Raw genomic sequence first — 143230 nt, forward strand, 5'->3', positions numbered from 1 at the left:
GACTATTAGATAAATGCTAACTATTGTTATTAACTATTATTGTCAGTCAAATCACATCTGGTATATTATGATTAGTTCTAGTTGCCACAGTTGAATTGTTAAGTGGGAGCACGTGTACGGGAGGGAGGATATGAATGATGGTTAAGGGCCTTGAGTCTATACCCGATGAGAATCAGGTGAAAGAACTTGGGGCCACTTGACTGGAGAGAAGACTAGGGTTGGGAGGGGGGTGTGTGGCACAGGCAAACAAGCTGTCCTGAAATATCTGAAAGCTGTCATGTGGAAAAGAGATTAAACTTGCTATGTTTGGCCTCAGAGAGCAGACCAAGCTTGATCAAAGGAATACTCCGATCGGCAGCAAAGTGAGGGGAGGGAGGTGGGGTTGGAAAGGGAAGGCAGGCAGGTGGCCCATGGGCAGAGCACCAGGCCTGGAGGACCTGAGTTCAAATTCAGCCTCAGACACTCACTTGCTGTGTGACCTTGGGCAAGTCACCTAACCCTGATTGTCTTCACCCCCACCCCCCAAAAAGGAATATTCAAGAAGGCAGATTTAGGCTTGAAGTCAGGAAAAACTTCCTAATAATTAGAGATATCCATAAAGGGGAACGGATTGTATTGAGAGCCAGTGTGTTTCTCCCTCGCTGGAGGTCTCCAAAGTCTGAATAGCTAGATTAGATAGTAAGCACTCTATTAAGTGTTTACTCTGTGCCAAGCACCATGCTAAGAGTTGTGAACATTGTTCAGTCATTTTCAGTTGTGTCCAACTCTTCATGACCTCGTTTGGGATTTTCTTAGCAGAGACATTTGCCATTTCCTTCTCCAGCTCATTTGACAGATGAGGAAACTGAGGCAAACTGGGTAAGTGACTTGCCCAGGGTCATAGAGCTAGCAAGTGTCCAAGGCTGGATTTGAACTTACAAAGATGAGTCCCCCGGATTCCAGGTCTTATGCTCTGTCGACTGTAGCCATCTAGCTGCCCTGAAAACACTTTTAAGACACGGGTCCCTGGGTGGGCTTGACCACGATTAACAGACAAAAAAGAGAAAAAAGATTTTAAAAATTCAATAAAACCAATCAATAAATCCAAAAAAAGCTAATGTCACATGCATTGGTCCACACCTGTGGACCCCTTCACTCACCCCCTTCACAGGAGTGGGAAGAAGTCTAGCAGGCTACATAGTAATAGGGAAAAAACCAACAGATAAAAGAGAGCTGGGAATGGGGAGGGGGCAGTAATCAAGCAGTGGGCATTCTATTCTGGGTATATGTCAGACTAGATAGGCACTGGGGTCCCCTCTGACTCCAAAACTCTGAAATGATGACACCGTTCATGACTTTCAGTCTGATTTCGAAGAAGTTACTTAAGCTCTTCTTGGTTATAATTGCTGACCTCAAGGTTTTCAAAGCGCTTTACAAATATTAACTCATTTTACCCTTTGTTAACCTGAAAGTTTGGTTAAAGGAGGCAAACAAGCTAGGTGATAGAAAAATCCATATTGTTTATCATTTTCCCTTAAAGCATAGCGGAGCTAGCTTACTTGTACGTACAAGGAGGCAGAGCATAAGTTCTGACTGTCTGAATGAAGGAATGAGAAAACTTATATACATTATTTTTAGCAGACTCCGCAAGCCTGTGTTACTTCACTTTTATGATTCCCATGTATGTTTAACCATAATACAAGAAGAGGATTTTCCTTAATGGAATAGGTTGTAAATACAATAAGTCAGGATAGTTGATGAAGTGTCAATTGAAATTACAACCCAGGATCTCTGTGTTTAATTTACCATTAACATTCCGTAACATAGTATATGCCCATAAAATATTAAGATAAGAAAAAGTCACATAATTCAAGATAGTTCCTCGGAGCTAAAGGTCTCATCCTTAATGGCCATGGACAGAGCAGGAAAGAATGCTCTTAAATCAGCCCCATCTGGGCTTGTTGACATAAGATAGAGGTATCTCTGAGCTTACTCGGAGAACAAAGAGGCTGTTAGGATCAGGCTTTTCTTCTGGTTAATCAGTTCAGACTCCGAGTCTTATTGAAATTACAAAAATGATATAAAATGGTATTAAATCATGCTCAACTTACAACCCTGGAAAAGTATGTGCTTTTATTATCTTCATTTTACAAATGAGGAAACAGGCCTACTAGGTGGAGTGATTCTCCTGGGGGCTGTCATCAAATAGTTAAGGTGGGATTCAGACCCAAAGCCCACAAGTCCTACAGTGTAGCCACAGTGCCCTGCTGTCTCTGCATCTCAAAACCTGCCCCTCAAACACTTCCATGGGACAGTGAACATTAATATTTCAGTGAATCTTGCTTTCATCCATGTTGTTGTTCAATCCATATCTGACACAGGTGGTATCGGAGGTGAGATCTGCACTGGATTTAGTGATAAAAAGGACAGTTTCTTTTTTAACGAGTTCTATTGATGTTTTCAGTTTCTTGCATCATCCATAGTTATCCCAAATACCTGTCCCCCTTTCTTTCCCAAAAAGCCATCTCATATAACAAATAGAATTATTTTTAATAGGAAAAAAAATCAGCCTACCTGATGGATACATTGAAAAAGTCTGAAAACACGTGCAATGTAGAATACCTGTGGACCACAACCATGGTTCTGCTAACTTCTGCTGACTTCACTCTGCATCTGTTCATGGAAGTCTTCCCAGGCTTCTCTGTATTCACCACATTTGTCCATTTCTTACAGCACAGTAGCATTCCAGTAGATCCATGTATACCACAAATTTGTTTAGTCATTCCCAACTGATGGATATCTACTTTGTTTCCAATTCTCTGCTATCACAAGAAGTGCTGCTATAAATATTTTGGTGCATATGGGGACTCATCGATAGCTTTGAAAAGGACTGTTATAAAGAAATCTGGAAAGATTTATATGAACTTATGCAGAGAAGTGAGAAGAACCAGAAACAATATCACATATAAAGAAAAAGAACTCTGAAAGGCAGAACTCTGATTAACACAGTGACCAGGTATTCTACCCTCTCCCTAACGGAGAGGTGATGAACTCAAGATGCAGAATAAGATATTATACTATCAGACATAGCCAATGTGGGAATTTATTTTGTTTGATTATGTATATGTCTTATAAAGTTTTCTCTCTCTCTCTTTTTTTTTACTTCTAACTGGAAGTAAATGAGGGAGGGGGCAAAAAAAAGAACAATAAGCAGGGGGTTTTAAGCATTTTTTTAAAACTGCACTGAAAAGAAGATTCCCAAATAAGTATGACAGCTTTTAAAGTTACAAGTTGAATTTACTATAAGATCAAATTACCATACAGTGTGCCAGCATCACAAAGAAATATAACAGCTTTTAAAATTACAAGTTGAATTTACTATGAGATCGAATTACCAAATAGTGTGCCAGCATCTGGCCCATCAGGAGTATAGACCACATAGCAACACTATGATTGTTGGACCTTGGGCAGTTGAGGCCAACTGTTTAATCTAGATTAAAAATCTGGTTAGGCATTGCAACCATAATAACAATACCCATAATATTAATAGCTAGCATTTATATACCTCCTTGCGGTTTTCAACACTGTACATGTTATCCATTTTAATGGTGCAGGACATTATTAGGTAAAGGGACATATATGCACTGAACATTTCATGTCGCGGGACTGTATATATATGTATATATGTATGAATACATATATATGTGATCTATACATCTATAAATATACATTATCACTTATAACAGCATAGAATACCACTTTTTTTCTTCTTTTAACTCAGAAGAGATTGCTCTTTTGCCTTTTTTAGAAGGCTATTGTAGATAGGGTTTTTTTTTTGCTATTTCCTTGTCACTATATCAGCTAATCAAATTTTGGAAAAGGAACAAACTTGCTATATTCTTGGGTCTCTTTTATCTTTTTTTTTTTTTACTTTTACAGAATGTGGCTGATAAGACTTACTGTGATTTCCAAAGTGTCATAGTGTTCAAAAAAGAGAAAAACAAATTTTGCAGTTAATGTATGTTTTTTTTTTCCATTGCATGACTGGCACTTGCAAACTGCTTTACAAACATCTCATTTGATCCTCACAACAAGCCTGGAATGGCAAGTGCTACAATTATACCCCATTTCACAGCTGAGGAAACTAAAGCAGACAGAAGTTAAGTGACTTGCCCAGGGTCACACAGCTAAGCAGCAGCTGCATTCGAACTCATGTCTTCCAGAGCTCTGCGCACTGCAGCGCCCCTTAGCTCCCCCATTTCGTTGTGGTGTTTAAGTTCAGAAGTTTAAAATTTTTTTCAATAAGCTGGAATCCCTCAACTAACCACATCTTTCAGGGATTATGAAAACGCCGCTAAGAACCGCCCCTGCCCCACACCTCCTAAGCAGACATTGGCTGGGAGCACAGCCAGTCTCCGGCGGGTTCAAAGCTCACAGGAGCCTAGGAGCGGGCGTGGCTGGTTTCCTTCACGCCAACTAAGGGAAGCCAAGGCGGGTCCACGGCTTACAGCGCGCAGGCGCAGCATTCTCCCCCCGCCCACGCCCCGGTGCGGCAGTGCGCAAGCGCGGCGGGTCCGCGGCCGTTGGGTCTTATGTCGCGCCGGGCCCTCCGGAGGCTGCGGGGAGAACAGCGGGGCCAGGAGCCCCTGGAGCCCGGGGCCCTGCGCCTAGGCCTCGAGGGTCGTGATGACGGCGGCGAGGAGGATGACGAGGAAATGGGGCAGCCGCCGAGCGATCCTCGCCGGAGGAGGGGGAGGAGGGAACGCAGCGCCATTAGCAACTTGTACGAGCTGGTGAGGAGCCGCCGAAGGGAGGCGCCGGAGGGGGGAGGGGGAGAAGGAAGGAGGAAGGACCGGGGAAGGGATGGGGGGGGGAACGCGGGGGAAGGGGAGTAGAGGGCGGGGCCCGAGGCGTCGGCGTGAGGGGCGGGGCGGGCGCACGGAGCCGCCGAGGAACCGGGAAGGAGCCCGGGGCGGGGCGATGTCGGGGCCACGTCTAAGGCGTGGGGGGGTGGGGAGGAGGAGTCCGCAGGGCTGGGCCCCGGAAGATCCCGGGGCATTCCATCTCCCGCCCCCACCCTTTTGCCTGCGACGCCCTCCTTGCCCATCTCCAGCCCCTGCGAGGTTCAGCCCTGGTGCCGCCCCCTGCCCGAGGCCTTTCTTGACGGCCTATCCCGGGCTTTTACCCTGCAGTGGTGGGGGGCGGGGGTCCGTGAACTTGCTTGGGGGAAAAGTGTGTTTATCTTTATCTACTCATCTGTAGCTATCTAGATAGAGCCGCATCTAAATCTATTTATAGGTACTTATGTCTAGATAGATATCTATCTGTATCTAAAGATATCTGGATATCTATCAACATCTGTGTCTATAGATAAACATCTATATGTACAGTCATCTATCTATACAAGTTATATCTAGATTTATCTACCTACGTAAATGCTTATTTATATCTATACCTACCCGTATCTATCTATATTTAGATCTGTCTACATGGATATCAATATCTATCTAGATACATAGATATCTGTATCTATCGGTCTGTATCAAACTATCAATATGGACAAATCTGTAGATGTATTTCTGTCCAAGTTCCCATCCATGGAGGTCATAGATTCCAGGTTAAGATAGAAAAAAAGAGCTACAATCAGTTTCCTTTGTAATCTTATAGATTTTATTTTATGTATTTGGAAATATTATTCTGAGAAGGTGTCCATAGACTTTACCAGCCTGCCAGGGGACTGTGATACACACAAAAAAGTATAACCTCTTCCTTAGTTGTGCTCCCTCTTTCTTAAATATTTACTTATCTTTGTGCCTTCTGTTTTTCCCAGTTGAATGTTTGCTCTTTGAAAGAAGAGATTGTTTATCTTTTTAATCCCTCACTTCCTAACAGAGTGCTTTGTACATGTTTTGTAGGCACTAGAGCAATTTTTTTTTAGTTGAATAGGCTCTAGAGCTGGAAGAAAACTTAGAGATCTAATCTGACTACCTCATTTTACAGTTGAGGAAACTGAGGCCTATAGAAGGGAAGTGGACTAGATGATCCCTAACGTCCCTTCTGGATCCTCTGATCCTAAAATTACTTGCCAAGGACTCGCAGGTAGTAAGTAGGGGAGGAGATTTGGGGAATGCTGATAAGGGGGAGGAGGAAGCAAGGGACTTTGTGCTTTCTTTTTCACCACTAAAGATTTTATTATGATGATGATGATTATGATATAATAACAGAAGGGCTTTATCCAAGTAATAAAAGCTTATATCTATATGGTGCTTATGATTTATGGATTTAGATTTGTCCCATTTGATCGTCATAACAACCCTGTGAGGTAAGTAGTACAAATACTCTTATTCCTACTTAGCATATGAGGAAACTGAAGTGTTGGAGGAAATATTTGGGCATTGAAAGAGTTGAATTTAATGATATCTAAGCACTCTTCCAGCTTATAACATTGTGTAAGTCTAGGAATCATGGAGAAAATTAAGTGGCAGAGGTGAGGTATTGTGCCAGCAACTGGGGATACAAAGACAAAAAAAAAATGCAGTCCCTGCTGTCAGACAGTGAACATTCTGCTAAAGGGATACAGCACATACAGCGGCAACTAAAAAGTATATATAGAATAATTTTAGGAGCATTGCCAACTAGGGGAAATCAAGAGAGGAGAGAGATACCAAGAAAGACTGAGACTGGATGGATGCTAATGCTCTCAACAGAAATAAAGAAGTTGGGAGGGGATTCAGGAGAGACATTAGGGTGAATATATGCTTTTGAGAGTTTATGGAAATGATGTTGAACCAATGGAAGGTGGTGACATCACCAAAAGAGAGGATTGAGAGAGAAGAGAAGAGGGCTCCAAAGAGAACCCTGGGGGTGCTAATATTTATGGTTAGGAGATGAATGTTGATCAGTAAAGGAGATTGAAAGGGAATGGTCGGATAGGTAATAGAATAGCTGGAAACCAAGGGAAGGAAAAGGATCTAGGAGGGGGGCTAGTTGATGCTTTCTCAAGCTGCAGAGAGGACAAATAGAATAAAGACTTAGAGAAAAAGCCATTAAATTGAACAGTTAAGATTATCTTGTTAATCTTGGAGAGCAGAGTTTAAGGTAGAAGGGGTAGTGAGAGACAAGGAAATGGAAGCACCTAGTACAGATGATGGGTGTTAGGTTGTGAAAGGGAGAAGAGATGATAGCTTGAAAGGATAACAAAGTCAAGTGAAGGTTTTTTAAGGATGCCAATGACCTGAGAAATGGTTGTAGGTGGCAAGGAAAGAGCCAGTGGATAAAGGGAGATTGGAGAAGAGAGGGGAGGAATTAGCAACGGGGCTTGATCCTGGAGAGATGGGAGGGGATTGGGTTGAGGGCATAAGTAGAATTGTTTACTGTGGCCAAGAATAGGGCTACTTCCCCAGAGGTGGCAGCAAAGAAGAAAATGAGAGATGGTGACAAGGTGTGGAATAGAGGAGAAAAGGAAACTGGTGACAAGTGGCCTTCATTTTCTCAGAAAAGCTGAAGGGGATCCATCTGGTTAGAGAGATGTAGAAGAGGAGGGTTAGGAGTTTTGAGAAGAAATGAAAAGGTTGGACTAGCCACTGGGGAGAGAGAGGCTATCTGTATCCCCTCTTCCTAATACATGTAGTAGGTTGCCTAATCTATACTTGTTACAAAAGAATTGCTGTGTAGCATTAAGGACCTTGTTTAATAGCAAATTGGTAATGATCCCATTTGTCTTGGTTGTTTGACTTTTTCTAGGCGCATTTGGCAGCGTTGTCAGTATGGGTGAAAGTAAAAGGTGGATGAAAGGGTAACCTGGAGTTAGGACTTGGCAAGTCATATCCAGGGTAGGATGAGGGGTAGCAACAATCTGCTAGCAGCTACTGTGGCTGTGTAAAACCAATAACAACCAGGATGCAGAAGGCGGCTAACACAGGTTCTTTGTTGTGCTTTACTAAGGAAAGTAACTGTAAGGGGTTAACAATCTCATTTTAATCACACGTACAAATATCATTCACTTAGTTCTGGAGGAAAAGCCAGCACCCTGAACTTCTGAGCAAATACAAACAAATTACAAACATCAACAGATCTTGTCTGATTCAAATCTCAACTCATAGTCACCAGGAAAGCATCAACATCTGGGTTTACAAGGTGGGGAGGTGTGCCTCAGGACTCTGAACTACAGCTGCCTGGAGTCTCTCTAAGGCACCCACCACTCTTTCAGTGAGTGAGAGCCCCAAAAGTCAACTGCCCTGGTTCAGGGCCCTGGGGCACTTGATTACCTCAGTGCTGAGAAGCACTCAAAGAAAGACAGTGAAAAATCCCATTTTGCTGGCCATTACATTTAAAAGGCAAGACTCTTCAAAGGTACCTAATTACCTCAGCATTCCAATGGAGAAGACAACAGAAATTCCTGCCTGATTACCATTCTTAGGGCTTACCAGTCTTAGGGCTGAGAAACACTCCATGACAAAAAGATCCCATTTTACCTGCCCCATTCAAACAAAGGCCAGAATCCTTAGAGGCACTTAAGAGAAGAACCACAAAAAGAACCGCCTTAATTACTGACTCCCTGGAGAGTCTAGGATGGAGATAGTGTATAATTAAACTGTACATCTTGTGTGGCTGACATTGAACAGAAGAAATGGTGAGACCAGAATGAGGTGGTGGGCTGGGATAAGAGACTGGAGGTCATGTTAAAGGTGAAGAGTAGGGCTAGGATGAGTGAGGAAGCGGGAGAAATGGAAAAAGAGCTCAGGATAGAGGCGGGAGGACACCTGGTGATGATGAGGTCAAAGATGGAGGGGAGTCCATAGGAGGTAAGGAGGCTGATGAACAAAATTAACATGATCATTTGAAAAGTCATGGACCCTGTGTCAGATCAGGCTAGTAGAAGTGAAAAAATTATGAAAAAAGTTTTCAAGGCACCATGTTTGTGTTTTAAATTTTTTTGATTGGTTGGATCTTGTGGTTTCATTGGTTTAGGACAGGGCTGGGGAACCTGTGGCCTTTTAGGTCCTTGGGTACAATCTTTTGACTGAGTTTTACAGAACAAATCCTTTTATTAAGGGAATTTGGTCTGCGAAGTTTGTATTCAGTCAGAGGCTGCACTTGAGGACCTAGAGGGCCACATGTGGCCTCCAGGCTGCAGGTTCCCCACCCATGGTTGAGGAACTCCCAAGTGAGGAAGCTCCCTCCACCAGTGCAGCTCAGAAGCTGAAGAGTTAAATGATATGACTTGGTCACACAGGCAGGATTGGAGTCCCAGTCTTCCTGACGCCAGAGCCACCTTCACTCATAAAATGTGCCCTAGCCTCTGTCTGGGAAGGGTTCAATGTCATTTCGTAGTTTAAAGTGCCTACAAGTGCTAGTGACTGGAGTCACAAAGAATAAAGCCAATATGTTCTCTGCCTTGGAGGAGGTTACATTGTGCTTGGGGAGGGCTACAACATAGACTAGAGAAATGTAAAAGAATTGGAGGAGGAGGAGTTAGTTAGGAGTTGTCACCCAATTTTATGGTCTTGGATGACTGAAAAGATGGTGCCATCAACAGAAAAGGGTGGGGGAGTCTTCGGTGAAATAATATTGTTATGTTTTGGATGTAACAAGTTTGAGATGCTTATGGAAGGAGTTATTAAATGCTCACTGTGTGCCAGGCACTGCGATAAGTACAGGGGAGATACTAATATAAGCAAAAAAAAAGACAATCCAGGTGGAGATATCCAGCAGATGGTTAGTAGTATGGGACGAGATGTCCTACCATTACCATAAATTCAGCATGTCCCATAGTTGACTTAAGATCAATGGTTGGGGACTCCCACCATTGGCTCCTTCTCTTTGTTATTGCTGTTAGTGGCTCTACCATTCGTCCAGTTATTATGCTCAAAACCTTGGGATTATACCTTGACTCTTCCCTCTCCTTTACTTGTAACAATTGGTTTGAGTTTGATTTCACCCCTGTAAAATCTCTTCTCTCTCCCTATTGCTACTACCCTCCTGCAGGCCTTCTTCCACCACCTGTCTAGACCATTGCCACTGTCTTCTCCTACCAAGTCTTCTCTCTCCCGGGGCTGCCAGAGTGATCTTTTTCACACATTGGTCTGGTCATGTCACTTCTCTGTTCAGACATCTTCAGTAGTTCCTTATTGCCTGCAAAATAAAGATCAGACTCCTTTGCCTGGAACTCTCCATTTTTTCACCGTGTCCTTTTTGTAGCAATAAACTTGGACTCCCTCCCTCTATGCTTCCAACACACTCTTTTCCCCTTCATGCCTGTGAGTGGGACAGCCTTCTTACTCTGGTCAATTCCCATGCATCCTTTAAAGCCCAACTCACGTGCCATTCCCATTGTGTGAGACAACTCAAGTAACATTCAAGTAGAGACTTCTCATAGAAGCAAAAAGGAGAAAAAGGAACCCATAGACAGTGGGTAGGGAGAGGCCATACCCAGAGGGCAGAACCCATCTATATACTCCTAATGCAAACAATCCCTACCCACCACTGACCTTTACTCTCATTAGTGGAGTTCAGGCTCACAATCTAAACGTGGAAAATTACTCCAGGTACTAGGGACAAGGAAACTCTAATTTAGCCAATGCCAACTCTTAAGAACACTTTTATCCTTATTTGACAAGGCTCAGTGCTGAGGGGTCAGGCTGCTCTAAGTTTCGGACTCCCAGTTCCTACAGGTCAGGTGATTTTTAACAACTAGAAACTTAGGTCCAGCTGTCAATCAGAAGCCCTGAGCCAAGCTGAAAAGTCCCCACCTCTATTCATGCCACTCAATTTACAGAAAGGCTGAGGCTCAGATTTTATCAGAGGTCTTCACCATCCCACTCATCATCAAACCTATACTTATTTTCTTTTTTGAAAAAAGTTGTCGATTCTTTTGTTGCTTGCTTTCCCCATATCAATGTCTCCACTCACCGCCCTCCCCAGGCGCCCCCCCCCCCCAAGTCAGTAATGGTCATCGTATTGAACTGTGTTCTGATGTGTTTTAGGCTTGTTTTCCTTTACATTGTCATTAGGGTTCTGGTTATTTCACTCCATCAGTTCGTATGGGTCTTCTCAAATTTCTTTGGATTCTTCAGTTTCTTACAGTAGAATAATCTATTCTTTTTATATACTACAGTTTGTTTAATCTTTCCCAATTCAGTGAACATCAACTTTGCTTCCATTGTTTTGACCCCACTAGTGCTGCTAATAATGTTAATGATAATGATAGCTAACAATAGTACCCACTATGTGCTGCCCACTGTGCTAAGTACTTTTACAATCATTATATCATTGATCCTCACAACAACCCTGGGAGGTAGGTGCTGTTATGATCCCCCCAGAGGAGGAAACTGGCAGGCATAGGTTAAGTGACTTGTCCGGGGTCACACAGCTAGTAAACTTCTGAGGCCAGTTCTCTGTCGACCCAGTGCTCTATTCACTCTACTACCTAGCTGTCTAAATATTAGTACTTTATTATTTTATTATTTATCCCATCATTTCATTATTAATTTATTATTATATTATTTGTTCAATTATTTTGTTGATATTGATATTTTATGTCAAAGATTCCCCTTTCTTCACACACAGATATGCCTTTTACTTATCCTTTTCCCCTTCTTTTCCCATTAGAAATGATCTTCCCCTAACTTAGATTTCACATAGTACTTCTCTTTGTAACTCTGTGATGCACTTACCAGGTAATACTAGGTCTTAGTTATCTGTGCATTTTTTGTGCCTTTTAAACTTATCAGCTCCATGAAGGCAGAGCCTCTAGTCTTAACTAAATGTTGCATTGTTGCCAGCAACTAGCATGGTGCCCAGTATGTAGTAGGTGCTCAATATACCTTTTTTGAACAAATCTGAATAAATCAATGAATATAGTCAAACCCTGAGCATCCACATTAATAGAAAAAAGGAGGGCATGTGGGTAATCCTCAAACACTACCTATTAATCCAAAAATATCTTTGGAATGCAAAGAAACATTTGAAAACATGCATACACTTGTTTGGGCATTAATCCCTTCTGTGTCAAACTCTGTCTCACATTAACTTGCCAGTAATGTTGATTCTGCAGGCCTGAGGTGGACAGGTTAAGAGGGGATACTAGAACTTCTCAAATACACATGCACTTACATGTGTGTGTAAATGTACTAGGTTGTGAAGATATTTAAATGTCCAACAGAGAAGTTTACGGTTGATCCTAGGTAATAGGAAGCTGTTGGAATTTATTGAGTAGTCACATGTCACTTCTACTAAAGTGTCAAATATCTTAAATCAAGCATTCTTTCTTTTTGTTCCTTTTGGCAGTCTGGTTAAATCTATGAATCCCTTAGAATTATTGTCTTTAGATGCATAAAATACATAGGGTTACAAATCAAAACCTATTACATTGAAATAAAATCAGTTTTAAAAAAAAATTCACAAATCCCCAGTTAACTACCCTGTCCTTATATGGTGACGTGAGTTGCTGTTGCTGTAAGGAATTCATCAACTTGCAATAACCTTTCTGGTGACAATACTTTCTGAATTTATGTAGTCTGGTTCTTAGTCAACCACCAGTCCACCAAAAAGCATTTATTAAAGTACTTACTTTGTTTGGGGCATACAAAGAAGAAGCTAAACCAACCTCATGTCCAAGGAGCGTCCATTCTAATGGAGGACACGACACATCTTCAAATCAGTACATAGAGGATAAATATAAAGTCAGTGCAAGATTGCCTTTGAGGGGAAGGCACTAGCAGCTGGTGGAGGGGGAAGCTAGGGAGGTACCTTGAGCTGAGTCAGAGATGTTGAGGAGGGTGTGTATCCCAGCACAGGGGAGAAGCAATGAAAAGACTTGAAGAAGATATTTGTGGTGGAATATTGGGTATGTGTGGTTAGACTTTAGAGTACCTGGAGGGAAGTAAAGTGTTAAAAGACTGGAAGGATGGGAAGGTTGTAAAAAGCTTGAAAAGCTAAACAGAAAAGTTTGTGATTGATCATAGAGGTAATGGAGTCACTGGAGTTTATTCAGTTGGGAGGGAACATAGTAAGATCTACGGTGTAGGAAAATTGCTTTGGCAGCTATGTGGAGGATAAATTGGCAGGAAAACCAATTAAGATTCTGTTGTAATAGTCCAGATGGGAGGTGATGAAGGCCTAATATAGGTGGTGGCTGTAGAAATGGAGAGAAAAAGGCACATGCAACAGCTGTCATAGAGAAAGAAATGAAAAGGTGGCCATTGATTGGCTATGGGATGTTGGGTGAGTGAGAGAAAAGAGTTGAGGGTGACCCTAAGTTTTTGAACTTGGGTGACTAAAAGAATGTTGGTGCCTTCAAAGTAATAGGTAAGTTTGGAAGAAAGAAAGAGAATTCTTTCAACTGAAAACCATTGCAGCTGCCTATCGGTATATTCTTCAAGAAGCTCACTACCTTCTGCTGCAATGATGTAACGAATCAGGATGTCCCCAGAGAATAAATGGCTACAATGCAGATTTCCAAAATAACTTTTTATTTTTAATCTGAAGCTTTTGCCTGCATTCATTTACAGTAGTAACTGAACTAGGATTCCTTCAAAAGTATCCAACATTGACAAATCCTTCATGTTGGCTACATTTTTATGTTACACATTACTCCTGTTTAGAATTAATTCTTGGAGCTTAAATTTCCTTCCCACCCCAAGAGCCGACTTTGAGAGTAACTTAATATTCCCTATTCTAGTGTTAATATGTAGATTAGTATCTCTAACTGTGGCCCAAACCCATCATTTTTTTTTTCACTTAATAGGTCTACAATGCAATTGTTTCTTTAAAGACTTTTGGAATATATTTTCTTTTCACTGACACAGATAACCAGTGAAGAACCTGAGGATGAACTTTTATCCAAAGCAAGGGGAGAAGATTACAGACTGAAGGTACAAGAGGGCGCAGAAAATAATGAAGACACTAAAAATGGAGAACCAGAGGTCAACCAGGAAAGAGATGGAGAAGGTCTTTCACATGAAAACCAGGCAACAACTAGTTCACAGGTATTTGGGAATGCATAGCACTTATTCTTCTTTATAGGACACATGGTCTTTCGTACTTGCTGAAAGGAAGATCATGGTAGATTGGAACCTAGTAATTACATAGCCCAGTCAATCAACTAGCATTTTTACTGTGTGCCAGGCTCTGTGCTAAGTGCTGAAGCTACAGAGAGAAGGAGAAGACAGTCCCTGCTCTCAAGGAGCTTTCAGTCTGGAGAGACAACATGCAAACAACTAGGTACAAACATGGTACGGACAGGATACATTGGGAGTTGTCTCAAAGGGAAGGTGCTAAGATCAATGACGATTAGGATAACCTTCTTGCAGAATGTGGGACTTTAGCCAACACCTAAAGGAAGCCAGGAGGCAGAGATGAAGAATGGGAGAGTTACAGGCATGGAGAGACAGCCATTGAAAGAGCTTGGAGTTGGGAGATGGAGCCAGTGTCAGTGGATCAAAGAGCATTTCAAAGGGAGTAAAAGTGTAAAAAGACCGGAAAGGTGTGAGGGGGCCAGGTTATAAAGGGAACTGAATGACAAACAGAAGATTTTATGTTTGATCCTGGAGGTGAGAGAGGGCCACCAGAGGTGATTAAATGGGGAATGATACGGTCAGACCAAAATGTGATGTTTTAGGGAGATCATTTTGACAGCATATAATGTGGAGGATGAACTGAAGTGGGGAGACTTAAACAAGGGAGGCCAGCCATCAGGCTAGTGTAATAGTCCAGGCGAGAGGTGAGGAGGGCCTACACCAGGGTGGCAGCAGTGTTAAAGGAGAAGGGGGATGTAGATGAGATGTTAATGAAGAAGAAAATGACAGGACTTCACCACTGATTGGAGAGGTGAGAGAGTTAGGAGTTGAGGATGGTGGTGCCCTTGACTGTAATAGAGAAGTTAGGAAGAAGGGAGGGTTTGGGGGTATATGTAATGAGTGCACTTTTGCATATGTTGTGTTTAAGATGTCTATAAGACATCTAGTTCAAGATATCTGCTAGGCAATTGGAGATATGAGACTGGAGGTCAGCAGAGAGGTTAGGGCTAGGTAAATAGATCTGAGACTCATGTGCATAAGTATGATAATTGATAAATTAGCATCTATCATCTCTATGCACATGAGTCTCATAATGGCTAATGAAATTTGAAAACTATGGGAGCTGATGAGATCACCAAGTGGAATAGTATAGAGGAAGAAGAGAAGAGGGTTCAGGTCAGAGCCTTGTAGAACCCCCACAATGAGCAGAAATGACAGGAGCAGTAGTCAGAGAGTTAAGAGAAGAACCAGGAAAACGCGGTGTCACAAAAACCTGCAGAGAAATCAAAGAGAAGAAGGGTGATCAACAGTGTCAAAGGTTGCAGAGAGGTCAAACAGGCTGAGGGTTGAGAGAAAGACATTAAACTGATGATTAAGAGATCGTTAGTAATTTCGGAGGGAGCAGTCTTGGTTGAATGATGAGATCAGAAGACAGACTGCAAAGAGACAAGAGAGTGAGAAGAAAGGAAGTGGAGGCATCTGTTGTAGATGGCCTTCTCAAACAGTTTAACCACAAAAAGGAAGAAAGATAATAGTAGCTAGTGGGGATGGAAGGATCAAGGCAGGGTTTTTTAAGGATGGAGGAGACATTTTTTAATTTTTCAGTTACAAATTCTCTCCCTTTCTCCACCCCGTCTGTGACCCACTGTGATGGTAAGAAATATTATTCCTGTTACACATATGAAATAATGCAAAACATAATTTCCATATTAGCCATGCCCGCCCCCTCCCACCCCCAAAAAAAGAAAAATAAAGGAAAAAAAATACAGTTTGCATTTAGAGTCCATCAGTTCACTGGAGGTGGATGGCATTTTTTATCATGAGTCTTTGGGAGTTTTGTTGTCTTTGACAACAAAGTAAGTCTTTGACAATTTTTTATCTTTACAATACAATATTGCTGTTACTCTTTAGATCGTTCTCCTGGTTCTGCTTACCTCACTTTGTATCAGTTCATGCACATCTTCCCAGTTTTTTCTGAAACCATCCCCCTCATCCTTTCTTATAGCACAGTAATATTCTGTCATATTCATATACCATCACTTGTTAAGCCATTGCCTAATTGTTGGGTATCCCTTCAGTTTCCAGTTCTTTGCCATCACGAAAAGAGCTGAAGCAATTGAATATTAATGAGAGAATAGGAATGGTGGGGGGGCCGTGTACTGGAGAAGATGGGATGGAATGGGGTGACATGTGCATGTAGAGCAGTTGCCTTGGCAAGGAGAAGGGCCATCTCTTCAGGTGAGAGGAGGATGAAGGAGAAGATGGTGGCCACAGGCCACTGGGATGAGGAAAGGACAAGAGGCAGCACTCTGAATGGCCTCAATCTTTTTAGTGAATGAGGTAACATTCTTAACCTGGAGGTGAGGCGGGGTGGGCAGGGGCAGGAAGGATGTGAGACATCTCCATAAGCCACTGTGGTGAGTGAGCTAGTGAATTGATTTAGGCAGCTGTAATAGGATTGCCTTGCCACAGTGAGGGCCCAATTGGGATTATGTAACATAAACTTGTAGTGGCTCCAGTCGTCTTGGTTTTGTGATTTTCTTCAGCTTATTTCAGCAGCATGTTTGTAAGAGCAGAGGCAGCAGATAGTAGGAGTAATCCAATGCTGGATCTTCCATAGGTTAAGGTATCAAGGGGACTGAACCTTGCTCCATCCTCATCATGCCTGTACTCACGCTTAAAAGGCCTCATCTCCTTAGCTTAGTAGCATTGTTAGATGTTATTGTATCACCACTAAATAGATCCCTATAAGGGCCATATGTAGATTAGAATAGATTCTAAGAAAACAATAAAATGAGAAACTCTGGTATGTTGAGGTTAAAGCTTGGCTGCAGTTTCCCAGTCATCTGTTGTTTCCCTTATGTCCCTTCTGGCTGCTTGTCGAGGCATTCTTGAAAACTTTGATTCCTATTTGATATTTCTATACTTTTCCATTAGTATTAAAGAGGAGGCAGCCTTTCAAATAGTATACCTTAGAAGTAGGATCCCAGAAATATTTTTCCTTATTTCTCTAGGTCTCTTTCCCTCTTCTGTATTTGGGCACCTCTTCCTTAAGGATAGATTCCCTCTGTGTATGTTCAGCAGTGATTTATTTGGCAGCTCCTAATTAAGGTTGAGTGGGTTTTGTAGAGAGTTATAGGCTGCCTCCTCATGCTCCTGCAGAGTTTTGTCTTTTGGACATGCTTTTTTTTTTAATTTTAATAGTATTTTTTTTCTAATTACATGTAGAGAATGTTTTCAGCATTGACTTTTATAAGATTTTGAGTTCCAAACTTTTTTCTTCTTGCCTCCCCCCTCCCCAAGACAGCAAATAAAAGATTGGAAATGCTTTTTTAGCTATTCACTGGACTGAATTACTCGTTCTGATGCTCCTTGTGCATTCGAAAATAGTCAGGTTAGAGCTGTATTTTGTAGTGCCTAACCACTGTATTCTATTGTTTTTATGTTCAATCCCAAAACGGTTTTCTAGAAAGCCCCTTCCTTAAAAGGGAGAAAGCTCACAAAAGTTGCCTTCTCTCTGTCTCTCTTTTTCCCTGTAGTCTCTTTACTCCTATATTTATTTTTTCACTTGGGAGCAGAGATGGGAAGCCTACTCCGACCATATCATATACCATTGAGTTTTGTGTCCAGACCAACCTGTCCGTAATCTCAAATTGTAATCTTGCTTCTTGACATAACAGAGCCCTTTCTTACCCTCTTTCAGTGCACTGGCTCCTTACCTTTTTCTGTGGATCACAGTGTTCTTCTCTTGACAGCCTAATCTGAATAACAAGCCACGAAAGAAGAAGAAGAAGAAGAAAAATAAGAAAACCACAGTAGGAGAAACTCCGGTATGTTTGAGTCAAAGCTTGTGTGTAGTTTTGTCATTAATTACTGCTTCCCTTTTATCCCTTCTGGCTGCTACTTAAAGGAGTTTTGAAAACATTGATTCCCATTTTTTTTTCTCAGCAAGTATTCATTAAGTGTTTACTGTGTGCTAAGCACTGTGCTAAGAATAAATTAAAAAAAGGCAAAAACTATCCCTGCTGTCCAGGGGCATACACGAACAACAGTGTACATACAACATGTATGCAGAATGATTGGAAATTCATCTCCAAGGGAAGGTTGGGGGAGTGGAGGCTGGACCAGGAAAGCCCTCCTGTGGAATATGAAAGTTGAGCTAAGCCTTGGGAAAGCAGAGAAACAAAGGAGGTGGAGATGAGAGAGAGAGAGAGAGCTGCAGGCATGAGGGACCTACAGAGAAAAAGCATATCAGATGATGGAGTAGTGTGTATGAAGAACGTCAAGAAGATCAGTAGAGTATTTGCAGGGGTCGGAGAGGTGAAGAGATGAGGAAAATAGGAAGGACCAAGGTGGTGAAGGCTTTCGAAGCCAAACAAGATTTTGTATTGGGCCTTGGAGGTGATGAGGAGCTCCAGGATTTTATTGAGTGGGTCAGAGCTGTGCTATAGAAAGTCTTTTTTGGCAGCTGCGCGTAGAGTGGCCAGCTTTGGAGTGAGACATGAGGCAAGGAGAACCACTAGGAGGCTATCGCAATTATCTACTTGTGAGGGATGAGACACTGAGCCAGGCTGATGATTAGGTGGGTGGGGGGAAGGGAAAGATTGGGCAGACATGGCGAGGATGGTAATGACAGGATTTGGCAACAGATTATCTATGTAGAGTGGGTGCAAGAGGAGTTGGGGTGATGCTGATGAATGTGAATGGTGTGAGCCTCTGAGGGGGAAAGGCTGCACAGTGGCAGTGGAGAGGGAGTCTGGTTATGGCAGTGGGAAGCAGGGAATATGAGCAAAAGAACAGTCAGTGCTGCAGAGGGTGGCCAGGTCACATTTCATCAGCAGCAACCCAGGGTTCAGTGGGTGACAGAAGAAGGAAGTTGGTTAATTATTAAGCATGTATGCGTTCCACAGGGCACAGTGAAAAGGGATGGGCAAATCTGGAGTGGGACATTTGGGGGCGGAACTAAGGGAAGGGGGACAGGGTTTGTGGAGCAAGCAGTGGGGGTTGAGGAACAGGTTTTATACTTCAGCACCCTGGGGTTCAGAATCACTGAGTTGGGGAGTGTTTGAGGAATGAGTCCAAGCACAGTATCAGGGGGCAGGTGATTAAACTGTTCAGGGCCCTCCCTTGAGGTTCAGCCCCCTAGCAGGTGGTGGTATGTCCTGTGAGGCCCAGGAGGCCTGCTTCACAGTGGGCAAGAAGAGGTGAAGGTATGGCATGGGGGAGTCTAGACAGGAAGCAAGAGCTGGCAGTTACAGTTATAGGGTGTCTATTCTGGGAAATAGAGCACTGGAGACGACTTGGGGCCTCGATCCCAGGCTGAGGCAGGAGGCCCTATTAGTAGTATAATTTAGATAATTCTGAAACTAAAAAAAAGATTGCTTAACAAGGTTTGCTCTCTTCCTTGTTTCATGTGTTTCCTTTGGAAAATCAACAATCCTCTTACTCTGTTGCCTTTTTTTTTTTCCTTTTCCAATTTGTATTATACAACAGTTGACAAGCGGTTCTCCAGTGTTGATAGTTCTCACTGCTCCTGTGAACTGTACGCTCTCTGTTGTTTACTCTTCTGTTAACTTGGTGATTCAGTAGCAAGTGGAAATAACAATTTGTGTTCAGTTTATTGTCAGCAAATGCTTTTCAAATTAATGCCCTTCACCCATGGGATTCTAGGAATGATTCACTTTCTCCTGGCATTACAATTTTAATTTTATGTTTGCACAGTCCAAATCCCAAAGCTGTTTACCTAGTTCTTCCTCTTTAAAAAACAAGCAAAAAAAAACAAAACAAAACAAAAGCGGTTGATAACTAATGTGTTGAATGGTTCTTGGTGTTTTCAGGAAGATGATGGTCTCGAAGATATTGACAGCATTTTAGAGAAAATTGAAGTTACCAATGGTGTGTCAAATCAGACTCATAGCAGTGTCATCATGGAGAGTCGGCCTCTTCTCTATGTCGAGCACAGGTAACATGCTAATGGTGTGTTGTTGTTTTTTTCCAGACAGACTTTGCTGTAACAGAGAGTCCATCTGTTCTAGCAGGGAAACTGTACTTGGCGAGTGCTAGATTTATTTTGATATTTCTTGAAAGATGTTACTATAAAATGTGGTCCTTCATTTCAGATCACATTAATCAACCATTAATCTTTTAGGTAGCTATAAATTACTTATTCTAAAAACCTGCTGGCAGAGAGGGCAAATTAAATCACATAGCTCTTAATTTCCAAGTTTTTTTTGATGTATTCACTCTAATAGGAAAACAGATAGTTACCCACATGTTTGGGGTGAGTACCTGTTTCAATTGCATATTTATGAGTTAGCAAACCTTTCTTTTGGCTAATTCCTACAGTTATTCTTTAGTACAGTGTGTCTGGAGGCCCTCTAGACTGTGACTTTTGTGGCTCTTCCTAGAACAGAGGAGGTTTGGTTGGTCCCACATGGAGTAGGGGAGAGAATCCTGAACTGGGAGTTAAGATCTTATCATCAAGCCCTGGTTCTGCCGTTGAATAGTTGTCTGGACTTGAGCCTTCTTTACCCCATACATACATAAAGTTGGGAAAGGTTTTGACTACACAGTTTTTTTTTAAGTACTTTTTTAAAAAAATTAGAATATTGTTGGTATCATTGCTTTTTACATCATCTATATTTCTCAATCTCTTCTTCCGAAGGCTCTTTCCCAGAGAATTATCCCTTATTACAGAGAATAAAGAAGAGAAAACAATTAGGCATCCCCAGAGTCTGCCATTATGCAGCATTCTGCGTCCCTCCTACCTGTACCCCTCTGCAGGAAGTCAGGAGATACCATCTCATATTTCCTCTTTGGGGCCAAGCTTGGGCATTATAATTTCACAGCATTTCATTTTGGTTTTTTTGATGCCTTTTATCTTGATATCACAGTTTTTGGTTTTTTTTGAGGGGGTTCAGGGGATCCCTCTCTTCCTCCAGCTTAAACCTTTCCTCGAAACAAAAATAATTTAACAAAAACATCTTCAGTCTTTTTTAACTCTACCGTGCTAGTTACATCTGATTTGCCTTCATGAATTTCATTCTGCTTTCCCTAGGCAATATCTCTCACTTCCTTCTGTCTTGGTGCACATCCTCCTGCCTTCCTCTCCCCTGCTCTCTTTTCAAGGGAAGAAGTTGGAACAGTGTTGTTGTTTGGCACGACTGCCTTGTCCTCTCTGAACTGTAGGTTCATAGCTTATTCCTGCAGCTGCTACAGGGCATTCTGCATATAGGTTGAGGTGCAAGTAGCTAGTTTAACTTGTAGAGGCGTGCACGCTGATACTGATCTTTGGATAATGCTTGGATACAGAACTCAGCTCTCCTCTTCCCCTTTTTTCCCATCTCTCCAGCTTCGGGTAGATGGGGTTGTTTAGCTCACTCTCATCATCTTATTTTAACTGTTAGGGATGCTCTTTCTCCTGCTAGCCTGCCACTCTTTTAAAGATGTGGAAGATGTCTTTAACAATTGGACAGGTGATCTGCTTTTGAGAGGAGCATCTTTCTGCAGGTCACACACCTCCACCACAACACAGTGCACGTATTATGTAGAAGCTGTCATTCTGGTGTTTTCCCTGAAGCATGTGCCTAGCCTGACTACATGGCTGGCCCTGCAGAGGGCAGTAGCTTAGACTACAAAGTGAACAGGATTGCTGATTGATTGTTAAACATTTGTCAGTCTAAGGCCATGAGTCTCACTGTTCCATGGTTGTTTGGAGTTTAGGGATAAAAAAAATTTTCAGTTGTAGAAAAATTGCGCTTTTGTTTGTTGTCTCTTATTTCTGATTCTGTAGACACTTGAATCCGGAAACAGAGCTGAAAAGATATTTTGGAGCTCGAGCTGTCCTCGGAGATCAGAGGTGAGAACAAAGCTTGATATAAACTGAACTCCTTTAGCAGTATTTAAAACAGCTATTGACAAGAAATCATAGCATTCCAGAAGTATGCTGTGGATACAGAGGAATAGTATTTCTCTTCATTAATTTTGGAAAAATAAGTAAAATTATATAAAATTATTGAAATCCTTGGTGTTAGTATATGAAAGTCCTTAGAAGGAGATGGACTTGGCTCTACACTTCTTTTTGAAGTGAAAACGTGTATCTGTGTTGCTCATCTTTTATTATTTTTCCCCAGCTCAAGTTCTTAGACTCTGTGTTGACTTATTAGTGACTTATTAGGCATTCTGAGATTTGATGATCATGACAACCTAAGTCTGATGCCTAATCTAGTAGTACCTGTCATCAGAAAAGCATAAAGTGCCCAACATGGGTACAGCACATTTATTTACTTAGTCAACCTTAGGAGTGTTGGCAATTTAAGATTAGATTTAGACCAAACACTGTTAAAAAAAAATTAGTGGAAAATCACATCCCGGGTGAAATTTTTTGGTCAAATATCGAACAAGGCAAATACTACAGGGTATCTCAAAAGTCTTACTGCAGGTTAAGCTTTAATTGCTTATCTAACATAGCTTTAATAGCTTAAAACTGTACCAGAACTTTTGGGGCACCCCATGTTTTAGTCAGATCAATCAGGGAATCGAATCATGTTTAGATCAGAAAGAACCTCAGAGATCATCTAATGCACCCTCATTTTACAGATGAGGAACTGAGACCCACAGGGGTGAAGTGACTTACCTGATGTCACCCAGATAGGGAACAGAGCTGGCCTTTGAGCCCAGATTCTTTTTCTCCTCGTTCCAGGTCTTGCTCAACACTTGGCTTTTATAATGTTTGACATCAACATTTCACTTGATTTAACTTCTTAAAACAACTGGAGGTTTTGTTCATACTCCTAAATTCCAAGCTTTAAAATACTGGTATCATTTTTAAGGGAAGCTCTACAGTGACCACAAAGCTTTGTGTCTATAATGTTGCAACTCGTAGTGTGGAAGACTTACTGATTTTTTTACATATTCACCAGTGATTAGACAACTGAAGGAATTTGTCTCCAAAGATAAAACATTTTCTACGTTTTTTTTTAATCTGCAGGCCTCGGCAGAGACAGCGTCAATACCACCGAAGCACGTGGCTGACTACTCCGAAGAGCACCTGGCCCCGCTATAGCAAAACAGGTTGGGGCTTCATCAGGTTATGGTTGTGGGGTATCTTATGCCAGCTGTGGTCTTCATCATTGTCATTACATACTTTTTCTTTGGGGCCATGCTTGTGCTATGTAATTTTGCAACATTCATGCACGACGCTTTTCATGTGCATTATCCTGTTTGAGCTTCACAGTAGCCCTTTGAGTTTGGCAGGAATCATTATTCCTATTTTATAGGGGGAGGAAATAGACTCATTTAAGTAATTTTCCAGTGGTTAAGTAACTAGTAATTGAGAGTGCTGTAACTAGCACCCAGCTTTTCTTGTCCAGAGTTTTTTTTGCTGTATGGGGGGGAGGTGGGGAGGTCCTTGATGTTTTATATTAGTGTTGGGGAATGAAGAATATTTTAATAGCTTTCAAAGCACAAATTTAGGGTTAACCTTAACCCTGTGTTAAGACTTGAGAAACCCTGCGTATTTACTTTTCCAAATACCACCTGAAACAAGGTTTTGTTTTTAAAAATTAAGCTTTTTTGCCTTTGGAATTTTGCAGCATCGGAATCAATTTAGTTTTCAAGCCATTTGATATATAGTGAATTTAGCATAACTATATAGGAAATTCATTGTCTGTGTTTATCCCTAGGACAAGTTATGGCTGTGGACAATTTAGATTTTCTTCCCATTTATCACATCCTCCAAGCTTCTCATATTCTTATCAAAAATTATCTTTTGTGAGTTGCAGGCACTATCTATAGTATTTGGAAAGTTATTTGGTCTTTGTGGTATCCATGTGATAATAGTATCTTGTGTTAAGCTGTCCAAGCAGGGCATCCCTTGGGAGGAGATGGGGTTAAAAACTACCAAGCTGGGGGCAACTAGGTGGCACAGTGAGTAGAGCATTGGCCCTGGAGTCAGGAGGACCTGAGTTCAAGTGCAGCCTCAGACACTTGACACACTAGCTCTGTGACCATGGGCAAGTCACTTAACCCCAATTGCCCTGCTTACCCCCCCCCCAAAAAAAAAAAACAAAACAAAACTACCAAGCTGTTTCATAAGGGCAAGCCAAAGCTGGATTTTTTTCAGGTTGGTCAGTAGAATTAGGATTTTGTAAGTACCAGTTGACAGTGTAATTTGCTTATGAAAATTGAGCTATTGAAACCCATCTAACACTATCCTTGATAGAACAAGGAGAAAATGAGGTACCTTTCTCCCTTCTTTACTAAAAAAAAGATCTAAAACTCATATAGCTACACCATCAAACCTATCACCTCAAGGCAAAGAGGATGGTACTGCCTGTGCCCCATTCCATATTCCTCTCCCATTTCAGTATACTTTTTCCATGACTTTCCCCCCTTCAAGGTTGTCCTTAGATGTTCATTTTAGCCACATGGATACAGTTTTGGGATGAGAGCATGTGTTGAAATATAAGCACCAACATTCCCATCTTCCAACAAGCTTGCACACATTGTTTCTAAGGCAGTTCGGTGCCATTAGTTTTATATTCAGGTTTCTGAATCAGATCCATTTACTGTATTTCAGAATATCACCACTAGTTTGTTTTTTCTAAAGCAGGTTATGTACGTGTAAGGGAGTAAATTATTCTATAGATTTAGACTAAACCAGTTTAAATTAAGTTTGGTGATGTTTGAGGAATGAATTTAGCTCTGACTTTAACTTCTATATTTTATCTAAAACAAGCATTAAAACCCTGGAATTTAACGTTGACAATACAGATTAATAGAAGTTCTGCCAATAGATTTTAAAAATTCTCAAGAAAAAGCAGGCCTCATTAATTTTTACTAACCATAACACTATTTCTTATTGCTGAATTAATACATTTAGCTTTGTGAGTGTTTGCGATGTTATAACCATACTAAAACTGGCTAAGATGAGCTTGGTTCACTGATAGAATTTCCACTAATTCTAGGTATTACAATGCGAGTGCTGGAGTCAAAAAGGGGAGTTCAACACTTCACATTTGAACACCACCGAGAGTACCAGCAGGTTCAGTTCCAGTTCCTAAATGCAGTGGAGTCCATGGACCCAAATAATATCGTGGTATGTTTTGAAGAGAGTATGGCTACTTGAATGTACAGTCCATCCTATTGGGCCACTGTCATGTTGTGGTAACACCCCACTATGGCCAAAGGCAAGAAAGTAGAGGATAAGTTTTCAAGCCAGTATGAGAAATAAGAAAGCTCCTTTGTGTGAATCCTTTAAGCTGAGGAAATGGGAAATGATTATATAAATAAGTGTGAGATGACCTTTAAAGACAGGGTTTAGCTACCAGCTGTTCTATTTTTAAACCTTTTTCTTTGGAAGAAAGCATAGTTATTTATTAGCATTTTAGTGGAACAACTTCAGCATTGAAGTTTTATGAAATGTGCCCAGTTTTCTTAAATTTCACAGGAAAATTTGAGACTCAGGACTGAAGTTGAAGTGATATGGATACACTGTTCAGGATCTGAAGAATTAAACTCAAAAACAAACTTTTCAACAATCTCAGGCCCATATTACTGTTAAAGATAGATCTTTTTACAGCATGATTTCTTTTCAGGGTGGATTTTATAAGCTGATTAGGTGCTAGGTAGGACTCTTGAAGTAGAATTGATTGAAATTGAAAGTGTCACAGTGCCCTGCCCTTGTTTCTTTCCTTCACATGACAAGTTATCATGTTGGTAAATACCAGCAGAGAACCTTGCTTGTAGTGCAGGTGTGCCAGTGAGAAATATAGCCTGGTTTTAAGAACTCTTGAATGCCCACTTGCCTCTGAGATCCAGAGGAACTTCTGGAAATGAATTTATCTACATACTCTGACCCAGAGGTGGGGTACAGTCTTTTGACTGAGTCCAAGTTTTACAGAATAAATCCTTTTATCAAGGGAATTCATTCTGTGAAATTTGAATTCAGTCAAAGGGCCACACTTGAGGACCTAGAGGGCCACATGTGGCCTCAAGGCCACAGGTTCCCCACCCCTGCTTTGACAGCAAGGTTGGTCCAAATCTTGTCACTGGGAACCTTATGAATTGAGGATTTTTGATGGGATGAGAAGAAGCCCGAATATAATCACACTTGTACTCTAGAGGGGACAAATTTCAGAAGGTTCAGAAAAAGGATAGGTAGAACCTCTGTGGACAGATGATTTACAAAGGAAGTAGGTCTAGAGGGGCTGGGATTCTCTCAAGAAAGAAATTCTAAAAAATGTAATGAAAAATAATTTTGGTGAGGAAATGGAGCTGTCTGAAGAAACTAATGTGATATATAGATAACACAGTTCTGATTTTTTAAAAGATGTTCAGAAGATGGAGGCAAAGGCAGGTAGTAGAAAATGATTCTAAAATCCTGAAATGATTTTGTAAGAACAGTGTCAGGAGCACTGTAGCTCAGAATAAATGGAGGCTGGCAAGGAAAGCCAAGGACAACAAAGGTTGGGGCGGGGGGTTTTATTTAATTTTAAACCTATTTTGGGAGCAAAAGAATATAGAAGGGTGAGATACAGGACCAGATGGATGGTCCTGTGTGGAACAATCATAACTGACAACAGGAAGAAGACAGAGCTTGCTAACTTTTATTTTACTAAGAAGATCTTTGGATTAGAAAAGAAAAAATGGCTGATAGGGATTTGATATCCACAACAAGTACTTAGATAGAAAGAGGGGACTTAGCTGTCTTTGATTAATTCAGTTGAGTAAGCCTAGAAGAACATCCCACCTGCTGAAAGAATTGGCCATTGTGATTACTGAACCACTGTAAGAAATCTTTGAAAGGTCACATTGTGCAAGGAAGATGCGTAAGGACTGGAAAAGCTTGAATTTTGATCCAGTTTTTTAAAAAGGGAAGAGAATAGAGTCTAAGGACTCTATAGAGTCCATAGGCTCTCAAGCTGGATTTTTGATTTGTGGCAAAATTTTAGTACTTATTTTTGAAAGGGTGGTTAACCTCTTGAAAAGGAAACATGAAGCTCCAGCGTGGCTTCATTAGAGCAGGTCAGGCCCATCTACTTTTGTTTCCTTTTTTGGAAAGGTTACTAGCTGGTATATCAAGGCAGTATTGTAGAGATAGTTTACTTGGATTTTAGCCAAGTCTTGTGGACAAGCTGGAGTAGTGGGGCTAAGAGACTTCACAATTAGGTGAGTTCTGAACAGGCTGAGTGGCCGAATGAAAGAGCAGCATGAACAGCTCGATTGCAGCTTGGAGAAGGTCTCCAGTGAAGGCTTGATTTGCAGATGAGACAGCACTAGGAGGAATAGCTAAAACACTGGATGATAGCTAATGAGCTAAAACAATCTTGACAGGCGGCAACTTTGTACCAACAGAGTCTTGTAAGAAGAAATTTAATGAGAATAAAATAAAGGCTTAGATTTGGATTAAAAAATCAACTTCACAAGAACAAGGAGTTTGAAAAAGATGTGTGAATTTTAGTGCCCTGAAAGCTCAGTATGAAACAGTGGTATGATAACGACAGCCAAAGAGGCCAACCTAATCTTTCGTAGCATTGAGACAGAAAGGCCAGGACCAAGATAGTGATAGTTCTCTGATGAGATCATATCTGTAATGTTGTGTTCAACTCAGCCTCCCATCTCAGGAGGGACATTATCTGATAAACTGGAAAGCATTGAGAGGAGGATAATCAGTTCGTGGTGAAAGGCCTTGAAAGTGTGACATGTGAGGATCACTTAGAGGACTTATTTGAAACATGTTAGCTTTATTCAAATATTTGGAAAACCATTAGATAGAGAAGATATTAAATCTTGGCCCCAAAGGTCAACTAGGGGCAGTGGGTTATAGAGCTCTCTAGAGATAGAGAAGTCTGCCTCTGGAGGTAAGCTGTTCCCCCATGATAGTAGTCATCAGGCAAAAGTTGGATGACTGCTTGTTGAATATGTTGGAGAAGGGAATCTTGTTCAGATGTGAGGTGGACCTAAATTGCCTTTGTACTCTCTTCCCTCTTAGAGATTCTGTGATTATCCTCTAATACCAGGGCAGGACACCAAGTCCTCCTTCTGGCATATATAAACTGACATAAATGATGGAGAGATGAGAACTACCAGGTATTTTTTGAGTTCCTGATGAATTCCCTTATGTGAGAAAGTTTGAACATTCTGTAAAAGGAATAAGAACCTATTGAGTGTTTTCATTTGTACACTCAAAGGCTTAATTTCCAAAGGAGAACAGTTAGATTAAGTAGCATGTGTTTGTTATCATAGTCAACCATCTCTCTTCCCCTGTATTTTCAGCTTCTGCTCCAGGGAAACCCTTATCACATAGACTCACTGCTCCAGCTCAGTGATGTTTGTCGACTCCAGGAGGATCAGGAGATGGCTCGTGATCTTATAGGTAAAAGTTAGCAACAACTAGGACAGCTGTCACCTTGTGGGGGCAGAGGAAGATTGTAAGTTTTTATTCCTGGCTTGGTGTGCAAAAAACCCATCTCTTCCCTCTTTTAAGAGCATTTTAAGTGGCAAGAGAAGTGGTTTCTAAATCAGTAGGACTGGAAAAGCTTGAATTTTGATCCAGTTTTTTAAAAAGGGAAGAGAATAGAGTGTAAGGACTCTATAGAGTCCATAGGCTCTCAAGCTGGATTTTTGATTTGCTGATTATTTTTGCCAAGATGGAACAACAGGATAAAGTGCCCTTGTTTTGACATCCTTGAGCTAACAGTGCTTTTGATAAAATCATTGAGTCAAATAAAATATCATTCCTTAAGAAACTTAAACCTGTCAGTCTCTCAAGTTGTCACCCTATACCTAGCCTCCCTTTCACTGCCAGACTCCTAAAAAATAGTTTGTACTCTTTGTAGCTACTCATCCCCATTCTCTTTTGAACTCCATGTAATCCGGCTCCCATTCCCACCACTCTACCGAAACTACTCTCTCAACGGTTATTTGTGACCTTTTCCATCTTCATCCTCACCGAAGCTTTGGACATCCATCCATTACCACTGTACCTTGTGGATAAGTTCTCCTTCCTTGGCTTCTATGACGCAGCTCTCTTGATTTTTCTCCTACCTATTTGATTGTTCCTTTTCAGTGTCCTTGGCTTGATTAGCAGGCATCTCATGCCCCATAAGCATGGGTGTGTCGCCTATGACTCTGTCCTTGGCCATTTCCTCTTTTTTGTTTTCAGTGATGGTAATGGACTTGGTTATTAGCTCTATGTAGATGACTCCTACATTTCTTTATGCAGTCCCTAATATCTCTCCTTACCTCCAGCCTACTGTATCTCAATGCCTACTGGACATCTCCACTTTGATGTCCTGTCAGCAACTCATATTCAACATGTTCAAGAAATAACTCATCATCTTTTCTCTTAAACATTCCCTTCCTCAGGACTTCCTGTTTATGTTGAGAGTACCACTGTCCTTCCCTCAGATACGCGCGGGTGCACACAGATACACACACGCACACGCTCTCGCTCGCTCTCTCACTCACTCACTCATTCTGTTACCATAGCCTATTCAAGCTTCACAAATTCTCTTGTGTCCATTCCATTCTGTTCACTCACGTAACCTCCATCTTAGTTCAAGCCTTTTTCTCTCTTTCCTGGATTGTTGTAATAACTCCTAATTCTGTCTTCAGTCTCTACCCTTTGCCAATCCATCCTCCTCACAGCTTCTAAAATAATCTTTCCTGAAGCATAGGTTAGTATCTCAAAAACCTTAATTGGCTTTCTTTTGCCTCTAGGACAAAAGGCAAACTTCTTGGCCTAGCATTAGAAGCCGTCCATGCTCTGGCGCCTCCTTAACTCTTTAGACTTGGAATGCAGCATTCCAACCAAACTGGAATGCTAGCTGTTTCCTTAACCCTGCATTCTGTCTCCTGTCACGTGACATTCTGCTGTGCCTGGCATGCACTGCCTCCTCTCTACCTGTGACAATCCTTTCTTTCATCTCAGTTATGATGTCAAGTCCTCCATGAAACCGCCTCTTACCCCTTAAGTAGCCAATGTTTTTCTCTCTCCTCAATAATATTCAATTATCATTGAATAAGAATAGAAAGACTATTACACTTAATCTGTCAAATATTTTCTCCAGTTAAGCTCCTTGATGGCTGGAACTGTTTCCTTTTTTCTTTACAGCATCTAGCACAATGCTTTGCCCAAAACAGTGACTTAACAGATATTAAATTGAATTTAAGTTTAATTGACTTAGTCACACTGAGGGAATTGCATTGATGAATCCCACTGGGTGATTGTAAAATGAATACCAAAGAAGCCCTGTCTTACTGTCACAGGCAAGTCAGGGGGTGAGACACAAGCATCTTGGTTTTCTATTTCCTGCCTATACATTCTGTTAGGGGGCGGGTGGTGTGTGTGTGTGTGTGTGTGTAGCAAATTAACCCCTGCCACAAAGGACTTAGGTGAACATTATGAAAATGGCTCCTGATAGCTTTTCTCTTGTTTTTAGAGAGAGCTTTGTACAGTTTGGAATGCGCATTTCACCCTTTGTTTAGTCTCACCAGTGGAACCTGCAGACTAGATTATCGCAGAACTGAGAACAGGTTAGTGACTTCTCATTTTTGTGTTTTTATTTTGTTCCATAAACTTAGATCCAAAGATCTCTAGATCTCTAGATCATGAAGGTCTGTTAGCATATTCACGAACTACAGGTTGTGAAAGAAGCCAAGTGTGTATCTGTCCCATAATGGAGTGTATTCACAAGAAGTTCTGGCAGAGCTGCTCCCCATATTAAACATAGCGCCCATTCTACTAGAACCAAAAATAAAGGTCAGTATTAGATAAGTAACAAGTGACTTTCCTTGTTTCTTTGCTTTTAAATTCTGGAGTTGAGACTTCTAAGGAAAAAAGAATGAAATTTTTGAGGGTCAGAAATCAGAACTTTGTGTCCCATTGTATAATATAATAAGGTCTGTAACTTGCTTTACCCAACATATGTGAAATACTGAATACTTAACATTTCTGTACCCTTGACAATTTTGCCTGTCCTTTCACATGCATTATCTTATCTGATTTTCACAACAACACTGTAAAGTAAGCAGAGCTAGATATACTGTCCCTGTTTTTTTAGACGGAAACTGAGGTTCTGAGTACTTAAGTTATATGGCCAAAATTTCAATGAAACTATCTGCATAATCTGTTTCTTTCTCTAGAGCTTTCTACCTGGTTCTTTTCAAGCACATGATGTTCCTAGAGAGGAGAGGCTGTCCCCGAACAGCCCTGGAATTCTGCAAACTTATCCTAAGGTAAATGTCTGTTATTAGGTTCCATAAGCTGCTTTGCTGTGACATCTAGCTGTTAACAGCTCGGTCCATATACAGGCATATGCCAGCCTGTAAGCACATTCGAGTCATGAGACACCCTGTGTTTTCAGCCTAACTGTACATCATTTCAGATGGTTGAAGGAACTCACCCTGCTAAGGAGGAGTTGTACTTTGTGAATTTCGTTGCAACTTAATTTCTTGTGCTGAGATCATAACAGCTTCTTTCTTTTGTTCTTTTGCCCATTTTCCCTTCTCTTGGAAGCCTTGATCCAGACAATGACCCCCTCTGCTTATTGCTGATCATTGATTTGCTGGCATTACGAGCCAGGGATTATGGATTCCTAATACGTATGTTCCAGGAATGGGAGGTGAGTTGTGAGAATTTTCAAATCACAGAATTTTAATACTTGAGAGGACTCTGGAAGTCATCTAGTTCAACCCCATGAATCATGAGTGAATGACCTTGGAACGTTTTTGAAACTTCATTCTAGCCTCTAATTTGATGTTGTCATTGTCAGGGAATTCACTCACTCTTAAAAGAATTAATTCTATTTTTGGAAAGCCCTAATTGCTTGAAAGTTTTTCCTCATATTGAGTGAAAATCATCTGTTTCACTGTAATTTTTTTTTTAACCAAGTCCGAGTTCTATTCTCTGGAACAACACAGAATTAAATCTAATTTGACTGTTTGGTTATTGCCATCGATGTATGAGAAGACTGGTGTCATCTCTCTCTCAAACTTTTCTTCTCTGATTAATCATCCCCAATTCCTTTAAGCACTCTTCATAAGACATACTTTCCAGTTCCTTTACCAGCCTGATTATCTTCCCAGACATACTTCATTTTGTCAGTGTGCCTTAAAGTGTGGAGCCTGGGAAGAAATACAGTGCTTTGAGTGCATTCTGACTTAAGCACAGTATAGTGGAGATAATCCCTCCCTTGTTCTGGGCACCACTTATTAAACAAAGCCTAAGATCGCATTAACCTTTTTCACAACCTATATTTGCTGCTTGTTTTTGATGACTATCAATTAAAATTTATTAATTATTTCTAAAAATTTTAAATTCCCTTTTAAAAAACTTACCAAAAAACATAAACATTTCACTGTGGAAAGGGCACATTAATTCTTTTTCACAGGAACTGCAGCCCCATCCTTTGTGAATAGAATTGATCCTTCAAACTCAGAACTTCACATTTTCACTCTTAAGTATTGTCTTGTTAAATTCAGTCCATTCTTCTAGTCCTTCAGAATCTTTTTTCAGTCGGTTAGACAACATATTGGCTATGATTTTGCTAAGTATGTCTTCCTCGAGTGAAAAGAGGTGATCATGTCCTCCTATCTAAGGGATTTGTCTTTCTTTCTCTTTTATTCTATCTTCCTCTTTCCTTCCCTCCTTAAAGTTCTTTTATTTGCCTGAGCAGCTGAATTGTCAAGAACTATAGCTTCTCAATTTAGACAGTAGATGAGGCAGCATTATGTGGTAGCTGGAGGGCTGGGTCTGCAATCAGGAGGGACCTGGGTTCACATCCCAGCGTGAGCAAATCACTTCCCATCTCGGAGCCTCAGTTTCCTATCTGTAAAATGGAGGTTGGTAATACTTAGAGGGAATTTTTTGGCAAATAATGTTACGTCAGTTTTGGTCATCGTAGTTAAGCCTGCCTAATGCTTCTCCCTGCCCCTTAACCAGTCTTCTGCATCTCCTCACACTCCTCCAAGTTCTTGTAGGCTCCATTATTAAGCCTTGCACATGTTTCTAGCATGTCTATTTCTGGGCATTTTTCCAGGAATTAAACAGCATGAGGGAGTGGAGTCTGACAGCCATAGCTGCTTATGAAGTTAGAAGGGACTTAAGATGTCATTTAGTTCATCTGTCCCCTGAAGCATTAATGTTATAACATCCCATTTTGAAAGGGATGGGGGGAACTTGACTCCCTCTTGAAACGGCTCGTACCTTTGTTAATAATTTTTATTGGTAGGAAGGTTTTTCATATATTGAATGAAAATATGCCTCCCTGTAGTTACTTCTAGGGCCAGACAGAACAAACTTGATCCCTCTAAATAACAACCTTTCAACTATTTGAGGACAGTGGTCATATCCTTCCTTAGATTTTTTTCCAAGCTTAAATCGTCCCAATTCTTTCAACCAGAATTTAGTTGGCTAGTTGAAAGTTCTTCACATCCTGGTCATCTTTCTCTGAATGCATTGCTGCTTAACAGTGCTTTTCCTATAATGTGGTGCTGAGAGCTGGACAGTTTAGCAGTCCAGTTGTGTCTCAGAGCTGAGTCATGGGAATCATGACCTCCCTCATTCTGAAAACTAGACTTTTTTTTAATGCGGCCTAAGCTCGGGTTGACATTTTTAGCATCTGTAGCATGCAGGTGACTTGGAGTGTGCTTGCATTTTAGGTCTAAGAACTTTCCATGTGAATTGCAATCTGGCTATGTCTCCCCTATTCTGTATTTGTATACATTTTTTGTTTTACCCAGTTGCAGGATATTTTATCCTATAAATTTTATCTTGTTGAATTTGACCCATTATTCTGGTTAGAGGCTTCAGCCTACGTGGAGAAGATTTTCATCATAAAAGCAGAGTAGTAAAATGTTTTTGTTAGCCAGTGTGGAGCCCTTTCTTATGTCTGCTAAAGAGGCTGAACCATGATAGCATAATATACTATTGGTTTAACATGTATTTATTTTCACCTCCTTCAAGTCAAAAATCTCATTTCTTTATCATTTATAGAGTCATCGAAACTTGTCCCAGCTCCCAAATTTTGCTTTCTCTGTTCCACTGGCGTATTTTCTTCTCAGTCAGCAAGATGATCTCCCGGAGGTTGAACTGAGTTCTGCAAGGGAGAATGCATCTCGCCTGATCCAGCAGGCGCTCATCATGTTCCCTGGCGGTAAGTTTTAGTAGCTCTTCAGTAGGCAGGAGTGTAACATGCCCAGCAAAGGGCCACACTGGAAGCTAAGCTCGCTAGTCAGGAAATCCTAAGCAGGGTTCCTGTGAAACAAGCCATAGCTGCTTTATGCCTTAGAGGCAAACCACCCTCATGGCTTATTGGGTGCAACCTTAAGCCAGCACCTCCTGAATCCTGAGATCACAGGAAAGAAGCAGGGCTTTTTATTCTGTCGAGTCCTATATTATTATTTAAAATGAAAGTGGCTTCAGACTTGATTTTCTGAGCATGTTCATAGTCCTCAGTAGTGCAGCTAGTTTTTAATAGGGCATGATATCCTCTTTTTCTTTTAATTTTTTTTTCAGTTAAGCATTTTTTTTCCTCCTTCGCATCTCCCCATCCTTCCCATTGGAAAAAAAAAGAAAAGCAAAACCAATTTCCAGATTGGCCATGTCCAAAAATATGTCTTGTTCTGCATATTTCACTCATTGCCTGTCAGGAAATAGATGGCATTCTTTATCATCAGTCTTTCACAACCATAGCTGATCATTGCATTAGTCAGAATCTTTGTCTTTCTAAATTGTTCATTTTTATAATGTTGTTAGAGTATAAATTGTTGTGATTCTGTTCACTGTGTATCAGCTCATACAAAACTTTTCAAGGTTCTCTGGAACTGTCCCCATTTACAATTTCTTACTTCATAGTAGTATTCCATTACATTCATCTACCATAATATGGTCAGCCATTCTCCAGTTGACAAGCATCCACATAGTTTCCAGTTATTTGCCATCACAAAACTAGCTGCTATAAATATAAGACATTTTCTTTCTTTGATTTCATCAGTATTATTCTAGTAGGTTTTTTTTTTGACTGGGTGAAAGGGTATGTACAAATAGTAATTTTTTGTGTATAGTTCCAAATTGCTTTCTAGAATGGCTATGCCAATTCATAGTTCCACCAACGGTGCTTAAATAGGTCTGTAATTTCCTCAGCCTCTCCAACCTTGGCCATCACAATTCATAAACCATTACTTGTTTTTAGCTATTCCCCAGTTGATGAGCAGCCCCTCAGTTTCCAATCCTTTGCCCCACAAAAATAGCTGCTATAAATATTTTTGTACAATTAGGTCCTTCTCCCTTTTCTTTGATGTTTTTGAGGTACAGACCCAGTGGTGGTATTGCTGGGTCAAAGAGTATGCCCTTTGGAGGACATAGTTCAAGCTCTTCTCCAGAATGATTAGACCAGTTCACAACTTCACCAGTTGTGCATAAGTGTTCCTGCTTTTCCACACCCTCCAGCATTTGTCATTTTCCCTTTTTTGTCAGCTTAGCCAGTCTGATGAATGTGAGCTGGTACCTCAGACTTGTTTCAATTTCCATTTCTCTAAGTAGTGATGTAGAGCGTTTTTTTATATGCTTATTGATAGCTTGAATTTCTTCCTCTGAAAACTGCCTGTTCATATCTTTTGACCATTTATAATTGAGGAATGGCTCTTATTTTTGTGAATTTGACTCATTTCTGCATATGTTTTTGGAAATGAGGCAAGAGAAACTTGTTGGACTGTTAGGTATCTGTAAGAAGGGCCTCCTTGTTAGTGGAGCTGTCATTGAGACTGGCAGCTGAGGAAAGGAGGTAGCTGCCACTAGGATGCTCCAGTGGGGAGGGGGGCACAGAGGGTGAGAGAAGAGAAGCCTGAGAGTTAGCGAAAGCTCAGGGGGAGACAGGGTCCCACAACTAGGGTGGAAGTCATCTACCCCATTCAAGAAAAAGCCAAAGTGGCAAGGGTGGCAGGGGCACCTTGAAAAGGGATGCTCCCCACCACCTGAGTCTGGCCAGCAAGCATGTGTCCATGTATTCACATATCTACCCACCCACCTTCTCTCACTTTTTCATTCTCAAGCCTACTTTAACAAAAAGCCAGACATGATACAAACCTCAGGCAGCTTAAGCCTTCTTACTTTCTTTTGGTATGTTTTCTGTTTCATATTTTGGAAGAAAATATATTACTACCATGGAAAATTTCTCATAGAACCCTATTTACCTTCCATAGACTTCCTGGTATGAATTAAGAAACATTTTGGCAAGACTGATCAACCAAACACTGATCATGGAATTATTTAGAAGTTCACTTCCTTGTGACTGAGCTCATGGCCGGAGGACAGAGCACCTTAGTGAGGTGGTGCTGTCAAGGGCTGATTCCTCTGAGTACACATGGAACCTTGAAGAGGTTGGGCCTGGGCGAAGCAGGAAATAATGATGAGCTTCTTTACTGGGATGGCTGGTTTGAGATTCAGACAGGATTTGGGGTGCATTGAAATGGAACCACCTCATATTTTCTTCAAGTGTGATGTAAAAGGCTATGGTGATTCTGGCTGGGTCCCTCCCCCTCCCCCAAGCCAGCGTTTCCTGGCCTTGCATCATTAGCCTCCTCTAGGACTAGCACAGCCATCCATTGACTGATAAAATTTGTAGTGGGTTGTAAAAATCATTTGGAAATTTTCTTGGTCTGAGTGCATGTTTCAGAAAAGCGTGCACAAAATGGCCTGTTGTAGGATAAGGTCATTATTATGGTCACTAGAAATTTTTGTAGAAAAGTGAGTTTTTAAAAACAATTCTATATGTTCCCTGTGGAATGTTGTACATATATTTCATATACACATGCAAAAGGTGACCTCTAATCAAATCCTGGGTTTTGTGCCTTGGAATCAGCTTAATTTCAATGATTTGACCATAAGTCTTAACTCTCTTTTGTGGATAAGAGGATCTGAATTTGGCCTTCTCTAAGAGACTCACATGCTGTGTAAGTTTTCTGTTTTAGCAGTTTTCTTGGGTTCTTCAAAATCCATCAGGACTACAGTCATATCCGTGCCAGATAAAAGGCAGCTATGTGATACAGTGTGCTTTGCCTGCTCTCAGGGAGCCTCAGCCACTTACTAGCTAGCCATGTGACATTGGGCAAGTCATTTAACCTCTATTTGTCTTAATTTTCTCATTTACAAAAATGAGAATAATAATAGTACCTAGCTTGCAGAGTTGTCATGAGGATCAGTGAGGTGGGTGTGGGGGTCATGGTCGTGGTCGTTAAAGCAGTTAGAGCAGGGCCTGGCACATAGTAAGAGCTTAAATGCTTATTTACTCCCCATGTCATCAGCAGAAGGCACAAAGATGAGACCATTAATTTTGTCTGTGTTTCATGGAAGGATCCGACTCTGTTTTTAAACAAAGAGAGCCAGATTTATGGTAACTTCTGATTTAAGCTGTTCTGTCTGCTGTTTGCCATATTTTTTATTTTACTTAAGTAGTTGTGTGACTGGAAATGCCTTACAATGTTACTGGGAAGACATTTGAAAATTGTGTTTTCTCCTTCTGGCATTGGTTATTTACACATTACAGACCAAATATGTGGCCAGCCTAAGAAGCCCCACAGCTAATCAGCTGGGAAAACATGTCTTTAGGACAGAGCAAGGCTAAATGAATTCCCATGATGCCAAGCCAACAGATGAAGTTTCCATGTAACAGGGTTTCAGAGAATTAGCGCATCTCATGTGACACTGGTTAGGCAGAGTCAGTGGGGAGCTCAGTGCCAACCAACACTGCTTTTGACCAGTCCTGGAAAAATTCAAACTGTCCCATAGCTTACCAGGCACATCTTTCCTTATGGTCCACGTTGCATGCATCTTGAAACTAAGCATAAGATCTATATGTATGCTGAGTGCATGTTCTGAAGGCATCATGCAGCACCTCTAGTCAGGGATGTAGAAAGGGACATCCTTAGCAGAACATAAGGAAATCCTTGGGGTTTGGGGTATCCCGAGCAGTCTTGGAGGCTTACAACCTTCTCCCCTCACAAACAACTAGACAAGCATTGAAGTGGGTACAGGCTGTTCCTCCCCCATCAGGAAGGAAGGGAGCACGTCTAGGTCTTTGTCTTACAGACTGGCCACATATCTCTCCGCTCTTCTCTGTGTTGCTGTCCACTTGAGGGCATTTAACTTTGGTTAGAGAGAGATCCAGGAGATTGGCTGCTGCTACCACTCCCCTGCTGCTGGTGGGGGAGCTTGTGCGTTCAGCCTCGAGGGACGGGTGGTGACTACAGGCTCAGCAGTTCTGCCTTTCCCTTGCAGTTCTCATGCCCCTGCTGGATCGCTGCAGTGTGCGCCCAGACTCTGCGGTTTTAGCTCATCCTTTCTTTGGACTCAGTACTCAGATAAGGTAAAGGAAAATGGAATTCATTGCATGCTCATGATAATCTGAGGCAGAATGGCAAATGTTTTTCTTGTATATTCTCTCTTCCTCATGGCAGCTGATGATGTGCTAGGAGCTTGTGTGATGACACCTGTCAGAGGGTGTGTTTAGACAACACCTCCAATCTTCCCTGGCTGCCAGGAGAGATGTGTATATCAGTATACCATTCAGAAAACTGGGAAAAGAACTTAATTTAAAGATACTACCTATATCACTTTGCATTTGCCCAGCTGCTTTTTCATTTTGGATAAGTGGTATGGATCTTGCTATGGTTGCTGTTTTGAATAAGAAAAGGAAAATCTCAGGAGCTTTGGGTCAGGCAGCATCCAAACTGGAAACAGGGTTATGCACCCAGCTAAGCCAAAGATCTGTTTGGCATACTCAATTCAGTATATAGCTTATAAACTGAATTTAGAAATCATTTAAAGTAGCCAGGCTGAGCATTCTTTGAACCTTCACCTGTACTCATGCTGTGGTGGTGGGGACAGAGCTAAAGTTATAGGGTGAGATTCAAGAGTGGCAGGAACAGAATTGAGGTGTTCTGACATCCAGGACAAAGCTGGGTTCTTGTCCTTAGCTAAATTTCCTTGTATGATGATGCCAACAAAATGCTGTTAGTATATTCTTAAAATAAATCTAAACTAACAAAGGAGTCTTTAGTCTTTAGACAATGAATGATTTCTAATTCCTCCTACAAATAAAAGGGAAATCGTTAAATACTTAGTGTACTTTTCTTCATTTTGATTGGGAAGAACAAAAGCCATTTGTTTCCAGTTCCTACCATGTTAGTTCTGACATATTAGGGGACTTACCAAAAACCTGTTTTGTTGTGTGAGCTCTTGGGGACATTCCTGCCTCAGACTAGTCAGGGACATTGGGGCTCACACACTGAACAACACCTTTTTACCAATATCAAGGCATAAGCCTTTGGGTGTGATTAAGGACTAGAGGGCATTTTCCAGGCTCTGACTCCATAATGGATTAATTTACAGGATGGTCTCTTTACTATAGCCAACCTCCTGCCTTGACCCAGCTGGTTGCCCTATACATTGGGAGGACATATTCTCTCTGGAAGGATTCTACCATCATGGCTTGGCTAGAAACAAACGTCAGAGAAGTGCTACAGACAGTAGATGCTGGTGAACCCATAGTGGAAGAAGCTGAAAGAAGGTCAGTAATGCTGTGCCCAGCTGCTCCTGCTCATATTGGCAATCAAGGCATCTGTCTGACTCATTGCTAAGGAGAACAGGAACTATTTTGTAGAAAAGTTCCTTATCTGTTAATGTGGGATTTAATGAAATGGACATTTAAACTTATCCCTGCTCCCTAAGAACTTGTGTGATAAGTGATGGTAAACACCAGGCATCTATCTCTTTCATTCTACCTTGATTTATAAATTACCATAGCTTTGTTTTCTGTGTAAGACTGCATAAAATTGATGGATTTGTGACAAATGACTTAAGAAATGTTGCCTCTGTGTTTACTGTATTTAGAATATTGCCCAGTGCACTAGAGGAAAAAGTAAGGTTTAGATTAGATCAGTAGCCTTGTGGAATAGGAGAGGTGGTGTGGGGTGTGTGTGTGTATGTGTGTTTCACATACACACACCTTTTTGTATTTACAAAGTAACTATAATTTATAATATTGCATGATAAGTACATTAGATTGATACTAAACAAAATGTTTTTTGAGGTCTGGTGGGGTGGCAGGGAACGGGAGGATTTCCTTGCTGGATCTTGTTTACATCATTACAAATTGAAAGAAGGACCCAATGCTAGTTTTGAATCATTAGACGGATGTTTGGGTTTTGTAATTGACTCTGCATTAGAGGTGGTGACATAGTAATCCTTTATGAATGTGTATTGTGTGCGATAGGAAAATTGCAACGTGAGGATTTGCGGTATTGTACAGATTATGTCTTAGAGGTTGCTGTGTGTATTATCCAGGGAGCATGCCTGCTAGCATCATAGCAAACATCACCACTGCCAGGAAAATGTACTTAACTGCTTCCCAGAAGCAGACATATCTATAAAGTACACATACCCCCCTCCAGCAAGACTTCCGTGGAACTTGAAGTTGGGATTTTTTATGCCGTTGGCTAAAGGACAAGCATATTTATGGGTACTTAAATGCTCGTGTCATTTTGATGATTAATTATATACTTGGAAAAATATAAAGCTGCTGTCATAGGATAGTCTTGATGTCTCTTTGAGCAAGTGTGGATCTGAAACTTATGCCATTGAGCAGAACATTGTCTTCCCCAGAGCTCAGCTTGCTAGAGCATTGCAGAATATATTATTTCATTTGTTGGTCTTTATTTTGTTCTCCCTCCCTTCTTAGGCGGAAGGTCCGGTACCAGAGTGCACCCAGAAATATCTATCGCCATGTGATCCTTTCTGAGATGAAGGAGGCCACCGCAGCCCTGCCTCTGGTAAGGAGCCTCACCAGCTGAAAAAGAAGGCATTGTATGTACACACAACGTCACATGCATGATTTAGCCCACTTCTCCCTCTCCCTAAATGGGTCCTCCACTCCACTCAGTGTTTTATTAATCACTTATTTGACAGAGGTAAAGACTTTGTAGCTGAATGAAGTCTTTGAAGGATTCTGCCTCTTCCTTCTCTTGGGATTTTGCCGCACTGCAGCAGATAGCTCACAGGCCTGTAAGACTGGCTTGGTGTGGGCCAAGTGGTGTAGTGAATACAGTGCTAGACTTGGAATTGGGAGGGCGGGGCTGAAAATCCTGCTGCTGGCACTGACGAGATATTTGATCCTGTCTCAGTCCCTTAGCAGCCTCAGAGCTCATCTGTGAAGTGGGGTGAGGATAGCACCTCCCAGAAAGACCATTGTTCTTAAAGCATCTTGAAAATGACCCATGATGACTTTTACTGTAATGATGACCAAGTACACAGAGCCACACCCACACACACCTTGGTGGTCCATGCATCCAGAACTTGTGCTGAGAGGAATGGCAGATTAGATCAGTGGAGTCAAAGGAAAGGCTTCACCATGAGTCTTTGGCCCTGTCTTCTCCTGCTCTCCTAGGAGGAGCCCTCCCACCCCTAGAGCAATAGACGCACTTCAGGGAACTGAGGCTGAAACTGACACTCAAGTTGCCTAATTTTGAGGGAACCGAGTAGTTAGTGGTTGACTTTACTCTGAATTTGATGTCCTATTGAAAATGTTCTATTGTGGAGCCCAATTGAGGCGGACTAACAGAGCCTTCCTGGGTATCTCATTTTTGTATCCCTTTCTGAAGGAAGTGACATCCCAGCCTGTGATGGGGTTTGACCCTCTGCCTCCCCTGGATTCCATCACTTCCTACACCAGACCACGAAGGTACCCTTTCCACCCTTTTCCTTTGCCTTCTTGCTCACGCTGCTCTCACGCTGCTGCTTTTACTCTCCTCCACCTTGACAAAAGCAGAGGGGAAAAGAAATCACTTGGTAGGCTTTAAGGTGACAGGGACACATGAGTAACCAGTTTGGTAGCGATCAACTGGTACCCTGAATAACTGAAATGCCTCTTTCTAGACTGCATTCCCAGTGTGTTTATGAACACCTTTTTGAGTTGCTAGGCCAGCAGTATTCTTCCAATTTTAACCTACTTCAATTGCAAGTGCCTGTTTCTTGAGACTCACTTATCCCGTGTTTCTCATTGTATGTTACTTATACACACTTTTCATCTATCAGGAGAAACTCAAGTACAGGTATCCCTTAATGCAGTAGGTACATTGCAGTAACAACTGAGAAACAAATTTCTAGATAGAGAATCCGATTGTTCCTTTGACAGTTACTATAAAACTGCCTAGGTTTCCATGGGGTGGGGGAAGGGGTTCCTTTTTTCCCCTCAATCTGTCAATAGAAGGAGTTGAAAGTGCTTTATTTTACACACTGTTAGCAAAGAGGATGATAAGGTGACATGGAGGTCCATGCTGTGCTGTGAGCTGTTAGAGCAGAAGGGGGTGGGGAGAGGGTGAGAGCTCTTGTGTTTGCTCCCACCCTCTCTCAGGCCACAGAAATTTGTCCCAGGGCCTCCCATGTTCACCCCTGCAATGATGATCCTCTTGTTGTCTAGGCCAGCAGTTCTCACTTTTTATAGCAGTGGAACTTTTCTCTTTAAACAAAACTTCTTTGCAAGTGTGTGGTGCTTTTTTAAAATGCTGACAGCTTAATGGTATCAAGTTAGAAAAGCCTGCTTTTTAAGAATAATTTTCAGATAACTTGTTCTGAATCTAACATAAATACATTATTTAATGAGCAGGCTATGATGGTTTGCAATTCATTAAGTGTTTTCTAATTGGGAACAATATTAAAGGTTTACTTTATGTGGTGATTCACAGCAATTTGTCTTTTTCTCTTTTACCTGCATAAACCAGAAATATTTTAGATTTATTTCAGTTAATCATATTTTTCCTTTAAAAGCTAGAGAAGTTTTCTTGTAGTATTCATAATGCCGTGTTTATCAGTAAATGCCTTTGTAATCTTGCTGGAACTGTGGAATGATTAAATTTAGTAGTTTTAACAGACAAGATAAATCAAAAGCTCCAGAAGCAAACCGAAATGGACAATCTCAAGCATCTGAAACTCCAAAAGGACCTCGTTATCTTTCCCCAGAAACCCTCCCCCTCCTTCCAAACTTCCCTACTACTATGGAAGGCGCCATAGTCCTCCCAGGCTTGAAACCTCTGTGTCATTCTCAACTCATTTTCATTAACCCCTTATATGCCAAGGACTGTCGATTTTACCTTTGCGACATCTCTTGAATATGCTCCCTTCTCTCCTCTGACACTGCCACCTGCCTGACACCCGGCTGCCATCACCTCATACCTGGATTATTGCAATGGCTGCTGGTGGGTCTGCCTGCCTCATGTCTCTCCTCATTCCAGTCTATCTTCCATTCAGCCACTAAAATGATTTTCCTAAAACACAAGTCTGATTGTGTCAGCAACTCCCTCTGCGCCTCCCCCCCTCCCCCGAAAATCCATATCACCTCCAGGATCAAATATAAAATATTTAGCATTTAAAGCCCTTCGTAATCTCCTCCCTCCCACCCCCCTCCCCCCAACACACTTTTCCAGTCTTCTTATACCTTGCACTTATACATCCTCTGCCATCCAATGATACTGGCCTCCTTGCTCTTCCTTAAATAAGATATTGCATCTCTTGGCTCCAGGCATTTTCTCTGGCTGTTCCCTATGCCTGGAACGCTTTCTTTCCTCATCAGAATCTCACCTTCTACAAGAAATCTTTCTTGAACCCTTCCCGGTGTTGATTCTCTCCAATTTATGCCGTCTCTAGCTTGTTTGTCTGTAGTCGTTTGCATGTTTTCTCTCTTATCAGACTGAGCTCCTCACAGACAGGGACTGTCTTTTACCTTTATTTTGTATTCCTCACACTTAGCATAGTGCCTGGTACTGGTACATAGGGCAGCTACGTGGTGCAGTGGACAGAACTCTGGCCCTGGAGTCAGGAAGGCTCATCTTCCTGAGTTCAAATCTGGCCTCAGACACTTATGAGGGCTGTGACCCTGGGCAAGTCACTTAATCCTGTTTGCCTCAGTTTCTTCATCCGTAAAATGAGCTGGAGAAGGAAATCCAGCTTCTTTGCCAAGAAAACCCCAAATGGGGTCATGGACGCTACCCAACAACAAATTAGCACATAGAGAGAGGTACTTAATAAATGTGTATTGTCTGATGATGCTTCTGTAATTGGGATTTGGTATTAGGTTTATGGATATTGATTTCATCATCAAATTCTTTGTTATTAATGTTTGTATCTTTAGCCATTCCCTTTTTACTTATAGTGAATACTTAAGGAGTTGAAAGGATCAGTGATCTCAGCATTGAGGACCCTCCCTTTTATGGTGCCAACTGAAGCTTTTATTTTTTCCAATTAACATGTAAAGATAGTTTTCAACATTCATTTTTATAAGATTATGAGTCCCAAATTTTTTCTCCATCCCTCCCTCCTGTTCTCCCTCCCCAAGAAGGCAAACAGTCTAATATAGATTATATATACATGTGCAGTCATGGAAACATTTCTACATTAATCATGTTGTGAAAGAAGAAACACAACAAAAGAGAAAAACCACGAAAAAAAGTGAATATGCTTTGATCAGTATTCAGACTCCATAGTTATTTCTCTGGATATGAATAGTGAGTCTTTTGGAATTGTCTTAAATTATTATACTGCTGAGAAGAGCTAAGTCAATCATAGTCAATCATCACACATTGTTGCTGTTACTGCATATAATGTTTTCCTGGTTTTGCTCACTTCACTAAGCATCACTTCATGTTAGTCTTGCCAGGCTTTTCTGAAATCTTTCTGCTCATCATATCTTATAGCACAGTAGTATTCCATTACATTCATATACCACACCTTGTTCAGCCATTCCCCAATTGATGAGCATTCCCTCAATTTTCAATTCTTTGCCACCACAAAAAGAGCTGCTATAAATTTTTTTTTATAATCTCTTTGGGATATAGACCTAATGGTGGTTTTTCTAGCTCAAAGGGTATGCACAGTTTGAATGTCTTTTGGGCATAGTTCCAAATTGCTCTCCACAATGGTCAGATCAGTTCACAGTTCCACCAACAGTGCACGTGTCCTGATTTTCCCACATCATCTCCAACATTTATTATTTTCCTTTTCTGTCAAATTAGCCAATCTGATAGGTGTGAGGTAGTACCACAAAGTTGTTTTATTTTGCATTTCCATAACTGATTTAGAGCATTTTTTCCCTATGACTATAAATAGCTTTAATTTCTTCATCTGAACTGCCTATTCGTATCCTTGACCATTTATCAACTGGGGAATGACTTGTATTCTTATAAATTTGACTCAGTTCTCCATATATTTGAGAAATGAGGCCTTTATCAGAAACATTGGCTGTAAAAATTGTTTCCCAGCTTTCTGCTTTTCTTCTAATCTTGGTTGCATTGGTTTTGTTTATGTAGAACCTTTTTTAATTTAATGTAATCAAAATGATCCATTTTGCATTTAATAATGTTCTCTGTCTCTTGTTTGGTGATAAATTCTTCCCTTCTCCATATATCTGACAGGTAAACTATTTCTTGCTCTCTTAATTTGCTTATGGTATCACCCTTTATGTCTAAATCATGTACCCATTTTGACCTCATCTTGGTATACAGTGTGAGATGTTGGTCTTTGCCTAGTTTCTGCCATTCTGTTTTCCAGTTTTCCCAGCAGTGTCTTGGGTTCCTACTCTATTCCACTGATCCACCACTCTGTTTCTTAGCCCCAAATAGTTTTTATGATTGCTGCTTTATAATATAGTTTTGTGTCTGGTATGGCTCAACCACCTTCCTTTGCATTTTTTTTCTCATTAATTCCCTTGATATTCTTGGTCTCTTGTTCTTCCAGATGAATTTTGTTATTTTTTCTAGCTCTATAAAATAATTTTTTGGTAATGTGGTATGGCACTGAATAAATTAATTTAGGTAGAACTTTCATTTTTATTGTATTAGCTCAGCCTAACCCACGAGTAATTAATATTTTTCTAATTGTTTAGATCTGACTTTATTTGTGTGAAAAGCGTTTTATAATTGTGTTCATGTAGTTCCTGGGTTTGTCTTGGGAGGTATACTCCCAAATATTTTATATTGTCGACAGTTATTTTAAAAGGAATTTCTCTTTCTCTTCTTGCTGAGCTTTGTTGATAATATATAGAAATGCTGATTATTTATGGCGTTATTTTCTGCACCTTTGCTAAGGATAACTATTCCAAGTAAATTTTTAGTTGATTCTCTAAGTCCTATCATCTGCAGAGAGTGATAGTTTTGTTTCCTCATTACCTAGTCTAATTCCTTCAATTTCTTTTTCTTCTCATTGCTAAAGCTAACATTTCTGGTACGATATTGAATAATAGTGGTGATGATGGGAATCCTTTTTCACCCCGATCTTATTGGGAAGGTTTCTAGCTTATGCCCATTACTGATAATGCTTGCTGATGGTTTGAGATAGATACTACTTATCATTTTAAGGAAAAGTCCATTGATTCTGTGCTTTCTAGTGTTTTTTAACAGGAATGGCTGTTGTATTCTGTCAAAAGCTTTTTCTGCATCTATTGAGATAATCATATGGTTTCTGTTGGTTTTGATATTCATATGGTCAATTAAGCTAATAGTTTTCATAATACTGAACTAGCTCTGCATTTCCCATTTATACTTTCCTATCCCGTGCATCTCTTCTTGATGTTTTTTTGTGAATCCTCCATGGAGACCTCCCTCGGAATGCTGGAAACTTTCTTCTAGGTCTTGCCTGCTAGCTATGCATCCTTCATCCCTTGCTTTTGTTAACATGACTGGCTAATCACTCCTATTCCAGTCATACATCTCTTTGACATTGTCTTTTGTACTGCCTTTCCTCCCAGTTTGTGGTGGGTACCATGCTGAGGCCTGCCTATTATTGATAGCAAAGATTGTTACGAAAATATTTTATGGTGAAAAACATAAACACCAGTTATTTCATACGTACTGTGATGAGAAAGACCAACAATTAGATGATAGCATCATATGTAATTGAGTACATTCATTGATTCTAGACCAATCAGAAGCCAACTCTGGGCTCACAAGATCTATTTAAACTGTCTTCCAATGGCCTTCTGCATCAGCCTAGGACTGATGGACTCCAAAATATACAACTTGACTCTCTGTGTGTGTCTGCCTTTACAACCTTTTGTACAGCGCAGTTTGAGAGGCACTGGCCTCTTGCATTTGATTTTTAGTATAATTTCATCAGGGCTAGGTCCTCATTGCTAGGATATTGAATCTGCTGACTTTGTAAAACTAATTTGTTGCCTGTTCTATCAATTTTGTAAGTTAAAAATGCTGTAAATTGGATTTTTTTTACTGGATACTTAATAATGGAAAGTCTTTATGTTTAGCATTGGTATACTCTTAACTTCTACCTACTCTCACAATTATTTTGTCCTTTGGGATGATATATGTGAATCTGTACTGAAATGAAACTAATGTAGCCTAGAATGTAAGCCTTCGCTCCTACTGTGTGTGCATATCCATATATCATGTGAATATCTATACCTTATTTTCCTCTGCAAATCCTGGGTGCCCCCAGCTCCATTTATTCACTTGTTAGAAAGCAGCATCCTTTGGTCTAAGGTCCATGCTGTTACTTTCTGTCCCAGCTCCCACTCCACCAGGCTCCTTTTGCTTCTCCTGCTTATTTCATGCTACTGATGCCACCCATTGCCTATGACTGTCTTTCTTTTTGGGGGGGGTGGGGCAGCAAGAACAGAAAGGTTGAAATGCACAGGTGAGTAGGATTAACTTTTAGATTATTATTTGCTAGGCTCTGCTAACATAATAAAATCTGCATTGGTGCACAGGGTCATTTAGAAGAAGAAGAAAAATATATTCTGACATTTCCTGGTTTTCTCTTTCAGGGCACACCGTTACTCCAATGAAAGCACATTATCTCTCTTCTTTCGATCATTGTTGCCAAATTTTACCTTTCAGGTATGTTAAGTGAGTCTGGTTCCATTTCTGTCACGTCCTTACAGTTACGTCTGCTCTTCTCACAAACTCAATCAGGGTAACAGGAGTCATTGTACAGCTGCTGTGGACACAGCTTTGTGCTGGGTACTGTGGTGGTTGGGAAAGAAGCAAGCTCCTCGTATCCCTAATGACTAACTAGAGTAGGATCTTGACCACGGTGCAGCCACTAAACAAATGAGTGTTTATTGAATGGAATGGTTAAGACATAACACTTCCTTCAGAAGAAATACACAGAAATCTAACATTACTGAATCACAATATAAGATTGCTGATAAGCAGTAACACACAGATGTTTGATTAGAATAGTGCAACGGAGAACCTTTCTATTTAGTAAATGCTAATAGGGAAAGTTGTCTTTGAAGCTTTGAATTTATTTTGAATTCATCCAGTGTGAGTTTGTCGTTGCAAATGTCTAGAGAGAACAAACTAGTGCATCTTAGTTTTTTTTTTAATTGTATTTGATTTTTGAGATTATTTTTTGATCCCTCCTACCTGTGGCCTTCCTCAGAGATTAGAAATGAAGTGCCATCTGAAGAGATAAGCATTTTCCTCTGTCTTGGTGCCAGTACATGGCGTGTCTATAATGGAAACATTTTGAGCCTGTCCTCATAGCACTTTGTGCTCCACTCCTGTAGAGCAGAGCAAAGCACACTCAGCTTGCCCAGGAAGCTCCTTCTCATCTAGCAGTTTCTTCTTCAGCCTCCCGCCTCTCTTTCTGTCAGGGAGAAGATACACCGGATGAAATAGACCCAGTTGGTGCAGAAGAGGACCTCGACCAGGGTTTGAACAGGCTGATGGCAGCCATGCGAGACCTCCTGGCCAACATCCAGTTCCAGGACCCTCCAACAGAAGATAACCCTGATGGGAATGGAGATGAGGATGAAGACGAGGATGAAGACTGGGACTAAGACTAGAGCATCCAGAATCCCAGTGATATGCTGTAGAATTATGTTCATGATTTTTTTCGGTTGAAATTTAATAGTTCCCTAAAGTAAAGTAAAAAAGTAAGTGCTTAATTTATAAAGTCATTTGCCTCTTTCTTCTGCAAATTTGTATGTGTTATATGAGGCAGGGCATCAGAATTCTCTGAAGTGTGCTCAGAGTGCAGCTTAGAAGCAGACGAAGCAGTGACTGCTAGTGACTGAGGACTTTTCATCTGTTGAATCCATCACTTTCTTTTTAACCTCCTCTTTGGGATAACAGCCTATACAGGGTTAATGTGGAGTCCACGTCCAAGATAAGCCTGGAGCTAGAGGAGAGTTAGGGAAGGAAGGAGCAAAACTAGGGACAGATGGAGCCCCAACTGCCTTTTATGGGCTCCCAGCAACTGGCCTGTCTGGACAGCCTGGCTCGGCCTCAGACCAGGGGGCATCCGTGGGGCTATGTAGAACAGGGCTCCTGACCGCAACCAAACACTGGTTTTGTCCCATTTTCAGCTGCTCCTTGTAACATTTGAGAGAACTTTGGTGCCCCCTTGGTGTGAAGCAAAGCCACTTGTTTTAGGGGAGGAGCACCTGGATTGGGAAGGACAGAAGTCCTGGTTCTGCCTCTGAGACTGACCTCACCTCTCTGGCCTCAGTCTTTTCATATGTATAATGGGAGCGGTAATGTTTGCACTAAAAATCCCATGATCGAGTTGTTAGGAAACTACTTTGTGAATGTGAGACACTGAAACTCGGAAGGAATCGTGGATGTTATCATTGCCTAAAAGAACAGTGAGAGGCTGTCACAGGCCTACATTCTTATCTCTACACTGAACCTCTGATTCCGAGATTAATTTCCATGTCAGATGAAGCTAGACAAGAACAGGTAGGCTCTACCAGATGGTACTCTACAGCAGACTATGTAGTCACTTATTTGACTAAAAGATACATACAGAAGAGAGGATTCCATCATATTTATGTGTTGACCATAAAAAAGTAATTGATTTAGGAGAACAAAATGCAGTCTTCAAAGGCCCACTTTCAACAAGATGTCTTTAGAACATATGTTAAGATCTCAGAATTGTTGTGTTGGAAGGGACCTCAGCAGCCAGCTGGTCTAATCAGTAACTGAATGAGAAAGTACTCTGCAGTGTTCCTGACAAGTGGCCATCCACCTAGCCTTTGCTCAGAGACCTCCAGGGAGATCCAGCGCGCTCCTTCCTAAGGTGGCACAGCTCCAATTGCTGGCTAGCCTAAATGGGCAACTTCTTCCTGTTACTTCCAGTTCTTTCCTTGGGGGCCAAGTAGAATAAGTCTAATCCCTCTTCAGTGTGACAACTCCTTCACTTCAAGACAGCTCTTTAGTCTTAGCTTTTTCTAGTTCCTTTAGCTTGTCCTCATATCATGAATTCAAGGCCCTTCATCACCTTGGCTGCCCTCCCTGGGACACCCTCCAGCCTTTAGCAATTTCCTTCCTAACTTGTGGTGCCCACAGTAATGATGATAAGAATTAGAATTAGCATTTAGGTAGTGCTTTATGGTTGCAAAGCACTGTATGTATATACAATCTCATTTGAACTTCCCAACCACCAAGGTGCTTTTATTATCCCCATTTTATAAACTGGGAACTGAGGCAGATGGGTTAAGTGGCTCACCTAGGGTCACATTGCCTATAAAAGTGATCATAATGCTGCAGTTACAGCCTTACCAGGGCAGAGTACCGCAGGACCACCGCTTCCTTGTTCCTTCCTGGACCCTGAGCCTTTTTTACTATAGCCTAAGATTGTATTCGTTTTCTTGGCTGCCCTATCACACTGTTCACTGACATTTATTTATTTGAGATCCACCAAAACTCAGATCTTTTTCAGAAAGACTAGCCATGGCACCTTCCAGCATCTTGATTTTTAAAACCAATTCTAAGACTTTACATTTATCTCTATTAGATTTCATTTTATTCATTCCAGCCCAATGTTGTTGTCTGTCAAAAGCTCTGTGGCTCCTGACTCGATTTTCCATTGTGCTGGCTCTCCTTCCCAGCTTTGTGTCATCTGCAAATTTGAAAAGTGTGCCCTCTATGCCTTTGTCCAAGTCATTGATAAGGATGCTAAACAGCACAGGGCCAAAAACAGGTGTCAGGAAGCTTTTAATGACAAATCTTAAGGTTCAGCAATTCTACCAATTCCAAATACATCTAACAGTATTATCTAGCATCTTTTCCACAAGAATAGCAAGGACACTGTCATATGCTTTGCTAAATCTAGGCAAAATATATTTACAACATCAGTCTTCCAGTTTTAGTAACCCTGCCAACAAAGGAAATCATTTTGGGCCATTGGGACCTGTTCTTTGGTGAATCCATACTGGTTCTTGGTGAATAGAGCTTCTTCTAGATGTTCCTTCATCATCCCATCAATATCAGATGAGAAAGTGTATGTGTAACACATTGAAAACTATAGGATAAGAACTGTCATTAAATTGCCCTGACTATTGGCTCCACAGAGGAGGTATTAATGGAATACTCCGTTGCTCCACTTAACATTTTTGTGATTTTCCCAGATCATAGCACCCTTTCCCTGGTTACCACTGTATGTAATACTGTGTCTCCCCCTAGAATGTAAGCTTTCTTGAGAGCTGAAACTGCCTTTTGTGCTTAGCAAAGTATCTGGCACTTAGTAAATGCCCAGTAAGTGTTTTTTACTTATTCATAAATAATGGTTATTAACAGCAACCATCTTGTCAAAATCAGTTGCACTTACTGCCCTGTAGTTTGCACACTCTGTTCTCTCCTTATTTTTGGAAAATTGAGACATTTGGCCTTCTTTAATTCTGTGGTACCTTTCTCATTCTCCACAGTCTTTCAAAGATCACAGACAGTGAGAATCATGTCTGCCAGTTCTTTCAGTGCCTGAGAAGGCAATTCATTTGGGTCAGATAAGAAATGGAAGGGATTCTGTGTTGATGTAGTTCCTCCAGATGCACCCAGTGGCTGATTGATGCAAGTTCCCCCCAAAACTGCAGAGCCTCCTAAATGAGATCCAAAATGTCTTAAATGTTTGACCTGACTAGCCACATAGGAAATAACCAAATGGATGAAAAATGCCTATTGTCCAGTCCAAGAGATAGTGAATAGATAGTCCGGTTAGCTGATCCATCTTGAACAGATACTGCGGGTAGACGATGAACTGGTCCAAGAATTGACTAGGAGAGACAACAGCCCGAATTACATATGGGAAGTTACATAGGACAGTGTACTCGCATAAGTCAGGTCATAGTTCCATTGCAATCTCTCAAGTACTGGCATTATTCCTCCACTAAAATCCTTCTATATATCATCATGGCTTGGAGGTGATCCTAGAGTCTTGCAGGATATACCAGTAGAACAAAAAGTCTGCAAGATCTTGTCGACCCAGGCATGTGTTCTCTCTCCTGTCAGAGGACTACCATGGTTATGTTCAAAGAGGCCAGAAGATTGGGTACTAAGTGATTAAGTCTTGGCCACAGCAACTTATGAAGTCCATTTATTAAGGCATGGGAGCATTACCAGCCACATTGTTGGTGGAGGCAATATTTCTACTGATAACATCAACAGGTGTTCTGAAATGTTATGATTATTATTGGGGCTGGTTCTTTGCTTAGGAGTAAGGGCTCCAGCAATTAATCATTGCTCCTTGGTCTCCAGAGGGGATTTTTTTGTCCTGTTTTGTTTCGATTTTTGCCAAAGAGGAAAAAAAAAAAGTCCTACTGGTATTTCTAGCTTCAAGTGACTCTAAGCCTGGGCCTTGAGGATAGTTGAAGGTGAAATTCTGTATCTGAGACTTCGGAGGCAATCTGTAAACTCCAATTAAAGTGACACCATGAACAGGACCAGAGAAGAAGGTTTAGCTAGGGAGGCACCAAAAAAATATTCCAACTCCATTAAAGAACGTAGATGGGTAATAACTCTAAAAAATCGATTTTCTGAGTGTTGTAGGAGAATACTAGATTATCATTGGAAATCAGAGGAGATGTAGCGGACCCAGGGCACTAGAAAAATTTAGTTGCAGTAACCTTGTGATTCATTGGAGGGGTAGAGGCAGTGAAGAACCAGCAATGAAACACTGCTGGGGAGAAAAACAATGCTGTAGCTGGTTAAACCAGTCCAAAATGAAAATGTAGGTTCCAAGTCTGCTTTGAAGGGACTCATCTGTCTGCCTTTAAGAATGATCCTGAAGTGATGTCCCTGCGTGCAAGACCCTAGAGGCCTGTGGGAGTGCAGAGAAACTGAAATCCCAGTAGCCCACTGCATGGCTAACTGGGTTGATGAAGCACTCTTACCTCCTGCTACACCTGGGTATTCACCTGAAAATGAGACCTGCTGAACAGATAGGCAAAGGTTACATATGAGAATGGAAATGGTAGACTTTGGAGTGGCTGTAGAAGGACAGATCTGTCATGCATTGTTGGCTGAGCCACTCTAGAAAGTAATTTGAAATTAGGGAGAAGTGAGTGAAATGCCCATTCCTTTTGACCTAGGGATCCCACTGTTGGACATGTCCTCCAGAGGTTAGGAATGGAAGGAAAGGTCCCATACACACCAAAATAATTCACAGCAGCACTGTTTTGTTTGAATAAAAGGAGTTTTGCTTTTAAGGGAAAAAAAGAAGGCTAGAGTGGAGTGGGAAATAAGACCCAAATGGGCATCAGTAGTTTTCCCAAGTTTGTGGAAACCTCTGTTAAGAAGTCTTAGGTTTGGCTTAGGGGGTATCGGGAGATCCGGAATGATGTATTTTACTACTTAAATTTAAACCCCATGATGTTTGAGCTGAAGAGGACTTCAGAAATCATTTAGTCCAGCTCCTTCACTTTACAGAGGCTTGCAGAGATTCCATGACTTTCCCAAACTGGAAACCACTGCAGCGATCCCTGCAACTCCAGGGACAGTTGCCGCCCCATCATTCATTTCTAACCTCTCCAAGTGACTGGAGGAGAGAGATGGAAAGGCTCTGCTTCCCACCCATCTTGTTATACTTTGAATCTTCTTCAAAGAGGTCTTGGTCACAGAAAGTGCTCCTGTGGGTTTTAATTTTTTGTGTACTTTGGAGAAAGTTAGGCAGATTTAAAGGTACTTTGATGACTAAATTTAAAATAGAAGAGAGCAGAAGGCAGTAAATTAGGGGACACAGATAAGCAAGGCAGTGTTGGAACTAGCATATTTAATTAAAAATAATGATAAAATAGCTAACATTTATGTAGCATTTACAAGTTTGCAAAGCACTTGGCAAATATCTCAAAACTTAGAAATATTGCTCTAAAAAGCAATCTATATATGATGGAGATTCGTGGTTTGATATGTAGTGCTCTTTTTGTCTTCTTAGGGACAACTAGGTTGCAAAATGGATAGAGCACTGGGCCTGGAGTCAGGAAGACCTGAGTTCAAATCTAGCCTCAGACACTTAGTAGCTGTGTGATCCTGGGCAAGTCATGTAACCTCTAACTGCCTCGGTTTCCTTATCTGTAAAAGGGGATAATAGCACCTACCTCACAGGGTTGTTGTGAGGATCAAATGAGATAATATTTGTAAAGTCCTTAGCACAGTGCCTGGCACATAGTAGGCACTTAGCAAATGCTTATTCCTTTCCCCTTCCCCCTTTGTATAAGGAAATGTTCATGGTTGTTGATTTCTGTAAAGTTCATAACAATAAAATGAGGAAAAAATAAAGAAATGCTCCTACTTGGGGTCTTTTGGACTTTGAATAGTGCTGCTTTATCCGGGACTGTTGGGCTGACAAAGGACATCACCCTGATGTCTCCCATGAGCTAATTGAAGAGAATTTTGGAGGTGAGAGGGACTTTCTAAAACTGAGGTCATTGAGTACATCTTATTTTGTAGATAAGGCAGTCCATGAGAAAGGAGGGACTCCCCCAAGGTCACACAATTAGTGGTGTGGCAGGAACCAGACACGGTCTCCTAATTTCCAGGCTAATGCTCTGATCACTACTCCAGGAGCCAGTGAAGTAGAGAATGCATTTAATTCATCAGAATGAAAGCTCCTTGAGGGCAGGGACAGTTTTTGCCTTTATATTCCCAGGTTTTAGCACAGCATCTGGACACATATATGAGCCATTTAATAAATGTTTAGTGGTTGTTTGGAAGTGTAACCTATGGCCCACACAGCCATAGCAAGATAGAAATATGGATTCCTTGTCAGACTCCAAGGGGAGGACCAGAGACTAATGACTGGTTAGAAAGTATGTGGAGTATAATCTGACACCATTATGGAACCTTAATATGCTGCTAAAGGAGCCTGAAAAATCAAGGTCTTTTTCTTAGCATATTTATTGTAATGGAATTTCTTGTAAGAGCTATGTGTCCTACGTACACAAGAACTAAGGGGTAAATCAGCCCAGGAATATTCTACTATTCCAAATGAAAATACATTACTGTAACACCTCCTGGCAGAGGAGCTCTCCTGTCATAGGAACAATAAGGCCTAATTAGGGTGGTTTGGGAGAGGAACCAAAGAGTGAATGAATTAGCGAGAACTTCACCGTTAGGACTGTGGTTAAAACCTCCAAGGGCTATGGTTTAGACTAGCATCTGGCCAACCTCACCAGCGTAACACCCGGTAGTGTGGTGCTGCCAGTCAAAGAGAATACTATTGTCTCGGAACAATTGAAGTTGGGGGACACAAGAAGATCGACAGGGAGAGTCATCTGCCTTGTAGCCACTGCCCTGCTTCTCCCCCACTGGATTAGCACTCTCCAAAGTGGGCTTCCAGAATCCAGGCCCCAGAGGCAGTTAATCCACTTATGTTTTGGAACTCCCACCTTGGGCCTGAGCCATCTCAACTTAGCTAGCCCACTATTTCTAACTGCTTCCAGGCCAGACCGTGCTTCATGTCCCATCCAGCTATTGACTTACACCGTTTTACTATCCTCTGTGGACCCATATATGTAATATCCAATCCCCCCCCACCTCTTGCTCTGGACGCAAGAACCAAATCGGTAATACCTTTATCAAAAGGATGTATTGACTGACTGCCCAGTGAATCGACTGACCCAGGTCTGTGACTCCAAACCAAACTGTTCTCCAACCACTACTCCCCTATCTATAGATGTTTTCTTCCCCTTTTAGAATGTAAGTTCCTTGAGGGCAAGAACTTTTTTTTTCCTGGTATTTGTATTCCTAGTGCTTAGCATAGTGCTTAAGATACAGTAAATGCTTACAAGAAATGTTTTTGCATTCATTTCTTCATGGTGGGCAACACGTAACAAATGAACAGTTGGAAGTGGTCTGAACATCAGAAAAATGATTTTGGGAGGAAAAAAGGGCCAGTTGTATAGCAAAAATGAGAGACAACCAATGGACCACCCATGTGTTCTGTTTGTACCCCTGGACTTCAAGGGAGCCTGAAGAAGGGTCTCAGCAGGTTGAGCGGTGAATTCACCCTCTGGTGAAATTATGGGAGAATATGGATGGGAGTCTTACAGACTATCTAAGCATGGTTAGGTTACCGTCTGCTTTGTGGGAAGGAATGCCCACATCTCTATCTGCTGGAGTACTAGAGATGGTTCATTGAATAGATTATACAAGTTCCTTTTCTGGTTATTTCACTTCTCAGGATTCCACTCAGGGAGTGCATTGCCAATGAGAGGGACTGGGGCAAAAGGCGATAAAACTCAGATCTGTCAGTAAAAAAAGTCTTGGTGAGAAAGACAGTATTGGGTTGCAATTATCTGTGAATTCCAGTTATATATGTCCTCATGACAATGGGCAAATGCTGTGCCCCTGGCCTTCAGTAGTCCTAAGTCACCATATTTATCCTAATGAGAATTAATGTAATGTGGATACCCTAAGGGAAAATTACCCTGCCTTATTTGCCCACTTGCCAGGAAGAGGCTGTGGTCAGCTTTCTGCCAAAGGTTGTCCCATTCTCACGCTCTTTGAAGTCTGTGTCTTGGTGGGTGGGGAGCATCTACGTCAAAGGTCTCATTTATGGACAGAAAATATCACTGAAACTCAGGGACAGTTCTTTTCTGCAGTGATCCAGTGAAAGCAGAGTCCATTGGTCCTGATTCTGCATCATGCCCTGAATACAAAGAATGGTTTGAGTTATTACTGTGCTGTTTAGACCTATATAGAGATGAACCTGGGATAGGAGTCTCTTAGGCTCCCTGTTGGCAAAGGAAAAAGTGACACCCGAGGAGGGACTGTCTGACCTAGGGCAGCCGGCTTCCGATAGTACTGATGCCCCAGCATGGCTGTAGAAGTCAGAGGAAAGCGCTGAGAGATTTCAAAGTTCACCTCGACCACCTTTCCCCCTCCTCCCACCCTTATTCTTCAGATGTTGAACCTCAGTCCCAGAGAGTTGAGGTCATATGCCCAACGTAACAACTAATTTGATATTCCATAAACTTCCAGGTGTCAGGAAGTGGTGAGGACCCCTTTTATTCAACCAGGGCACTTGCTTGATTAGGGTATTAAGAGGATAACATTGGTATGTTGTGATGCCCTGGGTTCTTTCATTCCCCTTAGCCAATTTTTTTTTAAACCAGGAAGGAAGACGGTTAAGATAGTGGATGATAGAATTTAGAGTTAAAAGATCAGCTAGCCCAGCCTTTCCATTTTGCAAATGGAAAAGAAAATACGTATTTATATAGCGCCTACTATGTGCCAGACAGCCCTGGGAGGCAGATGCTATTAAGATCTCCATTTTACAGTTGAGGAATAAGGCAGACTGGGATGGAGGTCTGGGAGAGGTAATATGGCTACAATGGAAGGGGTACAAATGCCCGGGATGGTCTGATGCTTTCCCTAGGTGTGTCATATACTGGAAAAGATTGAGACACATTGATGTGAAACGTGAGACGGAATATCAGTAATTGAGTTTTGGTTCCAGCTGTACCTCTGACTTGTTACATGACTTAGGACAAGTCACTTTATCTTTGTCTCAGTTTTCCTATCTTCAAAAGGAGGCTAATAACCCCATTCCCTGTGAGAATCAATGTAATTATAGATGCGAAAATGCTTTGAGCTCTTTGGAAGAAAGACAGTATCCAAATCTATGCTATTTGTAGCCATAGACATCATGGTAGGGGTGATTCCTTGTCATCACACCACCCTCCTTGTGGGCACTCTGCTCTGCCATGAATGATTTTCAGTGTAACACACTCAGCTTCTGGCTAACCAGTGCTGGAGCCGAGAAGTCTAGGTTTGATGTGACTCTTTCCCTGGGGCCAGTGTGGTCTTGCTGGCCAGTGGAAATGAATGAATAGAAAGAGAGCTGTTGCTGGCCTTCATTCCAAACTAACCCTTGCTTTGGGTTGGGGAGTGTAAGTCAGAAAGTCATTCATATCAGAGAATGTTCCAAATAACTAATGATAATAGAAATGCAAATTAAATCAAATCATGTCCCAGCTCACATCCTACAGATGGGGCAAAAATGACAAAACAGACAGTATTGGAGGGACTTCAGGAAGACAGGTACTTCAGTGCATCATTGGTAAAGCTGTGAAATTGGTCCAATTCTTCTAGAAGACAATTTGGAATTCTACTAAAAAAGTAACTAAACTATACATAACCTTTGACCCAGCAATAAAACTATTAGGAATATTTCCCCAAGAGGGTCTCATATATAAAACAGCAAAGACCTAGAAGGAATATAGGTGCGTAGGTCGGGCTGAACAAACAGTGGTATGTGAATGGAGTGGTATATAATTGGACTATAAAAAATGGCAAAGGGGAAGAATTGAGAGACTCCTGGGAAGATTTGAATGAACTGATGCAGAGTGAAGTAAGCAAAGCTACAATAGTTTACATACGACCATAGCAATGCAAAGGAGAACAATACTGCAAAAGCTTCATCAGTGACTAATACCATGTTCTATTGGGTCTTCAAAGTAAGAAGAAGCCTCCTGTCTTAGAGATAACAAAGGAAAGGTACAGAATGAGGCATCAGTTTCCAGACCTGACCAAGGCATTGATTTATTTTGCTAGACTAGATTTACTTGTTGTAAGAGAGGATCCTACTGTCCAGAGGGGCAAGGGTGGGGTGGAATTACTGGGAAGAGACAGATAACAAATGAAAAGATCACCAATAAAACATTTTTAATAAGAAGAAAAATGTGCTGGCTATCGCACACCCCCTTCCCCCACCGAATGGTACAATGGGGCAGGCTAACTGCTCCCAAGCAAACCAAGCCAGAAGGGACTTTTAGTCTTATGAGCAAGCTACTCCTTAGATGTGTTGCATTCTTAGGCTTATGTTCAGTGGAGAGAATGTTGTCACATGACTTTGTTTGCAGACAATTGTGCCCTCGATGCAGCCTCTGAAGCTGAGATGCCACCAAGTATGGACCAATTTTCTGCTGCTTGTGCTAATTTTGGCCCAACAATTAACACCAAGAAAACACAGGTGCTCCACCAGTCAGCACCACATCATCTATATGTGGAACCATCAGTTACAGCAGATGGAGAAGTTTTCAATACCTTGGATAACTTACCTTGACACCATACTTTCCAGGGATGTACACATTGATAATGAGGTTGATGCCAGAGTTAGCTTAGTGTTTGGAAGGCTCCAAAGGAAAGTGGGAGAGGAAATATTAGACTGACTGCCAAACTGAAGGTCTACAGAGCTATTGTGCTGACCTCGTATGCCTGTGAAACCCGGACAGTCTACCAGTGCCATGCCAGGAAACTGAATTGCTTCCATTTGAATTGTCTTAAAGATGATTCTACAGATCACCTGGCAGGATATGATACCAGACACTGAGGTCTTTTCTTGAACCAAACTGCCAAGCATTCAAACTCTTCTGCAAAGAGTGCAGCTCCAATGGGCTGGCCACGTTGTTCAAATGCCAAACATATGCTTGCCTAAAAGATTATTTTATGGAGAACTCACACAAGGCAAGTGCTCACATGGTGGTCAGATGAAGTGATGTAAGGACCCTCTCAAGGTTTCTCTGAAGAACTTTGGAATCGATTGTAAGACACGGGAGACACTGGCACAGGACCACGCAGCATAGTGTGCACTCATCAGAGAAAGTTCTGTGTTCTATGAGCAAAGCAGAATTGAAGTAGCTTGAAAGAAATGTGAGATGTGTAAATTTAGAGAGTCCACCCCAAATGTTTAAGCTCATCTTGGTCTGCTCAGCCGCAGTCGGACGCACTGTAACTTGACTAACATAGTGATGTCGTTTTGTTCCCCTTTGAGAATGAAGGACAGCAAGCATTGTGTCAGTGGCATGAACCATTTCAATTTACAGGTGTGGGTGGCCACTTCCTTTTCATTTTGGCCTAGTATTGAACTTTCAGAGTACAGTGTGCCTAAGATCTTGTGCTAGAGATCTCAAATAAATGAATAGAGCTCTACTGGTTGAGAAAGAGGCAAACTAATTATTTGCATAATGGACTGGGACTCTACAATTCTTTCTCACCTCTGTACCACTGCTGCCTCATTAAATGCAATTATGGAGCCCTCTCTCTCCTCCTGGGTCTTAAGAGGATGAACAGAACATTCTGGAGAATTTTCAAGGCTGGGACTGATACTTAGCTTAACCGTGGGGTGTGTTGTGACCAGAGCTTGCCACAGTGGAGACAAGGCTTCTAGCTTCTTGCTCTACCTTGGGTTCCTCTCTTGCCCTGCCAGCCTCTAGATGGTGATCAGAGAGAACTGACTGGATTTAAAGTCAAAAGACCCTGAGTAATCTTAACCTTTAGGGTTCACAGAATCTTAACATTGAGAAGGTTTTTGGAAGTTATCTCTTCCAAACTGGGACCTCAGTGCAGGAATATCCTCTACAATATAGCTGACAGTTGAGTCACCTAGCCTCTGCTCAAATACTTCTAGTGCTGGGAAACCTATTCTAACAAGGTAACCCAATTTAATTTGTAGGCAGTTCTCACTGCTGGAAAAATCTTCCTAATTTTGAGATGAAGCCTATCTTCCTAGTTCAGCCCTCTTGGGCACTGCTTCTTTGGGTTCAGAGCCCCTAGTGCCAAGTGAGGGTATCCTTGGTTTCACTGTAAGCTACTTGAATCTAGCAGGCAGTACCTACAGGACATTTATGTAAGGTCTTGAACTTCCTCAGCTCTAACAAGTTTCATAACTAATCATTCTGCTGTGCTGGACATTCCCAGCATGAGCCGCTATCATGTGGTCAATCAGCCTCCTTTGAAGGAGGGGCTCCACAGACTGTCTTTAAAGGAAGGGGGAGAGAGGCTTGATTCTTCACTGGGACATCAGCTCCGCTCCACTTCTTTGGACCAAGACTGAGGGCTGTGGCTGGAGTTGCCAGGGGATGCAGAAACTGTGGAGATGTGGACCTCATGTCCTACTGGCACGTTCACTTCGCCCAGCTAAGGAAAAGAGATGAAAAAGCCAAGAGGAAAAGGAAAAAGGAAACTTCCATTCCTGTGGAATAAAACAACCTGTGGAAGCAAGCAGAAAGAAGTGCACAGATTGAGAATTTGGGTTCAGGCAGAAAAATTGAGACTCTGGGTCCTGGAGCCAAGGAGTAGAGAAAGGATACTTAGGCAACATTGGACGTGACATGGGTTATCGCAGCCTCTATTGTGCTAATGGAATCAGTAGGATGTCCTTTGACAGGTTAGAGAAATAATGAGTGTGGGGTGGATTTGGCGGCTGTGATTTTTGTTTGAGACCAAAGGGGAGGGGGGAGGAAAGAAACAGTGGGGATTCCTCTGGATACTAACTGATAAGAACAATGAACTGAAATAGCAGCGGGCAGCTGTTGGACTTTGAGAAAGCCCTTCAGGGTAGGAATTTGAAAATTCCAATTCATCTGTGTTGCTAGTTTTACATTCATAGCCCTTTGCTCTTAACCCGGAACTATGCCAATGCCAGGTCAACAAAAGAGATTGTTTAACTCTCTGAACTCCACTTCCCCGGATACCCTCCATCAAGTTGTCTCCACCAACCAGACAGATATTCTGTGCCAGGGGTTCTTCATTCCAGATCAATTGTTCTTGACCCTGGGGCTGCTGAGCCTGGTGGAGAATGTTATGGTGGTGGTGGCCATCATCAAGAACCGCAACCTCCATTCACCCATGTACTATTTTGTCTGCTGCTTGGCTTTATCAGATCTTCTGGTGAGTGTCAGCAACCTGCTGGAGACCTTGGTGTTGCTACTGCTGGAGAAAGGGGTGCTGGTGATGCAGGCGCCTATGGTGCAACAGCTTGACAATGTCATTGATGTGTTGATCTGTGGTTCCATGATGTCCTCAATTTCCTTCCTAGGAGCCATCGCGGTTGATCGCTACATCAGTATCTTCTATGCCCTTCGCTACCACAGCATTGTCACCCCTTGTCGAGCTCAGGGAGTCCTTGCTGGCATCTGGGTGTCCAGTGCCCTCTCTGGTACCCTCTTCATCTCCTATTACAACCATGTTGCAGTCCTGCTCTGTCTCATTGCCTTCTTCTTGTCTATGTTGGGGCTTATGGTGGTCCTCTACATTCACATGTTTATCCAAGCATGCCAGCATGCCAGGAGGATTGCTCGGCTGCACAAGAGATGCACAATTCACCAACTGTCAATCCTCAAGGGGGCTGTCACCCTCACAATCCTGTTGGGCATCTTCTTCCTCTGCTGGGCCCCCTTTTTCCTGCACCTCACGCTTATTGTCCTCTGTCCCAAGCATCCCACATGCAGCTGCTACTTCCAGAACTTCAACCTCTTTCTCATTCTCATCATCTGCAACTCAATCATTGACCCTCTCATCTATGCCTTCCGCAGTCAAGAGCTCCGCAAGACTCTAAAGGAAGTCATTCTGTGTTCCTGGTAAGGGGGTGTGGGAGGGTACATTGCGAATGCCCATGCATACAGGCATGCAGAAACCCAGTGGGACAGAGGTGCGGAATGTAATTGAGGAGAGCAGCTTCTCATCTGCAAAGGGGGCCAGATGTTCTGGTTAGTGGGCACAATCTGTTCTATCCCATGATGAGGAGGGATATGCATCATTAGTTAGCCTGGCCTCCAACTTCAGAATTGCCCTTTTGAAAAGGATGCTGAGATGGAATGCGTGTGTTTGTGTGTGTGTGTCTGTGTGTGTCTATGTGTGAGAGAGACAGAGTATGCATGTATACATTTTCAGTTTCACTTGTGTTCATGTGTGCACACACATGGATGCTCAGGTGTGCACATAATATACAAAAGGTACAGGAGAAAAATCTCCTACATCTAATATACTTTTATCCTTCATTTGAGAATACAATTTTCAACCCCATCCCCAAAGCCTTGAAATTCTGCCTGTTCCTGCTATGAGTACCCGGAGACCTGTTCCTTCCCCACCCCCTTCCTGCCATTGCTTCAATCTGCTAAGGATACTGCACCTAGGAGGCAGGGCCAGCATACTCCAGATTGGAAAGATGATACCTCAAGAACAGTTGGAGCTGTGAAAAAGCATTTGGAGTGCCCCCACCCCCACCCCTTCTACTTCCCCGCCCAGCTCCGAGATCCTGAAGACTCACAGGACATGCAGTTGTGTGCCAACGATAATCGGGGACAGATGACTGGGAGTTCCAATACTGAGGTTCTGCTCCCAACTTGGCCACTTGACTGACTCCCCTACTCTTGTCCATACTGTCAGCTCTGTGCCTGACATGACCTGGATGGGTTAGCGATTGTTCCTGAAGCTGTGTGGGAATTGTGTGATTGAGAAATTACAATAAATGCACTCTGTGCCCAGACACTATGTCTGACTGCCGGGAAGAGGGCGGGGTGGGGTGGGGGATTTAGTGACTTTGCTTTGTCATCCCTCTTTGCTCTTTCATATCACTTAAGCAGAGGTGGGAGAGGGGAAGGTAAACAAATGATAAATAGGCAGGTAAAAGCTTAGCAAAAGCTAAGAATTGGACTGAATTTCCCAGATCTTGCCTGACTTAGCCCAGAGTCAGAGTAAAAAGCTTTCCTTTAGAGGAGAAGGCCCCAGAATATTGGTGAAGAAGTTACCTTGGTTAAGGAACCCTGCATATGCTAGGGAAGGAGAGAAGTCCAAAGACCGAGCAAATTCTTCCCAGAATCACAGAATTTCGGAGTTGGAAGGAATCTTATAGGTCAACCTCCTCATTTGATTTATGATGGAAACTGAGGCCCAGATATCATGCAAGTAGTAAGCCACAGATTACTCAGGGTCTTTTGACTTTAAATCCAGTCAGTTCTCTCTGATCACCATCTAGAGGCTGGCAGGGCAAGAGAGGAACCCAAGGTAGAGCAAGAAGCTAGAAGCCTTGTCTCCACTGTGGCAAGCTCTGGTCACAACACACCCCACGGTTAAGCTAAGTATCAGTCCCAGTCTTGAAAATTCTCCAGAAGCAAAACACTAATATAGGGCAGCTTTAGGTATGGGGAGCTGAGCACCACCGCTCATTGTGAGAGAGTTAGCTTTTACCCACATTAGAAGGTTTTCTCTGCCTTGTTCCAGTTCAGGCAACATTATGTATTTATGTATTATGTAAATATATTATGTATTTCACTTTAGTGAAATGTGAAAACCCTATATTCTAGTCCCAGCCACCACTAACTAGATATATGACGTTGGACAAGTCATTTCCCCATCTGCGAATGATAGTGATGAACTAGAACTAGAGAATCTCTTAGTCCCAACCAAGACCCAGTCATCTATGATTCAGTAGTTCTATCTGTCTTCTGAATGTGGGGCCTTTTCTGATCATTATGGACACATCTGAAAGGTAAGGATGCTAACTGAGTATGCACCTCTAGTTTATTTGGTTGGATAGATCAGGCAGCTACCAGAAAGCTTGTGGGGGAACTGTGAAATCTGGGTCTCTCCACTGCTATGTACGGAGATGATCCAATGGACCTCCAGTACTCACCTGTAAAATGGGGATGATAGTAGCACCTGCCATGTAGGATTGTCCTGAAAGCACTATAGAAATGCTATTGCTTAACATTATTATTCTCAAGTGGACTCGGAGCCCAAATCTGACCTCCCACCCCTCGCTGCACCACAACCCCCTCTAGGGCTTCTCCTTCTACATACCTCTTCTCCCCTTCTTTCTCCCTCACCCCTTTATTCTTCTTCCCCTGCCTTCTTAAAACAAGGACAATCAGCCCCTACTCACATTCCATTTCCCTTATTATGAAATTCAAGTTGAGTCTTTTCTTTTTTGGAGGCAATCAGGGTTAAGTGACTTTCCCAGGGTCACCCAGTTAGTGTCTGAAGTCATATTTGAACTCAGGTCCTCCTAACTCCAAGGCTGGTGCTCACCTATCCACCTTGCTGCCCCTTAAGTTGAGTCTTAAAAACAGCTCATCTGTATTCTAGCTTTGTGCAGAACAGACACACAATAAATACTTGTTGACTCTCCACAAGTGCCTTTTGTCTGGCTCATCTCTCAGGATCTGAGTCTTCTCCCAACTTCCCCTCCCCTTGACTGGGAGCACAAGGTCAAAGAACAAATGGGGCTGCTAACCCCAGCCCCAGACTTCTTGCTAAGGGGCCAGAGAGCTGGTTCCTGGCACTGCAAGGCAGGAGAATGAATCAGGCTGCTGCCTGAGACCAGACATTCCCCTGGAAGAGAGAGAAAGTGAGCCTAGCTAGATGCCAAAAGGAGAGGGATAGCTGGCCAGGGTGGGGCTGAACTGTGAAGCTTCCCCTTGCTTAGGTGTGTTGGTAGAGACTGGGAGGGAGGTGCATCAGGCAGCACGGTTAGCCTGCCTTCCAACCTCCAGCAGCCACCCAGAGAACAGCTAAAAAAACCTTATGCTGGGACCCTGGGAACAGAGAGAGGGAGGAGGGGCTACAGGCAAATAGACACCAACCACGAGAGGCCACATCATAAAGGAGAAGAGGAGGTGTGTGGGGGAAGGGAGAAGGGAGGGATGGAGAGAGGGTGTAGCTCAAGAACAAAAGACAAGATTTCTAGAAATTAAGACCACTAGAGCCTTTCCTGGAAGAAGGGGCCAAAGGAAACAACCTTCCTGCATAGGCTACAGACGCTGACAAGCACAGACTACAGACTCACAGCCCCAATTCCACTGACCACATCAACAGATTGTGCCCAGATACATGCATGAATGCCCAATCACCCTTGTATACACATGTATACACAGTTGTAAAGAGATGCACTTTTGTATGAAACAGATATCTAAAGACATACATATATAGTCATATATGTATGTGTTTTGTATATACATATTATATATGCATGTATATATATGTGCATATATATAAATAAATACACATACATGTGGGTCTGTATGTATTTCTCTCCAGTCAGATCTGGAAAGAAAACTTTAGTGCTGAATTTATAATGTACTCGATGGACCCCATCCATCCAAAGGGGGAACTTTGTTAAAAGGTGATTTCACAATCAAATCATATTTCAGTGTAATGCCAAGTACATTGTTATAATCAGGAATATGCCTGTATATACTACATACTATACAAAAATATTAAGCATGTATGCAAGGGCTGAGGGCAAGGGACACATTGTAGAAGTCATTGTAGAAAGCTTGTGAGGGAACCATAAATTTGTACCTTTCCATGTCTGTTTGAAGAGGTGTGCCCATGAGTGATAAGCACTATCACCCACCTTCGTTGTTCCCTGTGTCTTCCCAGGCAATGAGACTGTTCCAAGACTTGCTCTTAGCCCCTCCCTACAACTTAAAAATTACAACTCACAGTTATGGCAAAAGCACTTTCCTCAGAGCCCTATGAAAGGGATTGGTCCCACCCAGGCTCAAGGGCATAATGTGATTGGCCAATGGACATAAAACTAGGTGATATCAGTTCTAGCATTTGACCCGGGGCTCCTGGTTGCAGGAGGTGCAGTATTCTATCCTCAACTACCCAGAGAACAATACCCAGGGACTCTGATCTTGAGTTACCCGCAAGGTTTGATGACTTCACTCTTTTCACGCTATCAAAGTAGCTGGAGAGTCCTGGATAAGAGAGGCTCTGCATGGTGGGTGCTGTGGGGATCAAAGAAATGACTCAACTGCCACACGCCTTCAGCTTAAGTGAAACCAGCACTAGTCCAGAAAATTGGACCACTCGAGGGAAGGGAGCCCTTCTGCCCTCTAGCGACCAGATAGCTCCACTGAAAGCAAACTGGGAGCTGTTCTTTTGGGGTGGGCGGCTTCAGCTCAAGGCTCTTACTCTTCCTCCTCCTCCCTGCCTTTTCATGTTGATTGATCGGTTTCCCTAGGGACTGAGCTACTTTAACGTACTGTTGGGAGAAAGTCAAAGGGCTGAACTAGTTTTCTTTGGGACTCTGAGGGATTGTCCTCTGCTGGATGTGAGGCCTGGGAATGGAATTAACATGGTGGCTGATGGGCAGTATACCAAGTGCAAATGTCAGGGTACAAGGACTGAGAGGGGCAATGGTCAACATCTTTAAGCGGGGAGCTAGGGTGATCAAGTGTCCTGCTCTGACAGTACAGAGGGCCAACTTGGGAGGATAGATCTCTTTATAGTCCCCTCCCCATCCCAGTCTCACTAACAGACACACACACACACACACACACACACACACACCCCTCATATGCTACCACCCCAGCTGCAGGGCTTGGGACACTGGCACAGAGCCAGATTGAGAGAGTCTAGGAGCTCCGATGACAGTGGGCAAGGAGCCCAAGAATTAGGTTGGGTTTCCAAACTCACCTTTAAGCCGCAGGGAGGGGCTGAGGATGGTGTGGCTTGGCCCATATCTCTTTCACTGTCACTGAGCCTCTAAGTGTGGGCACCCAGGGAGGTTCTCTGGCCATTTTCTACCTTCCGCACCCTCAAATAAGGAGTTTCCTAACAGGGTTCTGTTTCCAATTCTCCATCAGTCTTGGAACCTCTGAGCCCTGTTTCCCAGCAAAACAGACCCTTAGCATAAATAGAAGCCACCCCTTCCTCCTCTGACCTCCTTTCATCCAAGGACATTTTGACTCAACAAGCATCTCGGGTGTTCTATGAGGTCACTCTAGGATAGGGGTTTTTAACCCAAGAGATCTATAAATAGATTTCAGAGCAATGGTGAATTAAAAAAAATTATTTCAATATCATTTACTTCCATTTTAATCCTATGTATTTTCCACATTTAAAATCATTATTCTGAGGTTTCCATAGGTTTCACCAGATGTCAAAAGAGTACATGCCATAGTAAAAAGCTTAAGAACCCCTTCTCTAAGGCACAGGGGCCCACTACTCCAGTTACATGTCCTATCCTTCCTCCTCAGGTTTATTCTACAGGCTGCAGACCAGGCTGAAGTGGGGGAGGGGAGGTCTAACCTAAGGGTGTAGGCTCCCTACTTTCCATTTCCTAACAAGGGGATCTCATGCTTTAATTCCCGAGAAAAAGGAAATTCTTTTTCTTTCTGTCTTTTTCTCTTCCTTTTCTCTGATTCTTTCTCTTTCTCGCTCTTTCTTTTCCTTTCTTTTAAATTCTACTTTTTTGCTACTTCACGAAGGGGCAGAGCAGGATGGAACGGAGCTTGGTGGTGCTCCTCAAGCCCCTGGGAAAGGATGAGGTTGGGGCTAGAGAAAGGGAGGGCACCAAAGTCCCAGATGCTTGGGGAAGAGAAGGGGAGGAGGGAGGCCTTGAAACTGAGGGTACAATGGAAGAGAAGCTGCTGGAGAAGGAAACAAAGAAAAAGGGACTGTGGAGAGGAAGGTCTGGAGTAACTTGGAGACGCTCGCTCCCGCATTCTTCTCCGCCCCTTCCGCCACCGCCCGCTGCTGAGCTGGGTGGGGTCTGTGTGACCCCGGCTTTTGCAGATCTAGAGGGGTGCCAGCAGGTGGGTGGAGAAATCGCTATTGTCCTCGGGGGAACCCCCTTTCGTTACCAAGCCGGAGACACCTTCTCCGCTTCAGATGTGAAGGATCCCCAAAACCCTGACTGAGGGAAGCCCCCCAGCCATATCCCCCTTTATTAATTCTGCCTAGATCTGCCCAGAGGGGCCCTAGCAGCCCGCACGGCATTGTGTGCAGCCAGACAAAGTAACTGCGCTGGGCAGCAGAGGTGGGAGGGTGGGTAGCTCCCTCCCCCAGGACCTAGAGGGTGGGGGCGGCGGGGGGAGGGATGCTCTGGTTGGTACTGATGCTGCAGGGATGTTGCAGCATTTTCCGCCGGCGGCTCGCGATTGGCTGGGACGAGGATGAGGTCAGCTCTTGGCGGAGCACGCCGGTGTCTGCCCAGCAGCCGGTGCAGCAGCGCGCAGCCTATAAAACCCGGCGGCCGATGAGCTCCCAGCCTTCTGCAGCCTGCAAGAACGCGTCCCACGTCCTAGCCCCGGCCGTTCCCTTGCAGCAAGGCAGCAAGACCAGCGAGAATGAGGGAAATCGTCCACATCCAGGCCGGCCAGTGCGGCAACCAGATCGGAGCCAAGGTAGGGACAGGGAAGGGGACGGGACAGAGACAGGCACCAGAGCTAGGGCTGGGGCAGGCCAGTGACACCTCCCCAGGTTCGAATGCGCTGGGCCAGCCCACTGCGGCAGCTAGGGGGTAGGCAGCTTCCTTGGGCTCTCCCCGCTCTCCGCAGACCCCGCTGGAAGCCGGAGTTCCCAGCTCCCCCAGCTCAGTCTTTGTACTGAGCATTGCTTGGGGTCGGGAGTGGGGGAGGGTCTGAGAGCATCCACAGCTCTATTGCCGGGATGGGTCCGGGAGAGCGTTTGGAAGGGGAGGAGGCATTCAAGGACTCGTGTAGCCGGCTCATTTGGGCTCAGAGATGGGGAGAAGGGGTAGGAGGTGGCCGGGGTGGGGGTGGGGGGCGGGAAGGGGAGCGCCAGGCTACGCTGCACAGGCTGAACCACACCCCAGGACTGCGGCGCCGGGAACAAAGGGATGAGCTCAGCTTTGCGCCAGGCTGCCGGGACGCCTGGGTCCCCGCCCTGCCGGGATTCCCCACCTTTCTTCTGCCATTCCCCAGGAAGCTTTCCCTTCTCCCCAAGCTGTGGAGGGTTTCCAGGGCAGCGCTCCCCCTCTTTCGAGGGCCAGTTTGCTGAAGGAGGTGGGGAGTGGGAGGTCGGGGAGGGTGCCACCCCTCAATTTGTCAGACCTCGCTATCTATCTCCTGGGAGCGGTCAACCCGTACATTCAGGCTGACGACGCCCCCTGTTGGGGAAGCTGGAGGCCCGGCCACCTGGGTCTTCCCCTGGGTTAATGGTCAGGGATTCGAACCTGGACAGCGACCGCTCCCAATTTCCTTCCCCGAGCTCCTCTGGTGTGGGCGTTGCCCAACCTCGTCAGAGTAGCGGATCTTTCCAGGGTTCCTTAGGTCTCAGTTCAGGAAAAAATGGGTGGGGCTGAGCTGGGCGGGGCAGTTGAAAGATCTTGGTATTCCGCCCCCCCTCCCCCAAGTCGTCCCTCCCATTCAGTGGCAGGACCACTTAGACTGTCCTCTTTTCTTCTCCAATACTTCTTTGTCTCCTTTTTCCGATTTCTTCGAGGGTGCCGTACCTTTAAGAAACAATTCTTTTCTGGATGGTCTGCCCAGGGGTGGCCCCAGAAAAACTCTCTCGTACCAGCTCAGCCACCTCACAGCACCCTTCCCAGACCCAACCCCCTCTTTCTTTGTTCTCTTCGGGGGAGGAAGGGGTGGAGTTGTGCTGTGATTCACAGGGTGACCTTGGTCTCAGGTCTCTGCTAACCCAGGCTGCTTCCAAGGGTAAGATCAAGACCTTTCCTGGAACCCCAAACCTGATCGAATTAGGCCCTGGCCCCACCCTGAATAGGCCCAGTGGGATCCGGGGTTTCACCTCTTGGGAGACGAGGTGGGATCGGTAGAAGAAAGAAGCAACCGTAAAGCTGACTCCTCCCCGCAAACCAGTCATGAGGATCTCCTGGGATGGGTCTAGTAGCAGCTGAGAGTAGGGAACAAAGCCATCACGAAGAAGGTAGGGCTGCATCAATCTAGAACAACCTGGGTCGGGGGGAAAAGATAAGGAAGAAGGGGATCTAATCTCTGGTCAATGAACCTGAAACCGAAGTCTTATGAACACCGACAGGTGGTCTCAGGGAGAGTAAGGGAAAAACTGCGGTCTAGCTTTTCCCTTAGGGTAGGGAACCTTCAGTTCATCGGCAACAAAGATAACGGTCCTAAGTGGGGAAGTGGTTCAATGAAAATCAACCCAGAAAGGGAAAAGGGAAATGGGCTGGGATTAGGGTGAGAAGAAAACCCCAAACACTTTTACTAAGACTGGAAAGGCAGCTGAGACAATAGATTCAGAGCCAAAAGTCCTCGCTCTGAATCCTAACTCTGCTACTTACTGACCTATGTGACCTTGGGCTAGTTGGTTCCCTACACCCACCCCTGCCCACGTGGGCCTTAGTGTCCTTATCTATAAAATGAGTAGGTCGGACTAGAGTGGAAGGAAATCATGGTACCATAGTGAGGAAAAAAATAAAAACGCTGGTTGGTTTGAGTGTTCAAGGTGAACAGTCAAACACAAAATAGCCTCTGAGGTCCCTTCCAGTCTTAGATCTGTTATCCTCTGATCATTAAGGTGCCTTTTGAGTTCTAAACTCTGTGATCCTATAAGCAACAGCCCCTGAGGAAGCCAGTCAGAGGAACACAAAGCTAATTGATATAATGGAAGGGAGGCAGCTGCCCACGTGGCACTGACATGTAAATTGTAAGTGTGGGTCTTCTCTGAGGCTTCTGGTGGAAGCACCTGCTGCAGTGTCTTAGCATGAGGCAGCACTAATCGTCCATCAGACCCTTCAGACACATCTGTGCCTGCTCAGAATGAAGAATAAGGAGGAGGGGGAGGAGAGGAAGGGGGAGGAAGACTGGCCTATCTCCTGCTTCACTGGGGGCAGAGAGAGGAGGAGGAGGAAGGGCTTGGGGATGGGAGCCTGAAATCAAATCAGGTTTCCTTCTGGAGTAAGGGGAGCAGCTGTGGCCAAGTCAGCAGCCACCCCTGGGGCCAGAGGGTCTGTTAGCTCATTAGACAGGTCACTGGGGAATTGGGCAGGCACAGAACACCTGCCACTGAGCAGGGTCAGGGGCTGAGGGCCAAAGGGGTAGAGAAGGAAGGGGGAGGCAGCAAGTGGACACAGTACTAAGCGAGGCCAAAGTGTGGGACATGGATGCTTATTAGTCATCACTTCTGGGGCCCCTGGAGCAGTAGTGGTCTAGGGGACAGGGTTGTAGCCTGAGATTTGGTTCCCAATTTCGTGGTGAAGTGGGAAGATCTTTGGATGTGGAATCTGAGGATTCAAATCCCAGTTGTGCTACTTAGTGCCTGTGTGACCTTGGGAAATAATCATTTCTCTGGGTCTCAGTTTTCCCATCTGTAAAATTAAGATATTTATAGTTCCTTCCAGCTTTAAATCAGTGATCCTACTTGCCATCTTGGACCAGTTGCATTGTCTGTAGAAAGGAGACAATGAGCATCCCCTTGGGGATACTATGAGAGCAAGTGATGTCTAATCACTTCTAGTCATTTCTAAGAGAGAAGTGTTTAAATTCAGAGCTTTATGATGATTTCACTAAATGGGGCTATGTTATAGTATTAAAGAGATTTTGAGTCACATCTCTGCTACCTTCATGGGTTGAGGAAACATTGGAATCATAGAGAATTTGAGGAAAAACAAAATATGTCACCTAAACACTTCCCTCCTCCCCCCCTCAAGTTAGTATGCCGGCTCCTTACTCGGAATGCTGAGATCAGGCTTTTGAAGGTCTTAGCTAGGTGCCAAGATCTGCTCCCCACCCCTAGGGCTCCTTCCCTACCTTGTAGGAGGTGAATGAGTAAGGCCCAGGGTGGCCCTGCCTGGCCCCCAGGGGAGGAAGAAGGGAAAACACACTCTTCTTTGATGCGTCACATTTGAGCTAATGCTGGTGCCTCTTGGAAAATTGGGGCAGCAGCACCCAGCATGTGACCCAGCTGCCTGGGGAGAAGAGAGCCTGTGCAGGTAAAGCAGTTCTGCAGTGGCCTGTGAGACAAAAGAGGTCTGTGGACCTTAGGGTGGAGTGAGCAAGCAGTTGAGCTCCTTTGGGTTCAGAGAGGTCAGCATGGCTCTTGTCACCTGATTATCTATGGCCCCACCCTCTGTCCCTAGTTTTGCCTGGGATCCTGAATTTAAGATGGTATTTCTCCATGAGTTACTCTTTATTATTTATTTTCTCAGCCTTCCCAGTCAGGACTCAGCCTCCTTTTCTGGTAGAGCCAGAAACTTAAATCATCAGAAACTTACATCCCTTAGGCATTCCATTCTCTCAACCTATGTGGGACACTCAGATTCTCTGATTTGTTCCTTTGGGCCTGGAGGTCTTAGCCCAGATCCTCAGGGAGACTGGTGAAGGGACTCAGTGGTACTGAGCTTTGAGAGGCCTTTAGAGGCAAGCTATACCCAGAAATAGCAGTCAGGCAGCCCCTTAGCCCCTTAGCGCGGGTTCTCTTATCACCCTAGCCTGGCCTTCAGCTTCAATTGATGTCCCTGGACTCTTACCTGGAGTAGGTCATTACAGTGGTGCTTCATTAATGGAATCAAAGTCTGTCTCCTCATTCACCATATGGGCTATGGATGACAGCAATTTAGTACCCCCTCTCCTCCTTCCAAGCTGTTGGGCAAGACCTCTTGCTTTGGGAAGTGCAGGGAGGAATCTTTTGTGCTCTCAATCAATGGGAAGGTTTTTGCTTCCCTCTTAGAATCACCAAGCAGCCCCTTTCCTCTCCACTCACAGATTCTCCTGCTCTTAGAACATTTTAGGATTGGATGAATGGGTCCCACATGTCTGGGTAAGGTGATGCTCCCCTACCCCAATTGGGTAGCAGGGGGAGGATAAAGGAAAACTGGTCTTGGGATCTAGGTTTCACATCCCTTTAAAAGAAAACTCTCCAGGAACTGTGACTAAAGCTCTGGAGTGTCCCCTAATCCTTCTCTTTGAGTACAGCCTCAGGGCCTCCCAGTTCTAACTACACCATCTTATATGTTAGCTGTCTTTCTTATCTCCTTTAGTTCTAAAGATAGACCTTCCCTTAACTTAATGCACTTCCCTATAAGGCCAGGAAACAAAGGTGTTGAACCCCTCTGTGCTTGGTTGTGGTGAAGGAGGGATAAGGGAAGATGAGTATGCAGAGGGAATGCAGTTAGTGACCTGAGGCTTGTCAGAACCACGGACAGCTCCCCCCAAGGTTTTCTAGTTTCTGCTTCCCCACAACCTGCGGCAGAAGCTGTTTGGAGACACTGCCCTAGTACAATGATTTACACATGGGAGCATAGATAGCTAGATGTACACTTAATCCAATACCCATTTCTGACAAATGAGGAAACTGACACCCAGGGAAGTTGTGACTTGCACAAGATCATCACGCAGGTTGCAAACATCAGAGGTGAGATTTGAATCCCAAGTCTTCGACTCCAGAGTCAGCACTCTTTCCAATGTATCTGCCTTCATCATTAGGCACTTAATACGTGTCTACTGAATTGAATGGGACTGAACTCTAATTGAATCTTTCGTGGGGTAGTAGCTAGCAGAATTTCAGTATCTGGACCCAACTCTTTCTCAGTATCCAATCTAATTCTGAAACTTATCCTGGCATCCCTGTAACTCTTACTCATTCAACTCAAAAGCTGAGTCTCCCCTCAGCTCCCCTGACCTGGAGCAGATAAGTCTTAAGGCACTATATGAATGTATTAATTTTAATTATCATAACATTAGAGAGTTGGCCACCAGGACATGAACTGATTTTTTTCAGCCATGGCAACTCATGAAAATGATATACTTAGGAGAGATAGTGTGGAATGATGGACAGAGAGCTGGCCTTGGAGTCAGGAAGGTCTGAGTTCAAGTCTTGCTAGCTGTGTGACCCTTGGCAAGTCACTTAACCTCAGTGGTCCCAGGCAACTCCCTAGGACTGTAAGAGCAATGGCTGACCTGAATTTGTAGAGTGTTTCCTCACCAGGGGTTCCCTACCATGACAAAATCATATGTTTATTGATCTAAAATTATCTATTAAGGGACAGAGGAATGGCAACTTCTCCCAACGGAGGGAGTGTCCACACCAATGAAATTATGAATCAATGAACTATTACTATTCCCATAGCTTTCCATTTACTGTATTTCCCATTAAGGTTCCTGATATCTCCCCCTCCACCTTAGGGCATGATGGTTTTTGTGGGAACATTTGTCCCCAGGAGCCAATGATTACCATGTCTAGTCAAAGCCTAGAGACAACATCACAGAATGTTTGGTGGGACTCTACACTTGGAAAGTTCTTGACTTTGGGACATAGTTTTGAATTCCTGCCTCTGAAATCTGAACTACTGAAAGGAAGTTATTTGAATCATAGACTAAGTGGTGGGGGAAGAGATGGCAAAGGAATATGGGAGGTGGGGGCCTGTATTAAGTGCCTACTACTATGTGCTAAGCACTTTACAAACATCTCATTTGAAGAAAGGGCACACCCACCCAGTGAAGGTAGGTCTTAAAATATAAGTGAGGATATTTGCTCTGAAAACTCAGTTTGTTAGAATAATACCACGGAAAGAGCCCTGTATTTGGAGGAAAGGGAATAATCCTTTACATACCACCTATAATATGCCAGGCACTGGTAAGCTTTTTACAAATATTATTTCATTTGGTTCTCACAGCAACCCCAAGAGGTAGATGCTAATATTATCCCTATGTTACAGTTGAGGAATCTGGAGTGAGAGGATCCGGGTTCAAATTCCAGTTTTGCTACTTAATACTTATATATTGACCTTGGGCAAATTATTTAATGTCTTTGGGCCTCAGTTTCCTCATCTGTAAAATAAAGAAGTTGGACACAGTAGTAATAATAGTTAATATTTATATAGTGCTTCAAAGTCTTCCAAGCACTTTACATTTGCTATCTCATTTGATGCACCCCACAACCTTGTGAGGCAGGTAATATTATCCTCATGATACAGGTGAGGAAGGTTCTTTCAATCATTAATTCTATGACCCTAAGCTTTTTTAAATAGTTCCAGCCACAGGTGTAAAAACTAAGACTCTGAAATGAGTCACATATCCTAGGGGAAAGTCACACAAGAATAGGCTTGACACATATTAATGATGAGCATCGATTTTTAAAATCCCTTGCATTTTGAGGTTTTAAAAAAAATACTTTTCAAAGAGCTTTCACGTGTATCATCTCATCTGATTTTCAACCTTGTAAGATAAAGCGCAGGGATTAAATTTTCCCTGGCTTCCTTCAAGGCTCATTCAGATCTCATCTTCTACAGGAGGCATTTCCCAGTCTCCTGCTGCAGCTGCTAAATCCTGCCTCTTTCAGAATACTTTCACCTACTCTGTATATATCTTGTTTGCACTTGGTTATTTACATGTTGTCTACTGTAATGGGAGCTCCTTAAGGCCGGGAACTATTCTTACCCTTTCTTTTATTCTCAGTATTTAGCCCAGTGCCTTGCAAATATTAGGCACTTAATAAATGCTTTTTGATGAACTAAAGAATAACAATAACTCACTTTAAAATAATGATAAAAATGATAAAACAGCTAACATTTATATAGGCAGCTAGGTGATGCAGCGGATAGAGTGCCAAGCCTGAAGTCAGGAATTTATCTTCATGAGTTCAAATCTGGCCTCAGACACTTACTAACTGTGTGACTTTGGGCAACTCACTTCACCCTGTTTGCCTCAGTTTCTTCATCTGTAAAAATGAGCTGGAAAAACCACTCTAGCATCTTTGCCAAGTAAACCCCAAATGGGGTCATGAAGAGTCAGACATGACTGAAAAACAACAGGACACTTATATAGCACTTACTATGTGCCAAGTAGTGTGCTAAGTGTTTTATGATTATTATCTTCTTTCATCCTTACAACAACCCTGGAAGGGAGGTGCTATTATTATCCCTATTTTGTGAATGAGAAAACTGGAGCAAATAGAGGTTATGACTTACCCAGGGTCACACACAGCTAGTAAGTGTCTGAGGCTGGATTTTAATTCAGGTCTTCCTAACTCCAGACCTGGCATTGTATCTGCTGTACCACCTGGCTACTTCTAAAACTTTTATGATTACCAAGCATTTTACAAATAGTCTCACTTGGTATTCACAAGAAACCTTTGAGGTAAGTAATACAAAAATCATTCCCATTTTATACATGTCTAAAGTTCCATAAGTAAGTAATAGAGCTAGAACCAGGTCTTCTGACTCCAAGGTTAGTGTATCTTTTTGTTTTTTGCAGCTTCTCACTCTAACATCTTACTAGATGTCACTCTCCAATGCTTTTCCCACTCTACTAAGTTACCTCTCACAAATCTAAAGGAAAAAGAGGTTAAACTGAGTCCCAACAAGGTTACATATCTTGCCTAAGGTAGTTAGTCACAGTGCCTAGAACCCAGAGCTCCAGATTCCTAGGCTCTAGAGGTGAGTGCTAAGTGTTAGATAACATGTCTTGACACTGTTGACTACTTCCCTTTCCTTGACCATCTTTCATGTCTTTCTCCATGCATCTCTCATCAGTTTTGGGAAGTGATCAGTGATGAACATGGCATAGACCCCAGTGGCAACTATGTGGGTGACTCAGACCTACAGCTAGAGAGGATCAGTGTTTACTACAATGAAGCCTCATGTGAGTATCTCCTTATCCAACATGGCCTTCAAACCCTTCCTAACCTGCTGCTACCCTGTGGCATGACCTAAAGAAGCTTTAGCCTGGGGGTTGGGGGAATCAGTGGGACCACAGAGACTCTGGAGGTTGAGATGGTGGCCACAATGAGATGGGAAAGACCCCTCAAGATTGGATGGAACCTAGAAGGAAGTGCTGGGCTGGCTCTGATCTCCCAAGTCAGGAATGACCTTTTCCCACTGGAATCCTGTGTATCATTTTGCTGACTTCTCTCTTGTTCACCTCCAGAGGTGCAATAAATCAAATACCAAACAATATATTCTGCTTGTTTAGGTGTTATGTCCCCTGACTAGACTCTAAGCTCTCCATAAGGACAGACTGTGGTTTATGTTAAATCTGTTTCTCTTCTTCAGCCCCAGTACCTACATCAGTGCTCTGCACTACATACAGTAGGCATCTAACAAATGTTCATTGTATTGAAATTGGCACTCATCCAATTAGCTGAATTAGCAAAGATAGATTAAATTGGGATCAACAACAGTGTGCCTTGGCAGAGGGCCTGTGCAGTTGGGGGTGGAGGGGACTAAGGGAAGATTGAGCATTTTAGGAAGATCCACTGCAGTAGTTTCTCCTTCATGGTATTTCGGAGCTGTGTTTACATTTTTATAATCCCAAAAGCCTATTCCAGTGGCAGAAGATCTCTGTTTAGTGGCTGAGCTATACTTTGGGAGGTCATTTCCTTTTAAATGTTTTCCTCTTTTAAAAAATATCCTTGTCACTTATTAGTCATCCTGCCCCACCCCATATAACTCTTTTTTGTCTCAAAAGTACAGGAAAATAAAACAAATAAGCCCACTAGCCACATCTAGAGATGTATGCCTCATTCCTCACCTCTCTGCTGAGAAGCAGGAGGCATATTTCCTTGTCAGTCCTCTGAATTTAAGATTGATCACTGCACTGATTTGAAAGATATTTCCCAGTCTTCCCCCTCCCCTTCCAACAGTGGATAGATTATTCAGACTCTGCCTAAGAAAGTGATAGAATAATGGGTATAATGGGACAGACTTAGATTGAGTGAACCCTGAAGTGGAAAGGACCTCAGCGAGCCAGAGCAAGAATCTTTTGAGGGAAAGCAGGTCTAAGTGGAATTGTCATCATTGGCCCTAGAGCCACAGGGCCTTATATAATCTATCTGTTTTCTCATATCCCTAGCTCACAAGTACGTGCCCAGAGCCATCCTGGTGGACCTGGAACCTGGAACCATGGACAGCGTTCGATCTGGTGCTTTTGGACATCTCTTCAGACCTGACAACTTCATCTTTGGTATCTTTCCTTTCCACCACCCCACCTTCTTTAGACAAACTCCATATATAAAAATCTCCATAAAGAAACAACAAAAGTAAGCTAGCAGAGGGTAGAGGAGAATGGGTTATTGCATATACCTTGCATTTAATTATGGATGTTTTACTTTTCAAAGTGCTTTCATATATAATTTCTCACTTAATCTTTCAAATAGCTCTGTGAGGATAAGTAGGGCAAGGTAGGTATTATCCCTGTTCTACAGATGAGGAAACTGAGATATCCCCATTTCACAAAAGGGAAACTGAGGCAAAGATTTTTATTGCTTTTCCTTTCGTGTCTGAAGCAGCCTAGTATGATAGAAAGCATGCTGGGCCAAGAATAAGAAGAACTGGGTTCAAGTCTCAGCTGCCATTTGGTAATCATGAGATCTGGATAATTCACTCAATCTCCCTGATGCTCTGTAAATCAGAGAGTGTAACAGTTTCCCTGCCTGCCCCATGAGGTTGCTAAAAGAATGGATTTGAAAGCTTCTTATACATTGTAAATGCCAGTACTAATGTAGACCACTGGCCTGCCTAACCCACTGAGCCTGACTTGATTTTCACCCCCTTCAGCTATTTTATTCTCTTCCTTGTCTCATAGGTCAGAGTGGTGCAGGAAACAACTGGGCCAAGGGTCACTACACTGAGGGGGCCGAACTGGTGGATTCCGTGCTAGATGTGGTGAGGAAAGAGTGTGAGAATTGTGACTGTCTCCAGGGCTTTCAGCTCACTCATTCCCTGGGTGGGGGCACTGGCTCTGGTATGGGCACCCTTCTCATCAGCAAGGTACGAGAGGAGTACCCCGACCGAATCATGAACACTTTCAGCGTGGTGCCCTCCCCTAAAGTGTCCGATACAGTGGTGGAGCCCTACAATGCCACCCTGTCCATCCACCAGCTGGTGGAGAACACAGATGAGACATATTGCATCGACAATGAAGCCCTTTACGACATCTGCTTCCGCACCCTCAAGCTAGCCACCCCCACCTATGGCGACCTCAATCACCTGGTCTCTGCCACCATGAGTGGTGTGACCACTTCCTTGCGTTTCCCTGGCCAGCTTAATGCCGACCTCCGGAAACTGGCTGTCAACATGGTTCCCTTCCCCCGCCTACACTTCTTTATGCCTGGCTTTGCCCCACTCACAGCCCGTGGCAGCCAGCAATACCGAGCCCTGACAGTTCCTGAGCTCACCCAACAGATGTTTGATGCCAAGAATATGATGGCTGCCTGCGACCCTCGCCACGGGCGTTACCTGACAGTGGCTACCGTCTTCCGTGGCCGCATGTCTATGAAGGAGGTGGATGAGCAGATGTTGGCCATTCAGAGCAAGAACAGCAGCTACTTCGTGGAGTGGATCCCCAATAATGTGAAGGTGGCCGTCTGCGACATCCCGCCCCGTGGCCTGAAGATGTCATCCACTTTCATTGGCAACAGCACGGCCATTCAGGAGCTCTTCAAGCGCATCTCTGAGCAGTTCACCGCCATGTTCCGTCGCAAGGCCTTCCTTCACTGGTACACCGGGGAGGGGATGGACGAGATGGAGTTCACAGAAGCTGAGAGCAACATGAACGACTTGGTGTCCGAGTACCAGCAGTACCAGGATGCCACAGCAGAGGAGGAAGGGGAGATGTATGAGGATGACGAGGAAGAATCAGAGGCCCAGGGGGCCAAGTGAAGCCACTAGGGGTCCAGCAGGAGGCATGGAGCGGGCAGGACCCAGGAAGAAGCCTGTTGTTGGCTGGGGTTGGGACAGAGAGTCTCCCTCACCAGGGCAAGTTTTTTCCAGATCATCCAGTCACCTGACAGAGTCCTCCATCTTTGCTTCCAGTTAGCTGAGAGCTAGGCACCCGGCTTATAGTTGCTTCACATTAAAGGTTCCCAAACTTCAATCATTCAGTATTTAATAATATTCCCTTTCCTGCCTCCCAACCCTGACATCCCCATTATGATGTGTTAGCTCAATTTCTGTACCCGTTCTACCCTGGACCCTTTTCCTCTTGCATTTTTTAACATATATTTTCCATAGTCCCCATGTTCTTATTTTTTACTGGTTTGTGTTGATTTTTATTTTTTGGAATACTCAATAAATTTATTGCTGTCTGATACCCTCATCCTGGCTTGGCCAATTCCTTATTTGGGTCAGGGAATAAGTGATTGAGGGGAGGGTGGCTAGGAGCCATGGTGGAAGATCTATCACTTTGGTGGAACTCCAGAGACTATGTCTCTGAGGAGTGACAATAACTTAGTTCTACCTCTAGCTTTCATGGAAAGAAATGTCCCTGGAGGACACTCTTTGGTACCAAAGTCAACCTGATTCTTCACCCTAGAAACCATGGCCTGTATTATCTATAGAGAAGAGGAGGCCTGTCCACTTCTCCTTGGATCCTAAACCTGGAGGGGGTGTGTATTCACAGTTCTAACACTAAGGACTCTTTTCAGAGTGTTTGGAGCAAGAAAAGTGCTATGAAGGTAGCAGAAGACCCATCAGTTATCAGATAAAGCATCACCATTACCCCCACTAGGGACAGGATGCTGGGTCCTGACAATCATAGCTGTATTTCCCAGCAGTGTGTCCTCAGCCTTGAAACATTCTTCAACTTTCTCACCAAGTGTTGTCTCCTTGGAACTCTACTTCTCCCTCCCTCCCTGCATCCCAGACCCTCATTTCTTCAGCCAAGACTGCTGATCTAAAACTGTACCCTATGAGGCCATTTCCTAAAGGCCAACCCAAAGAAGACCTTTCTCTCCTCCTTCCTCTTAAGCCTAGGATTCCTCATGCAAATCCTAGAATTGTAGGATTCAAACCCCTGCATGTTACAAATGAGGAAACTAAAGCCAGGAAACCAGGTAGTTTGCCAAAGGTCAAGTAACTGATCCGTGGTAGGGCCTGACTTGTTAACCTCAGTTCCAACCAGTGTGCCCAGAGACTAATCTGACCCCTCTAGCCTATGTGTGCCTTGTTCTTTCCCCTTAAATTAAATCCTACCCTTCTAGCTCCCCAGGCCTAATCATTATGAGGCATTTCTGAAGGGATCATACATAGTCATTCTTATTCTTCATATTGTTTCCTCCCTTTAAAAGGTAAGTTTGGAGGCTCAACTTTTGGCTCCATTTTCAAATTAGAGAAACTGAGGCCCAGAGGGACTTTCTAAAGGCCATACATAGTTATCACTGGGACTAGGAATTTTCTGACATTTGGTTCTCCTGACTTTTGGGCTGCCCAAAAGCCCAAATCCATCCCTTTAAGACCAATCTAATCATATCATGGAAGGTGGGGGAGAGAGGGGTAAACCATGTTGGGAATGCTCATGATATGTATGTGGGAAGAAATGGATTCTGCTGTGCCTGTTCCTTCTGCCCCAATTTGCAGACTCTTCCAAGAGAAAATTAACCCTGGGGCTTCTTAACTCTTGGCAATTTATCTGAAAGAGGAGAAAAAGAATGACAAAGGTGAAGATTTGCTGTATTCCTTAGTTAAAAGATGTTCGTGTCTAGTTCTGAGGCTGATAGAATATAGTCCATGAATCCCTCTACAATGTGCATGACACATGGCCAACCAGCCTCTGCCTGAACACCTCCAGGGACAAGGAACTCCCTACCTGCCAGGCAATTTGCAAGGGGTGGGCCTAACCTGCATTTTCCAACCACTGCCATTAATGGCAGACCCTAAAACAACTTCAGTACAACTGTTCAGCCAGGCCTTATATTTCCCTGCCAAAGTCTTCCTCTCTATAGCTTCTGCCCTTTGGTTCTTTCCCTGCTCAACAGAATGTCTAATATTTCTTTCATGTGGAATTACAAATCATAACCCCAGAATTTGAGGGGATCTTGGAGATCTATTCTGTCCTTGGCCAAGAATAGCTTCTACAGCACCCCCAACAAAGGGCTATTCAGTCTTTGCTTGAATAAGTTTCAGAGAAATCTGGGAAGGTTTGTATAAACTGGTGCAGAGTGAAGTGAATAGAACCAGGAAAATTATTTATACAATGACAACAATAAGGTAAAGATAAACAACTTTGAAAGAATTAAGAAGTTTGATCAGTGCAATGACCAACCACAATTCCAGAGAACTAATGATGAAACATGCAGATGAAGCTTCAGAATGCAGAATGAGGCCCTTTTTTGGACATAGCCAATACAGAAACTTGTTTTTCTTGACTATACGTGTTTGTAATAGAGGTTTTATTTTTCTCTTATTCCCAGTTGGGAAGAGTGGAGCAGAAAGAGGGAGAAAAATATCTTTGATGATAAGAAAAGTATATAATTTTCTTTTTTTAATAAATTTATTTATTTTTAGTTTTCAACATTCACTTCCATAAGTTATAAATTTTCTCCACCTCCTTCCCCTCCCACTCCCCAATATGGCATGCAATCTGATATAGGCTCTTACATATACATTCTTATTAAACATATTTTCACATTAGTCATGTTGTATAGAAGAATTAGAATGAATGGGAGGAACCATGAGAAAGAAAAAACAAAACAAAACAAAAAAAGTGAGCAAATAGTCTGCTTTGATCTGCATTCAGACTCCATATTTCTTTCTCTGGATGTGGATGGCATTTTCCATCATGAGTCTTTTGGAGCTGTTTTATGTCCTTGCTTTGCTGGGAAGAGCTATGTCTATCCAAGTCAGTCATCACACAATGTGGCTATTACTGTGTGCAATGTTCTCCTGGTTCTGCTCACTTCACTTAGCATTTGTTTCATATAAATCTTTCCAGGTTTTTCTGAAGTCTGCCTGCTCATCATTTCTTATAGCATAAGAGTATTCCATTACATTCATATATCACAACTTGTTCAGTCATTCCCTGAATCATGGGCACCCCATCAATTTCAATTCTTGGCCAGCATAAAAAGAGCTGCTATAACTATTTTTATACATGTGGATTCTTTTCCCATTTGTATGATCTCTTTGGGATACAGACTTAGAAGTGATATTGCTAGGTCAAAGGGTATGCACGGTTTGAATGCCCTTTGGGCATAGTTCTAAATTGTGCTCTGGAATGGTTGGATCAGTTCACAACTCCACCAACAATGAATTAATGTTCCAATTTTCCCACATCTCCAGTATTTATAATTTTCCTGTTTTGTCATGTTAGCCAATCTGATATGTGTGATGTGCTACCTAAGAGTGGTTTTGATTTGCATTTCTCTAATCAATAGTGACTTAGAGCATTTTTTCATATAACTATAGATAGCTTTAATTTCTTCCTCTGAAAATTGCCTGTTTATATCCTTTGACCATTTATCAATTAAGGAATGACTTGTATTCTTGCAAATTTAACTCAGTTCTCTATATATTTTAGAAATGAGGCCTTTATCAGAGACACTGCTTGTAAAAATTCTTTCCCAATTTTCTACTTCCCTCCTAATCTTGGTTGCATTGGTTTTGTGAAAAAACTTTTCAATTTAATGTAATCAAAATTATCCATTTTGCATTTCATAATGTTCTCTCTCTTGTTTGGTCATAAATTCCTCTGTTCTCCATAAATCTGACAGGTTAACTATTCCTCGTTCTTCTAATTTTCTTATAGTATCAGTCTTTATGTCTAAATTGTGTACCCATTTGGACTTTATTTTGGTATATGGTGTCAGATGCTGGTCTATGCCCAGTTTCTACCATACTATTTTCCAGTTTTCCCAGCAGTTTTTGTCAAATAGTGAGTTCTTATCAGAAGCTGGGGTCTTTGGGTTTATCAAACAGTAGATTGCTATAGTCATTGACTACTGTGGAAAAATATATAATTTTCAAAAAGAAATATGATTATCCCCATTTTACAGATGATGAAACTGAGGCTGAAAGAAGTCACACAAGTAGTATCTGAACTTCCTGACTCCAAGTCCCTCAGTCTTACCCAATATGGCACCTAACTGCCTCCAGTGACTCTCCCTCAATGCCTCCATTCCTTATTCACTAATAATTGACATCATTCATTTGTAGCTTTGGATTTCTTAATTCTTTCTGGCCTTATCCCCTACCCTGAATTCAATTCAACAAAAACTTATTAAGCATACACTGTACAAGGCATTGAAGGGGATACAGTCAGTCAGTCAACCAACATCTCTTTTTTCAAAAGTTATTTAATATTTTACTTTTTCCCCAATTACGTGTGAAAACAATTTTTAACCTTTTTTTAAAAATGTTGAGTTCCAGATTCTCTCCTTCCGTCTTCCCCCTCCCTCCTCATTGAGAAGGCAAGCAATGTGATTTGAAGTCCTAAAAAACATATTTCCATGTAAGTCATGCTGTGAAAGAAAACAGACCAAAAAAAAAAAGCCCAAGGGAAAAAAAAGAAAGTTAAGAAAAAGTATGCTTTGATCTACATTTAGATTCCATCATTTCTTTCTCTGGGGATAGATAGCATTTTTCATCATAAGTCCTTCGGAATTGTCTTGGATCATTGTATTGCTGAGAATAGTTAAGTCACTCACAAGTGATCATTTTACAACATTGCTGTTTCTGAGTAAGATGTTCTCCTGATTCTGCTCATTTCACACTGTGCCAGTTCATGTAAGTATTTCCAGATTTTTCTGTTCATCATTTCTTATAGCACAATAGTATTTCATCACAATCATATGCTGCAACTTATTCAGTCATTCCCCAATTAATAGGCATCCCCTGAATTTCCAATTCTTCGCTACTGCTAAAAGAGCTGTTATAACTACTTTTGTATGCCTGAAGAGGCAGAGAACTTTGTGCATTCTAAAAAGAATATGGAACCATAGCAGGATGGTCCCAAATGATTCGAGAGAGAAATAAGAATTTGAAGGCAGAATTTATAGCCTGCACGGCGGAAATAATGTTTAGCAGAATAGAAAAACTGGAATTCACATTGGCAAATCTCACCAAGAAACAAAAGAGGGGCAGTTAGGTGGTACAGTGAGTAGAGCACTGGCCCTGGAGTCAGGAGGACCTGAGTTCAAATCTGGCCTCAGACACTTGACACATGTACTAACTGTGTGACCTTGGGCAAGTCACTTAACCCCAATTGCCCTGCCCCCAAAAAAAAGAATTAAAAAAAAGAAATATAAGAGAGAACAACTGTTTGAGAATGCAGATGTGCCAAAATGAAGGACAATCTGGAAAAAGAGTAGAAAAAAAGCCATGATGTTAAAAAAAAAAACAGCATAAAATTGGGGAGGGGGAAGATGAGGGAGGGAGAAAAATTTAGAACTCAAAATTGTATAAAAGTAAATGTTAAAAAACTAAAAATAAATAAAGGAATAACTTTTTAAAATAAAATAAAATTGCCATAAAAAATAACAATTTCTATACAAATAAATGTAACAGGGCTTTTGAGTATTCCTGGTTTGCCTAAGGTACAGCCAGCCATGTCCCCTACCATGTGGGTAGGGTAATCCCCTTTGATTGGCTGCCTGTGTCTTTAAAACTTATGAGTCTGAGGACCGCTCATCTCTACTGTGCCATGCATGGACGCCATAGACTGAACTGAGAAGGAAAGTCTTACCTTCTTCTACTCACCTCTCTTTTTACTCTTGCTTGGAGAAATGGGTCTGGTGGTGTTTGTTTCTGGTCTGTGTTATTTGTCTTCAGTTTTAGGTGCTTTGAATGATCTATCCCATAGGACTGGGAGTCCAAACCATGGTGACTTTCAAACCGGGATGGCAAGCAGGGTGACCGGGCATGGTAACCCTGAAAAGCCAGGATTCCTTGGACTTGAACCTGAGGCTGGATTGGACTCGGAAATGGGACTGTGCTTTCTGGAAACTGAGCTGAGCTATGAACTTAATCTCCTTCCCCTTCCCAGAGACTGAATTGGTGCAAAGGGGGAGGGGAATTATGCCTCTCACATGTTGCGGGGGGGGGGGGAGAGGTGTGGAATAAGTTTGTGTATTTTAAAAAATCATCTTTCGAAATAAACATTCCATTTGTTAAAGCTTCTGTTTCACAAAACGTTGTTTTTGAAAACAGGATGAGTAGAGACAATTTAGAGATTATAGGTCTTCTAGAAAAATGTGTCAAGTGAAAACACCATAATGCAAAAAATAATACTAGAAAACTACCCAGAATTTCTGAACCCAAAAAAGCGTCAATCAAAAGAATCCACAGATAGCCCCCAGAAAGGGGTGGGTGGGAAAGTATACTGCAAACTCTAAGAAATAGAGTTATTAAATTGAATGATTCCAATGGCAAACAACAAATTCTGTAAGTGACTTGGAAGACCTTCAAATATTAAGGCAAGGACAATTGAAAAGCACAAGGTTATTGTGTACCCATCAGAAGCCTCAGGAAGGAATGGAATAATGTGTTCTGAAGAGCAAAGAAGCTCAAAATGCAGCTCAAGGTGACCCTACAAACCTGAGCCTAATTATCACTGAAAAAAAGATGGATAAGAAATAATAAGAAATATTCTACAATAAGAGATGGGGAGTTTACAGTGGATATTATCTGGCAGTGGACAGATCACTGGACCTGGAGTCAAGAAGACCTGAGTTCAAATCCAGCCTCAGACACTTAACTAGCTGTATGACGCCGGGCAAGTCACTTAAACGCTATCTACCTCAGTTTCCTCATCTGTAAAATGAGAATAATAATAGCACTTACCTCCCAGGGTTGTTGTGACAATCAAATTAAATAATACGATGTGCCTGGCATGTAGTAAGCACTATATACATATTAGCTAGTATCATTCTGTCTGCAGGGATTTGGTGCTTAAGAAAGACTACTACCTCTGAGAGAGTGTTATGCCTCTACGAATGCCATCCTGCCTCAGGGAAAGGGGAATCAGAGATCCTGGGAACAACTGACATCCAGAAGGGTGAGAGAGCACAGGCTCAGAGAGAAGATTTCAGGATGAATGGGGTGGGGAATGATCATAAAGATGGCAGGGGGTGGGGCAATAATGAACTGCAAAATCAGCAACTCAGGAAAATTTCTACCATGGGGCAATACTTCTATGACCACTATCTCTCTCTGTTTCTCTGTCTCTGTCTCTCTGTCTCTCTCTCTCTCTCCCCATCTCTTTCAACAGAAAAAAAGAGACAAGATCTACCAAGCTGCAATAACATGAAATTGCTTAGAAGAGGAAATTCAAAATACCTTAGAAAGTGTAATTCCATGGAGAATACAGAGACTAAAGAAGCCACAAAAAAAAAATTTCTGAGACACAGCTAAAGCAGTCTTCTGAGAAGAAATTATATCCTGACAAACATACATTAACAAAATAGAAAAAGGAAAAGATTAACGAACTGAATGTACATTTAGAAAGGAATTAGATAACGTAAACAACACTCAGACAAGCTCAAGAGAAGAGATGTTAAAAATTAGAAACAGAGAAACTAGAAATCAAAAATAGGTAAGCAGAAAAAATTAGCAGTTAGTTCTTTGAAAAAACTAATATAAGAAAAACTTTTGGCCAATCTGATTTGAAAAAGAAGAGAATAGAAAATCAAATAAACAAAAGAGTAAATGAACAAGGTGAAATAACAACAGAGAACCTACTGTGCGTAGTCATATGCTAACAACACTTAGAATACAAAAGAAATAGAGAAATGATCCAAGCTAATGAGATCAAATAGAGATCTTAAATAATCCAATCTCAGAAAAAGAAATTGAAGCAGCTGTGAAGAAGCTACCAAAGGAAAAAAACACCTCCTAGCACTGATGGATTCCCAGGGGAATTCTATCAAAGTTTTAATGCACAATTAGTACCAATATGACACAAATTATTCTCAAAAATTAAGAAAGTGCTCTACTAAACTCTTTTTATGAGACAAATACAGTCCTTATAATAATATCATTAATGAAGCTCAATTTTAAAAATTGAAATAAAATACTACCAGATGATAGTGAGTCATCCAAGAAATCATTCATTATAACTGAGAGAATTAATATTATACTATTATATTAATAACTGATTATTGTGATCCACCTTTTTTCCTTCTATTTTACGTAAAGGCCTAACTCCTATAAAGGTCAGTCAGTTTCTGAAGGGCATGGCTGATTGATGAAATGGCTCCTAGCCTTCAAGGAACAACCTTGTCAATTTTGATGGGACCTCACCCTACTAGGAGACCTAATTTCTGCTTAGAGTCTAAAGAAAATCCAGTCTGAGTTAGACCTTACCTTGAGGAAATGAACCCCCTTGGTCCCCTCCATTAAGTTTTAGGGTGACCCAGCTCATGAAGGAGAAAACCAGCCGGAGAGGTCCAGATGGAGATGGCTTCCCCCTGCCCAGACTGCTAGAGGCTGCTGAGTCTCATGATCAAGCCAGGATCTCAGCAGGAACTGCTGAAGACTTTTAGCCCAGCTCCTCATTAAATGTCCATCAATCAAGCCTGCTTTTCATATGTCAGGGGAATTCCCTTTGAGAAGGTATTTAAGGTGTTTCAGGGTCTCCCTTGGGTTTTGGTTACTGAAAGAAACCACTGACCATCAATTTCTTGATTACCGGCTAGCCTAATTAATAAATTGATTATGGATTACCCAGAAACTCTGTCTCTTAGGGTTTTCATTTGTCACATGACCAAGTTAGATTCATACCACATATGTAAGGATGTTTCAACATTGGGAAAATAATCAACATAATTTATAATATTAAAACTAAAAACATCACAAACTTTTTAACTATTCAAGAGATTTCATACTGTACATTTGGTCCAATACAACATTCACTTGTGCTAAAAAAAAAATCCTACAAAATACAGGCATAGAGGGACCTTTTTAATATCATAAAAAGTATCTAAAACCAAAACAAATTATCAGATGCAATGGGGATGCCCTAGAAGCTTTTCCAATAAGTACATGCATAAAGCAAGGATACTCACTCTCCCAACTTTTATTTGATGTAATTCTAAAAATCATAGCAATTTTAATAAGAGAAAGAAATTAAGGATATAAAGATAAGAAAAAAAGGAAATGAAATCATGTGTATATGCTAACGACATGATGTTTTACTTAGAAAATCCTCGAGAAACAGCAAAGATACTGATTGATACAATAAATAACTTAAGCAAAGTTGCAGGCTCCAAAATAAAATATCAAAAATCAATATTTCTAAATATAATTACACAATCAAAGAAGCAATCGAAATGGAAATCCCACTTCAAATAACCACAAAATGTGTATAAAATTTGGGGATCAATCTACCAAAGCATACAAAATCCTAGTATAGATTCAATCACAAAATGTTCTTTAAAGAGATAAAGAGAAAGTTAAGAATATTCAGTGCTCGTAGGTGGATTGTGCCAATATAATAAAAATGACAATGCGACCAGTGTTAGTTTACCATTTTAATGTTATACAATCAAATTTTCAAAGTGACTGACCTGAATTCAAATCTTGCTTCACATAGTTACTAGCTGTGTAACCCCAAACAAGCCATTTAACCTCTGTATGCCTCAGTTTCTTCATCTATAAAATGAGGATAATGATGGTGCCTACTTTCCAAGATTATTGTAAAGATCCAATGAGATAATTTTCATGAAATACTTTGTAAAGCTTGAAGAGTTATAAATGCTAGCTATTATGATAGCTAACATTTATAATACAACAAGAATATAAAATTCATTTGGGAAAATAAAATATCTAGAATGGTGAAAGGAACTAATGAAAAAAGGTAGGGATGAAAGAGGAATGGCACTTGCAAACCTCAAAATGCTTTGTAGAATAGCGGTCATTAAAACTATCAAACATGAGTTAAAAAACAGAGAGAGGTAGGTCAATAGAACAGACAAGAAAATGGAGAATAAGGAACAATGGAAATCAACAATCCAGTATTTGATAACCCAGAAAATATAAATTACCTGGGAAAGAACTTTTTATTTAGTAAAACTGCTGGGAAAACTGGAAAGTAATCCCTCAGCAATTAGGCTTAGACCAGTACCCTACACCATCCTCCACAATACAGTCTAAATGGATACATGATCTTTTTATTAAAGATCACATTCTTTTTTTAAATAGAAGAGAAGCCGATCATACACCTTTCACAGCTATGGGTGAGAGATGTGTTCTTAACCAAACAAGGAAAAGAGGCGATTACAAAAGATAAAATAGTTAACTTTAACAGATAAATAGATAACTTTAATTATCTACTAAAAATAGATAACTTTAATCATATGAAGTGGAAAAGCTTCTGCCCAAACAAGAATAAGAGAAACAATCAAATGGGTGAAAACAAAGATTTTACATAGCTAGATGTGTAGATAGGTAATGTATATGTTTATATAGGCATATATGTATACATGCATGTGTATATATACATACATACACATAGATAGACCAAAAGCCATTTGCCAATGGATAAATGGTCAGAGAATACGGATAAACAATTTTGAAAAGAATTGCAAACTATTAACGACATATAAAAGAATGTTCGTAAATCACTAACATTCAGAGAAATACAAAGTAAAACAACCCTGAGGTCTCATCTCATACCCTGTAAATTGGCAAAAATGACAAAATATTGGAATAACCAGTGCTGGAAGAATTGTGGGAAACTAGACACTCTAGTGGTAAAGCTGTGAATCAGCATAACCATTCTGTAAAGCAATTTGGATTTATGTAAATAAAGTGATTAAAGTGTCCACACCCTTTAACCCAGAGATTCCAGTACCTGGCTTATACTGCCAGGAGATCTTTGATAAGAACAAACGCTTCATATACACTGAAATATTTATAGCATCACTTTTTGTCAAAACAAAGGATAGAAGACAAAGTAGATATCCATTAGCTGGGTAATGAATAAAATTATGGAATGTGAATGCAATGGAATATTACATAAGAATAGTAAATATGGCTAATAAAGAGAAGCATGGAAAGATCTACAGGAAATGACTCGGAGTAAAAGAAGTAGAGCCAAGAAAAAAAAACATACCCAATGACTACAACAATATGAAAGGAAAGAACAACCAGAAAACACCCAAAAGTGAATGTTACAAAATTGCTAAAAACAAGTGTGGTGCCAAAGAAGAGGGTTGAGAAGACACCCCTAAGCTACCCCTTTGCCAAGATGGAAGGTTTGTGAGTGTGATATATTGCATATATGCCCAAACTTTTGTAATGTATGGGTCAGCTCTGCTAATTTTTTTCCTGTTCTTTTTCTTTTTTTCTATTTGTTCTTAAAAATTATTTGATACATGGCTGGGTTCTCTGAAAGGTTGAGATTCTCTGGGGAAAATTTTGGTGATTAAAAAAAATCAATAAAGAAGATTTTTTAAAAAGATGATTGAGGCAGCTAGGTGGCTCAGTGAATAGAGAACCAGCCCTGGAGTCAGGAGGAGCTGAGTTCAAATGTGACCTTAGATACTTATTAGCTGTGTGACTCTGGGCAAGTCACTTAACCCCAATTGCCTTAAAAAAAAAAAAGAAAGAAAAAGAAAAGAAAAGGGAGCAGCTAGGTGGCACAGTGGATAGAACACTAGCCCGGGAGTCAGGAGGACCTGAGTTCAAATCCAGCCTCAGACATTTGACACACTTACTAGCTGTGTGACCTTGGGCAAGTCACTTAACTGTGCCTTCCCCCCTCGAAAAAAAAAGGTCACTTTATCCTCTGACATTGGAATAAACGGAATGAGAGTAATAGCCTTTGAAGACATAGTATCTGTCTGACCACGTTGAAGCAGATTTACAACCACTGGTAGCCATTCTCTAGGCTAAAGGAAAAAGCTAGCTGTGCTCCTGATGCTAATATTTGATGGAGTGGGCACAGCTAATAAACTAACGCTTAGAAATTGGAGCCAGCACATGGAAGAATTGACTATATATGAAAGGAAGTTGGATACTAATAAAAAATGACAGATAAAAGAATGTGACTGTGAAAGTTGAGAGTGTAAATCAATACATGAGTATCACTCCAACCCCCAACCAAGGCATTTCATGCTGGCATAAAGTATAGAATTGGTGCCAAAGCTTCCCGGGGTGAGAGACACATCTAGTTCAAGACATGTGGAAGGACTTTGGAAACTGCAGATACACAAAGGCAAGCAAGCTCTATCAAATATCCCAGATTTCCAGCTTTTTCCCTCTAGGGATTTAGAAAGAGAATTTCTCCTTGGGTGGGATAGGGCCCTCTATCTTGGTTCGTGTTGAAATCTCACCTCATTCTCATCTAAAAATCCATTTACTCTTGGATATTTTCTAGTATATTCTAATCTATAATTCTAAGCTAAACTATTAACGACATATGAAAGAATGTTCAAAAATCACTAATATTTAGAGAAATACAAAATAAAACAACCCTGAGGTCTTTTCTGATTTCTCTTTGATGTTTGCTTGGATAAATGGGTTTCTCCACTATTCAATATTTGTTATTTTTGTGTGTGTAACTAGTGACTGGTGGGAAGTTGTTAAGCTAAGGGTGACCCTCTCCTTTGGAATGAAGAGACCAAGGATGCAGCTTTTGTTCTGAACCTATTGTACCACTAAACCAGCAATATTTTAGAGGGGCAAAGAGACAAAATTCCAGCCAAATACTCCTCTTGGAAATAGGCGGGGGCCCTAGCTATTTGCAGTCCTCCGTGAATAGGGGTGGGCCAGCTTCCAGAACTATGAAAGAACTATGCCTCCATTATGGCACATTTATCTATTTAGACAAATCATGTGGATATACATATCTCATGGGCATAAATAACTTACCTGAGTTTATGAAGGCTGTTTGGGTATAGGCTCCTATGATTAATTTGAAGTATTTCACATGTAGATCCCTACATGTGTCTGAACCCCAGAGGGTTCGAATTGTGATAGAATGAGGAGAATAGAAGATTAAGGCAGTATTCATAGTAAGGCACCCTAAGCCTATATGTCGAGTTGGCCAGACTGAGGATAAAGGCTGGTCTTACTGATCCCCAGTGAGCAAATCTAGCATCAAGGGATGGTGATGGCAAGCCCTGACAAATGTAAGATGTCTACATGATACAGTTCTGGTCCTGAAGAATTCTTCCTTCAGGAGAACTGTCCCAGGTGGGAAGTGTAAGGTATAAGAAAAACTGAAGCATCAGAGTGGGTCACTGTTGGTGAAGATGGGTGAAGGCACAAAAGGGTTTTGAAATATGGAGTAGAGCAGAGATATCAAACTCTTCCCCTGCTGGCTATGTAGCCAGAACCAGATTAAAATGTAATTGGGAAATGTTTAACAAAATATAATATAATGCAACATAGATAATGTTAATTTGTGGTTTTCTTAGTTAATATTTGGCCCACAGGGATGTGTTTCTATTTAAATCTGATAACACTGGAGTAGAGGATATTAGGAATTTATAATGGGTGGCCTTAATTTTTTGTATTAAAGTAAGATTGTAAGACTATCCACTGAGAGAGAAGTGGGTAGTGTAGTTCAGACTTAAGGAGAGAAGAGAAGGTTTAAAACAGCCATTGTGAGAAATAGAACACAGGAGGAATTTATCCTACATTTGTAAATATAGAAATATTAACCTTTTAAAACCTCTTCTTATATCAAAATATAATTTTCATATAAGGTTGCTAGGTGGCGCAGTCGATAGAGTACAGGAGTGCGGAAGACTCATCTTCATGAGTTCAAATCTGGCCTCAGATACTTACTAGCTGTGTGATCCTGGACAAGTCGCTTAACTCTATTTTCCTCAGTTTCCTTTTCTGTAAAATGTGTTGGAGAAGGAAATGGCAAACCACTCTTGGTTCTTTGCCAAGAAAACCCCTAATGGGGTCACAAAGAGTCAGACACGGCTGAACAACAATTTTCATATTTTAAATACTGGGTGGAACAGTGGATAGAGAACTAGTCTTAGAGTCAGAAAGACCTGAGTTCACATCCCACATTAGATAATTATTAGTTATATTACTTTGGACAAGTCACTTAACTTCTTTTGACCTCAGTTTCCTCGTCTGTAAAATAGTGATAATACTGGCACCTACTTCATAGGCATGTTTTGAAGATCAAATGAGATAAGTAATCTAAAGCACTTTGTAAATCTTAAAAGTAGCATATAAATGTTATTATTGTGGTTGTTTGTATTGTTATCTCCACAGAAGCCCTGTGAGGCAGGTAGGATGAACTTGATCATAATAATTTTACAGATGAGGAAACTGAGATCCTGAAAGGTAAGTTATTTGCCTAAGGTTATGTAGCCACTTTGTGGCAGGGTCAGGATTAGATTAGAACCCAGGCTCCCGGTACTTTCCTTTAGATCATGACTTATGCTTGTCTTCATCATCCCTCTTGCCGGTCTATGACAAAATCCATAATTATCCCCACTTCAGGGGCCCATTTCCTCTCTCAGGATTGGCCTTCCTGGTTCTCACTAGGTGGCCACTGAACACATCACTGCACACAGACAGGAAGGCTTGGCTAATAACCATGCCGTCTCTTTGCAGATACCAAATTATCATGTCAGCGGCTCACTATTTCCAGAGCCTGACCCAGTGGGAGAGGAGGGTTGTGTGGGATAAGACTGAGATGAGTTGAGTCAGTGAGAGCTTGTTAATAGTCACGGGGAGATTCACACCCCAAAAGCCTGAAAATCAGGAGGTGCTAAGTTAGAGGAGAAGAAAAGCTTAAGCATTAGAGCTGAGCTCAAGGGCTTCCAACAGGAAGAATAGGAATCTAGTTTCCTAGGATTGTGCCCTTGCTTTCTTACATTTTCCTTCAAAATTAGGTTTAAACTCACCACTTCCAAGAAGCCGTTGTTTGTGAGCCCCATTATCCTTCTGGTTGTTCTTTCATTTGACCCTTTAGTCCTTGAACCATGGGTGGAAATCTTAACACATGCATAGCAGATATCCTCTTGAAGGAGAACCTTTGAGATTGCCTTTTGTCATATTGCTATTTGGGGTGGAGAGCAGGGGGCAAACAAACAATAAAAACATCAGATTCCTGTATTCTCTACACCTGTGATTCCCAACCATTTTAAGTATAGTCCATATCCCAGCATCCTCTTGGTGTGGCCCCCAAATTTACACTCTCTTGCTTGCTTTATAAGTTGACACTGGGAAATCTCGGACTACAAATCAAATATAGCGTGTGTCTAGGTCTTCATATATTTGGGTAAAAGAGTCCCCAGCCTTTATTCCTCCCTACGGAAAATGAAGAAAATATATGTAGAACTCACAGCTCATAAAGTCAACAGATTGAGTGAGGAATAAAGGATGACACTTAGGTTTCAAGTCTGGGTGGCTGGGAGGATAGTGATACTTAGACCAGAAGTGTCAATGTGATGTTTAAAAAGTTTGAGAGATGTAATTTCTGGGAAATTTAATCATTTTATTAATAATGACAGTATTTTTTATAAAAGATAGTCATTTGGCTATCTCTCTTTTAGACCAAAGACAATCATGGTAGTGGGTTCACAGCTCATTTGCCCTTTGGAAAAGAAGCGTTCCCGAGGATGGCAATCAATTCTGATTGGTTAACAATTAATGAGAGAATGAATATTAAAATGAAGGGCTGAGAGTGACGTCATGTCAGAGATAGACTATTCCTATACCCAGACTACCCCCAGCCTTGGGCAATCTATTCAAAGACTTTATACCCACCCAAACCTGAGTAGAGCGCAATGGCTTCCCCACTTGGATAGGGTCTGAACAAAATTGTTTTAAAAAGTTAATCCAATCTCATTAACAGTAATGTCCTTCAAGAGCCTGAACTTTTGAAATCAGGATTTTAGAAAAAGGGGGGGGACTTTGGATCTCCCCAACTTATTGGTTATTAATAATCATTTCTCTCATCAAATGCATAGCCAATGGCCATATGCAGTCCCTAACCCATATGAACCAGATTGAAATATGAGAAATACTTAATGAAATAAAAATACAATAAAACATAGATAACATTACATTTTAAAACTAAGTCAATATGTGGTCCACAAGGATTCTTATGTATGGATTGGTAACCTTTGTTTCTACTAGAATTTGACCCCACTGCCCTAAACAGTAATAGAGGAATTTTGGAAGGTGGGAGGACAGGGAGGAAAAATGATGAGTTCAGTTTTGGACCTGTTGAGTTTAAGATGTTATTAACACACAGAGTGTTCCTAAAGTCTGGACACATAGGCAAAAATGCATATTTTTAAATATTTGGAACATTAACAGACCTTAACCTCCTTGACTTCTTTTTCTGGGGTATGCTAAAGGAGAATATGTACTCAGTGAAAATCACAGATGCAACACACTTGATTGAACGCATAGTCAATGTGCTAAAATTGATGGCAATGTGGAGTTACGGCATCGAGTCCTTGTGAATCTTGCAAAGTGCAACAGCCTTTGCATCACAGATGATGGAAACCATATTGAAGATGTTATTTGTTAATATTCCAATTAAATAAAATGTTGAAAATTTCATTTATTTCATTTCTTGAAAATATGCATTTTTGCCTATGTGCCCAGACTTTAGGAACACCCTGTATAGTTTAAGATATCCCACAGACAGTTGGAGGTATGAGTCTGGAAGTCAGGAGACAGTTTAGGGCTGGATAAGTAGATCTGAGAATCATGTGCATAGAGAATTCCTGGGAGCTGATGAGATCACCAAAAGAAGTACTGTTGTACAGACAAGAGAAGAGGACCCAAGGCAGAGCTCTTGGTGGGACACCCAAGGTTAGTGGGCACGATAAGGATGAAGATTCAGCTATTAATATTAAGATGTAGTTACTTTGGTTTCAGGTTAGTTAAACTCCATTTTAAAGGAAACCAGTCCACACCTGCACAAAACTATACACCAGTGCGGACCAAGTGGCCATAGGGAATCCCTGGCATGGTGAGATAAATGATGGGAGCTGGAGGGAGGGGGAGGGGAGTCACCTGCTTCTCTGCAAATGACAACCCAGCCAAGCCTTCCCTGACCCAAATAATGATCAGCTCTCATGGAGGTAGGAAGGAACACACACACACACACACACACACACACACACACACACACAAACACACACACTCCTTCCTATGCCTCTCAACTGTGCTGTTTGCTCAGGATCACGCCTTAAAAGGAGTAAAAGGGATAACTCTTACTGTGGACACCATTCTTTTGCTAAGTCCAGAATAAAGGCATAGCTCATCCCAAAAAAGTCTGAGCTAACTAGTTCACCCCCAATCAATCCACACTGATCAGAACAGGTCAAATGGACACGTCCACGTCTTTGGCAGGGAAGGCTCACCTTATAAACTCATCAAGTTAATCCTAGACCCGGAAAGGGCCCTGATAAAGGCCCTTTCCCAACACACAGTAGTTATATTATTATTATTCTTTGAGAAAATGTGTGACAAAGGCTGTCATGAATCCAATTATACTTTTAGGTGAATTTTTATTTTACTAATCAGTATTTTGAGTAATAATAATTAATCCTAAAAATTGCGTTTATATAGCTCTCAAAGATTTGCAGAATGCTTTTACAGGCACTGGGCAGCTAGGTGTTGCTGCAGTGGATGGAGGACTGGGCCTAGAACCAGGAGGACTCACTTCATGAGTTCAAATCTGGCCTCAGACACTTAATAGCTGTGTGACCCTAGGTGAGTCTGTTTGCCTTGGTTTCCTAATCTGTCAAATGATCTGGAGGAAGGAAATGGCAAACCACTCCCGTATCTTTGCCAAGAAAACCCCAAATGTGGTCACGAAGAGTTAGCCGTGACTGAACAATTACAGGCACTACCTTATTTGATGAATCCTCTGTGAAGGCTTTATGGAAGCATATGGGCAAGAATTACAAATAAGTGGAGGGCTTGACTGGGTTGTCATTTGTAGAGATCATGGATCTCATCAGTACAATATTGTATTATAATATAATCCACATACTGCACAGTGCTGTGCAGGTATGGATTGGTCTCTCTTACAGTAGGGTTTAGCTAATTTGGAAACAAAATAACCATATCTTAATAACAGCTAGCATTTATACAAATGTTTTAAGATTTGCAAAGCAGTTGACATATGTTATGTCATTACAGCAGACCCTCACAACAACCCTGGGAGATAGATACTGTTATTCTCTCTACTTTACAGATGAGAAAACTGAGGCTGAGAGGAGTTTACTGACTTGCCCAAGGTTCCACAGTTGGGATGTATCCAAGGTGGGATTTGAACTCAAGCCTTCTTTTTTATTATTAGTTTTTTTTTTAGTTTACAACACTCAGTTCCACAAGTTTTTGAGTTCCAAATTTTCTCTCCTCCCTCTCCTTTCCCTTCCCTCCTCCCAAGACAGCATGTGATCTGATATAGGTTCTACATATACCTTCACATTAAATTTATTTTCCAATAATCAAATTGTAAAGAAGAATTATAACCAATGAAATGAACCATGAAAAAGATGTAACAAAATCAAAAATAAAATAAAATTTTTAAAAAAGAGAGAGCAAATAGTTTGTTTCAATCTGCATTCAGATTCCATAATTCTTTCTCTGAATGTGGATAGCCTTTTCCATCATGAGTCTTTTGGAGCTGTCTTAGAAACTTGCATTGCTGAGAAGAGTCAGATCCACTGTACAATGTTCTCCTGGTTCTGCTGCCTTCACTCATCACCAGATCATATAAGACTCTCCAAGTTCTTATGAAGTCCATCTGCTCCTCATTTCTTATAGTATAATAGTATTCCATTACATTCATATACCACAACTTGTTCAACCATTCCCCAATTGATGGGCATCTCCTTGATTTCCAATTCATTGCCACCACAAAAAGAGCTCCTATAAATATTTTTGTACATACTGGCCATTTCCCCCTTGTATGATCTCTTTAGCATACAGCCCCAGAATTGGTATTGCTGTGTCAAAAGGTATGTACATTTTTATAGCCCTTTGGGCATGAACTCAGGCCTTCTAAACTTTAACTTCAACACTCTATTCAGTGTGTCACCTAACTACTTCGGTCTCTAGTTTGATGGGAAAGCAAAAAATACAACAATGCTTGTCAGTGGAAGACTCCCTTCACCCTGGATCCTGTTTGGATCGATGTTTCCTTCTATCGTTCCTGCCTGTGCCATGTAGCACCTGTATCCTGCCTTAATTGGCTCTATCACCTATATCTTGTTACAGCAGATGTTTCTTAACCGTGTTTGTTTTTTTTTTTTTCTGTACTCTTGGGTATTCCTGTATCTTGTTAGCATAGCCAGTCAGACTACAGCAAGCATTGCCTTCGATTTTTGTTTGCTTTTCTGTATAAAGGAAGCCTTGTAGGAAAATCTAATCGAGTTTATGGTCAGTTTATACTCTTCGCATCTTTCCTGCATTGCAAGTAAAAGATCTTTTGACTAGTAACTGTGTCTTGGAGTTTTTCTTTCAAGTACCACAATACTTTGAAAAGATGTTTTCTTTTCAATTTTATTTTTAAATAATTTTTTTAATAAAATAAATGAAATAAAATATTAAATTTTATTTTTTAATAACATAACTTAAATAAAATAAAATTTTTAATAAAATAAATAAAATAAAAATTGTAATTTTATTAGTTAATAAAATGTTTTTGTAAAATAAAATAAAAATTTTTAATAAAATAAAATAAAACTTAATTTTATTTTAAATAAATTTTTTAATAAAATAAAATTTTTAATTTTATTTTTATAAATGTTTCTATTTATATCTTTTTTTTTTTAAACATTATCCTAGGTTCTCTGGTATTCCTGCCCCACCCAGAGAGCCATCTCATATAACAATTAAAGAAAAAAAAAACTAAAGAGGAAAAAAATCAGCATAATTGATTGGCACATTGAAAAAAATCTAAAAACATGTGTCACCCCTTTGGATCTCATACCTCCATGAAGGGGTGGGTGGTGCTAGATAAATATTTTTATTAGGAAATAGCAGTTAACTAGATCCATATTTCAAAAATATCATAAAAAAGGGAAAAGAACCTACATGTACAAAAACATTTATAGCAGCTCTTTTTGTGGTGGCAAAGAGTTGGAAATTGAGGAGATGCCCATGTTAACCAGACCAGAACTGGCCTCTAACCAGAGCTGAACAAAACAGGCTAGAGACAGGCGTGTTAGGAAGCAAATAGTGGTTTAATTAATTTCAGAGTGAGGAAAATGCTTGCAAGTGAAGCCCCCCTAAGTAGGAGGACTTAACATGTTGGGACAAAGGCAGGGCTTATATACATAAAAAAGCACAAGGGGGCTGGACCACAACACAATCATTCTTAGGTCTTGAGTAACAGTTCCCACAGCAGGCTCATGCGTGGATAATGCAGGGGTTCCGGGGTCCTGTGGGAACAGTTCTTAAGTTGATTGTCTCAAGTCTTAAGGGTCTTTGAGCCTTGTGATCATTTAGCAGGGAACAGAACCAGAGTTATCGTGGAAGGAACAGGAGTGCAGTACCTGGTTCAGTTCAATTGGCAGTTAGAGAAGCACAGGAATTCAGGAATTATTAGCATGTCAGGAGATGTGATGAATATGTTTAGGCAGCTGCACATCAGCTGCTCCTGGCTCCCAGACCCCTGGGAAACAGGGGGAGCTCTAACAAATCTAAACAGTTATTGATTAATATGAAAATCATAAATCCTTCAGTGAATACTTGGTGCTAGTCAAAGGGATACATTTTGCCAGAGGGTGAGATCATCCAGAGCACAAAGGATTGTTGTTATGCCGAGCTCGGGGCACAGCCTGTTTACTGGCCCTTAGTTCTGGGACACATGGTGTCTCCAAATAGCTTGATACCTATCAATGGGGAAATGGCTGAACAAGTTGTGGTATATAAATGTAATGGAATACTATCGTGCTGTAAGAAATGATGAACAGGCAGATTTCAGAAAAAACCTGGGAAGACTCACATGAACTGATGCTGAGGGAAGTGAACAGAACCAGGAGAGCACTGTACACAGTAACAGCAACATTGTGCAATGACTAACTCGGATAGACTTAGCTCTTCTCAGCAATATGATGATCTAAGATAATTCCAAAAGATTCATGATGGAAAATGCTATCCACATCCAGAGAAAGAATTGTGGAGTCTGAATGCAGATCAAAGCATGGTGTTTTCTTTTTTTTTTTTTCTTTCTCATGGTTTTTCCCTTTTGTTATGGTTCTTCTTTCACAACATGAATAATGTGGAAATATGTTTAATACGGTTGTACATATATAGCCTATATCAGATTACATGCCATTTTGGGATAGGAGGAGGGGAGGGAGAAAAAAATGTAGAACTCAAAATTTTATAAAAGTGAATGTTGCAAATTATCTTTAGGTGTAATTGGAAAAAATAAAATACTATTAAGTGGGGGGGGGGGGAAATCATGTGTCCAAGTTCAGTAAGCTGGCCTGCATTTGCCAACCTTGTTTCACTAAAGACTTATTTGTGTGGGATACCTGCTGCGTTCTCTCGGGGCTGTTCATTTTTTTTACTGGATTTTGGATTGTCTATAAGTGTGTGCACATTACATATACTGATGGTGAGTGGAATCATCTTTGCAGTAATTTTTATACATGATGGTCAGAAGAAGAGATACAAGGACACTGTCAAGGTCTCTCTTAAGAACTTTGGAATTGATTGTGTGACATGAAAGACACTGGCACAGGACTGCCCAGCCTGGTGTGTCCTCATCAGAGAAGATGCTGTGCTCTGTGGGCAAGGCAGAATTAAAGTAGCTTAGAACAAATGTGAGATAGGCAAATTTAGAGAATTCACCCCAAATGTTCACATGGACTATTTGTGCCCGATCTGTGGCAGAACATTCTGAGATCGTATTGGTCTGATCAGCCACAGTCTGACACATTGTAACTTGACTCTAACATAGTGATGTCATTTGGGTCCTCTTCAAAAATGAAGGACAACAACCTGCCAACCAATATGGAGATACATTAAAAAAAAAAAAAAGGAAATAGCAGTTAGCATTGTTATGAGTGTTCTGTGTAGATAGATGCCCCAAAGTAAAGTGAATCCCAATATTGACAAGAGATGACTGGAGCAAAAGGTTTTAAAAAAAAAAAGAATGATTTCTGCCCTCTCCTCTGTGATTAAATAATTCCCTGTAACTAAATAGTTCCCCATAATTCCCTTAGTTCCAGTGTAAATCACCAGCTGTCCCCTATGCCTGGAATGCTCTCCATCTCCACCTCAGCCTCCTGGTTTCCCTGGCCTCCTTCAAGACAGCTCAAATGCCATCTTCTGAAGAATGCCATTCCTCATCTCTCCTCTCCCATCCGTAGACCAGTGCCTTGCATCAGAGATTACTTCCCATTTACACTGTATATACGCATGTGCACACTCACACATATGTATATATGTACATATATATATATGAACACACATAAGCATTTGCATGATAGCTATTTCTCCATTAAAATGTAAGTTCTTGAGGGCAGGGACATTGTTTTTGCATTTTTTTTTTATCCCCAGCTTTTACTTAGCACCCTACCTGGTACATAATTCACTTAATAAGTGCTTGGTAACTGACTATTGACAGGGCAGCAGTTGCTACCTGGCACTGAGATGCCAGACCCCTTCCCTGGTACCACTTGGAATTTTTTTTCTTCCCTCCTTCTTAATTGTTATTTCTTCAAATCCAGTCAAGAAGCATTCATTAAACAACTTCTGTATGTCAAGGACTCTGCTGAAACCTGGGGATAAAAGGAAAGGCGAAAACACAGTCTCTGCCCTCAGGGAGTTTATAATCTAAAGAGGAAATCAACATGCAAACAACTCTGTACAAAAAAAAAAGATTTAGACAGGATAAATTGATAATAATCACAGAAGAAAAGATCTAGTACTAAGGAAGTTCTGGAAAGGGACCTGAACGAAACCAGGAAACCTTGTATGGTAAAAGTATTCTGGTCAGTGGTGTCAAACTCAAACAGAAAGTGGTCCCTGTAAGCAGCATATTAACTTAGAAAACCACAACTTAACATTATCTATGTTGTATTGTGTTTTTATTTGTTTTGTAAAACATTCTCCAGTTATATTCTGAACTAGTACAGCCACACTGTGGTGTTTTGTGGGCTTGTGTCCTTTGGACACCTCTGATTAATGGTGTCAAATTCAAACAGAAAAGGGGCCAGCAAGCTATATGATACAGAAGGATCCCTATGGGGCATATTGACTTAGTTTTAAAATGTGATATTACTTATGTTGTATTTTTATTTATTTTATTAAAATTTCCCTTATATTTTTAAGCTGGTTCAGGCCCCACTCACAGGGCTGTGTGATTGACACCTCTGCTCTAGGTCCTCCCAAAATTTACAAGTGGAAAATAATCACAATCCCTTCTTCTTAACTTATGTTACAGCTCTTATAATAAGCCAGGGATGACATGCCTGCAGGTTGACTAATATTGGTCCATCTTTGTTGTTAGTCAGGTTCCCTTGGTCAGCTGTGCAAACTCCTGAAGATGGCCTGAAACTCTTCAACGAAGCATCCCACTGGGTCTTTTTGAAGCTGGAGAAAAAACACTTTTAACCTTTTCCATTGATCTTTCCAGCCTATCATCCTCTCCTCTTTCCTTCTCTCCTTCCTTCCCATGCAGGCCAGGCATTGCAGATTCCTGAGATAGCAGGAAGAAGACTGAATAAGGAGAGAAAGAGCACAGTCAGATTCTGCTCCCTCAATAGCCACGACAGCAAATGCTCATGTTTCCATCATGTATACAATAAAGACGTCAGACTAGATATTCTCTAAAGTCCCTTCAAGCTCTAGGTCCCATGATCCTTTGAGGCTCTGATTCTATCTAGCCCCTGGGTTCCTAACCTAGGATCTGTGGATCCCCAAATCCCATAGTCAGATTTCAGTGGGTTTTGTGAACCTGGATGGGAAAAAAATTAAATCTTTATTTCATTATCATTGGTTTCCTTTGTTATCCTATTTTATGCATTTAAAAACATGATTCTGAGCTGGGGTTCATTGGCTTCCCCAGACTGTCTAGGAAGGTGTGGGTGGGGGTGACATGTCTAGAAAGAGGTTAAGAAGGGACCATCTGATCTAGACAGATGGTCCGCATTCTTTAGGCAACACGTATCTATTAAACTCCTACTGGCCACTGCTATGCTTGTTGCTGTGAAGGAAGGAAACAATCATTTATTAAGTGCCTACTATGTGCCAGGTTCTTTACAAATATGATCTCTTTTGATCCTGACAATTCAGAGAGGTAATTGTTATTATAATGCCCATTTTGCAGCTTAGGAAACTGAGGCAGGCAGAGGTTATATAACTTGCTCTCAGTAAGAATCAGAGGACAGATTTGAATTCAGGCCCAGAACTCCTATCCACAGCCCAGCCTGGCAACCTTGCTCCCATGATCCTTCCTCTCAAGGGAGGTACAATCTAGAATTACAGATTTTAATACCAGAAAGACTTTCAGAAAAACATTTGGTCCAATTCCCTGCTTTTAGGCTGGTAAGGGAGTTATCCCTATCTTACAGTTGTGATGATTAAGACCCCAGAAGAGGTTAAGAGACTTGACTAAGGTAACGTGGATCCAGGATCAGACTTCAAGTATGCTGTCTCCTGGCAAACTATCTTCCCATTAAGCCAGGGGCTTCCAGTCAAAATAACTAGACATGTATAAATGAACACTAGGTTGCCCTGTCAGTAAATCTGAATTCTGGTGAAACCTAGAAAGTCCTTCTCAGAATTATGTTTTTAAATAATGGAAGGAAATATTAAATTTCAATTACAGATTGGGGAAAATTAAGATGTTATTTCTTTGCTATCCAAGTGTATGGGTCCACGGAGGAGTCTGTTTCCCTTAGTTTAAGAACCCCTGGACTAAATCATCTTTATGGGCCCTTCCAGCCCCACAAATATAACTCCATAAATCACTTCACTTGTCCCAATCCGGTCTCAGGACTGATCTCTGCGGGATTTTTAAATTTTTAATTTAAAATTTTAGGTTTCTTTTGCTTTTACATCCTTGTATTTCCCCATGTCCATCCCTCATAGCAAAGAATAAAATCAAGGGGAAAACCAATTCAAAACTAACCAACATAGCAACCAAATCGATTTAAATGCAGTGCTCTATAAGGCATGTTTTCCCACCCCTGCAAAAGGAGGGTGTTATCTGTCATCTCTTCTTTGGGCTAAGAGGTAGGTCTCTTTCAAATGGGATAGCCTGAGGTGTTTATTCGGCCCATTGGGAAGGACGACATTCCAGGTGGAGGTCACTTCTTAAACACTGGGAGAGAGAGGTTTGAAAGGCAGGAAGAAGGCGTGTAAGTAGCCCTCCTGGCCTGAGGCGGCAGCATGGTCCCGAGCCTAGCTAAGGGAGGCGGCCGCTCTGGGCTCGGGACGCCGGGGCTGCCTCATCTCGGCGCCCTGGGACAGCTAATGTTACAATGTAGCAGGCGCGGCGGCGGCGGCGGCGGCAGCGGCAGCGGCAGCGGCAGCAGCTGTGCCAGCAGCAAACAGCGGTAGCGGCTGCCTCGGCAGCACTAGCAGCCCGCGGACCTGGGGCTGGGGGAACCAGCAACAGCAGCAGCAGCAGCAGCGCCGGGGTCTGGGGGCTGCGGGCCATGCTCGGGTGAGTCTGCAGGACGGCTGCTGGAGGGGGGATGTGGGGAAGATTTTTGCCCCTCTCTTTGCCCCACCCCTTTCCTCCTCCCTTCTTCCCCCCTCCTTCCTCCCTCTCCCCTCATTCTCCCCTCCCTCTTCCCTTTTCCTCCTCCTTCCTGGATGCTGGCGGCCCGCCCAGTCTGGGACCCCTGTGGTCAAAGCTCTGGAGGGGTCTCACCGCACCCCACCTTCTTCCCTTGGCTGAAGGCCCCCGGAGTCGGGGTGCAGGAGTGGGCAGGCACAGGAAAAAGACCAAGAGAGGGGCTCTGGTGTCCTGGCACCCTCATCTTGTTAACAGGCTTCAGGCTTGGAGCTGGGGTTTACCTTGGGACTGGCGATGCACTGGGCATGGAGAGGTGGAGAATATTATCAGAATGTTGTCGTGGGCAGCCTGACAAGGGAAGGGGGTTTGCAGTGCAGGAGACACAGGGAGGGAATTATCAGCCACCCCACTCCTTCAGTCCTGAACCCTGGCTTGTAAAGGCTCGAGGCTTAATGACATTACCATATTTTGGTAACATCGAAGGTTTTAAAAAACACCTTCTTTACTAGATTGCAAGATAGTGATGGAGTATTATCATCCCTACTTTACAGTTGTGGAAACTGAGGCTTAGTGATTAGTCTTTGGTTTCACAGCTAGAGGCCCCAGGTCTTGAGGTTAGCAGCCTTTTTCTACTTTTTGTGAAACTCAGCTTTTCATTGTGCCCCACCCCCTCTCATCTTCTCCTTTGTCTGTACCCATCCCGGAGCAGGGGGAGCTCCCTGAACTTCAGGTCCTAATACTTCTTACCTTTGGTACCTAAGAGAGTGAGCATCTCAGAGCCCTGAGCTTCTTCAGACTCCTGAAAAGTAGAAACTTCCTATGTGTTGGTGGATGGTGATGTAGTGCAGGAAATCTGATCCTCTGAATACATCAGGCTAAGGCCCTGCCCACTTTTGAGTCAGGAGATGACAGAGCATCCTGGGAATAGATAGCATAACAATTTTTAGCAATAATGTTTTGGTCAGAAAACCACTTTGAAAGCCCTGTGATATGTGGAGCTGAATTTGGGCACCTCCAACCTTGGGTTACAGGTTTAATGAATGAATGAGAGGCATTGTTTGAATGCTCTGATGAGCAGGAGGTGTTACTGTCATGATAACATGCCACGTTGGTATGTACCAATAGAGGCCCTGCTTGGAATTTACTTGTTTTGGTTCAGGGACCGGAAGGACAAGAGAGGGGACGTCTCATGGCATCTCTGAAGTCACCCTTTGCCTTTGTGTTCTTGCCCAGCATGTTTTGTCGGGTCCCACTGGCAACTTAACTAATAGCATGATTTTTTTTAAACTGCCAAGTCATTCCCCCCCACCCCCAGAGGCAAAGATGAAGATGAGAGGAAGGTCAGGTTTGGGTTTCCTTGTGGGAGTGGGGAAAGAACATAGTGTGCTTAGCATGAAGTCGGCACTTAAGAAATACTTTTGATTCACTTGGTTTTGTTTTTCCTTTGTGTACTATCCAAGAGCATTGGACCCAAAGGATCTCTTGAAAATCCCTTCTCTTGGAGGGACCTGAGTTTGAATATTAGCTGTGTGTGACCACAGTAAAGTCATTAAGCTCTCTGGGCTATGGTTTGTTTTCTCATCTGAAAAATAAGAGGGTTGGATTAGGTGGTCTCTAAGGTTACTTCCAGTTTTAAATTTTATAAATATGAAATAAAAATATCCCCCCCCAAGTCTCCCCTTGCCACCTTTATCCTCTGACTCTCTCCCAAACCTGGAAATCTCTCCCTCCCTGTCTCTACTTCTGACTCCCTGGCTTCTTTCAAATCTCAGCTAAAATCCCACCTCCTACAGGAAGCCTCTCCTAGGCCCCACACTGCTACTGTCTTCCCTCTGAGATTATCTCCAATTTTTCCTGCTTTTATCATGTTTGGGCATGATTGTTTACATGTTGTCTTCCCCATTAGCCTATAAACTCCTTGAGGGCAGGAAATGTCTTTTGCTTTTCTTTGCACCCCAAGCTCTTAGCCCAGTGCTTGACATACAGTAGGTGCTTAATCAGCGCTTATTGATTGACAAGGTTCAAGAGAAAAGTTTAGATCAAAAGGAGTAAATCTTGAGCATAGTCATACCACATATCCCTTTAGCTTCATGTCATCTTCTGTACACAGAGCGGATTTACCACCCTCACAAGATCGTAACCTGGCTGGTCCTCACATTAGGCAGGGCTACCCAGGATTTTAGAGTACTGTCATTTTGGGACACCTGAGGGAGGGAATGCTCAGGCATAGCAGTTGGCATGGCAGGAATGAATGAAATAATGCATGAAAACACATTTATTAAGCTCTTAACATGTGCCAGGTATAGTGCTGGATACTGGGGAGCTAGGCATACAAAAACAGAATGGAAGGCAGTCTCTGCCTTCAAGGAACTTATATTTTAATGGGGGAGAACATTGTTGTTTGTCCTTCACCCTTGGGGAGAATATACACACTGTACTGGGGACTGATGGTCCAGGAGGGAGATTTTGGTTCTGAAAACTGCTGAGTGAAGTCACAGGGAAAGTAGATTGTCACTTGTCTTTTAGGAGCAATGACAGTTAATTTGATTGTGGTTCCAGAGGTAGGAAAGGATGGGTTGGGAAAAAAAGGGGTCCAGGATGGAGGCTGATAAGTTGGCTACAGAATACCATGAACTAAGCATACTACATTTATGGCCCAGTGGACCAAGTGCTGGGCTTCCAGTGAGGAAGACTCGAGTTTATATCCACCTCAGATGTTCAGTGGCTGTGTGACCCTGGGCAGGTCAATCGATTTGTCTCAGTTTCACCATCTGTAAAATAGGAATGATCATAGCATCTACCTCCCAGGATCAAGTAAGACAATGTTAGTAAAGTTATTGTAATCATTATTATATAATGAGTGGTTGAAGCAGCAGACCCCAGTTGATGCCATGGGGTCCCCAGGTAGATGTTCCAGGCATAAAGGGTTGAGTCTTCCTGTGCTCTGATTTCTGGTCTGAGGGCACAGGTGCTGGTGAGGGAACTGGCCAGTGGAAATGATTTATCAGTAGAAGTGAAATTAATAGAGGAAAAATCAGTCCCCCAGCCTCTGTTAGGCAATAACTGGGCTCTAGTCACTGGCTTTCCAGTGCAGTCTGTGATCTGCACATGTGGAGTGAAGATGCCGCTGAAGGATCTACCTTAGTGGACAAGCAGAAAGCGAGGATCTTGTCCAGGCCCTGGTGCTAGCTGTGTGATGGCGGGGGAGTCACTTAGCATCTCTGGGTTGTACCCCCTCCTCCCATTTCTTTCATTAAAAAGCCATCCTAGATCTCTGAGGTGTCCGTTTTCTGACTATAAAAATTCTGTAATTGATTGTGACTTGGGCTGTTAAAGAATGAAGGCATTTGATTCGTTTCTGACTGATGTGATAAGCCACAAATATTTTCTTTCCTCTATTTTAGGCAGTATTTGAGAGGTCATGTCCCATCCACCTTAGGCAAGAGATGTCCAACAATGAGGCAATAGGTTTGTTAGTTGTTCACAAATATTCAGTTGCAGTATGTGTAAGAGTGAAAAAACTGGAAACCACCTTTTTGTTCTGTTATTAGGAGAATGGCTGAATAAACAGGTACTTAATACCACATGCTAAAATACAGGTATGAATGGAACTTGTCAAAATGGCAGTGGTGGAGAATGCAAGCACATTTTGGAAAAACATCTATTGCTGTTCAGTCTTTTCGGTTGCGTCCCACTCTTTATGACTCCATTCGGGGTCTCCTGGCAAACATACTGGAGTGGTTTGCCATTTCCTTCTCCAGCCCATTTACAGATGAGCAAACTGAGGCAAACAAAGTTAAGTGACTTGCCCAGGGTTACACAGCTAGTAAATATCTGAGGCTAGATTTGAACTTGGGAAGGTTAGTCTTCCTGATTCCAGGCCCTGCACTCTATCCACTGTACTATGTAGCTGCCCCTATAGATAAACTTCTATAAAGCAATGAGAAATGAAGGTAATGGTCTTAGGAGAATATACACATTGTTGGCCACATATAATTTTTTTTTTCAAAACAACGTCAGCAACAGAGATTTAAGTACATAGGCGAAGAAGAGAGGGGAAAGGGACACAGCAAATAATTACTTTGTGAAAGTTTTAAAGTTCTTTTTTGTTCTTTCCAATGTAAATATTTTAGATTTTGTGCCTTTCCTTGGGATTCTGTTCCTTATTTTGTTTGTGTGTGTTGAAATTATTGTTAAATGACTAATATGGAGATATATTTTGCATGACTGCACATGTATAACCTATATCAAATTGCTTGCCTTCTCAGTGAGGGGGGAGGGAAAGGAGAGAGAGACTTTGGAACTTGAAATTTTTAAAATGAATGTTTAAAATTGTTTTTACATGTAATTGGGGAAAAACAAAGTGCTAAATAAATGAAAAAATAAAAATATTAAGGTAAAAAAAGAAATTATTGTTAAGCTTATTATAATAACAGTTAATATTTTTTTTACAAAAAAGTTGGGATAGTGAATCTTATCTAGGTCAGAAAGAGAGTCAGAGAATAAGTGATTGTCCCTGAGGGAACATTTGAAATGAACAGAGTTTTTCCAGCTGTGTTCTCTAGCTGGGACTGAGCAGGGTGATGTAAGGGCTTCTTGTGACCCCTCTTGGCTAGGTTAGAGCTCTGGGGAGAAGGCAGGCTTGCTGTTTCTCAGGCTGTGGATTCAAATCCCTGAGCTGCCGGCTTAGTTCCAGAGGACTGATCTGTTGTCATCAATGCTTTTGCTTAGGGTCCTAGCAACTTTCGAGTCATCGAATGAATGGAGGGTAGCAAGAGCTGCTCTGCATCCTTGTTGATTTCAGCTTTTAACTGTGCACTGTCACTGACTGCCCTCCTTGCCTTCCCTCTGTTGCTCATCTCCAGTTTATTTTGTCTATATCTTATTTGTAGCTTGTTTGCATGTTGGCTCTCCCACTAGAATGTGAGCTTCTTGAGGGCAGGGACTGTCTTTTGCCTTTCTCTGTATCTCCAGTGCTTAGCACAGTACCTGGAATATAGTAGGTACTTAATAAATGCTTGTTGGCTTTACTTTTATTCAGAAGCCAGCAGCTCTGGGGATGGAGTTTCTTGTGCTGGCTGAAATTCCAGGATTGGGGGAAAGAAGAGAGAAGGCACAGGCTATTTTTTTGAGTTGTTCTCTGAAGGTGTCTCATCCTGAGATTCCCCCAGGGGAAGTGAAAGGGGGGAGGAGTGGTTTTGGGAGCTGCAGCCTGTACCTTCACAGCTCAGAGAGGGAACTTGGGACATTTGGGGTGAAGTGAAGCTTTGGAAGCTGGTTTCATACTTTGTGCAAAGCCAGGAGCTCTGAAGGACTTTTTCCTTCATGGCTGCCTTGGTGTGGTCTCCACAGGCTGGACTGCTATGGAATATGATGAGAAGCTGGCTCGCTTTCGACAAGCCCACCTCAACCCCTTCAACAAGCAGCTGCCTGGTAGGCAGCATGAGCAGACGGCTGACAAGGATCCTGAGGACCTCTCTCCTGAAGGTGAGTACTCTGTGCTTGAAGGGGAGAAGAGCCCACAGAGAGACAGCAGAGGACAGTGGAAAGAACCCTGGATTTGAAGTGAGAACACGTGGGTTCAAATCTTGGCTCAGCTTTAGCGACGTGGGCTGAGTCACTTCATCTCCCCAAGCTTCAGTTTCTTCATCTGTAAAATGGGAAGGTTGGACTCAGTGGCCTCTAAAGTCCCTTCCAGATCTGAATCTGTGACTCCTATGGGACTACATCACCTACTCCCTTCTCTACCTGCGGCTGCTCTGGTCCATTGTCCAGGTTAGCTTTTTCTGCTAACACTGATTCCAACTCCCAGCCTGTGACCCAGAAGGAACATCTTTGGGTCACTAGAGCAAGATGACACCTCATCTCCTCTTTCGTTAGATCTAGAATGCTCTCCCTCTTTACCCAGGATAGAACTGATGGGCTATTGGGGTCCAGGTCCCACCACCCCATCAGAACTCCTTGTTTCCTAAGTAAAGCCAGGAAAACAATACAAGTAATAACTATGACGGTATAAAAAAAAGAACAAAAAAACCCCAGCTGAACATTATGATTGTAATACCCAAGTTTGGCCCCCAAAAGAGTTGAGAAAGTGTACCTCCCTTCTGTCATTACAGAAGGGGAGGGTGGAGTGTTAGAAATACTGCCAGATGCAGCTTTGTTCAACTGCTCCCCCCCCACCCTTTCTTTTTTATATTTGTTATAAGTGATGGCTGGGCAGGTAGGTGGATGTATTCTGAAACTGAAGTGATATAAAAAGGTAGCAATAAAAATAAGATTTTTATTCATTCAATTTTTTTTTAGAACAAAACAATTCCTAGCTTCCTTCAAGGTTCAGCTCAAGGACTGCTTCCTATAGGAAGGCTTCTCTCCTGATCTCTACTTAGTAGCTGTATGACCTTGGGCAAGTCACTTAACCTCTGGCTTTCCTCAAGTATAAAATGGAGTTCGTAATAGCACCTCCCTCCCAGGGTTGTTGTGAGGATCAAAGCAGACATTTGTAAAGCATTTCCGCGGTGCCCGATGCATTGTAAGAACTATATAAATGCTAGTTATTATCCAGCAAAGAAAACCCTGATAGACTTTGTACATATTTTGCATTTACTTCTCTTTACATGCTATTTTGAACTAATAGAATGTAAGCTTCTTGAGAGCAGGGCCTGGTCTTTCTTTTGTCTTCGCACCTCTGGTACCTGGTGAAGTGTCGGGCATATTGTCGATGCGTTGAATTGAACCTCTGGGCTGTTGACCCTTAAATTCACAGCAGTGACTGTCCAGTCTGGCCTATCACAGCCTCTTCACCAGAAGGAAAAGAGTAAAGAGGGAAAAATGTCAATGCCATGGGTGGAAGTGGTTGGATTTGGAGGTTCTTTGGGGATTTGTTATCTCTGTTTGCTGGTTCCTCATTAAGAACAAGTGATCGGTAGTTCACTTTGCTTTTGTGAGAGCTGGTTAGAGAAGGGCAGTCAGCTGTCCTTGGGAGAAACAGTGCCCAGGAGGGCCCCTTCCCTCTGGGAGGACACAGCTGGGCCAGTTTTTATCTTCAGGATTCCTGCAGAACAGGTCTGGGAAGGAACAGAGCAAATATCTTCTCACAGAGAAGCAATGACGGGTGCTGGGAGAAAAGTTAATTCTTGTAGGGTTCCTGCCTGGGGAGAAGGAGGCAGAAGAAGAGGAAGACCTGCTTAGAGCCCCAAGAAGGCATTCACCACTCAAAATGGCAAAACCAGTGAAATCAGGGGTCTTTGTCCTTCCTCCTGCTACCTACCTGCTGTCTCCTACCATCCCCTCCATGACCCTTGACTGAACCTGTATCTTATCTCTTTAGTACAGCAAACATTTATTAAGTACCTACTATGTGCTAGGGACTGTGCTGGGCACCAGGGGAACAAAGACACAATGAACACTGTTTTTATCCTCAAAGAACTTACATTCTATTGACTGTATGGTTCCCAAGATGATTAGATCATCTGACCAACCATTACAGGTAGGGTTATTAATGGGAGAAGGCTTTGAGGTAATGCCCTGGGCCCATTTCTCCCTCCCAAATAACATGCATTTTCATAGTTTTCTTTTTTTCTTTTCAATTATTAGCCATTTATTTTCTCTCCCTCATCTCCCCCTGGAGGCGGGGAGGGAGAAACCAAACCCTTGTAATAAATATGCATAGTCAAACAAAACAAAGTCCACATTGGCCATGTCCAAAAATGGGTGTCTTGTTCTGCATATTTAGTCCAGTCACTTTTCTGTCAAGAGGTGGGTAGCATTCTTCATCATCAGTCTTTTGGCATTATCTTGGATCATTTAAAAGCTATAGTTTGTAGGCTGCTGTCACTTGTATGGCAGGCCATGGTTTGTATCATGTCAAACTCTGGGCTGGGGAAGGGGAGAGAATTGCCTTTCCTCATAGATGTGTGTGTGTGTGTGCGTGCGTGCGCGCGCGCGCAGGATGTGCCCAGACACACCCTCATTGCCAGCAGCCGTCTTGTCATGGGGAGGCCACCCAGGATCTCAGGGGAAGGGAGGTCTTGCAGTCCTTGGGGACACTTGGCTGCTACTGCGGCTGCTGCCACCACTTCCTTTCTCTGTTTCCTACTTGCCTATGGTCTGCAGCCTTCTTGAGGCTCTTGTGGGGAAGAGGAAGGAAGCATGGCTTGGTTGTTTTGGGGCCCTCCACACAAATGAAAATTTTTAAAAGATCTATTTCCGATCATTGGTCCTTGACCTATATACTCCTTGTTGTCATTCAGTCACATCTGACTCTTCGTACTCTTGTGGACAAATACAGTCCATGGGGTTTTCTTGGTGAAGTTACTGGCATGGTTTGCCACTTCCTTCTCCAGTACACTACTTATACTTCATGGCAAAATGAATGACTAAGGGATTAAGGTCCATTGGAAAGATGCTTTTTTTTTAAGCTAAGACCATAAGGCTGAAAAGATTGTTCTGTATTTTAGAGGAGAGAAGGATTTAATGGAAAGGAACCCTTGGGAAAGTTTTTATTTTTTAAATAAAGTTTAGTTGCCAATTTAAATAAAGTTAAGATTTTAGTTTCTTTAGCGTGTTTGTTAATAAAAATAATGTCCTTTATGATTGATTGAATATTCAACCCATGTTTGACTTTTTAAAAATCTGTAATTCCCTGGGGGCATACCCTGATGAAGCATGGCATGCATTTCTATGCCCTTTCTTGTTTCCTTACAGTAGTCTTCAGCCCACTTCTACTTGCCAACATGAGAGTAGGGTTCTGCTTCTCTACTCTCATGTCCAGTGCTCTTCCTGACTTTACCCTTGGGGACTTGGCCAAATATTGCCAAGTTGAATATAGGGAACTAAGCTATAAAAGCAGACAGTCAGAAAATGTTTGGAAGTACGGGTAGGAAAGGAGTTCTCCTTGGTCCCGAGGGATCAGGAGCCTAGAGCTCAAAGCCCCAAACTCAGCTAAAATGCAGGTTTTAGATGCAGTGCATGCTCTGGGCTTGGGGACTGAAATAGGCATCCCTTGATAAAGAGGCTTGGGATTTTAATGAGTGAGGAGAGAAAGCAGTTAAAAAAACCCCAAGGTCAATTGTTTTGGTTTCTCCCTCTTCCTCATTTTCCCCTTCTCTGTGACCCATTACAGACTCACCAGTGGATCAGCCCCATCAGGAACCAGAGTTCAAGTGTACTGAACGCATGATGGACCTGGGCTTAGCTGAAGACCACTTTTCTCGTCCTGTGGTACGTGCCCCTGGGTGGTAAAATCTGCCTGCTGAAAACTCACTTGGGCTCCTGTCTGCGTGGGAGAGGAGAAGGATTGGAGTTTCTTCCTCCCTCTCCCCCAAACAAAGGCTCTTGCCACCCATCCAGGTGTGGCCAAATTCTCAGTGTCTGCTGTCTCTGGTCCTTTCATGTGTTGTCCCTGGTCCAGGAATTCTTAACCTGAGGGGATCCATGAACTTGCTTTTTTTATACACCTATTTCAATATAATTGGTTTCCTTTGTAAACATGGGTATTTTGTTTTATGAATGAAAAACATTATTCTGAGAAAGGGTCCATAGTGTTCTGCAGACTGCCAAAGGAATACAACACACAAAGAGGCAAAGAACCCCTACTCTGGCCTATCGCAATTTCATTTCTCCTTCTAGGCCACCTTCAGCCTTCACACTTTCCCAGCAGCCTCTTCCTTGACCTGAGTGGATCACGTTCCCCTTCCTTCCCCTCCTCCTGACTAGACTGTGAGGGTAGGAGCCCTGGGTCCTAGTCTAAACCCTGCCACCAGGCCCGATCTCCATGCCTTTTCACAGGCCATCCCTCACACCTGAAATGCACTCCCTTCTTACTTTCATCCCTGTCCTCCTTTGATGGCCCATATGAAGTTCCCCCTCTCACAAGAGGCCATTCCTGATCCACCCTATTGTATTCATGCTCTACTCCCTATGAATTTTTATGTCTATTTTTCTGTGTCCATGTTGGCCCTCCTCCCCTCCTCGTAGACTCTAAGCTCCTTGAGGACAGAGGACTTCTATCGCCAGTGCCTGGCACATAGTAGCAGGCATTTAATAAACGTTTGTTGAATTGGATTTAGCTCACTGCCTGACCTTCAGCAAGTCCCTTTCCTTCACTGGGCCTCATCTCCTCTATAAAGGGAGGCCGTTTGGTTGGATCACCAAAACAAATGTAATCCTTCTTCTATACAATAGCCCTTCACATATTTGCTTTCCTGTTCCCCCCCACCCCCCGGCCAAGACTTGTTTTCTCCAAGCTCAACATCCTCATTTCCTCCAACTGACCCTTGAATAGCAACAATCCTGGGCCCCTTGCCACCCTGGTTGTCCTTCTCTGAATGTTCTCCAGTGTGTTGGTGTCCTCCCTGAAATGTGGTGCCCAGAACTGAATGCAGTGTTCCAGCTGTGCTCTAATGGGGGACCATCACCTGACTTTTCCTCTGAGCTCTTATGACACTAAGGCTCTCTCTTGCCAGTTATAGGCACTAGAACATATGGCTTTGGCCAGTAGGTCTTGTGAATATGTTGAACTACCAGAGATTATTGGGTTTGGGAATCAAAATTTGGTTTAACAGAGTAGGGAAAGGGCCTGCCTAGCCCCAAGGCCCTGACAGCCAATAATCCATAACCCCAGTCACTGTTAGAGGGTGCTCTGGGTTTGGGTGCCAAGGCAAGGGCTTGCTGATGAGTTCAGAAGATGCATATGCAGGGGCTGGTGTGATAGAGGAGCCTCTAACCCTGAGCCCTGTCTGGGCAGGGTCTGTTCCTGGCTTCAGACATTGAGCAGCTTCGTCAGGCCATTGAGGAGTGCAAGCAGGTGATCTTGGAGCTGCCAGAACATTCGGAGAAGCAGAAGGATGCTGTCGTGAGGCTGATTCACCTCCGGCTGAAGCTCCAGGAGCTGAAGGTGTGTGCTCACCCCTGCCTCTTCCTTTATAGCCACAGTGCAAAGTCCAAAGGGGCAAATCTAGAGGGTGGCCGCCAGCTTTATCTGCTTGGTACATTCTTTGGCACAGAACTGGGAGAGACCTCAGGTTGCATCTAGTCCGACCTGAACCTAACAGTAATCCCCTTTGCAACATGCCTGCAGCATGGCTGGCTAGCCTTCTCTAGAAGAGTTGAAGGGAGAACTTCCACTCTGATTTTGGACCGTTCTCATTGTGAAGTTTTATCCTGTCATAAAGCCTCCTAGATCTACCTTTCTGTAACTTCCACCCCTTCATCCTAGTTGGATCCTCTGGGATCCAGGAGAACAGGTATAATCCCTTCTCCACATACCAGCCCTTCAAATACTTGCCACTCAGTTCCCCATTAAGACTTCTCTTCTCCAGGATAAACGTCCTCATTTCTTCCAGTTGGTGCCTATATGGAATTGTCCTCAGCCTCTTTGCTCCCCTGGATATACTCCTTAAAATGTTGGTGTTCTCCCTAAAATGGGCACCCACAGCTGAATGTATTATCCTAGATATGATCTGACAGGAACTATCACCTCATTTCTTTTTTTCCCACTTAATAGTATTTTCTTACTTTTATAAGATTTTGAGTTCCAAATTTTTCTCCCCTCCTCTCTCCCCAAGATGGCAAGCAATCTGATACAGGTTATACATGTACAACCATATTGATCTTATTTCCCTATTAGTTATGTTGTAAAAGAAGAAACAGAACAAAAGGGAAAAAACATGAGAAAGAAAAAACAAAAGTAAAAATGTATGTTTTGATCTGCATTCAGACTCCATAGTTCTGTTTCTGGATGTGAATAGCATTTTCTGTCATGAATCTTTTGGAATAGTATTAAATCATTGTATTGCTGAGAAGAAATAAGTCTATCATAGTTTATCATCACACAGTGTGGCTGTTACTGTGTACAATGTTTTCCTGGTTCTGCTCACTTCACTCAGCATCAGTTCATGTAAGTCTTTCTAGGTTTTTCTGAAATCTGCCTGCTCATCATTTCTTATAGCACAACAGTATTCCATTACATTCATATACCACAACTTGTTCAGCCATTCCCCAGTCGATGGGCATCCCCTCAACTTCCAATACTTTGCCACCACAAAAAGAGCTGCTATAAATATTTTTGTACATGCATCACCTCCTTCTTCTAGGTAACCTGTCCTTTTATCCATAGCTGATAATCATAATATGGTTATTAGTTATTTATAGTTCCAGGAGCTCAAGGCAAATTGCTGTTCTATCAGGAAAGATCTCCAGGCAGTTCAGGGTTCTTGGGAAACATGCTATGCAGAGTTCCTTATCCAAAGCAAACTAGCCACTTTTCAGGTACCCTAGTCCCAGCCTACTGAGTGAACATCCATGGAAACATGGAGAGAGTGGTAACTAGAATATAGCCTTATGGTTTGCACTCATCTTTCCTTTAAGTGTGAGAAACATGAGCTGAGAAGTCAGTTTGTGGTAGGAGGAGGGGAGAAGAGGAATCCTCAGAGAATCTCTTCTTTCTGCCCCTTAATACACCTATATGCCTTGGCCCCATGCTATAGGATCCCAATGAAGATGAACCCAATATCCGTGTCCTCCTTGAGCACCGGTTCTACAAGGAAAAGAGCAAAAGTGTCAAGCAGACCTGTGACAAATGTAGCACTATCATCTGGGGCCTGATCCAGACGTGGTACACCTGCACAGGTTAGTCACCAGGACCTTGGGCCCTTCTGGGTCTGAGAAAAGAAACAGTGGAGTGGGAGTTGAGGCTTCATGGGGTCCATGCTCGTTCTTACCTCTTGTCTTCTACAGGTTGCTACTATCGCTGTCATAGCAAGTGCCTGAACCTCATCTCTAAGCCCTGTGTACGCTCAAAGGTCAGTCACCAGGCAGAGTATGAACTGAATATTTGTCCGGAGACTGGCCTGGATAGTCAAGATTATCGCTGTGCTGAATGCCGGGCACCAGTGTCTCTACGTGAGTGTTCTCCATATGCCTATCCCACTGATTGCTCCAGCCTTGGTATATCTGGATGGAGGAGGAGGAGAGAGTAGGGAAACAGATGTGCACATGAAGGCCTCTTAATCATTGACCGAGTATAAGATGTATGGAGGGCCACTGCACTAGGTGATTGTGATACAAAGATCGAAGACGTGGGCTTTGCTTTCAAGAGGCTTATGATATAGTTTGGAAAATAGGACAGGGACCTAAGAAGATCATTAATACCATGAGAGGGAAGTTTACTGCCAGATTCATGGTATGAAAATGTATATTATAGGAATTCTGGGGAAGGAGTGATCCTTGAGGGCTGGGTCAGTCAAGGAAGGCTTTGATGAAGAGATGGAGACTTGAGTTGGGCTTTGAGGGAAGAACAGGACTTATAGAATGAAGAGAGAGGGATAGGGTATTCTAGGTAGGAAGAGGCATGAGCAAGTGTGTATGGCACAGGGAATCAGTTTGGCTCTAGTATAGATGGGATTATCCTGGGGGAGACTGAGGTACAGTCACTAGGAAATAAGGTTGGACAGGCAACATGGTATAAAACTGGACTCCTTGTATTTTCAGTATAATTTGGTTTTCTTTATAAGTCTATGTATTTCATATATTTAAAAACTTGATTCTGAGAAAGAGTGCAGTGGCTTCCCCAGACCAGGTACATGACACTAAAAATGTTAAGAACCCCTGGGATAAGGAACAATGGACAGGGAGTCAAGAGACCTAGGTTTGAGTCTCAGCATTTTTGACTGTCTTCGCTATTAGCTGGAGAGAGCTGAATGAGGATCTGAGGTTAGCACTTTCTTGATTCGAGCATAGTGTTTAGGACCTGGCCTTCTTTAAAAAAAATCCTTCTTCTTGCTTTGAGATATTGTTTTATATTATTTACTTTTATTTATATTTTGTTTTTGTTTTGTTCCTCCTAGGGGGAGTGCCTAGTGAGGCTCGGCAGTGTGACTACACTGGTCAGTATTACTGCAGTAACTGCCACTGGAATGACCTGGCCGTCATTCCTGCCCGAGTCATCCATAATTGGGACTTTGAGCCTCGGAAGGTGAGGCGGCTCACCTGAACACCGGGACCACTTCCCCAAGTCCCACCTTGCCTTTCCCTTGTAGGTGGGGCTGTTTGAATTGGAGAGAAGAATGGGGGTGGGGGATGGGAGGTGGGGAGTCACTCTCTTATTGGACCCAGGTCAAGGGAAGATAGCCCAGGGAGGCAATTATTGGGCGGTAAGGGTGGTGTCTTTCCCTAGGTATCTCGATGCAGCATGCGCTATCTCACATTGATGGTGTCCCGGCCAGTGCTCAAACTACGGGAGATCAACCCGCTCTTATTCAACTATGTGGAGGAGCTGGTGGAGATCCGGGTAAGCTCAGAAGGGCAAGCCCCAGGAAAGGCTCTTGGATTGGGTGCCCCCTGATTCTGGATCTCTTCACGTTTGGTGTTTGTTCATTCAACAAGCATTTATGGTCCAGGAAGTGTGCTAGGGACAAAATGACAGATATGGAACAACAATTTTTATCTTCTAGGGACTGAAATGCTATTGTAAGGAAACAATATGTTACAATCTATAAGAACAAAATGTATACATGTATGTATACAAAGTAAATGTGGAGTGATGGGGCAGGGGTGGGGGGTGGGGGTGGGGGGAGGCAAAAGCCAAAGAGTAGGAAGTTACACAAAGAGCTTGAGCTGAGCTTTGGAAGAGCGAGCGATTCTAGGAGGTAGAGGGGAGGAGTGGGCGTTCCAGGCATGGGAAGGGGTTCTGTGTGGAATCTCTTGTACAAGGAGCATCAATCTGGTTGGCATGTAGAGTATGTGAAGGAAAACTGTGTGTAAATCACCTGGAAAGCTAGTCTGGAGCCAGATTGCGAAGGACTTACGAGTCAAACAGATAATAGCTGACTTGTATATAGTGCTTGGATGGCTAGGTGGTGCAGTGCATAGAGTGCCTAGCCTGGAGTAAGAGAGACTCAAGTTCAAATCCAGCCTCAGACACTAGCCGTGTGACCCTGGGCAAGTCACTTAACCCTGTTTACCTCAGTTTCCTCATCTGTAAAATGAGCTGGAAAAGGAAATGGCAAGTGTCTTTGCCAAGAAAACCCTAGATAAGATGACAAAGATTTAGACACAACTGAAACAACTGAACAACAACAAAATATAGTAAAAATATAACACCTACTGTGTGCCGGGCGCTGTGTTAAATGCTTAACGATTATTCTCTCATTTGATCCTCACAACGACCCTGAGAGGTAAGTACTAGTATTGTTCCCACTGTAGATGAAGAATTGAGGCAAACAGAGGGTAAGTGATTTATCCGGGGTCACACAGTAAGTGTCTGAGGTCAGATTTGAACTCATCCTGATGTCCTATTCACTGCGCCGCCTAGCTGCCTGCTCCCAGGTGTTTGTATTGTCTTCTAGATGCCCAGGACGTTTCTGAGTAGTGGAATGACACGATCAGCTCTGTGCTTTAAGAATATCACTTTGGGTAAATTAGAGCTCAGATGGGAAAGAGAGCATTTAGGGGGTTACTGTGATAGTCTAGGCTAGTCGTATTGAGGCCCCGAATTAGGGTGATGGCTGTGTGAGTGGAGAGGAGAGTGATATAGAGGGTGTATGCAAGAGAAGCAGAATTAGTAAGACAAAACCTGGTTAGATGTGGATATAAGTGAGAGTAATGTGTCAGATCTGGGGGCGGCTGTGCCCTCAATAGAGCAAATACTGCTAGGAGCTGATCTCTAGGGCAGCACGTCTCAAACTTTTTGATCTCAGAGCACCTTTAGACTCAAAAATTATTTAGAATTTTTCCCCAAAAAGATTTTGTTTATGTGGGTTATATCTATTGTCATTTACTATATTTGAAATTAAAACATCTTAGTTTTATTATAAAAATAGTTTGAACTTCATAGACCCACTGAAAGAATCTCCAAACAGTCCCTAGACCATACTTTGAGAACTGCATAGGTATTTTTTGGGGGGGGGGCGGGGTGTGCTGTCCCTATAATTCCATTGGTTTAGGGGAGAGGTGCCAAAAGCAATTAGCAAAACTCTAGAGTCTGGCCTGAACCAGAAGATAATGTAGTTGGGAAGTGTTTAACAAAATAAATTGAAGTACGACACAACATAGAAAATGTTAATTTGTGGTTTTCTAAGTCAAATATGCTGCCTGAAAGGATCCATTTCTATTTCAGTTTGATACAATTGGTATAGGGAACTTCCAGTGAGGACACTTCCTATACCAATGTATATTGGTACCTTCTCTGCACTTATATCTTAGGGAGTTGCCTGATACATTAAGAGATTAAACAGCTTATCCAGGTCACTCTGCCAGTGTGTGTGTAAATGGAACCTAGGTCTTCCTGATTCTGAGGTCAGCCCTTTGTCCACTACCCCATGCTGCCTCTCTAAGGCATGAACAAGTGTGAGAAACAGTAGCCAAAAATGAAGTGTGTGTGCCAAAATCTAGACTATATCACCTTTTCCTAGGGCTCTGATGTTGGCTGCTGGTGGGGGTTCATCTTTTCTACCTTTTCTGCAGAAACTGCGCCAGGATATTCTGCTCATGAAGCCATATTTCATCACTTGCAAAGAGGCCATGGAAGCTCGTCTACTGTTACAGGTCAGGCCACTTCTGGGAAAGCACATGGGAAGGGAGAAGACCGCATAGGACAGAACATGCGTGTATGCAGACATGCTCAGGGATGTAGCCTGTTTGCATTAACTTGATTCATCACACTGGGGATATTAATACCCCTAAATCAACTGATTTCTGCTCATTTAAGGCTACTGTGACATCTAGACCAAATGAGCCCAGGTAAATATGGTTGTACTAAGGCCCCTTAGAGTCTCCACTCTTCCCCCTTTAGCCAACTCTCAACTCTTAAGGAGGTTGAGAGAGCACTGGGTAAGTTTGCCTAGGGTTGGACCGGGCTGTGCAAGCAATGGATGTCAGTCAGTAGGATGGATGTGACCTGTGAGTAGTCGGACTCCCAGTCCAGAGCAGCTCTGGCCTTACAGCTCCAGGACCGGCAGCACTTTGTGGAGAACGATGAGATGTACTCCCTGCAGGACCTAGTGGACATCAACATTGGCCGCCTCAGCTGCTCTCTGACAGAGATCCATACTCTCTTCGCCAAACACATCAAGCTAGACTGTGAGGTGAGGCGTGGTCAGGGCAGGGGAGAGTGGCCTCCTGCCTTTTGGGGTTTTATTACTCCTCTGACCTGACACAACAAGCCACTTGAACCCGAGCTCTGTGGGTCAGAGTTAATGTTCTCTACTAAACAAATTTGAGGAAGGCAGATTTGGCCAATTCCTGGTTCCTTCTTAGCCTATGAGAGCTAGAAGAGGGTGGTTGGAGAGAGAGGGCAGGGCAGGTGTCCAGGCTAGAATTTGTGGCAGGTGAGTAAACTCATCAGATCCCATGGATTGATTCACTCTGTCTGTACAGACTTCCACATCTATCTGTCCAGCCCCAGTTCCTCCTGAACTTGAGCATTACTGGTAGCCTAATGGATATCTCTATTTGGATGTCTCATTGGCCTCTCAGACTCAACATGTCCAAAACAAAACTCATCATGTTTTCCTCAGCACTCTCCAAAAACCTCCTCCTAATTAGCCATTTCTGTGGAGGGCACCACCATCCTTCCAGTGATGTAAATTCACAACCTTGGAGTCATCATTGACTCTTCATTCTCTCATATCCAGTCAATTGCAAAGTCTCTTGACTCTACCGCTACCATCTCTATTATATGCCATTCTCTTAACTCATATAGCCATTATCCTAGTTCAGACCCTCATTACTTGTGGCCTGAGCTATTTCTGTAGCCTGATAACTGATCTCCCTATTTCTAGTTTATCAGTTTTTCAGCCGTCCCCTACATGGTTGCCAAATTAATATTCTAAAATTCATGTCTGATTGTGTCATATTCTTCTCCTCAAAAATCATCAGTTGCTTACCATTGCCACTAAAAATAAAAAGACAGGCTCTCCAACCTGGTATTTAAAGACTTCCACAATCTTGGCTCTCATCTACCCATTTGAGACTAGTTCATACTTCTCCCTCCCATACATTCGATGTTTTGGCCAAACTGGCCTTCTAGCTCTTTGCAAGACAAGCCATCTCTTACCCCATGTTTTTGCCTGGGCTGTTGCTCATGCCTAGAATACGCCTGGACTACACCTTCCTCACCTCTGACTCTTACAATCCCGTTTCCTTCAAGGCTCAGGTCAGGTGCCACTTTTAAAGGTGTGTGGGGGGTGTCTTTCCTGAGCCCCCAGTTGGTGGTGTGGATATTCCTTTATATTTACATATCTTTGTACGTATATCCTCCCCACTCCTGATAGAATAGAAGCTCCCTGAGGGCAAGGCTTGTTTCTCTTTTTCCTTTTTTGGTATCCTTGGTACTTAACATAGCTCTTAACACATAGTAGGTGCATAATAAGTGCTTGTGCAATTGAATAAAAGAGGTTAGCAGGCTGAGGAAACTCTGTCCTGAGCAAGGATGAGGTTCCTGGTGGGGCTGCCCCATTCTACATCTGTCTCAGTTACTGTCTCTTCCATCCCTAGCGGTGTCAGGCCAAAGGCTTTGTATGTGAACTCTGCAAAGAGGGTGATGTACTTTTCCCCTTCGACAGCCACACATCAGTATGCACAGACTGCTCTGCTGTCTTCCACAGGTAAGAAACTTCCTGGCCTCTTGTTGTCCTAGTCTGTACTGCTTCTTTACTTCTTCCTTGGGCCTGACACTCAGGCCTGGAATAGTGGGACCTTATGGTTTGTGGTCTCAGTCCACCAAACTGTTTGCATCTAGGTTTTCTCCTACTGGAGCCTATAATAGGACTTGTTCACTCTCAGAATCCTGTAGTTCTGCCTTCATGGACTCTGTGTGAGGGGGAGGGGTTGGGGAGGAAAGGAAGGTGATCTAACATAGAGGTACAAACACACACACACACACACACACACACACACACAGCTAGCTTCCATGCTGCCAGATGCACAATGCCTTTGAAATCATGGCAAGTGCCATGGTTTTTAGAGTCAAAGAACCTGGGCTCCTGTCCCTATTAGCTCACAGCTCTATGCTCTTGAGTAAGTCCCCATACCTCAGTTTCATCATTCATCATCAATAATATTTGTATTAATTACCTCAGAGGGTTGGCATGTATAAAGCATTTGGTAATACTGGTAATAAAAAGTTCTCTATATGTTATTTATTAATAATAACTATCATTGTTACCAAGAAATATTGGGCTGGACAGAGAGTTAATTGTCATTTGGCATTCTTTCAGTTTCCTGCAGGATGGGATTTTCCTGGCTGAGAGTTCAAGGGTCACTGGTGATTAAAGAACCAGCACGACCAGGCCCTGGCTCAGGGGCAGAGTAGGAATGCTAATGCCCACGTTACTATTGGGTCATCAGGCTAAGTAATTCATGTCTTCTAAGCAGCTGTTTTGCTAAGTGTGGGAGCTAGTACTGAGGGTAATGAGAGCAGCCCAGGAAAACTGCTCTGGGGGATGATGCCACTCTCTGCCCCCTTGGTCCACCCAAAGCAGTGCCATCTCTCTGGCTTGCTTTTCTCCTTAAAGGGCACTGTTAATGCTAAGTGCTATATAACATAGGGTGCTACAATAAATCTGCTCTATGTGGCAAAGGCATTAGATCTGCCAGGTACCCATGGCCCTGCTGTCCCACATGTTTCCTTTTGAGGATCCCCAGGCTGACCTGAATACCTCTCTCCTCTCCTCTTGTATTACTCAGGGATTGCTACTATGACAACTCTACCACGTGCCCCAAATGTGCCCGGCTGAACTTGCGGAAACAGTCCCTCTTCCAGGAGCCCAGTCCAGAAGCTGAGGCCTAGAACGCTGGCACTCCTGCCCCGGTGCCCTGCCAACACACCAGCCACTGCCAGCACCAAAGACCAGGTGTCGCAATACTAAGGAGACTCCCTAGTGATTCAGGTTGTCGCTATGCTGCTGGCTCTTCTCCCTCCTGTGGGGCTGGAGACGTGAACCGAATGAACAAGGACAGTCATGTAAAAACACAGAGGACAGGGTTCTTTCGGAATGAAGAAGTGAGGGGGTTCTTGGCTACCATGTTGTGCAGCTGATGCCATCCCAGCTATTAGGGCAGGGCCTGTGGTATGATGTGGTTTTGAGCAGAAGCATCCACATTAGTCTCGGCCTCCGTGTTGGTAGGAATGGGGTGTGGGGAAAGTGTCCTCATCTCCCCAAGGAAGCAGAGCCCAGCTTCTCTTTGAGACGCAGGATGCAGTGACCAGAGACCTATTTGGCTTCTCTTCCTGTTGGGTGTGTGTGTAGCTGTGTATAGACCAGGCCCTGCCTCTGGAATGGGAGGTAACAAGTTAGCTACCAGCATGGACACTGAGAGGGTAATCGATAATACCCAAATAATAGGGGCTAATCAGACCCTCAAACCTTGAGGTTGTGAGGAATTGCTTTCCTGAAATTGTCCATTGTTCCCTGAAAGGAAGGAAGGGGTTTTATCTAGTATCCCTCACACCACCTCCCTCCCTGGGACCTCTAGCCTTTTGGAGGCTGCTAGTTTTATTGGCTAAGGCTGTTAATTATCATCTAATATTGCCCTGCTCCCATGTCCTTGCTAGGGTCACCTAGCCAAGTGGGAAATTTCCTTCTCATTCTTCTAAGTCCTTTTTTGAGGGAAGGGGAAGCACTATAGGGCTAACAGGCACTGCCTGTCTTCTATTTTTGCTTATTCCATCTAGCCCTTGCCTCTGCCCATACCTCTGCTGAGGGCAGAGGAAATAGGTGCTTCTCTTGCTGGGTGGCATGACAGCTATTCTTCCTTCTTTGGCTCAGTTTTACTTGTGTCTTTGGTTCCCAGTTAGGCCACCATATGGGCAAGAGAAGAGCAGCACCCTGAGAAGGGGTGCCTTGGACCCCAGACAATATAAATGCTGGGAGCTGCTCTGTGTACTGCGTGAAGCCTGACAAAAAGTTTGTTAGGGGAGAAAGAGAGATAGAAGGCAACCTTCACACTTCTCTGGACCAAATTGCCAGCCAGGAACCTTGCTTTTGCCACTCTTGTTTCCCATGGAGGAAGACTTTGGGGCTGGGGAATGCAGGGCTGGAAACCACAAGGCCTTTCGGGAATATTTGGCACTTGTCTTTTTGTTTACATGTAGAGCTGGGACATGCTGGTCCCACTTCTAGCCTCACAGAAGGCCCGAGTCTGGTAGTAGCTGCTTAATTCCCCTCCACAAAAGATAATGGGGATAAGACAAGGTAGAGGATGGGGATGGAAAATTTCAATAAGGAACATTTGTATTGGGTAGCCATTTTTCATTGTGGAATTAATTAGAGGCTGTATCTGTTCTAGGACCTTTATCTCTCATCCGTCCTCTTCACCAGGCTTTCTCATTCCTTGGGCCTGGGGCACAGAGCAGGCACATCCTGGATTATTTTTTCTGTCTGTAGAAAAGCCTCTGGTGGAGACTGTAGCTGAGTATCTGATCCCTACAGTAAGGGGGGAGGGGTCCCAAATACTTGGTGGAGGAAGAAGAAAACTACAGTGTGTCTTGAAAAGGAGAGCCATGCCCTACTTCATTCAGGTCAGTCCCTGAATACCCTCATTATATCATTGATCCGGAAAGTATTGACTTTTGTATCAGAGAGGTAAATATCAGGGTCAAAGGAGGAATGTGGAAGAAAGATATACAAGTTTTTGTGGTATCCTCTATCTGTAGTGAACTGGGTTGGAGTAGCATGTGGAATATCTGCATCTGGCTACAGTCTGCTTTTCTAGCAGGGTATCTTCATGACCTTTGCTCCCCTTTTCCTTCTCTGCACACATTACCGTGCTTGAGCTGGCCTTGTGCTTTGGTTCTCGATTGCATATAGTACGTAAAGTCAGAAAAGTAGCTGTAGGACAGGATGGATTGTGGCTCCCTCCTGACATCCATCTCCCTTCCTGATGAGAGCAGAAGAGGGGATTCTTTGCGTAGGCAGAGGGCAAGGTGGCTCCTTGGCCCAAACTGCAAATTGGACAAAAGGAACATGGCCGTTAAGTCTCTGAAACTCAATGAATCCTCCTCCATTTATATTCTGTTCGCCACTGGGGTATGTCATGTAAGAACACAGTTATGTTCATCTGCTCAAATTCTGTAGCTTTGGGCAGGTACCTTTATCCATATGTCTCAATTTGCCCCATTTGGAAAATGGGGATAGTAATACTGACCTACCTCATGGTGGGACTGTGAGAAAGTTAATGTTGGTAAAGCACTTTAGCAGACAAAGCGTGCAATGTGAGTGCTAAATGTTATTTTATTGGACCTCATTCTTCCCTAACCTCTTTTGCAATAGAAAAGGGGAAGGAAGAATCAGCAGACTACTTTAAAATGCCCCTTGATCTTTTCTCCATTCCCCAAATCCCCAGTTCTTTTCTGTATTACACTTCTGATCATAGAATTTCTGATTAACTCTGCAATAAGGGTCATGTATGTTATTGGGATTTTCTTGCCATGTAATACATAGAAAAGATTACCACAAAAATCAAACAAACCACTTCGCACAAAAATACCAGTAGGTTAGCAACTGTTGGAAAGAGTTTACTCTCCTGCCTCCTTTGCTATTCCTCCTGGTGGAATAAGCCCTATTTTTGACAGAGATCAAGCAGAATACTTCTTTGATCTTCCCCAGTGTCCCAAAGACCATATTTACAAAGGAAAAAATGAGCAAGGGGCCAGTTGGTACATGTAACATTACACTGTGCTCTCCCTGTAGGCAGATGGGAAATGCCTCCAAAGCAAACAAAGGGGGTTAGGCCTTGTGGGAATGTCTGCCTTTGGAAAGCACAAAGCCAGATTGCTCTATGGCAAGCAAAGTGCCCAAAAACTTGCCTGAGAAATGGATTCAGCAGTTGTATTGATTATCCAAATTACTGTATTATTAAATAATTTTAAAGTGTACTGTGTGTGATAAACCTCCCTATCCTATCAACGTGACTCTGTGTGTGTGTGTGTGTGTGTGTGTACACCTTTGAAGGTATATTGAGTGAGAGGATGGAGTGATTTTGATAGGTGACAGAGCTCATGGCTTTTAAGCAATGGTTAAGATATGCCCATAAGTCAAGGAGCTGTTTTTTTCAGCATCAACCACAAGACTCAGCAACCAGGGCCTAGGCCTCTGTGCAAATCAAAGCAGATCTGAGGGTGAGTCAGTCCAATTCATGGTGATCACTCCAAGCTTAACTACAGCCACTGCTTGGTCTGATATAGCAAATCACTGAGGATCTGTCCATGCATTACACTGCACCAAAACATAGCCAGACATTAGTCCATTGGGACCAATCCCCTGTGCTTGAATTGAAACCTGGCAAGAGTAGAAACTGTTTACACCCCTCCACACCTCAAGGTACATACAACAGAATATAAAGTTAGAAATAAGCTTCTGGGCAGCTGACTTCTAAAATCTAAGCATAACTGCTCCAACTCTAGGAGTATCAGGAACTATCTTTAGTGTGTTAGGTATCCTTTAAAAACACAAATTTAAGGGGAATTTCTAGAATTAAAATTTAATATTTATAAGTCACAAAATGAAAATACCATAACTAAAAATAACAAACTCTGGCTTGCCCTGCCAAGTGAGACATCAAGTCGTGGGAAAGAGACATGAAGACATTATGATCCTTTTCTAAATCATGAAAATCTCTCTTGTTGCTATTTCATTTTCCTTGATCACTTTACTAAGAAAATTTCTGTCTCCCTCCAAAAGCATCCTAAGATAGTTGCTGTGAACGCCGTTTCTTCTCATTGTACAAGTCTCTGTAACAGCTTATTGTGTCATTAACTCCTCTTGAAACTTTAAATTTCCTTTCACTGTTGGGATCATTATTTGCAAGGATTTGCATGCCTGCCTCAAAATGGGAAAAAGCTTCAGACAATTCTTTTGTGGTCAGTTGTCGGAGGATGGGTGGAGCATCTTCATTCTCTTCCTTTTCTTCTGCAGCTCGCTCTTGTTCCAATTGCGTAAGTTCCTCATTGGACAAGTCTTCATCATGGGACTGTAGCAACTGGCCAACATCTGCTTCTACAAGTTCTTCAAAGCCCATGTCATTTGCAAGGGCCACAATGTCTTGCTGAATCTGTGTAATAGTTTCTATTTGAGAAACATCATGAACATGCACACACTCAGGCCATATCTTCTTCCACACACTATTCATCAGTGATGGCTCAAGTTCATCCCATGCTTCAGCAATGTTATCCACCGCATTCATGATGTTGTAGTTTCTCCAAAATTCCCTAATTGTACTCTTATCCTCTCCATCAGCTCCTCCTATAAGATGTTGAAAAGTCTTCCTCAGATAATGAGCCTTGAAGGTGGAGATTACACCTTGACCCATGGGTTGGATGGCGTCAGCTTTGTTTTCAATGAAGTATTCGACTCTTACATTATCACAGAGATCACTTAAATTTACAGGGTGACATGGGGCATTCTCTAGGATGAGTAATGCTTTGTTGGCAAGATTATTTTGGGCACAGTACTTTTCAACGGCAGGGCAAAAAAAGTATGTAAACCATTCGTGAAAGATGCTCCTTGTTACCCAGGCCTTTTTGTTGGAGCGCCAAATCACAGGTAGATTTGGCTTGGAGTAGCCCTTCATAGCCTTGGGATTTTCGGAATGATACACCAGTAGAGGCTTCAACTTAAAGTCACCGGCAGCATTGCTTCCTAGAAGAAGCATTAGGCGATCTTTGGCCGATCTAAACCCTGGGGCAGCATTCTCTTCCACAGAAATAAATGTCTTTTCAGGCATACGCTTCCAATAAAGTCCGGTCTCTCCAATGTTAAAAACGTGGTGAGGTGTGTACCCACCCTTCTGGATGATGCTTTTCAGCACTTCCGAATACTTAAGCTCACCAGCTACAGCTGCTCCGGCAGCTTCATTACTCACCTTGAAGCTGGGCAAGCCATGTCTTTCTTTAAACCTTACAAACCACCCTCGACTGGCACTAAACGTTTCCATTTGCGAGCCTTCCCCTTGTTCTCGCTGCAAATCATCAAACAGACTTTTTGCCTTTTCTTGGATGATCATAGTGCTCATAGGCTCGTTCCGCCGGTTCTGATCTTCAATCCACGAGCTTAGCAGGCGCTCCATGTTCTCCATCACTGCGCTTCGATGCCTGGTCAGCTGAGAGACCCTGGAAGGCGAAGCGGCTTTGGAGCTCGCCTTTATTTTCTCTCTGTTGCCTCGAATTGTGGCCACGGTGGAGATGGCCAGCCCCAAGGCTTTCGCAATCTGGCTGAGCTTCTCACCCTCTTCAAACCGCCTCAGCACTTCCAACTTCACGTCTAAGGTGATTGCCTTGCGCTCCCTTTTCGCGCATCTGATGCTAGTCACACTCAGAGGCCTCTTCCCAGGCATCTTCGCTCCAAAAGTATGATAAGAATCTCGATCTTCGCTTAGTGGCTGAGGGCCTCTTCCGCTTGGGGTGGAGGACGGCAGCCTCCTTCCTCCGTCCTAGGCACAGGAGAGCCCGCCAAGCTCGAGGCCCTCACTGGCCACCAGTAGGGTACAGCCCCAGCTTTACTCATTCCCCGGCCCAGGACCTTCGAGGGTGGCTCAATTCTCAGCTCAGCCCTGCTGCACAAAGAGAAACATGGATGGGGGTGGGGTGGGGAGTATTTTAGGGGGGTGGTGCTGTGAGCCAAGAGGAACTCAAAATTCCGTTAAGTGCGTGGGAGCCGGGGCCCAGGGCGAACGGGTTGCCCGCTTTGATTCGTTCTATCACAATCAAGCTCCTGACTCGTATCTGAAAGGGGAGGTAAGCCCGTTCCGGGATTGGAGCACAGGCGAGGCGGAAAACTTCGATTCAATGGGAGGACCCCGGAAGTAGGCGTCTGGGAAGATGCCTGCGCTCGGCACCATCCAATGCCGCGTGCGCAGATGGAGGGACCGAAGCCGACGGGCTTTGTCACGCCACGCATCTGAGCCAGACGCGGCGTCTATTTCCTGGCTTTCTTTCAAAGACAGGTTCCGCCGTAGACACCTAAACTGGGGGCCTGGCGGGCTCGCTACGCATGAGCCATGAGGGGCCGTCAGGGGGTGTGGCGCGACTATGAGCGCTTCGCTCCTGCGCCGGCGCGCGTGTGCCCGGGCGGCGCGAGGTCAAGGGGTGGGGCATGTCGCACAGGCTGCTGGCGGCGGTGGGGAGCCGGACGGCGGCTCTGCCACTGGCCGCGCTATGGAGATGCGGCTGGGGCGCCGGGGACCACGGCACGGCCAGAGTGGGCCTGAGGGCTCTGCCCACCACCCGGCAGGTGAGCGGGGGAGCCGGCGCCGGCCTGTTTCCGGCCGGTGCCGAGGGCGGTGTTTCTTGCCTCAGCGCCTTGATGACGCCATCGGGGCGCGCCGGATGCGCGGGGGACGCAGGAGGGGTCGCGCAGGACGGGGCGGGCTCCTGACGCTGCCTGGCAGCCGGGACTGCGCCGGCGTTGAAATTTGGAATCTAGACCTGGAAGGGTCCTTGCAACTCATTTCCCCCACCCCCAGCTCTTCCTCCTCCTTCTCCTTCCCTCGGGTCGTGTTCACCCGGCCTTGACTTAAAGATGCATCGTGTGGCAGCCTCCTCTCCCTTATTTGACTCTTCGTATCTAGCCGTTTTCACACGCTCTCCCCCATTAGACTGGGAGCTCCCGGACAGCGGGGACCTCTCTGCTTTTCCCTGTATCCCCAGCGCCTGACACAAAGTAGGCGCTTAAATCCTTACCGACTGATTGGCACTGATTCCTCCCCTCCCCCCGCCCATGCACCCGTGCTGTCAGCCCCATGCTAGGCGCCCGAGAGCCAGAGTGCATAGGAGATAAGCAAGGTCCTTGTTCTGTAGGACGTGGATAGGGAGGCTGTGACATGCACGCAGCCAAGTCAGTACATGTGACTGAACTTTCTTCTGGCTGTAAGTTACGAAACCAAGTGCACGGGAGTGCGAAGGGCCAGAAGCGAAGCTGAGGAGGCACTCTGTTGGAGGCACAGGAGAATGTATGAAATTTTCACAGAAACATAGAATGTCAGGTGGAAGCAATCGTTCAACCCTCCCCCTCTCACCTAGAGATGCACAAGGGGAAGGTGACTCAGCTCACGAGGCAGAAACGAACATCATAAAAGAGCTAGTTTCTGCCTATTGGCTGGCCGTACTAAATGGATTGTTTTTTCACACACTGCTTTTTCCCTCTCCATTCTCATGCACCTGAAACCCCTCAGCCAGGAAAGCCAACTCTCTTTAATGAGCACATACTGTGTGTCAGGTACTGTGCTAAGTACTGACGTTGCAAAGAAAGGAAAAAAAAACCCACCTGTTTGGCTTTTCAAGGAGTTCAGACTGTGCAAACAACTGTGTACAAACAGGATATATAGAAGGCAAATTTTGATAGTCTCAGAGAGAAACCACTGGTATGGAGGGGAAAGAGAAGAGGGCCCAGAACAGAATCTTGAGAGACACCCACAATTAGTAGATAGACATGATGAGTGTGACGTAGATGAAACCAGTAAAGGAGACTAAAGAGGAGCAGTCAGAGCTAGAAACAGGAGAGAGCAGTGTCCGGAAAACCTAGAAAGAAAAGAGTATCAAGGAGAAAAAGATCATTGACGGTGTCAAAGGCTGCAGAGGGTCAAGAATGATAAAGATTAAAATAAAGCTATTGGAAATAGAAAATTAAGAGATCACTGGTAACTTTGCAGAAAGCAGTTTTATCTCATGATGGGGTTAAAAACCAAATTGAAGAAAGTGAGAGGAAAGGAAGTGGAAGCATCTGTTGTAGATGACTTTTTTAGGGGCTTAGCCACTAAAGGCAGATAGGACAATAATTAGCAGGTATGGATGGATAAAGTGAGAATTTTTTGAAGGGGGGTGGTTGTAGGCAGTAGACAGGGAGAGCATAAGGTAAGAGAGAGTGGGGGTGATAGCGGAGGAAGTCTGCTGGATATAACAGGATGGAATGGGATCATTTGTGCTTCTGGAGTGGTTTGGCTTGGCAAGGAGAAGGGCCGTTTCATGTGAGATGGGTTGAGGAAGGAAGTGGCAGGAAGCGTCTGAATGAAGTAAAATGAGGAAAAGGGAGGAGTGTAGAAGGGAAGGCAGTGGATGGGGGAGTAATCTAAGTCAGAGGCTTGGCAGGGCAAGATCTTTGATAGAAAAAGGAGGCAAGAAATTTGAGAGATGTCATTGTAGAGTTGAACTCATTCACCAGGGAGTCAGGTTGGGAAAGGGAAGAGCCAGTATTGTGATGGCCTGGGGAAGAACTGAGGGTTATAGAAATTGGAGGTCATAGTAAGGACGAAGACTAAGTTTTGGGTTGCAAGGCTTAGGGAGAGGTAGAATGAAGAATTTCAGTTACTAACACGTAAGAGGCATACTCATGGGTGATAGTAAGATCAAAGATAGGACCATTTCTGTGTAGCTGGGATGGGATGGAAATGAATAATGTTGAGAAATTGTGAGATTAATGCATTTGAGGGGAGTATCAACACGTATATCAAAATCCTCTATTATGAAGGCAGGCGTTGGGGAGGAGAGAAAGACTATGAACCAGGCATTGAACTTATGGAGAAAGGAAGGAGACTGTCTTGGAGATTGGTAGACAGCAGCCACCAGAATCTTGACTAGGTGATGAATATGTATTGAATGAAAGAAGAGAGAGAAAAATAGCCAACGAAACACTTAAGCCACTGTCATAATATTAGCTGACACAGTAATGCTTTAAAATTTGCAGCATCCTACACTATTTCATTTGAGCCTTTGAACAGTTAGTCTGTAAGGTATGTTCTACTTATTATCCCCATTTTGCAAATGTATAGTGGTACTCACAGAGGTCAGTGACTTCATTGTGTTCACAAAACCTTTTAAGTGTCAGAGACAGGCTTTGAACCTGCAGCTTCCTGACTTAAACCCAGCATTCCATTCACTCTGCCACACCCCTTCTCCTTTTGTGGGCTGGGTCTTGGAGGGAGGGAGCCCATCCTAGCTCTCAAGGAGCTTAAATATTTGCTATTCAAGACTATTAGAGAGGATAAAATGGATATGAGTTTGAAGAGATTGAATGAAGGGAAAATTGCCTCCAGTTGAGTGATGATGTTTAGATCAAGAGAATACCTAGAACAGGTGTGGGGAACTTGCAGCCTTGAAGTCACATGTGACCCTCTAGGTCCTCCAGTGCAGCTCTTTGAATCCAAACTCCACAGAATCCAATTCAGTCAAAGGGTCACCCTTGGGGACCTAGAAGGCCACATGTGGCCTCAAGGCCGCAGGTTCCCCACTCCTAACATAGAATAGCCCTGGAGGTGAGGGGTAGTGGAAGAAATGGAGTGCTTGGAATCACAGCTTTGGAGCTGGAAGGGACCTCCAAGGGCATCTGTTATTTTAGGGATGATGAAACTACAGTTAAGAGAAGCCCAGTGACTTGCCCCAGGTCACACATGGAGCCACTAGTGTGGCAGAGGCCTGGCTTAAACCCAGCTCCTCTGGCTCCAAACCAGTGGCTTTTCCCAGTATGCTGTACAGTCTGCATTCAGATCCCAGCTTTGTTACTTACTTGGGGTCACCAAAAGGCAAGTGACTTAATTTATTTGAGCCTCAGTTTCCTCATATGTAAAGTGTCAATGGACAAGATGGTCTCCAAGTGCACTGCCAACTCTAAAATCCTGTGATCTGATGCTTTTAGAGATTGCCAAGCCCAGTTCCCTCATTTGACAGTTAAGAAGACTAATGTCCCCAAAGTTAAGGAATTTGTCAAAGATCATGGAGCTGGATTATGGGGATGATGATAACAGCAACAACTACTTACATTTTATTTAGCACTTTGTTCCAGGCACTGTGTTAAGTGATTTACAATCACTAGCTCCTTTGATCCTCACAACAACCCTGGGAGGAAGGTGCTATAGCTGTCATCCCTGTTTTACAGTTGAGGAAATTGAGGTAAACAAATTGAGTGACTTTCCCAGTCACACAGCTATTAAGTGTCAGAAGCTGGACTCTGACTCAGGTCTTCCTGATTCTAGGCCCAGTGCCACTGAGCTGCCGTGTGGCATCTGAACTGGACTTTGAAGCCTGGGTAGGAGGTCCACAGTTGAGATCAGGGTTGGACGATAGGGAGACATTTCTCATGTAAGACAGGAGTATGAACCACAGCATAAAGTGGGAGGGTGAGAGAAGTCAGATGATGACTGGCTAGAGTATAGAGAATACTAGAGGGTGTAGAATATGATGAGACAGCTGGAACATGAAGTGCCTTGAACTGAGCCCCATGTCATCTTCTGTAATGGTCTCTTAATCCTCTGCTTCTCTCAGTCTCTCAAACATGTAGAGTGTCTTTCTCTGCCACTTTAGTAGCCAAAAGTATAGAGTGAGCTCATAAAATTGTAGAATTTAGAACCACCAGAGACTTGAGAGATGATCTAATCCAACCCCTTCTTTCATTTTGCCATTGGGGAAACTGAGATCTATAGTGGATGTTTCAATGATAATACCACAACTGGCATTCAAACCTAGGCCTCTGGCTACAAATCTGCTCTTCTTTCCCCTTCACTACAATGCTGTTCCCACTTTAAAAATGTTTGCTGTCTCTTTGGAAAGACTTTTTTTGATTTTGTTTTGTTTTTAATTTTGTGGTGGACTGCATCTGTGGCATTTTATTTTTTAGATTGGGGAAACCCATTGAACAGCATGGTGTAATGGTAAGAGTGCTGGCCTGGAGTCAAAGGAGACTTTAGTTTGAATCCTACCTCTTATGCCTACTGGCTTTGTGACCATTAGCAAGTGCTGTCCTCTGAGACTCCATTTCCTTTTCTGTAAAAAAAGAGGTTTTAAGACCTATACAGTTCTGCTTCATAGAATTGTGAGGACTCTGAGTTAATGTAGGGATAGGACTTGGTAAGTCTTTAGGTATTCTCTGAATGTTAACAGCTGTTGTTGTTATTTTGCTTAGTACTCCAGTTTCTACACTAATTTTGGTAGTTTGATCCTTGAACGTTACTATGATTTTGGGATCATCTCTGGTCCATCTTCCCTTCTGTTTCACATAGATTATTTGATTGCCTCTGAGCAGGGTTCCTACAGGCTTAATTTAACCTCACGTCACGTGGGTTCCTGTTAGCTATGGATGGCTTTTTAAAAAAATATTTTCTTTTTTTTTCTTATTAAATGTAAAAGCAATTTTTAACATTTGTTTTTTAAAATGCTCTCCTTCTCTCCCCACTTGCCTTCTTGAGAAGGCAAGCTGTTTGATACAGGTCATACATGTGTAGTTGTGCAAAACATATTTCCATGTTAGTCATGTGAAAGAAAACACAGACCAAAAAAAAAAAAACACCAAGCCACGATAAACATAAAGTGATAGGATACTTTGATCTGCATTCAGACTCCATCAGTTCTTTCTCTGGAGGTGGATAGCATTTTTCATCATGAGTCCTTTGGAATTGTCTTGGATCATTGTGTTGCTGAGAATAGCTAAGTCATTCACAGTTGATCAATGTATAATATTGCTGTTACTATGTACAATGTTCTGGTTCTGTTCATTTTACTTTGCATCAGTTCAGTAAGTCTTCCCAAGTTTTTCTGAGGGCATCCTGCTTGTCATATCTTAGAGTACAGTAGTATTCCATCACAATCATATGCCATACTTTGTCCAGCCATTCCCCAGTTGATGGGCCTTTCTAACTTTACTTTTAAATTTTTACTTTAATCCTACTTTGGGCCCCAGCAGTGGCCAGAGCCCTTCAGAAAGTCAGCAAACACAATGTGAGGGCATTTGAGAGAACCTAGTTACTAATGAGGAATGAAGTATCATAACTTTCATATCTAATTTGTAGGTATCATTCACCAGAAACTTTCTTACCCTTGACCAATAAAGGTATGTGTTTGTATGCCTGTGTGGGTGTCTATCTCTAGATATATGTACATTTCTAGATAGACAAACCTGTGTCTTTGGTACAGGAAGCTCCTAGGGAGGAAACTCCCTCTGATAGTATAGATTCACAACAGTTCTGTAACTTAAGAGTCTTCCAGAGTTTCCCAGGGTGCTGAGCAGTTACATGAGTTTGCCGGCTAGATGGTATCAGGTAGAACTGGAACCTAGGTCTTCGTAATTCCTGGGCTAACTCTCTCTATAATCCCATGCCTTAGAGCTAGAAAGTCCAGAGTTCAAGTCCCACTTTTGATACCTACTAACTCTCTGGCTCTGGGTACATTATCAAATCTCTCAGGGCCTTATGGTGGAGTTGCTGATACGTGTTGGCGGGAGAGGGGTTCCTTCGAAACTATCAAAGTCACAGGTCCAGTAAAAAAAACAAACAAAAAAAACCATACACCCACTATCATGTCCTGAGTTTTTTGTTGTGGTACTATTTACCATCATAGAATTTGACCTGGAGTAACTGTTCATATGCTTCTATGACTGTTGTGCTTGGATTTAATATTATAAGAAATAAATAAAAAACAATTCCTACTGCTTTAAAGTATGCAATAAAAACAGAAGCATTTTTCTCTCTGGGCTGAACCTCTCTGTCAAGAATAAATGAAGCCTGTGTAACCTCTATTTTTGCTTTTCTTGACTGGGGGGGGGGGAGGGGGGGGGAGGAGTTATTTTCTAGATTGCCTAAAGCTGAATCCTAATGCCTTTTGGTATTTTCATCCTATCTGGCTTCAGTCTTTCTCAGAAAGGTATATTGTTGTGACAGTAATAGTCCAATAGCCAGGAATGCCTGAAGCAAGCAGTATTTAGATTTTCTGCCACCAACAGCAGGGGTTATAAAAATTTTCCATATATTACTGTGGTGAATCTAGTTTATATTTTCCCTGTCAGAATGACTTTTTTCACATTATGTAAACAGAAGGATGAAGATTGTAGGTTTAAACCTCAACCCTTATCTTTGTCCCCTTAGGGATCCATAACCCTCAAAGTGAGAAAGTGCTCTAATATGTTGCTGGTGCAGAGGATACTGATTATCTTTAATGTTTTCATGTCTGCAGGGAATCCATTTTCAGCAGCTGGTTCTGCAGGGAAGACTGACATCATTTTCCCAGTGGCTGTATTCGAAAGCTCCCAAAGGTACATACTTTTCTTCAGAAGTTCTCTAGAAGTATATATATATATATATTTTTTTTTTTACAGGAATTCAAAGAACAACTTTGTCATTGACTGAGAGTGAGTTGGGGATAGGTGGCTCACCTCCTTAGTACAGTAGGGGAGGCGGATGACACTGTAGAAGAGAGCGAAACTTTTTCAGAAGGAAGTTGATTCATGAGTCCTCTTAAGCTGTTTGAAGTAATAGGGTCAGAATCCTGTTTACTTTTATCAGAGAGCTGAGTGTGTTTGTTTGAGCAGAGTCAAAGTAGAGGTTCTATGCAGTCTAGACTTATGGAGAAGTTGGTGTTAAGAAAACAAAGCTGGAAAATAGATCCATTTTTGGTAGAAGTAGAAGGAGGGCAGCTGGCAGGTCTTTGGTTGTGTAAAGTGAGGGACAGGACGGCCAGAAAGCATGCTATACAGCCTGCAGGCTAGCGAGCTGGTGGGCCCTTCTGCTGGGATTCCTGTCTTCCTGAGATGGGCAGCTGGCATCCTGCTTCCTAGGAAATACGAGTCTAAACGTTGATTCTGGCAAACGAGAGGGGAAAGAGTGGGAAAGGCCCAGCTTCTATCCCAGTTTCTCTCTCCTGAGTTGATGTTACATAAAGACTTTTGAAAGGTTGTGTGATTGATAACATTAAAGGCCTAGAACCTAATCATTTTGTCTCTAAGGCTTTGAGAAGTATTTTAAGAGAAATGGAAGAAGCGCGGACAAAGAAGAATCAGCACCTCCAAAGAAAGGTAAAGGAACCCTCCCAAACTGCCATGGTTTGCATCTAAGCATTTTTTAAATTAAATAACTCTTATTGGGATCATTCATGATGACCTACTGATCATAACCCAAGAAAAACAGATTTAGATTGGGACTTCTCTTTTTTACCCTTCCATGGGCTCTGCCCCTCATCTCTGGCTGTCTAAGGCCATCACTTCATTCCTTTGTTTTGGTCTACCAACAGTACTATTCTAGTCTTAAGCCTTGAAAGAGGCTACTAAATTACATTCTCTAATGCAGTCAGCTGTGCACCTCATTTGTGATCCAAACAGATTTCCAGAGCTGAATAATGAGGATAGTTCACATTGTATGTCACCACAGCCTTCTTCTCCTCCCAAGGCAGCTCTGGTGCAGTGGGAAGAAACCTGGGCTGGCTTCTGGCTCCAGGAGAACTGGTTTCAAGTCCTGCCTGTCTGCTTGCTGACTGGCCTCTTTGGGCAGTTGAGTTCACATCTTGTTTTTTCTTCTGTAAAATGTCCATTGATATCTTTGCACTTCATACTTCATAGGAACATTCTGGGTGTTCTGTGAACCTCCTAGTCTTAGGTAACTGAAAACTAACTCACCTGTCTTCTTGTTTATTGTTTAACATCTTGTTCAGAAAATTGAGAACATACCAAGACAGTCTGCATTTGTCAGTGCTGACCTAGGATGCTACTGGCATTAGTTAATAGCAGAGAAACTCTGCTATCATTTTCATTTGGTGGCACTGTTTTCTGCCTGCTGAGACATGCAGAAAGGTTGTCCTTTGTGCTGGGCCTCTCTTGGTATTCTGTAAAATTTAAAAAAAGCAACATCATTTGATTAGTAAGATGTTAATAATTCATTCTTGCTTCAAGTATTCTTCCTTTGTATCATCTTGAGATATAAAATGGTGGTGGGATGAGAAGGGAAGAGAATGAGCATTTATGTTGTACCTACTGTGTGCCAGGCACTGCACTAAGTAAGCACTTTTACAAATATTATGTCATTCCTATAAAAACATGAATAAGTATGATTATCCTACAAAAGGAAAGAATTTTCATTAGGAGCATAGTAAACTTTGGTGATCTTGATATAGAAGTACAAAGATTACTTCTTAGGTTGAGATTTTTCTGTAAATTTTTAGTTTTTTAAACTCTGACTTGCCCTTGGAAGGAAATAAGAAGCCCGTAAGGACTTCAACCACAGATATGTGCGGTTTACAAAAACTTGGATAACTATCGCAAGCTCATATCTGAGAGAAGACATCATACCATCATATATAGTCTTTGATTAGAAGAAATGATGAAATAAAGCTCCATGAATCTGTAAAAGAGAAACATCAACAGTGAGAGGTGGGAGCAGAGCCACCACAGAGAAGCACCAGTATCCACACCAGTGTCCAGAAGAGCACCTACGCTAGCTAACGTCTCCAGTAGCTCCTGGTACTTTAAGGTTTATGACCTGCAGTTACTGTCATGAATATATGACTCCTGACCATTGAGGACCTACTGCTGATGCTGGTACAGATCCTTCCTCTGCAGCCCTAAAGTCACATTGTAAACTGACCAAGAAGTTCAGCAGGTGGACCTGACAGAGGCATCTGAAACTGCTGTTCAACAGTTAACTCTTTTCTAAAAAATACACATTAGAGACAGGGCCCAGGGTAGCACTAGGGAAGGATGTTTTCTTGAGGGTAGCAAGAGAAAGACTTCATGTGGTGCAAACAGATACAGATGGTTTATGTGACATCAAGTGGGTCTTTGCCCCAATGGATCTCACTTCTTGGACACTCTTGAATCCTTGATTCAGTGTGGATTCAATGATGATCAAGTTAGAGGTCAAGTGAGTAATCTTGTTATGTTTGTTTTGTTCTTGTGTCCCTTTCTAGGAGGCTTCAAATATTTTATTGATCCATCAGTGTCTGTGGATCCGCTATTAATTTTCACTAATTCACCCTGTCAGTCACATCATAGTCTAGTGACTAAGTCTTGTTAGTCTCTTTCTTACTGACTTGCTCTACTTTAGTTCTCATTACTATTTTGATGAAAGTTGAATTTCCTGCCCAGCCCTTGGCATATTTTTTTTTTGTCTGTTATTCTCTGTCTTCCCCCTCCCTATAATTACCAGTTTCTGAATATAATAGTGGTTACTATTTCTGGAAGTCATTTGCTGGTTTTCTCAAGCCAGACTTTGTTTTCTCCTAGATACTGATGAATCAAAGGATCATGGATTTGGAGGAAATGGTGGCAAGAGAGGAGGGAAGAAGGATGATTTTGCATGGTGGAAACGGATACAGAAGGTGTGTGGAGTTACCCTGATGTACATCAGGTTAATCCAAACCTAAATATGCGACCGTATGCAACCATAGCCTCTACTGAACTCTTTTCTCAAGTCACAGTTAACCATGGAATTTGAAATTTTGGACAGCCTAATTCTTAAATCTCCTTAGGTTTGCTGCATTAGTAATCATATACCTTGTTCAAAGAGCTTCCGTAGTTGATTTAAAAAAAAACACCAAGTCTAATAAAAACATCCCAGTAGAATGGAACCTGTATACAAATTTTAAACTCTAAAATCAAGCTTTTATAATGGAATGCAGCTGTTGTTTACTTAGAAAACAGAGACGGTAAAACAGACTAGTTAATGTTAGAATGTGGAAAGTTTGGGGGCAAGTCCAGGGATAAAGCCCAGAGAAAAAGAAAGCTATTTTCATGCTTCTCTAGATTTTGAGAAAATCCTTTCATTTGTGTGAAATTCATTGGTTTCTCTTCACAGGGAGAGTTCCCTTGGGACAACAAAGAGTTCCGTAATCTGGCTGTCATGGGAGCAGGCTTCGCTTTGGGATTTTTCTACCTCTATTTTCGAGATTCTGGAAAAGAAATCACTTGGAAGCATTTTGTACAGTATTACTTGGCCAGAGGACTGGTGAGGAAAAAAATATTGTGTATGTGACAAGGAGAGAGACAGCAAAATTAACCTATGTATTTGCATGATTTCCATATACATTTTCTTTTTGATTGAGGGTGACTAAGGAAATCATCTGGTACCTTTTTTCTGGAGCCTTGCATTGGAGATGTGGAAGGATCGCTCCTTCTGGATATGGGCAGCTGAAGCATCTCTTTTGACCTATTTGTGGTCATATCAAATCTTTCTCCCATTTGGTGTGGAGTGAATGGAGAATGATCATTTTTCCTTACTGCTCCAGCTTACTTTCCTTACTTGTAATTCTCTCATCCTCTACTACTATTACATGCCTCATTGTGACATGAAGGGGACAGTCTCCAAGGGCTAGATCAGCAGCTTTGGTAGGTGCTGCTA

At 42.6% G+C, this 143230-nt stretch overlaps 6 protein-coding genes across 7 annotated transcripts in view; 5 read left to right on the forward strand and 1 right to left on the reverse strand.

Moving 5' to 3' along the window:
* The first annotated feature begins 4525 nt into the window (after nt 1–4525).
* On the forward strand, nt 4526–54569 carry TCF25 (transcription factor 25). The gene is made up of 18 exons (XM_036748093.1): nt 4526–4772; nt 13788–13967; nt 17753–17827; nt 19835–19959; nt 21790–21855; nt 22987–23069; nt 24965–25095; nt 28275–28374; nt 30443–30536; nt 31146–31238; nt 31519–31624; nt 33997–34156; nt 38278–38365; nt 39410–39568; nt 40739–40829; nt 41658–41737; nt 47825–47897; nt 48659–54569. The coding sequence occupies exons 1-18, from the start codon at nt 4572–4574 to the stop codon at nt 48842–48844; spliced, it is 2091 nt and encodes a 696-aa protein (XP_036603988.1). The 5' UTR covers nt 4526–4571; the 3' UTR covers nt 48845–54569.
* Nucleotides 54570–61694: 7125 nt separating this feature from the next.
* On the forward strand, nt 61695–62645 carry MC1R (melanocortin 1 receptor). Its single transcript, XM_036749094.1, has one exon. It carries the CDS (start codon nt 61695–61697, stop codon nt 62643–62645), a length of 951 nt encoding a protein of 316 aa, XP_036604989.1.
* A 6285-nt stretch (nt 62646–68930) lies between these two features.
* TUBB3 (tubulin beta 3 class III) lies at nt 68931–80830 on the forward strand. The gene is made up of 4 exons (XM_036749093.1): nt 68931–69199; nt 77269–77377; nt 78587–78697; nt 79319–80830. The coding sequence occupies exons 1-4, from the start codon at nt 69143–69145 to the stop codon at nt 80392–80394; spliced, it is 1353 nt and encodes a 450-aa protein (XP_036604988.1). The 5' UTR covers nt 68931–69142; the 3' UTR covers nt 80395–80830.
* Nucleotides 80831–105843: 25013 nt separating this feature from the next.
* DEF8 (differentially expressed in FDCP 8 homolog) lies at nt 105844–129026 on the forward strand. 2 transcript variants are annotated; one of them, XM_036751643.1, is made up of 12 exons: nt 105844–106078; nt 111506–111640; nt 115275–115372; nt 116898–117047; nt 118639–118780; nt 118889–119053; nt 119998–120125; nt 120327–120440; nt 122615–122695; nt 123094–123234; nt 124646–124755; nt 125837–129026. In XM_036751643.1, the coding sequence occupies exons 2-12, from the start codon at nt 111517–111519 to the stop codon at nt 125937–125939; spliced, it is 1356 nt and encodes a 451-aa protein (XP_036607538.1). In that variant the 5' UTR covers nt 105844–106078; nt 111506–111516; the 3' UTR covers nt 125940–129026. The 2 variants fall into 2 exon arrangements, with proteins under 2 accessions (XP_036607538.1, XP_036607539.1); XM_036751644.1 differs by lacking the exon at nt 123094–123234 and having other exon boundaries at nt 105916–106078.
* Nucleotides 129027–129413: 387 nt separating this feature from the next.
* CENPBD1 (CENPB DNA-binding domain containing 1) lies at nt 129414–132103 on the reverse strand. The gene has a single exon (XM_036751950.1). The coding sequence runs from the start codon at nt 131480–131482 to the stop codon at nt 129836–129838; it is 1647 nt and encodes a 548-aa protein (XP_036607845.1). The 5' UTR covers nt 131483–132103; the 3' UTR covers nt 129414–129835.
* A 69-nt stretch (nt 132104–132172) lies between these two features.
* LOC118844117 (AFG3-like protein 1) overlaps nt 132173–143230 on the forward strand; it is a 30248-nt gene continuing 19190 nt past the window's right edge. Inside the window, exons 1-5 of the mRNA XM_036751951.1 lie at nt 132173–132378; nt 139080–139158; nt 139849–139917; nt 142117–142211; nt 142688–142837. Coding sequence (XP_036607846.1) covers nt 132241–132378; nt 139080–139158; nt 139849–139917; nt 142117–142211; nt 142688–142837 — 531 coding nt within the window. The 5' untranslated portion in view covers nt 132173–132240. The remainder of the gene's footprint in view (nt 132379–139079; nt 139159–139848; nt 139918–142116; nt 142212–142687; nt 142838–143230) is intronic.

The sequence above is a fragment of the Trichosurus vulpecula genome, chromosome 3 (assembly GCF_011100635.1).
Source record: "Trichosurus vulpecula isolate mTriVul1 chromosome 3, mTriVul1.pri, whole genome shotgun sequence".
NCBI lineage: Eukaryota > Metazoa > Chordata > Mammalia > Diprotodontia > Phalangeridae > Trichosurus > Trichosurus vulpecula.

Excerpts from the sequence above, each read along its gene's own strand:
- TCF25 (XM_036748093.1), top strand. The coding sequence starts at position 4,572 with ATGTCGCGCCGGGCCCTCCGGAGGCTGCGGGGAGAACAGCGGGGCCAG. Across the intron at positions 4,773-13,787 it reads TTAGCAACTTGTACGAGCTG|ATAACCAGTGAAGAACCTGA; the intron begins GTGAGGAGCCGC and ends TCACTGACACAG. Across the intron at positions 21,856-22,986 it reads GCTGTCCTCGGAGATCAGAG|GCCTCGGCAGAGACAGCGTC; the intron begins GTGAGAACAAAG and ends TTTAATCTGCAG.
- MC1R (XM_036749094.1), top strand. The coding sequence starts at position 61,695 with ATGCCAATGCCAGGTCAACAAAAGAGATTGTTTAACTCTCTGAACTCC.
- TUBB3 (XM_036749093.1), top strand. The coding sequence starts at position 69,143 with ATGAGGGAAATCGTCCACATCCAGGCCGGCCAGTGCGGCAACCAGATC. Across the intron at positions 69,200-77,268 it reads GCAACCAGATCGGAGCCAAG|TTTTGGGAAGTGATCAGTGA; the intron begins GTAGGGACAGGG and ends ATCTCTCATCAG. Across the intron at positions 78,698-79,318 it reads ACCTGACAACTTCATCTTTG|GTCAGAGTGGTGCAGGAAAC; the intron begins GTATCTTTCCTT and ends CTTGTCTCATAG.
- DEF8 (XM_036751643.1), top strand. The coding sequence starts at position 111,517 with ATGGAATATGATGAGAAGCTGGCTCGCTTTCGACAAGCCCACCTCAAC. Across the intron at positions 119,054-119,997 it reads CCGGGCACCAGTGTCTCTAC|GGGGAGTGCCTAGTGAGGCT; the intron begins GTGAGTGTTCTC and ends TGTTCCTCCTAG. Across the intron at positions 120,126-120,326 it reads GGGACTTTGAGCCTCGGAAG|GTATCTCGATGCAGCATGCG; the intron begins GTGAGGCGGCTC and ends GTCTTTCCCTAG.
- CENPBD1 (XM_036751950.1), bottom strand. The coding sequence starts at position 131,482 with ATGCCTGGGAAGAGGCCTCTGAGTGTGACTAGCATCAGATGCGCGAAA.